This window comes from Mesoplodon bidens (assembly GCF_964165515.1).
Source record: "Mesoplodon bidens genome assembly, chromosome: 11".
In the NCBI taxonomy this organism is placed as follows: Eukaryota; Metazoa; Chordata; class Mammalia; order Artiodactyla; family Ziphiidae; genus Mesoplodon; species Mesoplodon bidens.
The window spans coordinates 62,491,821-62,633,710 of NC_138167.1; the positions used below are offsets into that span (position 1 = coordinate 62,491,821).

Consider the following 141,890-nt stretch of genomic DNA (forward strand, 5'->3'; position numbering starts at 1 on the left):
ATCAGAGCCCTGACTTCACTTCCCGCTGTCCTCCCAGGTGGGCTCTCTCATCTCTAAGCTCCCGGCACCGTAGTTCACATCTGTAAAATAGGAACAGGGGAGAGGAGAAACCACACTCACAGCGCAGAAGGCAGCTCTCTGAGCAGAACATGTGTTCAGCAAATGGGCGTTTCTTTCTCCTTCTCTGGCTCCTGTTTACAAGATGCCTTAAATCTGCCAGCAGAGAAAGATTCCACGTTGCTGGGATATTGTCTTCCAGTGGGGAAAACAAAATCCCAGGTGGCAGGCAAGGGGCGACTGTCCTAAATGGTGACATCTGCCCAGCTCCAGCGTCCCCATTTATCACTCTATTTTGGTGCTCAAAAGGACAGGCAGGTGGCCAGCCGCAGAGCTGAAACTGAATAAAAGAACTGGGAATCTACTGGATGGTCCAGGCTCTGCCCGGCTGGGTGTGGGTCTTCAGAGAGATTGCTTTGGCAGTTTGTTTCTTCCTCGACTGGAACAGCAGGGCAGGGAGTCCTGAAAGGTTTTAGATGTTTGTCCATAGTTTCTTTTCTTATCCTCAGGCATGCAGCTCTCAGAACTGGCCAAAATGTTGGCCACAAGCGTGCCCTGCTCAAGTGCCTCATGGGACATCTGGGTCCTTACCTTGGTTGGCTTTGAGGATGGGGCCTGGGTACTGGAGATACTTAGCAGGGTGACTACTCCAAGCTCTTCTGGGGGATAGGCCCTTGGTGGCCTGCGTTTTTCATGCAGGGAGGCAGAGGCCCAGAGAAGGTCAAGGACCAACCCAAGGTCACACTGTGCATTGGTGTGGGAGCTGGGAACCTGGATGCCCAGATTCCCTTCCTTTTATGCCGTTTTCAAAAGTCACCTACTCTGTGAAGACTTCCCTGCTTCCCTCCCCCGGATAGGTCGGATCTGGGCCCCCGCAACCCATCAGGGTCCTGTCATCAGAGCCCAGATCATGCTGCATTGCAATCACCATTGGTGCACCTCTCTCCTTGAGGGCAGATGCGTCCAGGCACAGAGGTGGCAACAATGACTGTGAATGAATGACAGTGCACACATCTGGCCCTCTCCTACAGGCCGTCTCCTCTCCTGCACACAGCGGTGAGCAGAGGCCCCACCTCGAGGCTTTCTGATCTCCACGACAGCCAGCTCAGACCTGGCAACTGACAGCTAATTACAATCATACTATTAATAACAACAATAATGAACATAACCGCGGCACTGCTGCCACGAATTACCAAACCTTACCACGAACCAGGTGCGTTGCCACTGTATTTTATTGAAGGCTCGTGATAGCCGTGGGAGGTGGGTATTATTATCCTAATTTTTCAAATGAGGAACCAGTGACTGGGGAGCTGCCTCTTTGTTTGATGAGCGAGGGTGTCCCTCTCAGACAGACAGTTCCAGACTCGGTGGGGCTGCAAGTGGAGCCGCCGGGTGAGGGCTGGGGGCCGGCCAGTTCGAGCTTGGCAACGGCATTAGTGTCCTGGGGCCGCTGTAACAAAGCATCACAGACTGGGGGGCTCAAAACAATAGACATGTATGCGCTCGCAATCTGGAGGCCAGGATCTGAGATCAAGGTGTCTGGCTCCTTCTGAGGCTCTGAGGGAGGATTTGTGCCAGGCCCCAACCCCATGTTCTGGGGGTTTCTGGCCATCTTTAGCGTTCACTGGCTTGTAGACCCATCACCCCCATCTCTGCCCCCATCTTTACATGGCCTTCTCCCTGTGTATGTGTCTGTGTCCAAATGTCCCCCCTTTTTTTTTTTTTTTCTTTTCGGTACGCGGGCCTCTCACTGCTGTGGCCTCTCCCGTTGCGGAGCACAGGCTCCGGACGCACAGGCTCAGCGGCCATGGCTCACGGGCCCAGCCGCTCCGCGATATGTGGGATCTTCCCAGACCGGGGCACGAACCCATGTCCCCTGCATCGGCAAGCGGACTCTCAAACACTGCGCCACCAGGGAAGCCCCAAATGTCCCCTTTTTATAAGGACACCAATCATGTTGGACCAGGGCTCACCCGACTCCACTATGACCTCATCTTAATTATATCTGCAACAATCCTATTTCCAAATAAAGGGCCACATCCTAAGGCGCTGGGGGTTAGGACTTTAACATGTAAATTTTGGGGGGGACACAGTTCAACCCATAGCAGCAATCCAAGGGCACCCAAAGGGTTGCTGCTGGTAATCCGGGCCAGCCACAGGCTCAGGGAGGCCAGGTTGCATGCCACGTGGGCCCTGGGGACAGGCCAGCCGGAGGAGGGGCCCTATGGGGGCTCTGCAGGCACCAGAGTGCATGGGGAACCAGCAGCTGGTCATGGAAGTGTGGGCTTGGTTCCCCATCCATCCCCTCCTACCCCGCTCCTCAAACCAGAAACCTGGGGTGGTCTCCGCCCCTCCCTCTCCCTCAGCCCCCAGATCTGACCCACCCACCCACCTAAAGAACTCTTGAGTCTATTAGCCCTTCACAAATAAGCAAGGGCATATATAATATAGCAGACAGCAATAAATGTCTCAGGGAAAAAAAGCTGAGAAGGCAGGTGGGAAGCTTCAGGAGATGAAGGGTGCTTTAGAGAAGGCTCTTCTTGAAAATGACATTTCAGCCAAGGCAGGCAGGAAGGAGAATGCCAGCTCCGGGTGTATCTGGGGACAGCAGAACTATCTGGGAAGCAGGACCAGCCAGTGCAAAGGCCCTGGGGCAGGAGTGGGCTTGCTGGAGTGGAGGAAGAGTTGGTGGGAAGGGTGGGGGGAAGGAGGCCTCGGGGGTGAGTTGGTTACCTCGTGTGCCCCTGGCCCAGGACTCAGCCTCTGACCCGAGCTTGTTCTCCCTGTGAGGTGGCAAGAAAAGCCTCAGCATTCGAATCCCAGGCCCCCAGGCCAGCCCTGTCTGCACAACACTCCTGGCTCCCAAAATGGCAAGAGCAAACAGTGCATGATTTTCATTATTGAAATCACTTTATATAACAGTGTCATGAAACCCTGGGGCAGAGCCGTGAAGAAAACCCCCAGAAATAATGAAATAAAGACGACGATGGCCTCACTATGAATAGAAACCCCATTTGCAAAAACCGCTCAAGGGATCACAATATTTCTAAACCTTCCGGTGGCTTCTAACTGCTACAAAGTGCCATCGTCTTCCTTATGGTTTAATCAACCAGTTTAGATGTATTACCGCGCTTGACTCCGCCTTGATTTCTGATAAATGAAACAAAAATATTTAAAAAAACACTTGCACCGTTGAGAGCAGTGGGCCCAGATCCCTGCCCACGTTCTGTCCGATGTTTCAGCAGAATCCTGGTTGGTTCGTTCATTTGGCAAATTTTTGCTGAGGGCTTACTGTGTGCCAGGCCCCAGGGGCACAGCAGATACAGAGCCCAGCCCTTGGGTGGTGGAACTTCCAGATCGAAGGGGCATTTGTAACAACAGAACAAAGGACCAAAGTGTCCAGATGATCAGGAGGCACTTCACCCATAGCGGGAGAAACAGAAACCGAACTGAGAAAAGGAATCTTAATGGGGGACGGGCAGTGAGACCCCCTGAGGCCTTATTGAAGAGCTGACATTTCAGAAAGGATTGGACAGAAGTGAGCCGAGTTTCTGTATGGGTCCCAGGACCAGTGCCCTGCGGGGAAGGGTGCTGGGAGGGGGCTTTGCTCTGGGTGCCGTGGGGCCCTGGAGGGTGTGAGTTTCGTGGCTATCACTGATTGGCTCTGGTGAGTTCTCAGAGGGACAGACGGACATCCACCCACAAAGCACCTGCCACACACCTGTTGGGAGGCAGAAGGAGTGGAGGTGGGGGACCACCTGGTCTCCACAAACAGGGATTGAGCTGCCAACAACGGGTCCTTCTTGAAGCTCAAATCTCCCCCTGCCCGCCCCCCGCCTCAATCCCCTGCCTTAGACACCTGGGGCCAGACTCTGGGCTGGAAAGGGACCCTGCCCCGGCCCTGCCCATGGTCTGGAAATCTCCATAGCCAGCTCATGAGTCTCCATGTCAACACAGGCATCTCCAGGTCCCTAAGACCCAGGCCCAGGCAGGAGAAGGCCCAGGGTCCCGCACATCCCACTCCGATGGGCAAGGCAGCGAGTGCCACCAGCCTGGCCACAAGGCTTCATGGTCTGGGCCAAGGACCAGGGCCGCTCAGCCTGTGGAGGGAGAGAGGGATTGCGAGCCCCGGACAGAGGCAGGGCCCTGCTGTGTTTCCCCTGGAGTGAGGAAGTAAGTCCGCAGCCCCCTGGGTTCTTAACGCAAACCCCAGCCCAGCTGCCATCTGTCTTACATCCTCCAGCCTCCGTCACCTCCATTCTGGTGGCTTCTCAAATGCGGATCCCCACCCCTGGTCCCTGATGCTCTGACATCCGCCCCTGGAAGACTCACTGTTGGGGTCCCTTGTTCTCCCAGGTGGGCTCTGGGCGCCATGCCTGGTCCACAGGACTCACATAGGCACCTTCGCGGGGACAACCGTGGGGGTGCCTCCGTGTCCATCCCTGCTCTCTCTCCTGGCCTCTCCTGGAGGGGACCCCGGAGCACCCCGGCTCCAGCAACACAGGACAGACTCTCCAACCGGCCCCCCGCCGGGCTGGAGGTGAAGGAGGTGGCAGCCCCCTCCCCTCGGGGACTCACAGTAGGACAGTAAGTCCCTCCAGTCTCTCTCTGCCCTGTTATGGCTGGGGAGCCTGAGGTTCGGGGAAGGGTCCCTGATCATTTTCTGCGTCCGGGGAAGCTGCAACGCTGATACCTCATTGACATGTTGGTTAGAAGTTCAGCTTTATTTGTCCACTGCAGGTGCTGGACAGACACTGCACTTGGTGGCGGGGGGAGAGGGGAGAGGATGACCCCAGGCAGCTGCTGCAACTGTCAGTTATCCAGGTGAGAGTGACGGTGCGGTGGTAGTGGAAGGAAATGGACAGACTCCAGCAATGGTTAGGAGGTGGTGCCCACAGAGCCTGGGAGGACCAGGGAGAGGCATCTGATTGGAGGGCAGCATGCAGCTGGGGTGCGGGAGGGGGCGGGCTCGGGGCAGGAGGACGCAGAATTCCACCACAGACTTCCCTGCAGACCCGGGGGCCTGAGGACCTGATGATGTGGTTTTGCACTCAGGAGAGATTTAGGCCCAGACATTTGGTACTTGGCGGTCCACAGATGGACAAGAGAGGGAGGAAGAAGAAGTGGCAAGGTTATAAATATAACCAAGAATCAATCCCTCGGGCTTCCCTGGTGGTGCAGTGGTTGAGAGTCCGCCTGCTGATGCAGGGGACGCGGGTTCGTGCCCCGGTCCGGGAAGATCCCACATACTGCGGAGCGGCTGGGCCCATGAGCCGTGGCCACTGAGCCTGCGCGTCCGGATCCTGTGCTCCACAACGGGAGAGGCCACAACAGTGAGAGGCCCGCATACCGCAAAAAAAAAAAAAGAATCAATCCCTCCCTGCCAACTTCTCTCCAGGTGGAGCAATTCCTGATCTGCAGTATTTACCGCTAAACACTGTTGAATGAATGAATTCTTATTCCAGGCCACAGTGGGAGGGTTTTAAGCTGAGACCTAAATGCAGAAACTGGCCTTCATTACATTGATTGTGTAAAATACCCCTGAGGGCGCTGGGTACGGAGATGGTCAGAAGGGTGAAGGAGCACACAGGTTGGCTGCCTTGGGAAAGCACAGTGACCTGCAGGGCAAGGACCCCGTGGGGGCGGGCAGACAGCTGTGCACTCTCCTGCAGCTGGTCCACAGGAGGAGGAAACCGTCTGTGCGTTTGCCAGCAGCTCAGGACTGTGCAGCCCCAGGGCCGGAAGGTGGATGGGCCAGAGAGCTACTGCCGGAAGCTGCAGGGCAGCCGCACCACCCCCTCCCGGAGCTACACAGTCTGTCTCTACTGGACCCAGATCCAGATAAACCCCAGTGTCATGAAACACCGGGGTAGATACCGATCCATGTATGTGTGAATCGCTGTTGCAATCTCCCCAGGAAGCAGGGGACCAGATTATTCTTGATTGTCCCTAGGAATGGGGAGCTCTCTATCTGAGGGGACAGTCCATTCTGTCTCTCTCATCTCTGATAGTTGGGGCTATTCCTCCATCCAAATCTGCTCAAACGGTCTCCCTGCCGGTCCCAGGCGTCTCCCTCAGAGTCACAAAGAGCACTTCCATTTCCTCTCCTTCCCAGATTGGCCTAAAAGGTCATTCCCTGTGCCAGTCACCACACCCAGCACTTCCCACCAGGAAGCATGACACCAACACCAAGCACCTACTATGTGCTTCAGAAGCACCTACTATGTGTCATTTTTGCGTGCATATCTCCCGCCACAGCACTATGCCCCTGAGATGGGCCATAACCCCCCTTTCATAATGGGGGAAATGGGCTGGGAGAGGTCAAGTGACTGGTCTGAGGTCACATAGTCTGTGTGTGGCTTGTCTGGGGTTTGCCCCAGGCTATCAGACTCCAGAGCAACGCTCTGACCTGCTGGACGCTCCTGCCTGTTCACATGGATGCAGGGGAGGCCACACGGGGCGTCCTCTCAGCAAAGCTAGACGGTGGTGGGCAGAGGCCTGGGGCAAGGGTCTCTGCCCTCCAAGTCCACTGGCGGGGGCCAGGATCGGGTGGGGGGGCCCCAAGCCAGCTCCACACCCTGAAGAAAGGCATGTGAGTTTCCTCACCTGGAAAACAGAGACCAGAGGACAGGCGGCTTGCTGAAGTTCTCCCACTAGTAAGTGGCCGATCCAGGACCTTCCCCTGCTCCAGGTGGGACCTCCAGGACAGCAGCCAAGGGCTGGCTCAGCACTTTGGCTGGTGGAAACCCTCCTTCCCTCTGGCTCCTCTCCTCCCAAACAGCTGGCAAGGCTCAGCCATGCCCCAAAGGTGCCAGCAGCAGCTGGCCACGCTGCGGTGGGGCAGGACATGTACCCCCCTCTGCCACCTCGCACACATGCAGGGGAGGGAGGGCGGCAGGACGCTCAGCTTCCCAGGCTATTCTTATCTCCTCGGGACCCACAAGCAAGGTCACCCTCTTGTCCCCGAGACAGAAGTGACTCAGATTCAGACACTCTGACAGAGGGCCTGCCCTGCTCTGGAAGGCGAGGGCTGCTCCTGGTTTCAAGAACCGACCAGGATGAGCAGCTGGTGTGAACCCGGCCGCGAGGCCCTTTCACTGGTCTTGTTCGCTGTTGTTTAGTGATTTGACCACGGATCACCATCCCCCTATAGGTGTTGCGGCCCTGATCCCCGGGACACCTGTAGTCACTGATGTATCCTAGCACCCAGGACAGTGCCTGGCACACAGGAAAGGCTCCATCAATACTTGATGAATGAACTGACTAGTCTGTGCACCAGGCCCAGTCTTATTTTTGAGAAATATACTGTCAGGTGGGGGGAGGCAGACGCTTTATTAATAATAATCATAGGGCTTCCCTGGTGGTGCAGTGGTTGGGAGTCTGCTTGCCGATGCAGGGGACATGGGTTCGTGCCCCGGTCCGGGAAGATCCCACATGCCGCGGAGCGTCTGGGCCCGTGAGCCATGGCCGCTGAGCCTGCGCGTTCGGAGCCTGTGCTCCACAACGGGAGAGGCCACAGCAATGAGAGGCCCGCAAACCGCAAAAAAAAAAAAAGAAAGAAAAATCATAGCAGCCATTCGTGAGCACTCCATGGTCAGGTGCCATAGTGAGAGTGGCCACACCTCATCAATCCTGGTGACAACCACACAGGCGAGAAGTCTTGCTGATCCTTGTTTTACACATGAGAAGGCCGGCCATGGTGAAGCCAGGGGTCGCTTCCTGCAGGGACCCCAGAGCCCAGCTGGAAACCTCTGTGGTGACTTGAAGATGGTGGGCAGTGATGGGAACCCTAGGGGAGAAGAGATTTCACTGGGCCCCCAGTGGACAGGGGGCACTGGCTTTCCAGAAGGGGCACTGCATAAACAATGACCCGGGAGCCTGAAGGCACCTGTCATGGGAGGAAACCAAGGCCCTTCAGTGTGTCCACAGGCACTGGCTATGGAAGGCTGGGCACACCAAGAAGGCTAGGGGCCCATGGGCGTTCGGGGTCAGAGGAGGATTTGGGGCTGTGTTTTAGCGAGATCCCCTTGGCTGCCATGTGGAGGGGACACAGGAGGGCCCAGGACGGCTAAGGGGGGCTGGGGGCCAAATCCAGCCACGGTTGTCGTCGGGGTAGACAGTTGGAGCTCCGAGGGTTGGTGAGATGGAAGGCGAGACAGTGGCCAAGGATGATGCCAGGTTCCTGAGGTGGGTGTCTAGGGAATGTCACGCCCTTCCCTGGGGTGGAAACAGAGAGAAAATATCCAGGTTCTTGCCCATTGCTTTGACCTCTCATCCACTGCTCCCTCAGCCTCACCTCCCAGCCCGCCCGGCATCCCATCTGCTTGACCGAGCTCCTGCCCGCCTCTCCATCACAAACACACATCAGCTGGGCACCTGCCTGACTGTCTATCCACCAAAACACCCATTCAAGCATCCCTCGTCCCCCAATCCAGCACACATTCCCCTCTAGTGATAGTTACAAGCATTAAATGAGCTAATGAATATACCTGGAACAAATACTTGGAACAGTTGCTGGAAGCTCAAAAAATATTAGCTCTGGGTAGAATATTATTATTGTTGTTATTGTCCATCCAAAGACTCACCCACCCTCATTCACCTGTTGACCCTTCTAGCCACACATCTGTCACCCATCCACCCATCATTCACTTATCCATCTATCCATCAAGCCCTCCCTTCATTCATCTCTCTGTGAAGCTCTCCATCTAGCCAACCATCTCCTTGCATATTCATCTTTCCATGAACCCGCTCACCCATCATCCACCCACCTACCCACTCATCCATCCATCCGTCCATCCATCCATCCATCTATCCACTCACCTACCCACTCATCCATCCATTGTCTATCCATCTACCCACCCACTTACCCATTATCTACCCATCTATTGATCTATCCATTCATCCATCCATCCATCCATCCATCCATCCATCTATCCACTCACCTACCCACTCATCCATCCACCCACCTACCCACCTACCCACTCATCCATCCATCCATCCACTCACCTACCCACTCATCCATCCACCCACCCACCCACCTACCCACTCATCCATCCATCCATCCACTCAACTACCCACTCATCCATCCATCCACCCACCCACCTACCCACTCATCCATCCATCCATCCATCCATCCATTATCTATCCATCCACCCACCCACCTACCCATTATCTACCCATCTATTGATCTATCCATTCATCCGTCTATCCACCCACCATCTTTTCACTCATTCCCACATTCCTCAATGCATCACAAGTACTGGTCACTGAATGCCCAGTCCTCTGCTCGTTTCCCAGGATGCAAAGACATGGAAACTTGAATCCTACACAAGGACTCTCAGTGTCATTGGGAGGGGCAAACCCACACAGAGCAATCACCTATCAGAACAAGGGTCTCTGCTCTAAAGGCCAGAGGGAAGCAGAAAAACCCAATGTGAGTGGACTAATCAGGGGAGTCTTCCTGGAGGAAGGGGAGTTGCCTAAAACTGAGATTTCCCAGGGCCCTCCCCAACACCAGTTCACCCAGCTAGCTTGCACAAACCAGGCTCCAGTGCTGCTCCACTCCACCCACTGCCCCTCCGGTTGCCTCTCGCCTCTTCAAAAATTATCTTGTTATTTTTTCTGATGACAAAACTAAGCTGTTAAGACAGCAAACTCATGCATGGCTTTATAACAACAATAATACATTAACACTCCATCCCAAAGGTTTTGAGACCACCTGCTGGCCCAGGGTAGGGAGGAGTAGAAGTGGGAAGGGCCCAGGAGATGCGGAAGAGAGGATTCTAATTACACTGTGCAATGAATCCCAGGCACCTTTAAGGAAAGGACTTCCCACATCATCATCTGCTGTGGGAAGAGCAGCTTACTTGGGGTGTGGGGAGAATTAATTAAAGGTGGGGAGGTGCTCAGAGAGCTGAGAAGGAAAGGTGCAAGGCAAGTGCCAAATGTGCTTATTAATAAAATATCGGTGCCAAGTTGCCGACGTGGCCAGACTGGGCACTGGGTGTCCTGGCAGGAGCGGGGAGAGACGTCAATCGCTCTTGGCCTCCTGGGCTGGGCCTGTTGGAACCACTTATGCAACTTCTCACACCGAGGCCCGCTCCGGGCTGGGCCCTGTGGTGGACAGTGTCGGCAACACGGAGCTGGGTCGGACCCAAGCCAGACCTAAGGGAGCTCCTGGTGGTGACAGAAGCACAGACAGTGTCACTCAGTGTGGCCAGGGCTGTGATGGGTGGAGAAGCCCAGAGGAAGCAGAGATCCAGTCTGGCTCAGAGAAGGCTTCCAAGAGGAGGAGACAAATGACCTGGGTCCTCAAAGATAAAAAGAAGTAAGACAGGCAGTCCAGGAAGAGAAAACAGAGAGAGCTGGGGTCTGCTGGCCTGAGAGCACGGTCTGATCAGGGAAGTAGGGAGGTAGAGCCAGCCCAGGGTAGCCTTGTGGCAGGAGATGGAGCTCAGTGGCAGGTGGAATGCAGACTTTATCTGGAGGGAAGTAGGGAGCCATAGAAGGGCTTTGCACAGGAGAGCAATGCCGTCAGATTTGGGTTCCACATGGATCCCTTTGGCTCCCATTGGAGGATGGCCCACTGGGTGGGAGAACAGAGTCAGGGAGACTGCTGGCTACTGCACGTGTCCAGGCAGGAGACAGTGAGGCTTGAACCGGCAGCTCCAGTAAATACTAGGAGGAGCGGCTCAGGGGCTGCTGGTGGAGGGTTCGGGGGGCTCTGCCCGACGAAGCCAAGACACCTGGTGACTGGTAAAGGTGTGAGCCTGCATGGTCAAGGGCAGAGTGCCCACACAGATTGGTCCCTGCGTCCACGGCACTGACCCCATCCTGCTCTGAAAGCCGCCAGGGCGGGGCCTTGGCCAAGGGCATTTGTGGACCATCAGCCCTGTGGACTCTCCCTCTGGGGAGGTGCCCAGCTGCCTGCAACCTGCAGCTGTTGCCCACCTACATCCAGCCCCACACACTCCCCACTGGGTTTGGTGATGACCCTGCTTCCTCCTTCCTCCCCAAGCCAGCTCGGGTGTCCCCTTTTGAGTGGAGGACGAGACCTCAGCTTTTCAGACAGAGGTTCTGGCCCAGGTTTGAGAGCTGGGCTCGGGGGTCAGGCAGACCTGGGTTTTAGGAGTCTCGGGTAAGTTACTTCCAACCTCAGTTTCTTTGTCTGTGAGATGGGCGTGGCTGCAGCCCACGTCACGTTAACCCATATGATGCTTGTCAGATGCATAGAACAGTGCCCAACACGAGGCTCAAAGACGTTGGTTGTGGTTATTTTCACGATGCTGAAGATGCAAAGTGCCCAGTGCAGTGAGTCACACACAGTAGGTGGTTAAGACCTAGTAACTGTTATTATGACCAGTAAATACCAGACTATAGGCACTAGCTACTAGTGGGGTAGTGGTGGGGATAGCCAAGTGGAGGCCCTACTGTGTGCCAGGCACTTACTAATATGGCCTCAACCGACCACGTATCACGGGGCCCCTGAAAGGTAGGAACTGTTGCCCCCATTTCAAAGATGAGGAAATCGAGGCTCAGAGAGGGAAAGTGACTTCTTCTGATGCGAGGCAGACCCAAGAGTCTGACCCTGAAGCTGGGGCTTATTTTGTAATTTTCACATTAAAATAGGACATTAAGGTGGCGAGAAGGCTTAATGTGCTAGGTGACTTTGGGCCAGTCACTGGACCTCTCTGAGCCTCAGTTTCCTCATCTGCAATTAGGGCTCATGCTACTCATCTTGGAAGGTTGCTCCAGCAGGCCATGATTCTGGGATTCTCTCTCTGGAGGTGGTATGCCAGGATATTCCCATGATGCCCTGGGGGCAGAAAGCAGCCCATCCTCTCTTCGGCTAGGCTCCAGTACCAGGCATGGTGCTCTGGGGAGGCCTTAGAGCAATATGTGAGGAAAACTGACTGCAGAGGGCCTGGCCCCTCACATGGTCTGGGTCTCAGATGGGGAGGGCTGAGACAAAGTCATCTCCTGGACACCAAAGTGGGGCCATATTTTCTCTGATCAAGAAAGTGATGTAGGGCTTCCCTGGTGGCGCAGTGGTTGAGAGTCCGCCTGCCGATGCAGGGGACATGGGCTCGTGCTCCAGTCCGGGAAGATCCCACATGCTGCGGAGCGGCTGGGCCCATGAGCCATGGCCGCTGAGCCTGCGCGTCCGGAGCCTGTGCTCCGCAACGGGAGAGGCCACAGCGGTGAGAGGCCCCGCATACCACAAAAAAAAAAAAAAAAAAAAGAAAGTGATGTAAATGGTATAAAGGGTTCTGAACTTGGAAATCTAACATAGGGCAGGCAGCAGCTTCCACTTACCCACTGTGTGACCCTGGGCAAGGTACTTAACCTCTCTGATCCTATCTTCAGCTGAAATGGGGCAAAAATAATAGCGCCTTGCTTTTGGGGGGTGCCAGTGGGGCTAAGGAGAAAATGTTTGCAAAGCCCCAGACCTGGCATGAGGTACCTGAATCCAGGCTCTGAAAGCTGGAATTTCCTTTCCCTTTCCCCTCTTCCAAAGGAACCAGGGCTTGGCTGGCCCTGGTCAGCCAGAGGAGACCTCAGACAGGGCTGAAGGTACCTCCCCCCCCTCATTCTTATTCCAGCCGCTTCCCGTCAGGCCCCTGAGTAGCCGTTTGGAGGTTCTGATTCATCACAGATGTTGACCGGTGAACAGGCTGTAGCTGGCAGGCAGCCAGACAGGCGGGGGCTACCTGGCCAAGGCCACGGGCTCCACCCTGCGGCCCAGGCCGGGCTGGCTTCCCCACAGCTGGGAACCTTACCAGAATAGAATTCAGACAGATGCCGGAACCCACCACCAAAGGCTCCTTTTTCCCTGGGTTCTGTGGAAACATGAGATTTTGCAATAACAAAGGTCGCTCTGTGAGACCAAGCCAAACCATTTATAGCATCGGGAGAGGCTGCTCAGCAAAATCAAAGAAGCTTGGAGTTTGGACCCTAGCCACGGGAGCCTGATCTGTCAAACCCCATACAACCTACCTCCCTACGGCTGGGCTAAACCTGCAAGAAGCCAGCGCTGGGCTGAGTCTGCCAGGGCCTCACACTCTCTGAGCCAGAGGGGCCTCACCGGCAGTGCGAACGGAGCAGGTGGGGAAACTGAGAAATGGGGAAGCAGAGCCAGGACGTGCTCCCATTCCAGGGCCCTCAACTCTGTTCCTCCTTGCATCAAGGTCAAGAGCACGGGCCTGGAGCAGGGGCAAGGGAGGGACAGACCCAGGTTCAAATTCTAGCTCTGCCACTTCCTGGCTGTGTGACCCTGGGCAAGTCACTTAACCTCTCTGGGCCTATTTGTCATCTGTCAACAGGAATAAATAGAAGCAACTCCTGGGATGGTGGTGAGGGTTCAAGGAGACCACCCAAGTGACACTGGGGGCCACAGAGCACCCAGTAAGTGGGAGAAAAGGTAGATCTTTTTCGAGAGAAAAGGTAGGTCCTCATCCCAGAGAGGTTAGGCAACTTGTCCAAGGCCTTATTGCTACAAAGCTGCGAATCCTACTGGGGTCTAAGTTGCCTTGCCCTGCCCTTGGGGATTTAAAATGACTGGTCTTTGGAGCAAAGCCCCCACTCCAGTCCCCTAGACAGAGGCTTCTGAGAAGGGGCTTCCAGGGCAGTAGAAAGAGCACTCGCATTGGAGTCCTCAGGTTCCTGCCTCAGGCCTGCCTCTCATGAGCTGTGTGACCTCAGGTCCATTACACAACCTCTCTGGGCCCCCACCCTACAGCTCTGAGATGAGGGTATATCCCTGCCCTTACTCCCCACATTTTTTTCAAGGTGTGAATGGGTGTGGAGGGCATGTGACTGAAAGGCTCTGCATATGCAATTATCCTGATTATCACTGCTGTTATTATTCCGCGGCTGCCCGTGGGGGGTGCTGGGCTGTGTGGAAATTAGGCCTCCATCTCGGGGTGCTTGGCTCAACCCACCAATTTGCACCATATTAATTCTCATCACCTGTGCACTGGGTTTGAGAGGCTGGTGAGACGCAGGGAGGCCATGAGAGCCGCCGCCAGCTGTGGCAGAATCCAAACCTGGGACAGACACAGGGGTTGGAGCTGTCACCGTTCGTATAAGCTGAGGCCTCGAAGGTTTGGAGCGGGGGTGAGTACCCCAGAAGTAAGGGTGGGGGTCTCTCACTCCACCCCAAAAGCACTCCTCTGCCTTCTGCCATCAGCCTCGTGCTGTGCCTCCCTAAGCCAGGAGGCTGAGGCCGGCGGCATCCCAATTCCGAGATAAGGAAATGGTCTTCGAGAGGTGAATGGATCTGCCCAAGGCCCCAGCTGGCACGCAGAGAGCCAGGATTCAAGCCCTGGGGGCTGTGAAGCCAGGGCTCTCTCAGTCACAAGCTCCCCCTGCAACCCGGGCGCTGGGGTCACAGCGCATCACCACCTGCGAAACTGTTACAGATAGGATACCGGCTCCTACTCCATAGGCTTGTTATGACTGAGACCAGAGCCTGGTGCCACCTGAGTGGAGGTTATTATCAGTGACAGTGTACAGATGAGGAAACTGAGGCTCCAGGAGGCCAAGGGCACACTGAGTCCGCTGGGGTCTCTTGTTTTCCAGCTTTGGGAAGGGTGATTGGGTGTCCATCCCCCTACCCCCTCCACACCAAGCCTTCCTAGTTCCTGCTGTCATTTTGCAACAGACATGCTCCCAGGAACCCTGGTCCACACAGCGGTTCCTGACTCCTGGGCACCAGCAGGCTCTGAGTCTTAGGGTCCAGAGGCAGTCAGGTCTGCAAAGGGGGTGGAGGGGTCTTCCGAGTTTTGCCGTTTCCCTGGGGTTGATTTCTGTTGCCTTAATCAGCTGCCCCAAGCAAGTGGCAGGGCCCTTGCTGCCAACTATTTCCAGACTGATGGGAACGGTGTCTTTTCTTCCCTGTTTTGAATTTTCTAAAACGTGGACTTTTTTTTTTTTTTTTGCGGTACGCGGGCCTCTCACTGTTGTGGCCTCTCCCATTGCGGAGCACAGGCGCCGGACGCGCAGGCTCAGCGGCCATGGCTCACGGGCCCAGCCGCTCCGTGGCATGCGGGATCTTCCCGGACCGGGGCACGAACCCGTGTCCCCTGCATCGGCAGGCGGACTCTCAACCACTGCGCCACCAGGGAAGCCCTAAAACGTGGAATTTGCAACTGTGCGTAAAACATTGGCTGACTTCTGCCCAATATCCACAGAAGCAGCTATCGGGGGTGTATTTAAAGAAATGGAAACACTTGGGAACATGTAGGTGCTGAACTTGAGTACAGGGAACCGTGATGATCCATTAACTTGTGGCTAATGAGAGACCCAGGCTGCTCTCTGAACAGCACATGTGGGGCAGGGCCACTCATGGGGACGTTGGGGAACAGGGTTCAGAACACAGGGGGCCTTGAATGCCAAACCAGGGGCTCAGACATCACCCTGAGAAGGTGCAGCCATGGAAGGTCTGCAGGCAGAGGGGTGGCTGAGTCAGGTTGTACAGTACAAAGGCCAGCCCAGGGGTCTGCAGGGGGAGGGATGGGCCGTAAAGACCTTCGCCCCCTAAAAATAAAGGAATTGGCACAAGCGGTTGCTGGGTATATTGGTTCCTCTGTGGCTTGTAACTAATTTAGCAGTTTAAAACCGCGCCCATGTATTATCTCACCGTTCTGTGGGGCAGAGTCAGGGCAGGCTCCGCGAGTTCTCTGCTTAGGGTCTCACGAGGTGGAAATCAAAGCATCAGCCAAGCGGGGCTCTTAGGGGAGGGTCTGGGGAGACGCCAGTCTCCTTCAGAGTGCTGGCAGAATATGCAATTCCTGTGGTTGCAGGACTGAGGCCCCTGGCTTCTTCCTGGGTGTTGGTTGGGGGCTGTTCTCACCTCCCTGCGCTGAGACCCCTCCATCTCAGCGCCAGCCTCCCTGATGTCAAATCCCTCTTTTGGCTGCCATCTCTTTGACTTCCTTTTCTGCTGACAGCGGAGAAAAGTCTCTGCTTTCAAAGGCCTCGCCGTGATTGGCTTAGGCACACCAGATAATCTCCTTATCTCTCGATCTTACTAATCAACAGATTAACAACCTTAATTACATCTGCAAAACCCCTTTTGCCACAGTGGAGTAACAGCAGGGGGAAGGTGATGGGGCCCTCTTGGAACTGGGTCTGCCACGTGCCTTTCTGATGTAGACGGAAGCCCCGTTTCCTCCCGGCTCGGAGGGCTGTAGGTAGTTCTGCCTGGTCTCCTCGCAGGGCCAGAGTAGAAACTGTGTCACACCCAGAGCCAGGAGGGAGGCGGGCAGGGGTCGGGGAGGAGGCCCCCCGGTGAGTTTACAGCCCCTGGCCCAGCACAAGTTGGAGTCAAGGGGGTGTGTCTGGTCAAGGAGGCTTCTGGACCAGATGACCTACTGGTCTCCCAAACCTCCAGGACAACAGTCAGCCACAGCAGTGGGTTCCACACATGAAGCACCTCCTGTGTGTCTGGACTGGAAGAGTCAAAAGTCACAGCATCTCACAGAAGAGCAAACTGAGGTGGAGAGCACGGCCCAGGCCACTGTGGGCTGCCAGCTCAGTGCCCGGCTCCAGAGCCAGCGTTCCTAACCACTGGGATGCCCTGCCACCCACGTGACCCAGCCCTGCAGCCACGGGGAGACTGCGGCTTTGCTGCCACACATAGCTCCCACGGCCAGTTGGGAGAGTGGGAGCAGCAAAGGCATAAGGATGGCTGTGATCTAAACCTCGAGCTTCAGAGGGGCAGGGCTGGGCAGCAGGGGTCCAGCTGGGGTCAGGCTCCTCCAGGGGCCTGTCTCCTCCCAGGTAAACGGGGTGTAGCTAATGCCTTCAAGCGGCAGGCAGGCCGCAGCCTGGGGACCTCAGCCTCTTTGGATTGAGAGGGAAACAGGCTCAAAGAGCCGGGCCTCCTGCCCACCACCTCCAGCCACTAGCTCGAGTGGCCGGCTGGCCTAGAACGCGAGCCCCCAGGCCAGGCCAGCACTTCAAACTCCAGCTTGGCCACATGCTCCATGGGTGACTTGGTGGTGGGGTAGCCCCAGCTCCTTATGTCTTGAATTGGGGAAATGGGGGCTTGGAACCCTGAGATCTTGGGTTGCAGAAGGAGGAGGAGGGACTTGGGGGGTTCCTGGGAGGGGGAGGGCTGCTCCCCAGAGCGAGGTGGGGGATGCTGATGCAGAGGCAGGGTGCCAGCTGGTCGCGGCCCCTCCCCCTGCCCACCCCAGGATCTCCCTCCCCCCTTCCCAAAGGGGCTCACGGGCGTGGACCTCGGCTGCCCCCAGCTTCTAATTAAATGGCAGCAACTTTGACGTGGCAGGTGATCTTCTCGGGAAGCCTGGCTTTAAATTTAGCTCCCTCCCCAGCCAGCCCTTTGAAAAGGCTGCTCTCAGGCGGTGAGGGAGAGAGCGTGAGTCATCCTCCAGGCCGCCAGCCCGCCCCAGGGGGTGGGGGGTGGGGGGGGGAAGCATTTGCGGGGGAGCTGGCCTCCCGAAGGCAGAGACATAGTAAATAGGGAAGGGATTAAAGGCGACGGAGAGCTTGGAGCACCCGGCCACCTCGACTCACAGTAGGTGCTCAGAAATGGGGGCAACGTTTCCCACGCGGTCTGGGTAATTACCTGCACAGCCCCGCCCCCCTTCACCTCTCCCCCAGCCCCGACCAGAGCGGAGACACAATGTTTGTTGAATGGGTCCATGTAGGCTGGTCTTCATGCTAGTCTCCGCTGATTCCCCCAGCGGCCCTACCAGCCCAAACTGCCCTGATCCCAGATGCACAGAGTGTGGGAGGCTGAAAATGCCCCCCACCCCCAAAGAGACCCCCGTCCTAATCCCCGGAACCTGGGGACCTTATCGTATATGGCAACAAGAAAGGAGCTTTGTAGATTTGATTAAAGTCAGGATCTTGAGATGAGAGATTATCCTGGATTATCTGTGTGCCTTAAATGCAATCACAAGTGTCCTGAGAGAGAGCAAGGGGCTCCGACACACACAGGGGAGCAGCCACGTGAAGACGGGGCAGAGAGAGGCGGGAAGATGCTGGCCTTGAAGGTTGGCGTGATGCAGCCACAAGCCAAGGATGCCGGCAGCCACCGGGAGCTGGAAGAATTCTCCCCTAGAACCTCCCAGGGAGGCAGCCCTGTCCACACCTTCAGCCCAGTGAAAATGATTTGGGGATTTCTGGCCTCCAGAACTGTAAGAGAATAAACATATGTTGTTTTAAGCCACAAGTTTGTGAATATTGGTTATGGCAGCCCCAGGAAACCAGTGCACAGGAGTTGGGAGAAGTGAACTTGCCCAAGGTTACACAGCTGGTGAATGGCCAGGCTGAGATTCAGCCCTAAGTCCGACCAGTTCCAAAGCCTGCACATTTTTCCGCCCACTCTACCACCTCCTGGAAGGACAGAAGGGACACTGATGCAGATCAAGGCCCTCATTTATTTGGGAAAATCAACAGGACTGTCTTCTGTTTGATACAGCCTCTCATTTAATCTTCATGCTGACTCTGGGGTGAGTGGAATCATTTCAATGTTGCAGATGAGGAAACTGAGGCACAGGGAGGCAAAGTGGCTTCGTCCGAGGTTGGGGAGCCTGACTGTAGGGAAGGGAAGGTACAGGGCCCTGGGAACACACTGAGGGCAGCCCAGCCTAGCACAGAGGATGGTCAGCTCTCAACCCAGTCCCACCCGCCTCCAGCACTGGGCCCTTCGGTCTGTTTCTTAACCTCCTTGGTCCTTGGTTTCTATCATCCCATGGGGTGATCATGCTCCCCACTCTTGGGAGGGTTTGCAGAAGCTGCGTGAAGTGCTTCAAATATCCTGCCTCATTTAATCTGCGAAACATCTTGTGAGGGAGACGCTGCTGAGACCTCTTTAGGGAAGAAAACTGTCACAGGTGGGGAGCCTGGGCTTGGAAGTCGGGGGCGTCTGGGCTGGAGCCCTGGTTCTGTCCCTTGGCAGCTGTGTGGCTCAGGGCAGGTGCCCTAACCTCTCTGAGCCTCAGTTGCCTCACCTGTAAAACAGGGAAGACACTACCCAGCACTGTGGTGAGATCTAAGTAAAATAAGGTGTATATGAAGGGCTCAGCCTAGTTTCCGGGGAGGTTCAATCAACATCTGTAAAAATGGAGCCGGATCCAATGACGAGGGAGACACAGAGTTTGCACGGGTGGAATCAACCTGCCTACCAGAGCACTCAAGACCATGCTCCCTAACCCTGAATCTGCATTGCCATCCCCTCTGTGGGGCCTTTGAAGAGGCTGCAAGGTCCCCCCACATGTCCTTCTTTACCACCAGAGGTCACTGGGCCAGGGACAGGTGGGGGTGAAGGTGGGGAAACTGAGGCTTAGTGAGGTTGGCTCACTGGCCCCAGGCCACACAGTGAGTCTAGCACGGGGTTGTCCTGCAGGTGAGGGGTGAAATGGGGGCGGGGGGACGGGGATGCTGGGGAGGAGAGGTGGAGAGAAGGGGGCCCCGGAGCAGGAGAGGGTTACCACCGCCTGGGGAAGTCGGGTTTTCTCATTGGAAACTGGACAGAAGACCTTGTCTGATGTGAAGGATTCTCCTGCCCAAGTCTGACCCTGCCATGGACCACCTCCGCCTGACCCTGACTTTGACCACCTCCCGCGGGGGTGGGGGGGTGGCTGGAAGGAATGTCTTGCTTAGCACCGCAGGGGGAGGGGCACTGCAGGTGGGGCCCTCCAGTGGCAGGCTGCGGGAGGGGCGGCAGGAGGGGCTGCCAGGACCGCGGCCACCTGGCTGGAGCGGGTCTGGTGTTCCCGCAGGGAGGGGCTGGGGGAGCCCGCCTCCCAGCAGCCGGGCCCGGCCGAAGGCTGGGGAGCAGCCAGGGAGGAGGCAGGTGAGCTCGTGCGGTGGGGCTGGGGAGACAGAGAATCAGAGATGGGGTGCCGGGAGGAGGAGAGAAAGAAGAAAGGGAAGGAACAGAAGGAAAAGAGGGAGGAGAGGGGAAAAGGAAAGGAAAATTAGAAAGGAAGAAAAGGAGTGGGGGGGGGAGGAAAGAAAAAAGTGAGAAGAGAGTGAAGCACAAAAGAAAGGAAGGAAGAGATTGCAAAAGGGAAAAAACGAAGACAACACACACGGGGAGAGAGCGCGCGAGAGGGGAAAAAGAGATTGCGAAAGAAAAAAAATGAGAAGAGGAGGGCGAGAGAGAGAGAGAGAGAGAAGAGAAAGAGAGAGGGAGGGAGGGAGAGAGGGAGGAGGGCGCCGCGGGCGCTGGGGAGGGAGCGCGGCGCGGCGGCGGCGAGGGCAGGACGGCCGGGCGCCGCGAGCGGGGAGAGGGGGCAGCAGAGGGCGAGCGGCGAGCGGCAAAGAGTGAAGTGGGCACCGCGGCTGCGGCGGCGAGCGCGGGGCCGGCGAGCATGAGCGCGGCGGCGGCGGCGGGCGCGGCGCGGGGCTCGGGGCCGGCGGGCTGGCGAGCGGCACGGGCCGCCCAGTAGCGGCGGGCGCGCGGCGGGGCGGCCGGCGGGGCATGAGGCCGGCGGCCGGTCCGCGAGCCGGAGCGCCAGCCCGAGCCCGCGCCCCGCGCGCCTAAGAGCGTGCGCTCTCCCGGCGCCGGCCCCGGAGCCCCGAGTCCCCGCGGCCCCGCAGCCCCCGGAGCTGGGACAACTGTTGCGGCGGCGGCTGGGGCACCACGGGGGCGTGAGCGGCCCCGCGGCCCGGTAGGCGGCTCAGCCCCGCGGGCGCCGGCTCCCGGCGGCGGAGCAAGGAGCGAGCAGGCGGCGGGCACAAGGTGAGCGGCTCCCCGGGCGGGCCGGGCTGGGGCCGCGCGGGGGAGGGGCGCGCCGGGCCAGGGTCCGGGCGCGGGGGTGGGGGAAAGGGGTCGGGGCGGAGCTCCTGGCGGAGGAGGGTCCCGGCCAGTGGGGGGCGGATCTTCGGCGCCCCGGCTTCCGAGAAGGTGTGCGGTCGCCCGGGGCGGGGAGGGGTGGGCCCCCTGGGAGAGGTGAGTTCGGTGCATCGGAGGTCCGGGGTGCTGTGGAAAGGGACGGGGTACGCCCGGGGAAGACTCTGGGGGCAGGAGCCGTGTCGGGCAGCCGGTGCCCTGGCATTACGGTCCATACCAGGGCTCGCCAAGGTCGGGGTCTCTGGACCTTGGAGAGGACCGGGCCCGGGTCCGAGGACCAGTCCAGGGCGCACCGTGCAGGGACGCGGCAGCTGGGACCGGCATCCGCGTCCGAGGTGGGGACCGGCGTCCGTGGACCAGTCCTGGAGCTGAGCGAACCGGGAGCCCCGCGCGCGCCGGGCAGGGTTCCGGAGCCACGCTGGGGACCCGACCGGTTCCGGGGGTCTCAGCTGGGGGGCGCGGGCTACCAGGAAGACCCCTCCAAGTGCGTGCCCCTCGCTCCCCACCCGCCGCGTGGCCCCAGTGGAGCCGCCGCCGCCTCCCGGGGCCGAATCAATATTGATCCCGCGCCTGGGGCCGGGTGGCCCGGCGGCGGCCTCCGAAGTGCCTTAGCTCCAGCGGTTGCCATGGCAACGAGACCCCAAGCGTCTTCAGGTTATATTTATTCTAATTATTATTATCATTGTTAGTATTAGTATTTGTTACTCAACCAGAGGAAACCAGAAAGGGGGAAGAAAAGCCAGCGCGTCCTGGCGCCTCCAACTGTCATCTCTTTAGAGAGAACTGATGCGGGCTGGTGGGTCAGGCCGGTCCGTCTGGGTCTGGTGCCCGGTGCAGTTGCCGGGGTGGCACTCCTGGGGCGGTGGGGCTGCGAAGGGGAGTTATATAATCTGCCGTGGGAGTGTGTCTGTGGGCCTCTTGTGTCTACCTGCCTCTCTCGGCCTCTCTGATCCCTTGGCTTAGTGACGGCTCCTCCCGCCCAAGGGAGCCCAGGGAGCCCAGGCCGGGATGGGAAGAGCAGAAAGTGCCTTGCACCAGGAATCACAGCCAGCGGCCTCCAGCCCTCTCTCCCCAAGCTGTGTGACCTTGAGCAAGGCGCTTGACCCCTCTGAGCCTCTGTTTCCCCATCTGTAAAGTAGCATGGGCGCCATTCCCACTTCTGAAGGTTGCTGCGAGGTCACACCGAGAAAGCTCTGTGAGTTCTGACGGTGTGACCCTAGGCAGGTGCCTGTCCTTCTCTGGGCCTGTTTCCAAGTCTGTGGAATGAGGGCCTGGACCCCAGGGTGTCTTTAAGTCACGGGCGTCCTGTGAATTTCACTCCGGGCTGCGATTGAAATACTGTTGAGCCAGCAAATTGCGTTCAGACCAGGCTTAGGGGAGCTCCTCCATCACCCCCTCTTCCCTCACCTGTCAGGTGGTCTGAAGGTGGCGGGGAAACAGGCAGCCCAGCCTTGGTCCTTGGTGTCAGCCAGGACAATACCCATGCTGGTCAGGGTCACCCGGGATTGGGGGTCAGTCCCCCACCATCCCCTAGACCTGTGACTGCTCAGGGTGGGACACCTCCCTGCACGAATCCATCTCCCCAGAGAGGCTGTTGGCTGTGCCTGTCCTGGCTGGGGGTTGAATGTGGAGCAGAAGCAAGAGGTGGCCAGAAAGTTCGCTGCAGCTAGGCAGCCCCAGCGCCTCATGGCTCCAGCTGAAAGCCTCAGGGAGGGTTTTCTGCCTGTTTCTTTACTGTCACCATCACTGAATTCTTGACTCTGTCTCAGGCATCTGGGAGGTATGATGGGGAAGCTGGGGGAGCAGATTGGCTTGGAGCCATGTGGGGTGTGTGTGTGTGTGTGTGTGTGTGTGTGTGTGCGCGTGTGCGCGCGCGCGCGCCCGCCCCACCCCCACTCTCCCAGGCCACCAGCCTGGAACTTATGGGGCAGCTGGATTGGACAGGATGGGTGGGGGCAGGGCGAGTGCTGCTTAGACCTTTGTGAGTGAAAGAGAAAGGGAGTGAGGCCTGTCCCGAGGGAGATCGGGAGATCAGGAGACCGGAAGAGAGCCACTCCCTCGGTCCCAGTCATCCATCCATCCCTGCATTTATTCATTCTTTCACTCACTCCCCTTCTTCAGCCAACTCAGCGAGCCCCCATGTCTGCTGCTGAAGGGCATCAGCTCTGCTCTTGGCAGCTTTTAAGGAAACAGCCCCTGACAAGCCAATGGGGATGGAGCCCTGCCTGGGGGAAGCTGAGTGGCAGGGGTGCAGGTGGGGAGCATCTTCCCAGAGAGCCTGAGGTGGGTTCGGGGCTGGGGGAGCCTGGTCCGGAAGGCAGGCCTGAAGCAGCCAGAAGAAGAGAGGAGCAGCAGTGTTCCGGGCAGAGACCCTCCACGGGCAAAGATGGGGGCACACAGGGGGCAGGGAGGGAGGCATCTTGCGGACCGATGGGCGGGGCTTGGAGGGGGCGTGGTGGGGCAGGGAGGGGTTGCAGCAGGAGTGAGCAGGGAAAGGTGGTGCAGCGGGAGCAGGGCTAGGGCAGGAAACCTGGGCACCACCACCACCCAGCCTGGGTGTGGGTTAGATAGTGGGGGTGGGGCAGGGAGGAGGGGCGGATGGTCAAGTTCAGCACTTGGACACGTCCATGGCCCGTGGGTGGAGCCTGTGATTGGGGTGGAAAGTGAGAGGTTTGCGAGAAGGAGAAGAAGAGTCTGGTTTCCAGCTCTCTGGGGCAATCGGCCCAGCCCTTGCCAGATGCTACCCCCTTCCGGCCACATGGTGGGAGAGGACTGCCTCCCCACCAGGCCCTTGGCTGCTAGGAGGGGAAAGTAGCGAGTGGACCCCAGATCGGGCTGCTTCAACTGTCCGAGTCTGTGATAAACGACTTCACTGCCATGAGCCTAAGGATGCACCTGCACAGCAATAGGATTGCACTCGGCCACAAAGGCCCAGAGGCCTACTATGTGCCAGGCACCGTGCAGGGCAGTCACTGAGCCCCATCATCCCATTTAGTCCTCACACCAACCCTGTGAGCTGGCCGTTATTGATTCTGTTGTACTGCTGAGAAAACAGTCTCAGAGAGGTTAAAAATAACCCAGCTACTCTCACGCACCTAACCACTACACTCCACCACCTGGAGCCCAGCCCGTGCCTGACGGCAACCGTGGTAGCTCTTCAGATACCGTGCAGTGAGCCGCTGCAGGTCAGGGTCTGCTGAATCCCACATCCTACTCATTGTTCTGTTTTTTCTCTTTTGGACTGATCCAGAGTGTGGCCCGTGTTCGGCTCAGATGAAAGGTATCACCTCCCTTCTTGGTGATGCTCTACCTCTATAAATTCAGCCTCTTGCTTGAGCTTTTACCCAGCTGAGTCACACAACAGACTCATTTTGATCTTAGAATGAACTCAGAGCCCATCTCCGGCTCTCCAAGAGTGGCTTTTCCCCAGCCCAGCCACTCTTTCTAGAAGTTACTGAAGCAGTAGTCAAGCCCTAAGAACTGTGGGGCCTTGTTTCCTAAACAGTCTTCTGTAAGGTGGGGTCCTGAACATCTGGAGCCAGTGAAAGTGAGAAGGGTGACCAGGGGCCCTGCCCACCCTGGGCCACGCTCTCCTGGGAATGCTGGGTGCCATCCACTCTGTTGGTGTCAGTCTCGCCCTGCACAGGGACTGGCAGGGAAGAGGTCCTGTCTCCTCCTCCCTCCTCCCCGCTCCTTTTTTTTCCTTCCCTGCCTTCCCTCCTCCAGCACACACATTCCTTGACACGCCCCCATGGTTGACCCCCTAGGAAGGTAAAGAAGAGCCCAAGATCCCTCAAACCTGCCCCTAGACGTGACCAAGGCTCAGTATCTGTTTGACAGCTGACTATGTGAATAAATAACTCTGAGCTGAGACCGTGGCTGTCCCAGCACCCCTGGCTCTGCTAGCGTACCCCCTCCCCCACGCCAGCTTGGCCCACTTGTGACAAGCTGCTCCTTCCTTTACCCCTTAGCTGCGAGCGGGTTGGGAATTTTCTGGAGGGCCTTCTCTGGGCATCCCGATGTTACCACTCACTGGCAAAGCCCTTGCCCTCTGAGCCTGGGTTTTCCCGTTCAGCGGTGCAGAGACTTGGTGCCTGTCTAGTGGGTTTCATGAAGGTTGTGGTGGGAAAGGGACTGGCAGAATCTTCCGTGTGAGGGCCTCCACCCTCCACATCCTGTAGCTGGGGGGAGGGGCAGATAGAGTCAAGGACCCCAGCATCTCCGAGGCCCCTGTGCTGTGCTGTGCCATGACGGTGGGAAGCCCGAAGAGCTGCTGCTTCGGGGCCTGATAGGGAGCTAGAAGCTTGTCCGCTGACCCATGTACGGACGGGGACACTGAGGCCCAGAGCGGGCTGGTGGCATGCTCAAGGTCACAGTGAACTGGGCGTCCTTGAAGGCCAAGGATGTTCGTGACATGATACAGACCCGGTGGGTGTCAGCCAGAGCCTCTGAAGCTGCTGCCCAAGGTGGGGGAGGGGTGTAAACAACTCCTTGACTGGTGAAATTTGCCCTGAAAACCCCAAGGCTCTCCCATCAGGAAGAGGCTTCAGAATCTCTCCCTCCCTGACCATCCAAGCGGAAAAGCAGAAGCCGAGAGATGAAATGCAAATGACTCCTGTCCCATATTTCCGGCCATCAGACATGAATGGAGCGTTCGTTCCCTTGGCATATTCTGGACAGGCTGCCCCCTTCCTCCCCTGTCTGGGGCACACACTCCCGTCACCGCCCATCTGTCTGCACGCACACCTACCCCAGCAGATGCGTGCAAACTCGCCTTCAAGAAATTAAGAAATAATGCATGAGTTTCCCGAATTACACCAATTTAACACTGCATTAAGTTCTGGAATCTCTTAACAGAACCCTGGGAGGGGAAAAATTTTTTTTTCGGTTTTTTTTTTTTTTTTTTGGTTCACAGTTCCCTGGAAAATGAGACAAACAGTGATCTTTTAAAACCCAGCTACATAATCTGATTATTCCTTCCTGGCAAGCATCTGAGAAATGCCCGGCGGAGGGCGGAGACGTCCGCTTCGCTGAGGCTGCGAGATTTGCATTGGGAAATGGGGCTGGGAAAGTTTGTCTCCTGTGCCAGATCCGAAGCTCCTCGGCACACGATGGGCTGAAAATAAAGTGCCGCTTTCTTAGATATTGGCACAAATTAAAAATAAAGGCCAATTCCTTCCATAATCCAGCGCCAGAATTTCCTCCACGGCTCCCTGAGCAGGTTACCGAAACGATGGTGATTTGCTTTCACTTTGGGCTCCTTGCCTTTGTCGGGAGAATCGTCCATGTGCAGCTGGATTTATAGACCAACACATTCCACATTTCCGGGACACCTACCCTGTGCCAGACATAGTGCCAGGCTCGGGGGACAAGAGACAATTAAAACAGGACCCTGCCCTGGTGGGTTTTGCGGTGTATTTGTTGGGGGCAGGAGAACAGAAGAAAAACAGTCATCTGCAAGGTCCCACCCTGCCTGAGGGGTCAGGGAGGGCCTCCTGGAGGAGGTAACTTTAGGTTTGAGTCTTGAAGGGTAGATAGGAGAGTGCCAGGCAGAAGGGGACAGAGGGCATTCAGGCAGAGGAGCAGCCTGAGGAAAGTTTTCAGTGGGTCTCAGACAGGCATGGCCTCCCAAGGGCATCTTCAGATTTTAATGTTTGCAGGTGCCTTTATTACAAAGCCCTTTCTTGTCCATTATCTTCCAGCACCCTCAGGCAACCCCAAGGCCAACCTCCAAGGCTCCCTTTCCCTAAGGAGAACACAGCCCAGGGAGGGGAAGCAGGTGGCCAGAGTCCAGCCAGAGCTCTGAAGCCCAAGGCCCTAGGTCAGATGGGCTCTATGGGGACAGCAGAGCAAGTATCAGTATCGTAAGCTGCTAAAGGGAAATTCTAAAAATTAAATCAAAGAATTACAGACACTAATACCAAAGTCTGGAAGATCCCCTTTCTCCCTCCACCTGAGCCCTGCTTCCCCTTCTCGGCTACAGCCCGGGCTGGGTTTCCGGACAGGGGTCCCAGAATATCCATGCCAGAGCTGCCGGCTCTGAGCCTCGGTCTCTGCATCCAGAAAATCGGGGGATGGGGCCTCTCTCTACCCATTTGCAGGAAGCCTGGCATCATCACCGAGCCCCGGAGGCCTGGCCAGTGGAGTTCAGTCTTCAGTTCAGTGGGAGTACAGCATGCCCTCCCATGGGCTTGCTTCTGAAGGGCTCTGTGGTTTAGAGTTTCCCGGGAGCAGATTGGGAATACGGCATCACCTGGGTGTCACTGCCCGGAATCTGATCCCTGGGACCATGAGGCCTTTGGGGAATGAGCAGAGCCTCTGAGCTGAAGCCCATTGTCAGGGCGAGAAGCAGAGCTGCAGTGAAGCTCCTGGCGCAGATCCCGGGGGAGCAGCCTCGGATCCACCCTGGACAAGTCTCCCCTCTGCTTGTTCTTAACTCTGTGACCCTGGTCAAGTTACATAACCTGTGAGCCTCAGTTTCCTCATCTGGGAAACGGCTTATTGTATGAACCAGGTAAGATAAATTTGCATTCTTTGTATTCTCACTTTATTAACTGTTACTCTGCCAGCATTGCTCCAGCCCTTCGGTGAAGCAGCCAGGCAGGAACCAAAGCCGATCATCTGGGAATCCCCAGAGTAGGGGATTCCAAGACTGGCTGTTGACTGAGTGAGGAAATGAATCAAGTGAGCCATTAGACCGCTCTGGTGCCTGCCCAGTGCCATGGCAACCACAGAGCAGGGCAGCAAGGGAGCCAGCTCTGGAGCTCACCTGCCTGTTTTCACACACCAGCTCCACCCCTTACCTGTGGCCAATGCTGGGCTGCTTATTTCACTCTCTCAGCCTCAGTATCCTAATTTTTTAAATCCGCTTGAGAAAGCTGATAATAATAATAATAACTTACAAGGGTGGTTTTGAGGATTAAAGGTAAGGACTATGACATTCCAGGCTCCTGGATCAATTACAGTGATAACCGTTATTTATTTTCTTATCCCTGAGTTCTGAAAGGGGCTGTCAGGATTTGAATCCCAGTTTCCACCCCTGATAGCTGTGTGACCTTAGGCAAGTTATGTGACCTCTCTGAGCCTCAGTTTCTTCCTCTAAAAATGGGGATAGCACTTACCTTGCAGGGTTCTTACAGGAATTAAAAGAGTTGATTCAAGGAACATGTTTGGTGTAGAGCCTGGCACATAGTAAGTGTTCAGTAAATAATACTGTTATCATTATCACCACATTTAATAACAGAAGCACCCAGTGGGCACAGAAGCAGTGGAGTTTCTCTCTGTCCTCAAAGGGTAGAGACCACCTTGATCCTGGTTTAGCTCTGTAGCCAGCTTCTAGCTCAGGCATGCTTCAGACAGGTCTGTGAATGAAGGGATGGACTGATGGATAGATGGGTGGATGAATGTATGGGTGGATGGATGGATGGATGATGGATGGATGGGTAAGTAAATGAATGAATGAGTGAGTGAGTGATGGCTGTCAGGAAACTTCAAAAGCCTAAGTTCAGGGAAGCTCTGGAAGGAGCCCAAGGACTGGGGCAGAGGCTTCTCTTTGAGGGCCATGAGCGATGAGATGGAATGAGTTTTATAGCCAGATATGATCTCTCTTCTCTGCATGAACTTCTCCCCTTCTTCCAGGGACCAGGGATGGTGACCCGAATCTGGGGACCCAGGTTGCTTGGTGTCCTTGACAGTGTGGTTTTGGTGCAGGACAGAGCTGCATTCAGACTGTGACCTCCTCCTTTTAGGGCAGGGAAGTTCCAGTGCTTCTCTGAACCTCTGTTTCTTCCTCCATAATACGGGAGAATGCTATTTTCCTTTGCGGGCACAGTGATGTGCAAAGATCACGCATTGAGCGTGGTTTGTGATTTGTAAAGGTGCACGGGAAGTCAGAGGAGGTGTTTGGGCTCCACACAGTAGACGGCAGGTTGCAGGGAGGTTCTGGAGCTGGGGACAGGCATGGTGCCGGCAGTGTGGACCACCAGCCTGTAGACTACCTGATTCCTTCCCAAGGGGGCTCCAGGCACAGAGTCAGGGAAGGGGTGAGGGCAGAGGGCACCTCCAAGCTGCTGAGGCCACAGAACGGCCCCAGGGATGGGGTGCTGGGCCCAAGGGCCCCCAGAGCCCTGAGCTGCTGAGAGTTCCTCCCCTCTACACCGAGCCCTGTCCTGGGTGCTTCACAAACACTGCCTGGTTTAATTCTCAGAACATACCTGAGCAAGGACGGATTGCTGTCCCAACCAAGGCTCAGAGAAGGGCTATGGCTTCCCCAGGGGCACACAGCTGCTAAGTAGCAAAGGCAGGACTTGGATCTTCTCACGTGGGGTGGGGGGAAGGCAGAGTGCCCTCAGTGGTCGGGGGGGCGCATGCTTGGGGGTATGGGTCACCACACTCCTGTGCCCACCCCTCACATCTGGGTGGCCTTGCCCAGCCACCTCCGTCCTCTCTGCCTCAGTTTCCTCCTCTGCAACGTGGGTCCACCGCAGGCCCTCCTGCAACTCATCCAGGCGAGGGTCACGGAGGCAAAGCACTCCAGCAGGGAGCCCTCCACGCGTCCCCACTCATTTGTCGCTGTTATTTGAATTCCTTCTCTTTGGCGGAGAGAGACATGGGGCAGCGAGCCCCTAAGGACGGGCGGGGCCTGGCAGGAGCCGGTGAGGGTCTGCACTGAGGCTGCCCCAGCGTCGTCTGGGCCTGGAGCTTGAGGGCAGTGGGGTCCTTAACATCTGGAGTCTGGTTTCTGTTGCCACCTGTGGCCTCCTCCAAAGGGGCTGGCTGTCAGACAGGAGTGGGCAAGCCATTAGCCTGGGTATGTGTCATGTGATTATTCCCTCCAAAGATTGAACCCAGGGCTTGCCCTGGTGGGGCTCCAAGTCCGCAGGAAGGCTCTTCTGCCCGGGTCCAAGTCCCACGTAAGGGATCGCACCAATGTGGGTGAGAACAGAGGACAGGGCAGGGACTCTGCCTGGGGGAAAGGGGCCAGACATCAAGGAGGACTTGTCAGAGGAGGTGGGCACCCAAGGAAATGGAGGATGAGTTGACCAGGCCAATAAGCAAGGAGTGGGGCGATCTTGAGGTAGAGGGAACAATGCATATGGAGCCCAGAGGAAGAAGTTTGAGAAACTTCTGGATAGGATGGCTGTCCCGTGGTACTTGTGGAAAGCTGTGGAGGCGAGGCTGTAGAAGTCAGCAGTGGCTTGATCTCCAAGGACTCTGGCTAGTTAAGGAGTTTGGACTTTACTCTGTAAATGCAGGATGGCAGATATGTGGCTTGTGTACCACCACCAGCCACTGCTGTGCCTAGGACAGACATTGCTAATCAATCCATCACAGCATGGAGTCAGGATGTGCCTCGGCCCAGCCCCCCAGGCAGTCCCAACCAGTCAATCCTGTAGGCACCCAAGATGACACCTGTTTGCCTTACTGCTGTAGTCAATAAGAATAATGACAGCACTTCACAGTTGCTTATATTGTGTGACTCATCCAGGCACCCAGAGTACTTTCCTGATAGGAGAGGAGGCAGGTGGCAGCCTCTCATTCCACCTGGGCCACCAGGCTCCTGTGTGGCTCCAATGCCTTACAGTGCTGGGCAAGTTTGGTCCTTCCTGGGAAAACAAAGCCTTTCTTTCCAGTGGGTCCGGGCATGAGCACCATCTGGGAATGTAGACCCACCTATCCCGGGTGAGCCCCTGTCCATCACCTACAAGTCCATAGGTCAGCGGGCAAGTCCAGGTCAGCCCCGGACATCCAGCTGGGGTCTGGCCGAGGAGTGGGGTCTCTGGGGGAGGGCTGGGGCCAGGCAGAATTTTGGGCAGGACTAGGGAAAGATTAGGAGACTTTTCTCCTGAAATTTAAACAATCGGACAATCTGTTCTGGATCAATTTAGAAGCAGTGAAGTGAAAAAAAAAATCAGAAAATATAGTGTGAAAGCTATTTTCTATCTCAGTTGGGAAGAGCGATGAGCTGGAGTTTATTCGTGGACTGTCCGAGGCCATGGCCGGGGCCTTTCACCCCCTCACCACCCGCTCTGCCACTGCCCTGGCCCCCTCCTACCCCCACTCCCCGCCACCTCCTCCTCCCTGCCCAGTGCTGGGCTGGGCAGCCAGGGGTCTCGTAGCGACGTCCTCCCCAGCTGCAGCCTCGGGGAGCCAGCAGTCTACGGGGGCCTCAGACATGGACGTACCAAATAGGCAGACCAAGGCGTCTCCATGCCAAGGACCAGGTGTGTCTGGTTCACTCCTGTATCCTCAGGGCCTAGAGCTGGGACTGGCATCTAGTAGGTTTCCTGCCTGAATGACGGATGGAAGAGCGGGAGGGAGGGAGGAACAGAGGCTTTGAATGAAGTGACCAGCTCACGGCCACCAGTTTGTTAGTGGTGGAGGTGGGATTGGAACCAGAGCTGCGACCCCAAGACCTGGATGTAGCCCCCCACCATCCCTGGAGCCAGGAACCAGGTCTGAGAACCAGGAAGCAGGGCCTCCCCTGCCAAGGATGCTTGCTTTTCCTGCCGACACAACTCCTGAATGGGGTCTTTCACCACTGGAGCCAGATGCTGATTGTTTTAAAGTAAGCTTGTTCAAAACAAATAAACAAATAAGCTTGTTCAGTGTGGGGCCTGAGCAAGGGGAACTGGGGAAGAGGGTAGGCAGGCAGCAGTGCAGATCCCCCCTCTCTGCTTTCCAGTCTGAATTGTCCCCCAGAAGGAACGGACTCCCCAGGGGCTGTGGTGCATTGAGTTCCAGAAGGAGTTCAACCAGGGGCTGGATCTTTGGGGAAGTCTTGAATGCGGGGGGGGGGGGGCTCCCGCACTGGTGGGAAATGAGACCATCAGATTCCCATCCCCAGAGAATGGTCTCTTGTTTCTCCCCCAGGCATTGGGAGAGGGAGAAATTCCCAGTGGTTTGGTTTGGGGTCGTGGCAGCTCCCTCCCCCAGATACTCCAGGCCAAGAGCCTAAGGCCCAGAAAGAACCTTGACTTAGAAACCAGACCAGCTCGGGCCCAAGTCCCAGTAGCTCAGCAGCTGTGTGACCTTGGGCAGGTGACACAACCTCCCTGAGTCTTAGTTTTCTCATCTGCAAACTGAGCGGTCGTCCCCCTTTTTTTGAAAATTAAAGGAGACCATATTTGTCAAATGCCTGTCATGGGGCTGGACAATGCCTGTCAAGAATGGTCTCCTTCTCCCGTTTCCACTGTGTGGAAGGCCAGTCATTAGACCCTGCTTAACTCTCGTTTGGGTTCTGTGTCTGCACCCTGGAGCCCAGTCCAGGGCAAGTCGCCCCCAGCTGAGAAGGGGGGGTGGTTATGCCACAGCACAGAGGGCCCTGCGAGCCCAAAATGTCTTGGCGCCCACCCTTAACCATGCTGGGGATGTGCAGATTGTGCTGGGAGAGGCCAGCTTGACATAGTGGAGGGAACCTGCGCTGAGATTCTGGGGCACCAGGTGCTAGTCCCAGGTCTACTCTGTATGAGCTGTGTGACCCTCAGAAATGACAGCCTCTCTGAGCCTCCGCGTCCTCATCTGAGGCTAATAACCTCCCCCGGCCACTGCTCAGGATCACGTGCAACTCACCGAAGAGAACAGGTGTGACAGCTCTAAGCAAACCCCCAGCCAGTCAGAGGGGGGAATGGAAGCCCTGTTCACTGACCGCCTACTGAGCTCCCAGCTCGGGCCAGGTTTCACTTCTACTGTCTCATTTAATCTCACACCACCCACGTGAGGCTGGGGTTAGCACCCCACTTTCTGGGGAGAGGCCCAGAGAGGCTAAGTGGCGTGCCCAGGGTCACAGGGCAACTGTGTCCCCTCCTGCAAGCCTGCCTGCCCTCTCTGTCCTCTCTCTGGCCGCCCTCTGCCAGGCACCGGCCTAGCACCCACCTCCCCTTGAAGTCCCGCCCTCTCACCCCAGTTCTGATCCAGTTTCCTGTCGGCAGGGCTCTCCCATAAATGCTTTTTGATGTTACCTCTCCATTCCCCAGAAATTTTGGAGCCAGCGTTCCCCACAGTGGCACACGAATTAGACCTCCGTAATACTGTTTACCTAGATGTCAACTTATACTATAAAATTTAGCAATTTTCTCTGCATGATAAGCAATGTTCAGTTTTGAAAAGGAGGAAGCCTGCTATGATGGGCCCGGGAGTTGCGTTTGGCCCCTGTAGGACCCATGTGATAAAGGCTCATCCTGGCACCAGCCTCTGCCCCAGTAGCAGGGACCTCCCCTGCTGGGAGGGGCCCTGTCAGCCTGAGGGTGGGGACTTCCGTCCATCAGGGGCCTGTGCTCAGCCCCTTGCTCCCTGCTCCTTAAGTGTCTTAGGTGTCAGAGCCCACCTGGGGGATGGTCAGAGGGCTCTGGCCTCTCTGAATGCCTGCAGGCACATTTCTTAGCAATTCTTTTGTTTCCAGAGTGCAAACTCAGAATTGGAATGGGTCACCAATTTAGGGGGGACCGAGCAAAGGCCGGTTTAAACAGAGGGAGTGCCAGCTGATACTGGCTCTGCTGGGGAGGTGCCCCCAGGCTGGGAAGAGGGGCGAGCAGACAGGAAAAGAAAAATGCCAGTGACATGGCTCAGAGCAGTTTGGTCTGATTCCAGAATACAGCCTCTAACCAGACACCTGACAGCCCCTGGACATCACGACCTTGGGCCTGAGAGCTGGGCTTCCCTCCTATCTCCTAGGACATATGACACTGCCATCCTCCGAGACCAGGATGAAGACTCAGGGAGTGCCCCTGAAAGGGCGTGCGTGAGAGGCGTCTTCCGTCTCTCTCTCCTGGCCCCTGCCCCTCACTCCACTCAGGTGGTGGACCACTCACGCTTCCTGGGACATCAGCCAAGGGAGGGGCCGGCAGAGGGAGGCAGCAAAGCCCAATGGGCTAGGATGGCTGAGGAGTTCAGTTTGGGGTGCAACAAATGTGGGGTGCCGGGGGTCCCAAGAGTGGAGATGGGCAGGAGGAGGCCACTGTTTGTCCAGGTCGGGGCCCGAGAGAGCTGGTGGCGGTGAGCAAGAGTTTGCAAGCGCTCGGGGAGGCTGGCTGAGAGCCGCCTCCTGCCACCTTTGGAAGTGTCCTGTTTTCCTCCATGTTCAGCCGTTGCCGCCAGGGAGCCCTCTTGGTGTGCAGCATCCCCTGCCTGGCTCACTGAGGGCCAGTGTGGCCGCCAGCCTGACCTGGCTAGCCGCTGCTTTCAAACGGGGGGCTGGGTGGATCCACTGTCTCTGGGTGGCTGCTGGTTCACCTCCCTCTCAGTTCAGCAGCTTTGGTGCCAGTTTACAGAGTGTGGGTGGGAGGCTTGTTAATCCCCAGAAGTGGAGCTGGTCCACGGGAACGTGGCCGTGGGCCCTCCAGGCCGGCCGTGGGGGTTAAGAGTGCCAGGCTGTGTCGGGCAGCCTGCTCGGCACCATCCCTGTGGTCTCTGCTGCGGCCCTATTTGCATAATTTTGAAGTTGATTGGCCTAAAGGCAACTTCGCTTAATCACAGCTAAGTCTCTGGTTGCAACAGCAGCTGCTTCCAATTAGCGACGTTGGTGCCATGGTTTGTTAGACTGGCTAGGCAGCCCCTCTCCCAGCTCCCCCGCCGCCTGGCCCCCCTTAGACCCACAAGGAACCCGTAGGGCCCGTAGCTGCCTGCAGAACTGAGTGTGGACAGGTTAGCACACAGCCTGGGATGTAGCAGGTGGAGGCCCTGCCAGCTCCCTGGAGATGCTGCCATGATGGGCTGCGGACTGTACTTTGGGTACCAAGGCACAGTGGTTAGAAAACGGGGCTGCCTGGCTTTGTTAGTAAAGTTTTATTAGCATGCAGCCGCTGCTGTGCAGCCTGTATTGTCTAGGGCTGCTTCCTTGATGTAACGGCACAGCTGAGTCACTGTGATGAGCCCTCCTGGCCCACGAAGCCCATGATGTCTAGTGTGTGGCCCTTCACAGAAAAACGTCCCCGCCTCTGACCTAGCCCAGTGGTTCTCATACTTGAGTGTGCGTCACAATCCCCTGGAAAGCTGGTAAAATTCAGATTCCTTGCCTCCACCCTTGTTCTAATCCGACGGGTCCCGGGGGGCCCCAGATCCCGCGCTGCTAACCAGCTCCCAAGCGGAGCGCAGGACCACACTCCAGGCGACCCCGGTCCAGCCGCCTCCAGGGCCCCTCACAACAGTTTCCATCCTCCTCCTCCTACTCTGAGCCCCATCCTCCTTAGAAAAAACCAAGGCTCTGAGAGGTCCCTTGCTTCTCTGAGGGCCTGAGCTGATACACTCTGGCTCTTCCCCAGCACATGCTACACCCTTGACCCAGGCACCTCACCCCAGGTGCACCACGTGCCAGGGCACACCAGGCCCAGCTCGGTTACCTGGCTTGGTCGGTTTCACGTCTGGGGTCCACACCAGGGTCCGCCATCGGTGACAGCGACGACTCCTCGGCAAGTCAGAATGTAATTGTGTTCCTTGGGTTGGGGGAGCATGATGGTGGGAAGGCAGGGTGTCAGGGGCACAGCTGAGAGCGCTTGGCCCCCACCAGGGGCTCTGCTGCCTCCCCCACCCCTGGCATCTGCAGTTTGCGGTGGATTCAGTTACCAACGTCTGTTTGGTTTCACCCCCTGGCTCAGGCAGAGACCCGGGCTGCCACGCCTGAATCATCTAATGTCACTTTGTGAACGATCGAGGGTACCTCCCACACAGCACCCACTTCATCTCTCATCTTCCCGTGACCTGGGGCGGGGGGAAGGGGCAGGACACCCACTTACAGAGGAGAAGCTGAGCCTCCCCGAGGCCAGGTGACCTGCCCGGGCAGCTGCGAGGGGGCGGTGGGATTCCATGCCTGGGTTACCTCACAGGGGCCCACCTGGTCGGGGCACACTGCGAGCATAGGAGGAGCTTTAATGACCAGCGTCCCCAATTTATAGGTGAGGAAACCGAGTCATCGAGAGCTTATGAGCAGGAAGTACTTGACGGGGCAGAGTGTCTGGGGCTCCCCGGGAGGAGGCGGGGAGTCCACATGGAGATGAATCCTTGCTGGAATTCCCCAGCACAGGGATAAACATCCTTGAACCTACCAGCCAGCGTAACAGCTGGAACACCCACCCCCGTCCTCTCGGGGCCACCACCGTTACCCAGTGTGGTGTGATCACAGGCTCTATTAAAGAGGAATAAAGGAATTCCTACTGCAGGCGTCATCACCAGGAGTAAAGGCAATGATACAGCTGCACTTTCGTATGACGTAGGTGCCCAGGATCTGGCTGAGGCAGCCCAGCTCAGAGAGGTGAAGGCACTTGCCCAGGGTCACACAGCTGAGAAGTGGCAGAGCCCAAGCGTGCGGACCCCAAGGTCAGAGCCCTTCCTTCTGCTTCTCTGCTGCTGTGCCGAACCTCAGGCAGGACGGGAAGCCCCGTTACCTGGGTGAGCACTGCCCCCAAACTGGTCCCATACTTATTGCACTGAATGAACCCTCACTTTGCCGCACGTGTCTTAGTCTCTCTGCCGGGAATGCCCTCCCTCACTTACCGGTCCATCAGGAGTTACTGCCAGACACTCTGGTGAGTTGAATCCCAGCTTTACCACAACTAGCTGGGTGACCCAGGGCAAGTTACTTAAACTCTCTGTGCCTCAGTTTCCTCATTTGTAAGTTGAGGATAATTACAACACCTCCTAATAGCGTGAGGATTAAATAAATCCCCATCCTCCCATCCCACCAGGCTGGGTCGGGCACTTCTCCTGGGCTCTCATGGCACCCTGGTTTCCCCATCACAGCACCAGTCACCCTGGGCTGCCACTGTCCACCTGGATGGTGACTAGATAAGGGCCACCCAGGCCTGTCTGGACCTGGCACTCTGTCTGCCGTAAGCAGAGCACCTGTGACTTCAGGGGACAAGAAGAGGTTTATGTCTGGCCCAGCTCAGGACAGGCAGGATCCAGTGATGGGAGGGAGGGAGAAAGAGCCAGCCTCCTTTGTGGCCTGGCTTTAAATGCCACCGTGGCACTGGCCACGACAAAATGCCAGCTATGGGGGCACAGAGGGCCCTGAGTGTGGAGATGGTGGTGGGTGGGGCAGTGCCTGGGGGCAGGGGAGACCTGGCTGTAGAGGCTTAGGGCCCTTTGACTGTATCCAGATGTGTTTCCAACAGCAGCTGGAGCGGACAGCCCTCCCTGGTGGACAGGTCTTCTGCTGCCGGCTGGAGATGGGCTGGGGGTGCGTGGGAGGGGGCAGCCAGGAAGGCAGCCCAGCTTTGGAGTCAGGTGGACAACACCCTCTCCGTGGGCTCTGTGGGCCTCGGTTTCCTTCCTCAGAGGGCAGGGGGCTGAACGCACTCACGAACGCACCTCACCTGGGCAGTGCCCAGGACGGCCTCCAGCAGTGGCATCACTGACCCGCATCTGACCAAGAACGGACATTGAGGGCCTCGGGGGGAATCCACATGCATGGTCTCTCATCCTGTGAAGTGTTAGCCCAGATGCGCCCCTGCAACCCCAGCTCAGCCACTTCCGAGCTGTGAGACCTCCCAGAGAACAGCCTCAGTTTGCTCACCTGTAAAATGGGACTCTTGGGGAGGTGCTGTGAAGACACCAAGGCAGGGGGACCTGAGCCTGGCCCTGGGGACAGTCCCCAGGTGGTGGCCCCAGGCCCTGGGCCTGAGCTGGGTCCCCATCGCTGGCGTAGGGCTGAGGTTCTCTCCAGCTGCTAGCCTCCTCGTGGCCCCAGAAGAACCAGCTGAGTTCCTGTCCACACAGGCCGGTAGCCATGCTCCTTTGCCTATACAAGGCCCGACTGAGTCACTCTCATTTCATTGGGGTGTAGGGTTGATCGTGGTGGGGAGTGGAAGGCCAGCGGCTGCGAGGGACAGGGTTTCTGGTCTCCACCGTCCAGAGCTGGGCAGATCAGGATGTTCCCAGATGCACGGTGTGCACAGGCACGATTTCCTTCAGGAGCAGGAAGGGTGAGGGGCTCACCCTCACTGAGCCCAGCCGCGAGCCCAGGTCCCTGCCCTGGACAAGCGCCCAGCCTAGGGAAGGAGCCAGGCAGGGCCAAAAAGTGACCCTCAGTCCTAGAAAGATGTGAGGGGCCCCAGGGGAGGCTGTGACGGGCAGGTGTGGGGAGAGCAGGCTCTGGGCACAGAGGCTGGGAGCCCTGTGTGAGGAGCTCAGGTGCTGGCCCCAGACCACCTGCTCAGGTTCTGGCTCCTCTGCCTGCAGGCTGTGTGATCTCGGGCAAGTTGCTGACCATCTCTGTGCCTTAGTGTCTTTGTATCAGGAGCTTAGCACACAGGGTGGGTAAATAGAGGGGCAACTGCTCCGACAAGCTCTGTGCTTTGTGGACCAGCGAGGAAGCTGGGATGGGAGGGAAAACAGGGAGTGCGGAGGAGGTGTGAGGGTCTGGCCTGGACCACCTCCAGCCTCCTCCCTCACCCCCACCCCATTCTCCCTTCAAGCTCTTTCCCAAAGTCAGCTGCCCTTGGGGCCCTGCCCTGGTGACCTGGTGCCCTCTCCCACCTCCCCTTTGCACCCAGCTGCCCCGAAGGTCTCTTCCTGTGCGCACATCCAGCCGGCTGGCCCGGCGTGGCCAGGCAGAGGACAGGGTGGGCAGAGCCCGGGGACGCCCTCAGGGTCATGGCTGGTCCCATGGTGTGAGCATGGGCCAGCGCCTCCCTCCCTCCCCTCACCCGGCAGGCTCGGGCGTGAGACTGCACAGCTGTCCTGGTGCACAGTAGGTGCTCAAGGGGCTCCCTCCTCCCCACTTGGCTTTACTTGTCCTCGGCTCTGATCCCGGCCCCTTCCTCACCTGAGAGGGCCAAGCCCCCAGTTTCTGGTGGTCCTCATGACCGGTGGGGGTGGGCCCCAAAGAGGCCCATCAGCACCCACTCCGTGCCAGGAGCGCCCACTGCCTGCCGGCCGCACCTCCTTCCCTTGCCCTCCCTGAGCTCGGCCCCATCCTTGGCCTTTTCACGTGCTGGCCTCACTGCTGGCACGCTCCTCCCCAGGCCCACCTCGCCTGGTCCAGCTGAGCCTGCCTGAGATCTGACCTGTCAGATCTCGTGTTCCCTGGGGACACCCCCGGCCCAGACCAGGTCAGGGCCCTCTTCTGTGCTCAGGTGCCCGGAGTCGCCGCGTGTGGTTGGCTCCACAGGGGCAGGAGGGGTCTGTTTAGCCCACCACCGTGTCTGCAGTCCTTAGCCCAGGGCTGCCCAGCATCACACTCAGCAGGGAATGAATGAATGAATGTCTCCATCACCTCCTTGGCCCCTCCCAACACCACTTCAAGGGGGGCGTGTTATACCCACTTACAGATGGGAAACTGAGGCTGGGCTTTGGTTTCTGTTCTCCCCAGTGAGGGAAGGTTCCTGGGGCCAGAGCCCCCTCCCACGGAGGGAGGCTGGAATAGAGGCCCCCAGAGTGGGGAGAGAAATCCAGGGCTGCCCTCTGACAGTCTGTGGGCCTGTCTTTCCTCTTCCTGCCCTGACACTTTAAGTGATCCATTCTTCATGTGATATTTTCATGTTTCTCCAGTGGGAAAAAAATGTTGCTGGGATTTCCAGGGGTTGTGTTATCTCCATGGTGTAGGCAAATAATTCGGGAGAACACATAGAGGCAGAGGGCCTCACGAGCTCTCAGCTAAGCCCTCCCCTTAACTGGGGGAGCCACGCGCCTGGTGATCCGGTGTGGCTCTGAGCAGGGAGCAGAGTGTTCGGGCCTTCAGCAGGACTGGAGTTTCCAGCCCAGCCTCTCTTAGCTGCGTGCCCTCGGGCAGATCTCTCCCCTCCCTGGGCCTCAGTTTCCTCACCTGTGAAACGGGAGAGCAGCAGTGCCCACCTCAAACATTCAGGAAAGGGACATGCATGGAGGACTCGGTGAGGTTTCCAAGAAGGGATGATGGAAACAAGCCAGGCTTGGAACTTGAACCCAGAGCCCAGTTGGCAGAGGTTGGGGTGGAGATGTCTCTGAGGAAGGAGAGCCCTTTTGGGAATCAACTAGCATGTCCTCTTGAAGGAGGGACTTGGGGGGCAGGAGTGGTTTCCAAGTTGGTGGTGACCTGCACGCCGTCCCGTGGTCACACCCACGCCTACACCCCACCCCGCACTTTGCAGAGCTCACCTCTCCCCTCCTGAGTTGACCATACAGTAGCCCCATGGAGTGGGGGACATTGGGTGGGGGTCAAGGGATGTAGATCCAGGACCCTGCGCTGTCCCACCTGGGCTCCCCTGGACTCCAGAGTTGGGGTTTCTTGGCTTAGAGGAGTGGCATCCACCACAAGGCTGATGCCCAAGGTCCCTCCTGGTGTTGGCAGTGAAAGTTGACACCCCGTCTCAGCGGGAGTTGCACTCAGGCCTCTGCCTGCATCTCTGCTGTTCCCATCAGAATGTTTGCTCTTTGCAATAAAGTGGACCCCGCTTCCAGGCCAATGAGTGTTGACAGAGTTCCCACTCTTTGAGCAGCAGCACCTACTGTGTGCAAAGCCTCCTCTGTGGGTGATAGAGAGGCACAGAAGCCCGCCATCCCCTTCAAGGAGCTTGTGCCCTGCAGGGAAGCAATTAGCAAGCAGGCGGGGCAGAAGGAAGTCAGTGCTAACTAAAAGCATAAGCCAGGCCTGAAAGGAAGAGTTCAAACACACTTTCCTTTGCACAGCAACTTCCCAGGGACCTAAACCACCGGCTTTGGAAACAACAGTGGGCAACACCAGAGAAGAGCCATTTATGGAGCATTTGCTCGATGTGCTGGGCGCCCTGCTAGCATTCCTTGTCCTTTCCATCTTTCTTCAGCACCCCAGCAAGGGGTGGGGGTCATGGTTCCCATTTTACAGATGAGGAAGCTGAGGCCAGTGAAATAACTTGCCTAGAATACTCAGCTACTTAGCAGCAGGGCTCAGATTCTAGGCCGGGGGAGACTGACTCCAAAACCTGTGCCATCACCCCAGCACCCACTTTGAGCCCCTGCTTGGAGTCAGACAGACCTGAGTTCAAGTCCCAGCCCTGCCAGCCTCCAGTTCTAAGCAAATCACTTAGGCTCTCTGAGCTGCCATTTTTTAATCTGAAAAATGGAGATGGTAAAGCCTGCACTCACTCAGCCAAGCTGACAAGTGTTTATAAAGTGCCTACTATGTGCCAGGGCCCATGCTGCATTGTGACAATCCAAAACCGAGTCAGCCAGGCGTGCCAGGTGTGTGAGCCACGCTCAGAAGGGCCCGTGTTTGGTTTAATGCTCCGCCGTCGCTGTCTAGAAATGCTTATTGATTTTTGAACAAAAATGGTTCTCTGCATTTTTCATTTTGCACTGGGCCCTGCAAATTATGCAGCAGGTCCTGAGTCACAGCCTTTGTCCAGCTTACAGTCTAGGGGAGCGGACAGACGCAGCTCAGAGAGAGCCACTGTGCAAGCCTTCAACTATAAACCACTATCTGTGTTTGAAGGAGAGGTGGACAGGCCATGAGCGCACACGGCAGAGTCCCCGACCCCGTACGCACTGGGGGGTTCATCTGAATCTATCAGGTGAAGGGAAGCCACAGGGTGGGGTGTGGGGCACGGTGAAGGGGCTGCGGGATGGCCAGTGTGGCTGGAGGGTGGGCCTCCCTGGCCGGGGAGGTGCCAGGACCCTGGCAGGAGTCTGGCCTTCCCCCTGCCCATCCCCCCACCCCGTGCTGTAGGAGGCCCTTGGAGGGTTTTAATCAAGGAGTGATGCAATGGGATTTGCATTTTGAAAGGCAGCTCTCTGGCTCTGAGGTGAGGGTAGGTTTTGGGGACAGAAGTATAGGGAGGCCCCATGTGCTTGATTGATTCATGGGGTGGGGTGCAGGCCACCGAGATGGGAGCAGCGTGGACCTCAGGGCCGGCGTGAGGTTGAGAAGATGTGGGAAGGGAAAGGGGCTGACCGACACAGGCTGGGCCCCAGCTCGGGTGCACTTAACGGTGGCCGTGACTGCTGGCCATGCAGCCCAGAGCCCGGCTGCAGGCAAACCTGTCGCAGTCTGGCCCGTGTCCATCTTGTTTCCTGCTTCCCACCCTCCCGCCACTCCCTCCGCAGGCCCCAGGGGTCAGGAGGACACAGTTTGATCTTGCTTCACACCGGCGTCTATTCCTGGACTTCACGTTTCACACTGAGATTTCATAACCTCCAAGTGTGTGTTGTCCTAAAAATAAAAGTTCACAAACTCAGGATTAGGTCTGCATCGCCAAAGAAAGGCCCTGGAAACTTGAGGACTTGCTGGAGGATAAGGTCGCCGCTGATACCGTGTGTGCCTGTCACGTGTATGTCTGGGCAGCAGGGGGTTGTGCATGCATGTGCACGTGCGTGTTGTTGCAGACGTGTGTGCAAGCGTGTGCTGCCTGATGAGTGAACACGCCCACCTGCCCATGGAGATGGCACAGGAGCAGAGTGCGGGCTTGGCATCCTGGCTCTGCCCCGCCCGTGCCTCCATCCACACCCCGGGGAGGGCAGTGGTACAGCCTAAGGGTGTTGAGAAGTAAGTGAGCTCATGGGAGTCAAGTGCTCCGCATGGCTCCCGGCCCAGGGTGGGCTCCCGGCCCAGGGTGGGCGCCCAGTGGCTGTCTCCAGGGTTATTTCCAATACCCGCCTATTGGGTACCTGCTCTGCCCACAGAACTGTTTGTGAGGCCCCAAAGGGCTCTATCCTTGTTAAATTACTAATTCATAAAGCTCATACTACTATTAATCATAAGAAGAATGCCCAAGCTCAATTACTAATTCATCATGGAATCAGTTGCTTCCTGACTGTCGCCCCCAGGCCGTCGTCCCATGGCAACCAGACCTGGTCCATCTTGTTTGTGGCTGAATCCGACCCCCACCCAGCACTGGGTTTGGCCCCCTGTAGAGGCCCGTTAGGTATTCACTAATGGGCATGCAGAAGAGGACCCACTCCTTGGACACTAGGGGTGGGGAGGACGAGTAGCCGAGGCAGCTTCACGGACCAGGTGGCATTTGAGCCGGACCTCGTGGTGGGTCTGATTTAGACATCTGAGTTGGAGGAGGAGATGCCCAGGGAAGGGCCAGCCCGAGCAAAGGGCCCGACTCCTGTGCTCTACCACCAGCACCCAATGCCCAGGAGGCTGGGTCGGGACCCATCCTCACCCCGCCCGCCACGGGGCTGACTGCAGAGCTGCACCCCCGCAGGGGTGGGGCAAGGTGGGGTGTGTCTGGGTGACAGGTGTGTAACTAGTCATGTGCCCTTCTTTGTTTTTGCTGCTGGGAAATGCGGGGCTCAGGTGGCCGGGTCTAAAGAGGTCAGGCTCCTACGGCAGGGGTCTGGGTTCTCAACGCCCCCGCCTGCCACCCATTTTCTCTAACCCATTTGCTCTCAAGCTGGGACACAAACTAATCACGCAGCATGCTCCCGCCCATGCCAGTCTCGGGAGCCCACCCAGGGGAGTGAGAGAATCAGAGGGAGAAAATCTTTGCTGAGAGATGGGCACCGCAGCTGAACCTCAAAAGCTGGGTCCAGGCTGCCCGCCTGCAGGAGAGGGGAAGGGTGTCCCCGGTGTGGGGACAGCATGTGCAAAGGCCCAGAGGAGAGACACATCCTGGAGGGCTGAACCTTGAGGAGCTGAGAGAGACAGAGGAGGCAGCAAGAGCCAGACCACCTGGGGCCTGGGACGTGAGCATGGACTTGAACCTGGAGCTGCCAAGACCCCTAAGGAGGTGGGTGGGTGGTCAGATGGGCATTTCAGGAAGTCAATAGGACCTGGATTGGTGGGCGAGGCTGGGGCAGAGGTATCTAGTGGCAAGGAGCACTCCCCATGGATACTTTTGAGCACCGGCCCCATTCCAAGCACTTTGATGCATCACTTCACTCAATCATCACAAGGACTCTGTGAATTCGATACTATTTTCATCTCCCTTTTAGGGCCAAGGAGACTGAGGACACTTGTCCCAGGTCACACAGGGTGTGGTTACAAAAGGTGGAGCCAGGCAGTGTGGCCCAAACCCAAGGCCCACCCTCCAGACCACCCTGCCCTTGACCTGGTCCGGGCAAGAGGGGATGCTCTTGGCCACGCCCAGGGAAGGTCATGGTGGGCTAAGCAGGGGTCTGGGGTAAGCCGAGAGAGGATGAGGAACCTCCAGGTATTGAGCCAGGGGCCGCCAGGCATGGGGGGTCCTGGAGGGTCGGTGGCAGTGCTCCCTGCCCCACACCAAGGGCCTGCCTCCCCTCCCTCCCTCCTGAGCCCTGCCTAGCCTGGCTGACCGAGAACAGATCTGTTGTTGTTGCCAGTGGGGTTTAATTCATCTTCGCCGGCTCTGTTTCTCTTCACATGCCCTCCATCCTCTCCACTCAGGCCTCGCCAAATTGGGTGTTTAAAAATAATCCTCAAATCTGGGAACAGCAGTCCCCGGCTGACCCAAGGGGTGGATGCAGAGATGCATGCTTGACTTGTGATTCTGGAGGCAGTCAGCTTGGGGGGTCCTGCTCATCCAGAATGTTCCCCCTGTTATTTGAGATTTATCATTGGCCACCAGCTACCATTGTGGGTAGTTTACCAGTTTTCAAAGAAATAGAACCCGGGTCGATAAATCGAATCTGTCTGTGGTAAATGTGCTTTCTGAGGAGTGAGGGTCAGGGGCTCGGGAGGCTCTGGAAACTCCTATAGTGCCAGGAGGGAGAGTGAGTTTCGAGGCTGGGCTTGCTTCCTGTCTGAGACACTGAGTGGCTGTGTGACCTTGGGCAAGTCACTTCACCTCTCTGAGCCTCAGTGTCCTACTTTACCAGATGGGAGTTTGATATCTGCCTCATCAGGCTGTCGGAGACTATCTGAGATAACATGGTGAAAAGCCAGCGTCCAGCACCTGTGAAGAGCCCAGCTGGTCTAAGCCAGTCCCAGGGCGCAGCCCCACGGCCGCAGACCCCAGAACCAAGGCTGGACCCAGGGGGCAGGATGAGGGATGCTCACTCAGCCCCAACTCTTACCTCTGCTGGAGAGGCTTCCCCCAAATGTCACCAGTGGGGGAGGGTCCCAGGTGGTGGCACCTGACAGTGTGACACACCCAGGTCCCCCTCTGCAGACCCCACAGGGGGGCTAAGGTGAATATGGAGGCTGTTGATGGTGTGCCCTCAGAAGCTGGCCCTCTCTTGGAAACCTCACAGGGATGGCAGCCACGGAGTTTCCAAAGCAGCTCTCCCACCGAGCCAGGAATAGAGATGCTGGCTTATAGCTTTGCTGTCTTCGGTCATTAGAAATGGAATTTTTATGTAACTTCCCAGTGACGCATGGTGGGGTTTTCTTTCCACCACAGGTTCAGCCTTCAGTGCCAGCACCTAAGCTTCCCCGGGGTCTGAGGAGGTGGGGCAGCCCCCACCTCCACCTTTGTCCCACCAACAGGGCTGTGGCTTCTGTCACCCATTGACTCATCCTGAGGCAGCCGTGGGTGGCCAGGTGGGGCGGAGGGTGCACGGCCAGGCAGAGGGGACTGAGCAGATCGCAGGGAGGACCCTGCTGGACAGGGGACAGACGAGTCACAGTGCATCACTGTGACGGGGTACACCTGTGCTGTGCGGGACCCACACATCCACAACAGGCCCTGTTGCTTCAGCGCCCCCAATGGGCCAAGGGCTCGAGGCCGGTGCCAGTCGTGCTGGGAGTCTCACCCAGTCTGCGTGACCCCCAGTTGGCCAGGCCCTGGCCCAAGACTCTCACAGTCGGATAGAGGAGGACATGAGGACCAGTTCCATAAGGTAGAGCTGCTGGGCGCCCTCACCCAGGACACCCTGAGTCCCTAGAACCTGGCCCAGGCCCTTTCCGGGCGTCAGCAAGCGGATAAGTGGGGGTCAGCAAGTGGCTGTTGAGAGAATACATGAATGAATAAATGAATTAACACATTAAGGAGCGAAGAGATAGAATATGATACGCCTCAATGGAGAGACAAACTTCTTCCAGCTGATGGAATCAAGGCAGGCTTCCTGGAGGAGGTAGCATTGTAACAGCTTCTAAGTTGGTGCAGGATTTGGACTCACATGAAAAAGAGGAAGGCACCCCAGGTGTGAGTAATAGCCCCCCTCAGTATACGCAGGACTTTGTAGGGAGCGGGAGCAGCTGGAAGGAGGGCTGGGCACCTGGCAGAGGTGGACCCCCACCCCCACCCAAGCATTTGTTCAATGAACCCACCAGCTCTCAGACTGGAGCCCTGGCTTAAAAAGTGAGCAACCCCACCTTTCGGGGGCTAGAAGGGCTTGGAATCTGGAGACCAGGCTTGGCCCTCAGGTTCCCCATCTGTGGAATGGGGCCACATGGCAGGGAGGACTCATCTCAGAGGACCTGTCACTCCCCACCCCCACAGTGCATTTTCCAGGATTGATCTTTAGGTTTCCCTAGTAGGAAACCCTTTCCTAAGCACTTTCAAATGCTTTAATCTCCTTCATCCTCCCAGGAGGGCCCTGAGGGAGGCAGGAAGGAGGCCCAGGCTCAGAGCAATTAAGAAGTTCACAGCCCTTGGGGGCAGGGCTGCTCCTGGGGCAGCAGAGAGGCCTTCATGGAGAGGTGGGCGGGGCCCTCCCCAGGGGCTGACACCAACATCACCCTGAGTAAGCATTGTATTAAGGTGTTCAGGCTTCATCCAACAGCCCTGCCACCCCCTTTTCTTATTCTGGCTCACCAGCCTTCTGAGCAGCACTGACACTCTGGGTGCCTCCCTGCCACCCATGCTGCAGGTGAGAAGCCCCAGGCCCCAGAGCAGGGGCAGGGCCTGGCTGGCTGTGAATCTGGCACCGTCTCCTCGGTCCGAAACTTCCGGCCTCTGGGTTGTCCCTTTGGCTTCCTGCCCTGCCTGCCCGCTAGTCAGCAGGATTCAGAGCTGTCTTGGACTCAAGCTGGGGTCCCGGAGCTCTCCCTGATCAGGGGTGCCGTGAGGGTAGAGGGTAGTGTGCAGGACCTTGTTTGGCCTGGAGCCTGGCACATAGTAGGCGCTCAGCAAATTATTCCCCAGCCACATGCAGCTACAACCCTGGTGGGGCTCTAGCAGGCCACACAGTACACAGAGGACACTTGGTCCTCCTCCCCAGCCTCCATTCCCAAAGCCCAGGGGTGGGGTGGGGCGGGGTGATGATAGTGAGGGAACCTGTCCCTCAGGTTTGTCCTGAGGTTTCAACAACCTGATGTAAAGTGGCCACTGAGGGCCAAGGCCCTGCCTTAGGTGGCCTGTTGCTACCCACCCCTCCCCCCATCCTCCACTGGCCTCCCTGCTGCTCCTACCTCAGGGCCTTTGCACCTGCTGCTCCTTCGGTATGCAACACTTCTTCCAATCACCACCGTCCATCTCCAGAACTCTGTCATCTTTCCACACTGAGACTCTGTCCCCATGAAACACTCACTCCCATTCCCCCTCCCCCAGCCCCCGGCACCCCCCATCCTACTTCCTGTCTCTATGGACTTGACTGCTTTAGGGACCTCGGATGAGTAGAATCACACAGTATTTGTCTTTTTGTGTCTGGCTTATTTCACTGAGCGTAATGTCCTCAAGGCTCATCTGTGTTGTCACCTGTGACAGAATTTCCTTTCTTTTTAAGGCGGAGTAATGTTCCACTGTAGTACGTGCCACGTAGTGTTTATCCATCATCCGTCGATGGACATTCTGGTCATCTCTTCCTTTTGTGATTGTGAATCGTGCTGCTGTGGACATGGGTGTACAAGTATCTGCTTGAGTCTCTGCTTTCAGTCTTCAGGGTGCAACCCCAGGGACCTCATAGCCTTTGAACTACTCATCTGTGAGCTGTCAGCCCTGCTCACTAGAATGCAAGCCAGGGAAGGGACAGCTTCTATTGAGTTCCATCTCGAGTCTGTTTAGTTCATTGCCACGTCCCTAATGCCTGGAGGGTGCCAGGTGGATGCATGCTGGTGGGGGTGGGGTGGGGTTAATGGAAGTCACCTTTAGCGACACAGCAGGGAGACCTGGGTCCCGCCAGCCCCCTGCAGGGTCATGAGCTCGCCTCTAATCCCCTCGCTCACCACCGTTCTCATTCCCGTGCCCACCGGCCTCAGCCCGCTGGTTATTTCCACCACCTGAGCCATCCGTCCTCCTTTGATTAAGTCTCATTTTGCCGTGAAAAGAAAGGGAGATGACAGCTGACTGGTGGGGGAAGGTCATTCATTCCGGAAAGGAAATTGGATGGCGGCGTTTCCATCATCCGCGGCCCAGCCCCTGCTCCCGGCAGACTTGCTTCCCAGCCTGGGCCCGTCCAGCCCTGCCATGGGCAGCAAAGCCAGTGTCTGCACCGCAGACAAAACAGCCCACACCCGGCCTCTCCCGGCTCTCGTTCGACAGGCAGCGCTCGACGAATCGATGCAAAAGCCGAACGATGACCAGTTGTGGCCAGCAGCCCTCGAACGTGCTCGCCGTCCTCTCTTTGCTGATTTCCGCAGGTAGAACCTCCGTGTTGCTCGGCAGGAGGCGGGAGGGGGAGGTGGTCCCTTCCTGGTGTCAGTGCTACAGCTCAGCCGGGCTTCTGGCTGCTGATGGGGCTGCCTGCCCTAGTGGCACCAGCCTCGTGAGGGGCTCATGTTTGGTGCTGTTTGGTGAGAACCTACTGTGTGCTGTGCCCCACGTGCCTGCCTCGGGGAGCTCAGCTGGAAGATTCTTGAGGACACCGTGGGGTTAACGGTGGCTGCCGGTAAGTCCTGGGAGAAGCCCTTACATGCAGTGAATTCTCTCCTGACCCCAGCAAGTCAAAGTCAGGCGGTGTCGTAGTCATCCCATTGTACAGAGGAGGAAACTGAGGCTTGGAGAGGGAACTGACAGCCAGAGACAACACAGCTAGTGTAGGGGCTGGATTCCAACCCAGACAGAGTGGTGTCGGGGCCCCATCTCCCAGCACCCGAACAGTCCCCTAGGCGGGCCCCCTGATCCCAGCAGTGGGGCTTTCAAGCTCCTGTTCACAAAGATGAACATGAACCAAGTCCTTTGGCTGCTCCAAAGTGAAGCTGGCCGACTGGAGAAGGCACCTTACCTCCCGCCAGCAGGGCTGGCCCAGCGCAAGCCCTGGTCTCAGCAAGGTGCCTTCTCTCTGTGTCTCTCCCTCTGTCTCCCTCTCTGTATCTCTGTGTCTCTGTCCCCCCGTCTCTGTCTCCTTCTGTCTCTGTCTCTGTCCTCCTCTGTCCTTGTCTCTGTCTCTCTTTCTCGTGCGTGTGTGCACGTATGCCCTCGTGCCCTCTTGCTCTGGCAGGGCTGTGGACACCAGCCTGCACCTTTGGGCCCCTTGCCCCTTTGCTGGGGGTCGTGGTTCAGAAGGATGCCATGAAGGGCCCTGGGATGGCAGAGAAGAAACCAGGCCAAGGTCATGGGTCTGGGGGCCACTGTGCACAGAACTCCTTCCCCACTGCTTTCTCATACAGTAGATCATCTTGTCCCCTGGGAGAGAGGAGCTCTTCACCCATTTACAAATGAGGAAACTGAGGCTCAGACCAGGAAAGAGACCTGCCTGAGGCCACAGGGTCAGTGGACACAGTCACCTGGCTGTTAAATGATGGCCACACAGACCCTGAGCCTCGCAGGTGTGTGTGTGTGTATGTGGAGGGGGTGGTCGGGGTCCTATCTTGGACTCCAAGACCCCGGGACCCAAGAGAGTGGCCCTCCCCTCGGTGTTCCCTCTCCGCGTGGGCCTGTTTTCCTGGTGACTCAGGACACGCTGGCCTCCTAACGACCATCCCTCTGCCCTCGGGCCCCAGGCACAGCCCCAGAGCCACGATGCACTCGTGCCTGGAGGCTGCCCTTTATCGTCCACTCTTTCGCTGACACCCTCCCTGCTCTAAGCGGGCCCTACGCTTTGCTGTTCACAAATGCTTCTCGGAGCCCCCAGCCCCCGGGAGACCACTGGTCTTCCATCCTTGAGGGCAAGGAGGCACAGAGAGGCTGTGATGACCCAGGTGACCCTGTGTGCTCCAGGATTCACACCAGCTGTCCTGGCTCCGGGCCAGGACTCCTTGGGCTCCGCCACATTCTTCCTCAAGAAGCAGCAGCGGCCTCCTTGTCTTCGCACATGGTCGAAGCAGGTGGTGCCGGCTGTCCAGGGGTGGCCAGGGTGAGCCACTGGGGACTTCTCCTTATCCCTTCCCTGGCTGGGCTCCCTCCCCACTTCCATCTCTGCACATCTGGCTCCTCCGAAGTCCAGCTCAAAGGCCCCCTCCACCACTCTGCTCCTTCCTCCCTGGGTCCTGTGGCCTCAGGGCCCCAACTTGTCTTCTTGACCAGCCACGGGGTGTTGCTGACAAACCGAGCCTCCTGCAAGCGAGTGTGAGCTGACACCCCCCCACCACCACCGCCACCAGCAGGGCTTTCTCATCAATCTGGACAGGGGCTGGACAGTGGCTGGCATTCACTTCCTGCCTCTGCCTCTCACCTTTAGCCTCTGGCACGTCGTTCCTCCAGGCCAGTGGGTCCCAAACCAAGTCTATCGGCATCCCCTGCAGGGCTTTCTAAGACTCAGACTGCGCCCCCCACCCCCAGAGTTTCTGATTCAGAACGTCTGCTGAGGGGCTTGAGAAACTGCATCCGTGACAAGTCCCCTGGGGATGCAGACACAGCAGGTCAGGGACCACACTTTGAGACTGGTGCTCTCAACCTTAGTTTTCTCCTCTGTACAATGGGAATACATGAGATCAAATGAGATGGTGCATCCACCTGGGGCTTCCTTAGTGACCACTGCATCCATAAAAGGGTCTTCTGTTTCCCAGGGTCGAGGCTGACTCTCCCCTGACTCCTGAAAGGCTGAGACCTTTTTCCCGCAGTGATCCTGCCTGTCCCCACGAAAGAGGGTGCTGTACTTTGGGGAAGGGGCCCAGGATTTCACAAAACCACCCAAGCCAGCCTCGGCACTCCAGCACATGAGGCCTACCCACCCACCGGCCAGCGCAGCCCAGCTGGGATCCCCTCGGCAGCCCCTGGCACTGGGAGCTGTGTAGGCTGGAGTCTAATAACCTCTCAGCAGAGACAGAGGTCTCAATTAACTGGGGCGCTTCTGCAGAACCAGAGCCTTGGTGGTTGGAGAAATGTATTCAGCCTAGGAAGCCCCTTTTGAGCGATACAAATTAGATACAGCAGTCCCTTTTATGAAGATACTAATTAAGCTGCAGACAGCGGGCTCCAAGTTTTTTTCCATTGTTATATTTGTTCAGGCTTTCACTCCTCTTTATCATCAGCAGCACAACTAGTAAATACTGTCCTGGGTTTTCAGCGTCATCGGTGGCTGAATAGGGGCCTCTGGCCTTGAGCCAGGAGAATGAGGGTCCAAGGCCAGGGCAGCTTTGTCGCCATGAGCTGGGGCCACCAAGGCAGGCCCTTGGGGACTTCCCGGTGTAGGGCATCAGTTTAGTAGAAACCAAGATATGAGGGGACACCGCTTTCTCTACAAGTGGGACCTGGTTCTTGCACCCATGCCACTCACCACCCAGGCCAGCCTGGACTTGTTGGTGAGTCCACCATCAGTCCGCACAGTGATGGAGGAGTGCAGAGGCTCCTGGACCTTGGATCCAGGCAGGCCTGGGTTGGATTCCTGCTCCACCACCTCTAACCGGCTCAGGTAGGTTACTGTATACCTCTGAGCCTCGGGTTCCTCCCTCTGTAAAGTGGGATCCCAGACCTGCCTGCTAGGATGGCCAAGTGGATTAAATCTGACAGAACCTGCGAAGTACATAGTAAGTGCTCAGTTAGTGTTGTTTCCTAATTGAGTGCCAGCTGTGTGCAGAGCCCTTGGAGGGGATCCACGTGAGGCTTAAGATCAGCCCTGCCTGCAAGAAGCTCCCAGTCTGGGCAGCACAGTATAAGCAGGATGGTAGCCGAGGGGGGCCTGGGAGGTGACAGGAGCCAGAGCAGTCTTCCTGGCAGAGGGGAGGCTCACACTGGACCACAAAGCCTTCCTGGCAAAGGAAGAGGTGGGCAAAACCCTAGAATAGGCCAACCAGGCTCTGCCCATGGTCCTCATGGACTGGTGGGGGTCTCGGGCCAGCCGGGCCTGAGGAGGGACACCAGCAAGCCTGGTGACTGTCTTTTCCAGTCTTGTCCGCGCATTACCGTGTCTGTGAGCCATACACGGACCACAAAGGCCACTATCACTTCGGCTTCCACTGCCCCCGGCTATCGGACAACAAAACCTTCATCCTCTGCTGTCACCATAACAACACGGTCTTCAAATACTGCTGCAATGAGACAGAGTTCCAGGCGGTGATGCAGGCAAACCTCACGACCGGCTCCGAGGGCTACATGCACAAGTAAGTACTGCACTGGGGCCACAGCCCCACTGCCTTGGGCCCCAGTCAAGTCCGGGTGCCGCCAAAACACCCCAGCCTCCAGGCCAGCTGTTGGGCAACCAGTGCAAGGATGGGTGGACCTGGAAGGAGTCTGGGAAAGTCTTCAGGTGACAGGTTTTCTGACCTGTTCTGCCCTCTGGACTTCAGCCTTCTTATCTGAGAAATGAGCAGGGCTGCCTCTCAGGGCTGCTGCGGTAGTTAAATGAGGTCAAGGATGTGGAAGACTTTCAGACATGAAAGGTGCTTTGGACCTGGAATCCACGGGGCCTGAGTTCCTTTTTCATTCATTATTTGTTCAACGCATATTGGTTGACACTCCTGACCCCGTGATTAATCCCATGCAGCCCCTTTCCCTAAGGTGATTAAAACACATGAGACCAGGGCCCTGATGGAGGGGATATGAGTGTAAAGAAAGAGGAGTTTGCTGGTAGAAAAGCAGTGAGAATATGCTAAGTAAAGGCACGTAGGATCGAAATAGCATCCACTGATTTCTCTTACTATGAGTGAAACTGAGGATATTTCACATGTTTGAGAGTCACTTGTATTTCTTTTACTGTGAGCTAACTGTTTATGTCCTCTGCCATTTCCTATTGAATTTTTGGCCCTTTTCTTATTTATTCACAGGAACTCTTTACATATGAAGGAAATAGGATGCATTGCAAATATTTCCTCAGTGTGTCTTTGAACTTGTGATGCTTTTTCCCTCATGCTTAATTTTTAATTGTTATGTAATCAAATTGTACCCATTTTTTTTCTTTTATGTCTGGTAGGGTTTGTATCATACAGAGAAAGTCTTTCACTACTCTGAGATTGTTAAAAATCCCCTCGTGTTGTCTTTTACGTCTTTTATGTTTTAATTTTTTGCCTTCAAATCTTTGATCTGTCAAGAATTTATTTGGATGTAAGATTTTTTAAAAATTTGGATGTAAGTAGTTTACTTGGATGTAAAGTAGGAATCCACATTTATTTTCTCCCAAATGGGTAGACAGTTATCCTAACAGCAATCATTGAATTGTCCATCTTTTCCTCACTGATGCAAAATGCAAACTTATTGTATACTATAGTATACTAAATTTGAGTATCTGGGTAGATTGTGATGGCTTTCATTGGTCTATTTATACATTTGCTAGTACCTCATTGTGTTAACTACTGTTGCTTTTGATGTGTTTTAATGTCTTCTTAGTCTATTCCCCCAGGTCTTTTGTCATACGAACTTTAGAATTGGCTTTTGTAGTCTCCCTGCCAAAAAAAAAATATATATATATATATCAGTTAGTATTTTTTACTGAGATTGTGTTAAATCCATGGATTAATTCAAGGAGAACGGACTTTTCATGACGTTGAATATTCCTATCCAAGAATACAATGTGTCTTTCCATTTGTTCACATTTTCTTTTATAATGTTTTGGAGTTTTCTTCATATAGATATTGCACGTATCTTTTGTGTTTATTCATATTTATTTCTTTTCAAGCTGCTATTTTATAATGAGGTTTTTCTTCTACTATATCTTCTAATCCAGGGGTCCCCAACCCCCAGGCCACAGATCAGTACCAGTCCACAGGCTGTTAGGAACGGGGCCACACAGCAGGAGGTGAGCAGCGGGTGAGCGAGCGGAGCTTCATCTGCTGCTCCCCATCGCTCACATTACCGCCTGAACTATCCCCCCACCCAGTCCATGGAAAAATTGTCTTCCACGAAACCGGTCCCTGGTGCCAAAAAGGTCGGGGACCACTGTTCTAACCAACTGTTGTTTAAATGATAAAACCTAATGATTTCTAAATACGTATTTTTTTACTCAGCCACCTTACTGAAATTTCTTATCTTTGTAATACTTTTTTCAGCTGATTCTCTTAGGTGTCCGATTATGCCATTTGCAAACAATGATCATCTCATCTCCTTCTTTCCAATTTTTGTGCCTCACTTCTTTTTCTTGTCCAATCGTGTTGGCTAGTACCTCTAAAACCATCTTTAAAATTGTCAGGCAATCTTGTCTTCTTCCTGACTTTAATGGGGATACTTCAGATATTTTCCCAGTAAGCCTGAAGCTGACTCTTGGAGTAGATGTATTTTTTTCATGGTAAGGAAAAATCTGCTTGGAAGCATTGTTTGCTGAGTGACTGTTGAAGAGATTAGTGACACCGCTGGGAGTGGTGGGGTAGGGGTCTGAGCCTCCATCTCTCTGTCTGATATTGGGACTTGGATGTTTTGCCAGCATGCCATGCTCACTTGGGGGAAGTTGCCTCTTCCCTTTGATCAGGCAGGAGATGCAAATCCCTTGACTATCGTCTGAATCTCTCCTCCTCCCACCAAGGCCAGCTCCCCAGCCTTCCTTCCTCAAATGCACGGGTACTTCCCCTGAATATCTTGCCATCTGCTCAGACCTCAGAATAATTCTGTGTGAAGTAGTTCAGCAAGCCTTTTCTGTCACGAGGACTGAAATCAAGCCTGGAACTTGACCCAAGCCTTTTATAAGACCAAAGACTAATTCCCTGAGGGAGGAGGGCGGTGCCAGGACTGGGGTTAGGACCCCGAAGTGCTGTCATTGCCAGCTGAAAGCCAGACAGAAGACAGAGGCTTGGCAAGACGGACAGACTTCTCCAAGGCTCTGGCGACTGGTGTCTGGGATCCTCGTTTTGAAGCCCACAGGTTTCTGTGATCTGCACATTTACACAGGATTCACACGGAATTCTCCATCATTTAGGCACAGTGGGTCCTGGCTGCAGATAATGAAGAGTTGGACCACAAAACAGAGCCCTTCCCTGGGGAGGCATGGACGCATTGAGGAAGTTTAGCTTGGCTTTTATTCTGGCACCTCAGCAAGCATTTCTGGAGCTAGCGGCATGGAGCCGGCTCTGTGCTCAACCCTCTGAAGCCACTTAGCAGCCCACTCTTGGCCCCCTTTACACACAGGAAGGTGAGGCGTGGAGAGATTGATAACTTGCCCGACTGAGGCAGCCAGTCGGGGTGGAGCTGAGAGCCAGCCTGGGTCCAGAGCTGCTTTAATAAATCTGGGACTTCCACCGATGGAGGGCCTAGAGCAGGGACCCCCACCACGGCCCGGTGGACACCTGGGGCCTCATCCTCCTTTCTGGGGGCTGCTCTGTGCATTGTGAGACCCTGGCCACCATCCACTAGATGCTGAGCGCACCCCCTCCCCACTGACTAGCTGTGACAACCAACCGTGTGTCCTGACGCTGCCAAGCGTGGGGTGCGGGACTTTCCCGGTTGAGGGCACTGCTCTGGAGGGGTCCCTCCTCATTATTCTCCACCGAGCTTCCCGCCATCTCCTTTCCCACAGATGTGGACAGAGGCCCAGGAGAGCTGGGCTGAGTTCCTCACCCGGGCTGTTCTGCTCTCCTGGGCTTCACGAGGGAGGCGTGGTGCTTGGTGTCCTGTATCCGAAAGTGTTGAAGAAGGTAGGAGCCACACAGTCCAGAGGAATGAGTGTTTCCAGACACAGTTCCCTGCATCCTGAGTGTGAAATGCCAGGGGGACCATGGAGCGAGGCAGCGGGGGCTGGCGGGATGGGGTGGGGCCTCGTGGACCAGGGGGCAGAGGGGGAGGGGCTTGGGCTTCCTCTTGAGGGTGGTGAGGGGCCCCGAGAGCTTTAAGCTGGGCCTGTGCTCACGGATGGTGCGTGGTACAAGGACCTAGGACACTGCAGAAGTCATGAGGATGACCTGGGCAAGACCAGAGCCCTGTGGAGAGGAGAGGCTGGGGTCACCCAGGAGACAGCCAATCCAGAGCTCAGATAAGAAGCCCTGGAGGCCCCTGCTTAGCTGCCTGGGCTGGGCATCTTGGGGGGAAGGCTTGAGCCCAGGGAGCTGGGCCAGGGCCTTGCGTCCAGCCAGAGCTTGTGGCAGAGAGGGGGCAACTGGAGGATGGGCCACTGGGTGTGGGAGGATAGGTTAGTGAATGGGTTGGGACAGGCCTGCCTGGCCAAGAGGTCCTGAGTGCTCCGGCTGTGTGAGGGGAGCCAGGTAAAGTCCACCTCTGGGACCGTCCTGCCCTTTGCAGCTCTGACCCTTCTGGGCAGGATGCCTTTGTTGTCTCATTAGTCCTCACAGCTACTCTGAGAGGAAGGAAGAAGGGGCTGGGCCCAGGCAGGTGAAGTCACCTGTTCCAGCCACAGTCAAGGCCAAGGGACACCAGGGCCCTTGTTCCGGCCAGCGGGCTCTGCCACCCCCAGGGGCATCTAGAAAGCCAGGACTTATCTGATGCTAGGGAATGTGCCAGACCTCAGCCAAGAGGCCAGGTGTTCCGATATCCCAGAAGGTTAGCTCCCACTGGCAGCCCATCTAGATGGACCAGCGCAGCTGTGACCCCCGCTGGGGCTTTATGAAGATGCATGGGGCCTGTCAACAGCAAGGGCTGCCTGACATTCGCCTGCCCTGCCAGTGAATCAGCTGGGAGGCGGGGCTGGTGGCAGGGAAATGGAGAGTGCTTCTGATGACTTATTTATTTGTGTTTCTCTGGAGGAACAGAATGGTCTGTTTTGGTTCTGGCTGCCTGGCAGAAAGGCGGACAGAGCTAGGGGAGCAACCTCGCCAAGCCTGCCGCCACAGTGAGATGCCACTTCTAGCCACTTGGGCAGAGTCCCTGGTGTTCAGGAGTGTACTGCACACCCTCCCATGCCAGGTTCCGGCTGGGACGCCAGCAGCAGTGACCACCCAGGGCCCTGAGCAAGCAGTGGCAGCATCTATCCAGGGCACAGGGTGGGACGGGGTATATGGGGTCAGCGGTCAGCTCTCTCTGGGGGCAGGGGACATCCCTCTGGCAGAGGTGGTATGGACTAGAGTCTTGTGCAGTGCGTGGGTGTTCCTTCACCAGGCAGATGGGCTGCCAGGGGTGGGAGCCTGGGACAGGAATTCTCAGAAGACAGAAGGGTCTTCAAGGCCTCAAAGTGGGAAGTGATGGGTTGTCGTTCTTCCCTCGGCCGCACTGAAACCTCTTTCCTCAAGTAGCTTTCCTTTCCCAGAACCCAGAGGTGCTCCAGCCACACCGAGAGATGATATGTGGCGGTTGGCCAGGCCTGAGGACCTGAGAATCCCAGTACCCTGGGTCTCCTCTACCTGGGCCCTGTCCTGCAGGTCTTACATCACCGTCAAACATGCTTCAAGCTCTGAATCCAGCTCCTGAGTTGGGTCGGAAGTTTCTGGATGTTCTTGTCAGTTGCTCAGCCCTATCAAGCCCTTTTAGGCGTAAAACATACCTACACACTGTCAGCCTTGTGATGCTGAAGAGGTTCTAGAATCCACGAGGTTTCCTAATCTGAATACACCCCTCCAAGCCAGGGGAAGGGACATATATGAACGTTTGCGAGCATTTAGTGGAAGGCAAGGGGACTTACTTGCCCTGACTCCTTTAATCCGAGTAGAGGTATTTATGAAGAAGGTCCCGCTGGCCTCACTACACCAGGGCTGAGGCTCAGAGAAGGTGAGAACTTTCCTGTAGTCATACAGCACACAAGTGGCACAGCAGGGTTTGGGACCGGTGTTTGGGTCATCTGGGCTCAGTTAGGCTGAGATAAGGAGGAGCCCCAGAGTCCCTGGGAGTCGAGACACAGAAGCTTTTTTTTTTTTTTTTTTTTGGGTACGCGGGCCTCTCACTGTTGTGGCCTCTCCCATTGCGGAGCACGGGCTCCGGACGTGCAGGCTCAGCGGCCATGGCTCACGGGCCCAGCTGCTCCGCGGCATGTGGGATCTTCCCGGACCGGGGCATGAACCCGTGTCCCCTGCATCAGCAGGTGGACTCTCAACCACTGCGCCACCAGGGAAGCCCCACAAAGGCTTATTTTTGACTCACACTCCATGCCTTTCTTGGGTCACCTGGGGCTCTGGGCAGGGAGCATCTGTGACCCGAGCTGATCAAGCAGTCCTCATCCAGAGCAGGATGTCCCCATAGCAGAGGGAAAAGAGCGATGGTGAAATTACAAGGTAACTCCTAAGTTTCCACTCAGAACCAGCCTGATACTTCTGCTGACGTTTTTTTGGCCAAAGCACATCACTTGGCCAAGGCTGTTACCAGCAGGGCGGGGCCCTATAAGCAGGCCTGCAGGGAGAACAGTGAATATTTTGGTATTAGTGGACGCTACTTCATTAGCCCCGAGCCCATGTGCCTCCACAGCACTGGACAACCTCAATCCTGCTGTGTGACCTTGGGCAAGTCACTTTGCCTCTCTGGGCCTAGATCTATTGAGCATTCCCTCTGTGCCTTAATCACAGGAGCCAGCACTCACTGGGTCCTTCCTCCTTCAGGCCCGTGTTATCTCATTAAGCCTCACAGTTGCACCACCAAGTAGGGCATATTGTTATCCCCATTTTACAGATGAGGAAAGTAAAGCTCGTTTTCCCCAGATCATGGAGAAAGAATTTTGCCGAGCTGGGATTTGAGTCCACACAGGCCTAATCTCTTAGGCCCAGAATTTAGTCACCAGGATTATCAACTTGTCACACTGACTGCCAGGCCCCCCTGTGAGCGGGTTCAGTTATTTTAGGTGAAGTCAGCTGAGGGGCCATGAACCATCTCCCAGCTGGCCTGGGCCCAGCTGTGAGCTCTGCAGCTGATGTTCCTTTTCTGACACGATGGCCTCAGGGACTCTGTCCTCCATCCTCAACTGGGACTGCCCATGGGTGGCGATGGGACCTCCATCTGGCCTCTGCCGGCTGACATACCTGCTCCTGTCCCCGGGAGGTATTCAGTGACATTCCTCCATCAGAGAAGGTTTTTTTTTTACTGCTTGGGAAGCAGCAAAAGAATCTGAATCATTAAATCTTCCAAAAGATACTGAAAAATTGCTATCTGTGGCTTTGGCTGGCTTCACATCTTGTCCCATAAAACAGCCTCTATTTTCTCTTCTGCCCTTTATAAAACACCCACACACACACTCAACAAAGACCCCTGCATCTGGATGAAATTAATTTCCAGATCACATTTTTAAATTAGATTTAAAAAAACCAGAATGCTTCCAACCAGGCAACCATGGAGAGGGCAGGCCCTGGAAGGCAGGGAACTGCCTGGGGATGGCATCCATGGCCCAGGCTTCCCAGCCGGCTGCCACCTCCAGGGTGGCCTCCCTTGCAGGGCAGAGGGAGTCCTGCAGGTGTGCCCCTCCCTTCTCTGAGCTGGGGGGGCAGGGTGTGGTGAGATCATGGCGGGTGCTACCACTCCGCAAACCCCATGCCAGTTAGAGCAAGCTGGCTGCAGAGGCCTGCAGGCTCAGCGGTGCCCATGCACACCATGATGATGACACACTGAGATGCAGGATGCTATTGCTGGGGAGGTTGGGACCTGTCCGCAATTTCTGGTAGAGGATGAGCCAGGACAAGTGGGCCAAGCAGATGTGGGGAATTCCTGCCTGGACATCTATCTTAGACTTGACCTTGGGATTCCCCAAAATTCAGCACACTCTGAGGTCAGATAGACCTGCGTGTAAACCCCAGTGCGGCCACTCCCCAGCTGTGTAGCCTCTGGCTGCTGACTTTGCCTCTCTGGGCCCCGTTTCCTCATCTGTAAATTAGGGATACTGGTTCCTAACTCACAGTATTGTTGCAAAGATTCGGAAACACAAGGCACGGGCACGCTGTGATTGCTAGAATCACCATTAACTACTAGAGAATATGCATAGAGAAGGTAAAGTCTAGTGAAGAAGTTATTCCGGTCAAGGCTGCCACTGACACCAGCTTGCTATAAGCACTCAATATATATTAGCTTAAGGAACATTGAAAGCAGCCCCAGGCCGAGCACTGAACTCTGACCCTGGCCCCAAGGAGCTCTGATCCCGAGGTGCAGACAGTCCTACAAGACAGCAAAGACAACACAATGTGTTCTGGGAAGCCCGGTGGCTTTGGGAGCCCAGGGGAGGGATTGGACTTAACACAGGACGTCAGGGAAGGCTTCCTGGAGGAGGTGATAGCTGTGCTCAGGCATGGGGGTGGGGCCAGCTGCCTGCATAGGAGGTAGGGTGCAAGTTCCAGGCAGGGGAGCAGCATAGGCAAAAGCCTGGAGGCGGCTTGTCTGCCCAGAAAACATGGGTGGCGCCTGCCTTAGGCGGTATTGTGCAACGGTTAGGAATGTGTGCTGTGGAGCTGGATCGCTGGGTTCAAATCCTGGCTCTGCCACTTAATGGCTGTGAGCTCTTAGACAGTCTCTGAATTCCTCTGAGCCTCCTCAGTTTCCATCTCTGGGATGGGGATGATAGCAGTAATGCTTCCTTGCTTGTGTGTTTTGAGTGTCGTCGGATGAGCTAAGATGTGTAAAGCATTTAGAACAATGCCCACTGGCTGCTGCTTTGGTTGCTGTTATTATTTCTTAGTCCTGATGGTTCAGGCCCAGCCGTGTCCAGCTCCCACCCCCAGCTGGCGTCGTGGACTCCCTCTCCCAGTGTGGCAGCATCTGCCAACAGGTGCCCCTGCCTCTCCCTCCCCACCGGCTCCCTCAGCGCCCGCGGCTGCCGCCATGGGAACCACCAAGGAAAAGCCTGATGCTTAGAGCAACTCTGTGGGGGCAACAGAGGAGGTTGGAGAGGGGGTGCTGGGGAAAGCAGGGGTGCCAGGGGCCGAAGCCAGGCCCTCCTCCCCTGTCCACGTGGACTCCTGCCTCGGCATGCCAGACAGGGCTGCTGGCCTCTGTTCCCTGGCAGGCATTCACACCTGGATATCTCCAAGTGAAGCTAGCTTCCCCTTGAAATGAGGCAGCTCAGGGGGCTGGGGGAGGGGGTGGGGGTGGGCCTGGCAGGCAGTCATTCACACCTTAGTATGAACAAGCCCCTGGGACGGCTGCGGGCCTCATGGAGGTGGTGGCTGGAGATGAAGCCGCAGAGGAATCCAAGGTGCTGTGATGGGGAATTGTTGGGTTACTCATTCCTCAAGCAGATACTACTAAGTCCTAAGCACCTGCCAGTGCGTGCCTGCTCGCGGGACACACAGAACCTCCCCTCGAAGAGCCCTCAGCCAGTGTGGGGAAGGAAGGCGTTCCGGGCAGAGGGCACGTGCGGGCAAAAGTCAGCCTCCCCACCCAGCCTGGGCCCAGCCCTGGTAGGGAGCTGGAGGACCCAGAGGGGAACGGCGCCCATCTCACTGCAGAGGCCAAGGCTGAGCAGAGGTGAACCCAGCTGGGAAGATCCAGAGTCTGGAAACCAAGACCAGGGGGGGCTTCACATCATCTCCTCCAGACCCAGAGACACACGGCATCCTCCCAGGCCACACAGCAAAGTGAGGCCAAGGAGAAACAGAGCCAGGGCCTCCTGGCTCCAGACCCGTGCTCCCCAGCTTCAGACAGCATCCAGAGGGACCTCTTGAGGGGACCCAGGACACCGAGGAGCCTGTCTGCTGAGAACCAGAGCGGGTCCCCCCCAGGGGACAGCGAGGCTGGACCCTGGCTTTGCCTCGTCTTTGCCACCCGCCAGCTCACACCCACCTGAACAGATGGCCGCAGCAGGGAGCCGGTGGAGGGGGCATTTGAGTGACTAATAAATCGGTCCCTTAAACAGCCACAGTCCCGGGCGAGCACCGCGTGGAGCTCCGCTGGCCTAGCTGCAGTGGTGAGGCCAGGAAATGGCCCTCCCCAGGCACCCGGGAGAGATGCAGACCCTGGCCTGGGTGGGAGGATATACCCGGCCCCTGCCAGCATGGCCCCGGGTGGTGGGGGGAGGGTTTGAGGGGCACTCAGGCCAGAGGAAGGGCCCAGCAGTTTCCAAGAGGCAGTGGGAGTCAGGCTGGGGAGGAAGGAAGGGGGTCGGGGGACAGAAAGCTGTGGCTGGGCAGAAGGCGCAGCCTGTGCAAAGGCCCAGTGTCCCAGTGAGCTCCTCAGGGGGCAGCCAGCTTCCCTTCACTAAGGGGCATTTGCAGCTCAAAACCAACCCCATCATCTCTGCTTCTGGAGGGCAGACTGGCCCTCAGCGTGGAAATGCTGGGTGAAGGAATAAAAGAACCTATGTCAGGGGGCCCTGAGACCCCCAGCCGTGCAGTCTGGGGGTGCCTGGTGGAGAACGCTGTTGGGGAGTGGCCTGAGGGTGGTTGTGAAAGGCATGTGGCTGGTGGAGCAGACACACCAGTGTCTGGCTCGTGGGGTGCGGGGAGGGCAGCTGAGCTGATGCTCTGATTCCTGGGCTTCCGAGGGAGGGAGCGCGATGGCGCAGGCTGGAAGGGAGCCGGCCCCAGGTGGGAGACGCCCTGGCTGAGACCCACGCAGAACTTGGGGGTGTGAGGTGGCCCAGTGTGTATGCCGAGGGGCAGGAACTTGGGTTGGTTTGTCCTCAGACGACAGACTTCCTGCATTTGCCCTGGGTCCAGAAAGATGGGGAGGGTAGGGGATGATGAGGGATGCAAGAGAGCCTCCTAGGTGGCCGGAGCAGCATAAGCCAATGCCAGGAGGGTGGGCAAGAGGGAGGTACCCGCGGGAGACAGCTGGCAGGTTCAGGTGTAGCGCCCATGTCGGGGGGGCAGGAAGGTGAAAGTAAGCGCCACCACAACACAAGAGCCCCAGATGCCCAGCGGGAAATTTCTTCCAGAGGGCCTAACAGGGTGAGGCCCCTGGGCTCCCGGCCCAAGGACTTGGGGCCTTAGAGGGGATGCTCGAGGGACAGGCGGAGGGCAGTGGATTGCAGGCATCTGGGAGGGGGCGAACAGGGCGGGGAGTGGGCATGAGAAGAAGGAGCTAAGATCCCCTGCCCCCCAGAGGGGTTCACCTTCCTCTCTGAGACCCCGACGTAGCCTCCGTGCCACGTTTTCTAATCAACCCCCCTGATTAACTCCAGCCCCGGTGGGGTTGCTATCCCGGCCTCTCTCAGCCTCTCTCTCTTTTCCCGCAGCAACTACACCGCCTTGTTGGGAGTGTGGATCTATGGCTTCTTCGTGTTGATGCTGCTGGTCCTGGATCTTTTGTATTACTCGGCAATGAACTACGACATTTGCAAGGTTTACCTGGCACGGTGGGGCATCCATGGACGGTGGATGAAACAGGACCCCAGGCGGTGGGGGAAACCTGCCCGGGCACCCCGGCCAGGGCAGCCGGCCCTGCAGTCCCAGCTTCCCCCGGGTCCCCTGCCGCAAACCCCCCAGGCCGTACACACGCTGCAGAGAGACAGCCACAGCCCACCGCTGATGAGCTTCCAGGGTTCGTCTGCCTGGTGAGTGGCTGCGATCTCTTGTCTCTGACGAGCTTGGAAAATACCAGATCATTATTGCTGCTGTGTTTGGCTTGTCAATTACCGGATAATTTGCTTATCTTATTTGCCAAGAAAGATGTGAAGTGGCTCATGGTAACAACTTGTGCCTGGACAGAAAAGTCGAAATGAAAGGTTGAAACAGAGCTTAGAAACAAAGCTTGCAAGTTTATTTTGCTTAGATTCTGGTGTGAGAGCTGTTGCCACTGAGCATGATGTGGAGTTGTGAGTTTCCTAGCTGCCAAGGCAAAAAGGGAAATTGGATGGCTTCCCAAGTTTTCACAGTCTGGTCAAAGGAAGCAAGTTGATCTGTCAGGGGCTGAGGGAGAAGCTTCTTTTGGCATGAAATTTGAAAATAAGCATATTTATTACTGGACTCCATCGTGCATATATGTTGAGTCACAGAAAGGCATCTGAGGGCGATGCAGGCAGGCTTCTCAGTGATGGCTCAGGGGAAGGGAAGGAAGCCGGCCAGGGAGGTGGGATCTCGGCTGGCCTTATAGGGTGGCTACCCCAGCAGAGCCTGGTTACCCTGCCCCAGGGGCGAGTTCATGATTTCCTGGAAATGGACAGACTGCCACTCTCATGTCTATCCATCTCCAGTCTGGTGGGAGGCAGAGAATAACCTAACCTGGGGGGTCCCTGGGCGGTGCAGAGCTGGAGGGAGAGAGGAGGGGTCTGTGCATTTTGGAGCAGGAACCCACTGTGTGGCTGGCCAGCACCAAGAACAGGCATCAGCCCCTGGCAGGAGCCAGGCTAAGTGCAGATGCTCAAGTCCAGGGCTCGGATGTAAGGTTCAGCTGCTCTGCAGGGGCTGAGCTGCAGCCATGGGCACACGGGGCACGGGGCACATCATCCCAGGACATCACAGTACTGAGCCCAGCCTGCAAGATCCAGGTACAAAAACCTTCAGCACAGTGGTCCCTGCCAAGCCATGAGTTTTGCAGGCAACCCAACCCAGGTTCAAGTCCCAGCTCTGCCAGTTACCAAATCTGTAACTTCAGGCAATCTCCTTCACCCTCTTAACCTTACAATCCTTGTGAAGCAGGGGAGAGTAAGAACGCACTCCCCCACTCCCGCCACCCTGGGATTGTCCTGAGGATCAAACAAAATGCCTGGCACATAGTAGGTGCTCAGTTAACCATTGCTCCTTCCTTGCTGGAGATGCAACCAAGCTAGTTCATGATCGTTTAAGTAGCTAACAGATAGCGACCTTTTCAATAATGAACGACTAAAATAATTAATAAGATACACTTAAATCAGCTTGTGCTTACTGATCTAATAATTGCCCCAACTATCATGCAGGAGGCAAAGACGCAGCCTTGCTCAGCTCAGCTGGACAGATGTGGACTGAGCGTCCTCTGGGCGGGGCCCCCGAGACAGGCTCCTGATCGTGTGGAGGTGATGGGTGGAGGAGAGGCTGCTCTTCACCTTGAGGTGGGGGGGGAGGGGACACACAAGCCCACCCAAAGCTACAGACCATGAAACAGCTGTTGGCTCTGCCCCAAAGGTGTGGTCTCCTGGAATGTGGGTCTCGCACAGCAGACACACCTGGGATGCTTGTCAAAATAAATTCCTGGGTCTCAGCCAGAGCCTCCTAACCAGGAATCTCTGGGGGTGATGCCTGTAGGCACTACAGTTTGAGAACCACTGGAAAACTACATTACCAGAAACCAAGTGTTTTGAGAGCCGAGACTCTACCATGTAAACAAAGGTGCCCCCCACCCCCTGCCACGTTCTTGACAAGACGTGATGTGAGCCGGCCCTTAGGGGCTGTTGCTGTCCTGCCTGCAGAACCCGGGGTGGTTTGCTTGCACGGAAAGTGACCATGCTGGTGCATTTCTGAGTCGCTGCGTCTGGTCTCTCCCTTTGCGGAGCACAGGCTCCGGATGTGCAGGCTCAGCGGCCATGGCTCACGGGCCCAGCCGCTCCGCGGCATGTGGGATCTTCCTGTACCGGGGCACGAACCTGTGTCCCCTGCATCAGCAGGTGAACTCTCAACCACTGCGCCACCAGGGAAGCCCTGGGCTTCCTTTTACCAGCCGAAGGGAGAGGGGATGGACTTTGAGACCAGAGCAGACCTTCATGTCGCTGGGCCTCCTGGTGGGCGCCCATGGTTCCAGCAACATCTGCTGAGCACTTGCTGTGTTCCGGGCCCTGTTGGCATGCTTTCATTCTCACTGTGACCTCGGGGGTTAAGTGCTGGAAGCACGGAGAAGCTTTCCCGAGGAGCCCAGCCAGTAGGGTCAGTACGTGATGGAGGTGGAGGTGGGTGAACAGCTGGCTCCAGCTCCTGCCCCACTGCCCCTTGCTTCCAGCTCCCCGCCCTCTGTGCCGGCAGGAATCTCTCCCCTTCCCGAGTGTGTACCTGTCTTCCCTTACATTGTTTGGTTTGGCTGAAGTTTCCCAAGCAGCCACTACCCAACCCTGGCTCTGTGCTGGGTGCTGGGGACACAGAAGCAAGTGGGGCAAGCGAAGACATAGGTAACCGTCATAGGATGATGGGGTACAGCCCGGGGGTGGGGGCGCAGGCGGGATGAGGGGCACTGCCAGGCCGTGGGCCCCAGCAATCTGAGGTTAAACAAGCCTTGCCCTGTGGACAGGAGGGGAGGTGGGGCTTCTCAGGCAGGTGGAGGTCTGAGACCAGGTGCGGTGGTGGGTGTGGTCATGCGTGATGTCAAACTGGGGGTGGGAGGAGGGGGGAGAGTCGGGGCAGGAGGGTTGTAATCAGTGTTTCTCCCAGAACAAGAGCTAGCATCTGTGCTGCTTTACTCCAAATTGTCACCTGGATCTTCCAAACACACACGTTCCAGCCCCGGGGCGTCACTGAGATGCGTATCTTTGAGCACGGATCCCATCAGCCGCTCCCCAAGGGCTCTCTCTCTCGCTGTTGCTCGCACTCTCTCTCTCTCTCTCTCTCTCTCTCTCTCTCTCTCTCTCTCTCTCTCTCTCTCTCTCTCGCTCGCTCGCTGTTGTTCAGCCTTGTGGCCTCTCTCTCTTTCTCCCCTCCCCCCATCCCAGCTCTGTATTAGGTGGATGATCCCGGCTTCTCCAGCTCCTGGAGGCTTCTCCATTCCTGGCTCAGGGCCCAGCTTCTTCCCTGGGGAGCAGGACCAGAGTTCTTCCTCTTGGAAGAGGGGCCGGGGAGGAAGAGGGCTGCAAATGCACACTTAGCACCTTGGTTCCCGGAGTCCCCATCACGAGGTGCATTCCTCTTCTGGGGTCTCCACATGCCTGTTTTGAGCCCTTATTTGGGTATGGGGAACTCTGGAGCCAAGATCCAGCCCTGAACGACTCCAGGGGAGACTGAAGCAGGAGGCTTATCATAGGCACCCCGGAGGGGAGACCCAAGGATGCTGCAGCTGCCCGGTCCAGCGGCTGGGAGCAGGTACTAGACCTGGATACCTGGCACTAGACTGGGCTGACCTCGGCGCCCCCAGCTGAGTCCTGTGAGGGGCCAGGCACCTAGCAAGGCTCAGCAAACACTCAGAAACCCATGAAGGAGGCTGTGGGCGCTGCTCCCTGCACCCTCCTCCAGGCAGCTGGCATTGATCTACTCAGTGTCAGGCGCTCAGGGCACAGAGACATAGAAAGAAACAAGATCGGAGGACAGGAAGCAGAAGGCAGTGGCCGTTGTTCAGTGGTGACTATGTGCCAGGCGCCCATCACTGGCTCCGTCAGCCAGGTTGGCACCAGTCAACCATAAAGCCATCAGCCTTCTTAAGTGGATATTTTTAGCGTTATCATCGCTGTCGGCATTATCAGAAGCAGCACGTGTGTTTGGGCCGGGAGTCAGATGGCTCAGGTTCAAGGCCCACCTGTGCCACTCGGAGGTTCTGCGACCTCGGGCAGGCCGTTCCACCGGCCCCTGCCTCAATTTCCCCATGTAAATACCAGGGGTCATAATCATCCTGAGAATTAAACGGGCTGATCCTTGTACAGGCCTGGTACCTGGTCCTCAAGTGCCGGCGATTCTTGAGATCATTTCACATTTGGGTAAATAAACGTGGTAGGGGTCCTGCCCTGCCAGGGTTGATGGCGGGGGGGGCGGGAACAGCATTCACCCCGTGCCCCACACAGGCCAGCCACATGCTGCTTGTTTTGTAGGGCTGTTGAGCCCCATTTTCAGATGTGGAAACTGGGGGGCTCGGAGGAGTTCATTGACTTGCCCAGGTCAGCCAGTGAAGGGGCGACTGATGCAGGGTCCCACCCCAGGGCCAATGGCCTCTCTGCTGAGGCTCACAGAGCCTCTGGAGAGGTGGCCTCATCCACAGGAGGCGGAAGGAACCTCTTCGTCAAAAGCTTCTCCGGTGACGCGTGGACTGAGGCAGCCCCCAAGCTGCCACTTAAAGAGCAGTATCGGAGGTCGTGCATCAGGGGCGCTGCATCTCAGAGCAGTGCCTGCCTCCGTGGTCCCCGCAGACCCACACTCCATCCATCCCCATCACCAGAAACGCCATTTCCTTGCTGCCTGGCAGGGCCAGGCCCAAACTGCATCACCACTCGGGATGGCATTGTGGTGCCATCGGAGCCCACAGTCACTGAGTTATGGACCCGGCCTGGATCCGGGGGTGGGGAGGTGCGGTCTGAGGGGATGAAGCACAGCCGCTTTCAGTTAATTTCACGGAGAAGCTGGCTTTCCCTTCGTTTAGAACATAATGACCTCAGACTGCAAAGTTTTCTGCTAAAATCCCACGGATGCAGTCTCCCCTGGTGCCCGCACCTCCGTGGCTCATTGCCTCCCGGAAAGTGGTGACAAGGTGCCCTGCTTTTTTGCTCATAATGTCTCCCTTGCTCACTTGACACGCTCTGGTTTTCTCCCGAGCTTACAGAACGTTTCACTTCGGCCCTCGTTGCACCCCTGCCGGCTCCCAGGCGGCAGGAGGGCAACTCCGGGCTGTGCTCCCCCTTCCTGCCGCCCTCCCCTGCCTCTCCCTCCACCTGACTTTCTTTTTGCCCCAGTTCCGGGTCTACCTCCTGGTGAATCACATCTCTATTATTGTGCTACAGTTCCCCCGGGCTGGAACCTATGCCCACCGCAGGCATCTTGTCTCTGGTGCTCAGGGAACATAGTAGGTGCTCAGCAAATGTCATCTGATTGATGCAGCAGCAACAGAGCTGGAGTCAGCCCTGCCACGTCACCCTAACCCTAACCCTAACCCTAAGGCTGTGTGCTTTATTGCTAGAGACCCCCTAGGGGTGCAGTGGAGCTAAAGGAGAAAAGGGAAGCGGCCTGGGGTGCGGTACCACCCAGGGTCCTCACTGCAGCTTCAGGGAGAGGGGTCCCCGAGGCACAGTGCCATCCCAGCTGCCTCGACGCTTGTGTGCGTCATTGTCACTGTTACGGGCCCAGGGGAGCAAGCAGGGGCTCCAGGTCAGACACATCTGGCTTTGAATCGCAGCTTGACTCCCCAAGACCTGTCTGAGCCTTGGTTTCCTCATCTGTAAAATGGGGACAATCACAGCCTCACCTCACAGGGAGGTCTCAGGACCAGATGAGGTTCTGGCTACCCTCTCAGGACCCCAGCCCCCTGTTGTCCTGCCTCACTCCCTCTGGTTTGTCCCACCTCCCCATCCCCCGAGAGGGCCTCAGCTCCTAACCTGGCCCCCAAGGCCCTCCCCAGCCCATCTCATTCTCTCTGAAGCCTCAGGCTGCTGCTCACCTCCCTCTAAGACACACGGGAGCAAGTCGAGCACTGGGAACCATGGTTACACTTACAGTTTAGACTCCCTCTCCCCCACCAATCATTATTTCCCTTGGTCCTTGTAATTCCCACCCTGGGAACTGAGCTGCACAGCTTTACCATCCCCTTTTACAGATGAGCAAACACAGGCCCAGAGAGGCTAAGTGACTTGCCCACGGCCACACAGTAAGTCCATGGACTTAAGCCAGGGTCTCCCTAGTCCAAAGTCTCTCGGAACTAAGTACGTCCCTGAGCCAACTGCCACAGCCCCTGCCAACCTCAGAGCCTCACACCCCACAGCAAGTTAGGACTACAGGGGCTTCTATCTTCCCCACCAAGGAAAGCTGTGCAGTCTTCCCCTCCCACCTCATCCCTCATCCCTGTCTCACACCTTGCATTCGGGGCCTGGTTCCCTTCCACCTCTTGCTGATTCACACCTCCCTGCTTTTGCACACAGTTCTCTTCGCAGAATGCTCTTCTTCCACATCTCCCTGAGGAACTCCTATTCATCCTTCAAAACCTTCCCTGAGGTCAGGGTCCCTGGTCAGGCCTAGAGGGTTGGGTGGGGAGCGAGAGATGGGGTGGTGACTGGAGGAGAGACAGGAGGCTGCCCAGCCCCCAAGCCTTCCCAAGGGAAAATCCTGACTGGGCCTGGGAAGGGGGTTGTTTGTGTATCTCAAACTTTAATGGGTACTCAATCCCCCAGGGTCCTGTTAAACTTGCAAATTCTGATGTGCATGGTCTGGGGTGGGCCTGGGATTCTGCATTTGTAGACAAGCTCCTGGGAGATGCTGATGCTGCCAGTCTGGGGACCAGCCCTTGACTAGAGGACAGAGCCATGGCCGTTAGAGCTGGGAGCTTCTCTGTAGGGCAAGCTGCCTGACTTCAGGACCCAGATTGGCAGAAGGAGCCCTGGAGGCCTGGGGGGCTGGCTCTGGAGTCCAGGGGGGATGCTGAATTTCCTGGCCCCCTAGTCAGGAGAGGAGCAGCTCCCCCTGGTCCACGTGGCCAGCCAAGAAAGCCTCCAGCTAGGGAGGGGCTTGTTTGCAAGGCAGTGTCCCATCGCTTGAGAGAACAGCCACAGTAACATGAAGTGCCCAGAGGACCCAGAAGAGCCCACGATGAACTTCAGGGGAGGGAGGAGTCAGGGCATGCTTCCTGGAAGAGGAGGCGATGTTGCACCAGACCTGAGGAGGTAAGGGGAGGTCACCTGGTTGGCACACAATGGGAAAGTCACCTCGGACAGAAGGAGCACCTTGAAAAAAGGCCCCGGTGACACTTGAGATCACGTGACTTTTGCAGATTTCGTGTGGGAGAACCAGACATTCTTTCCTGATGTTCGTTCGGGGGCTCCCCTCTCAGCCCATCACCCTCCCACCTCCTCCCTCCCCCACCTAGAACCCTCCCAGCTCATTGTAGAACTCATCCGTGCCTCCCCGTGGGGTCCCTGGAGTTCACCCAACCCCAGAGCCTCCCCCCTGGCAGAGCCCAGGCGTCACTTTTTTGCTGGCTCTGCGGCCAGAGTTTCTGGTGTGTGGTTTCTGCAGGGACACCAGCCAACAGCGAGAAATTCCAGAAAATTAGGAGACAAAGGGAGAGGACCAGGTATCTTCTTTCCTTGGCATCACATCAAATACCAAGGAGGCCTCCGTGATCGGAATTCAGAAAACAGTGAATGTCCCAAGTGGGGCTGGAGTTTCAAATGCTTAGGGCTTCCAGCTGATTCAGGACACTCTGGCCCTGTCCCCTCCGACCCCTGTCCTTCCCGGCTGGGCCCTGGCTTCCTCCCACCCGGCCTAGTTGATAGAGGAAGGCACCCTATGCCAGCTCTCCCTATTTTCATCTTGTTCACATGGCTTTGGTGAAAACCCAGGAGATTGTTTGTTCATTAGTGCTGCTCCATGACCAGGGGGCACCATGAGGGATGAGGGGTGACAGAAAGTCCAGACCAGAGGCCTCATGTGCTGTGTGTCCTCAGATGAGCCGCTGGCCCTCTCTGAGTCTCAGTATCTACTCTGGACAGTGGTGATGAGAGGTGAAGGAGGGCACACGGAAAGACCCAGCCCAGGGCTGAGCACACAGTAGGGCTGCAGGGAGCATTGATGCTATTCCTGGGGAATGTCCCCTCGCCCCTCACCAGCTGGCCTGTCCCTCCTTACCCCGGAGAGGGCAGAAAGCCAGACTTCTCAGTGGAGAAGAGCCCGCAGGGGGATGGGGGATACGGGGGCGGGGCCGTTAGCCCAAGAGGGAACGCTTGGGTTTGGTGCTGGGAAGTGAATTTAAAATAACAGCAACCCTTGAGCACGGGTGCAGCCGGGTGTCGTTCCAGCACTCAGATCGGGTGCCCTATGTTCCTGCTCCAGCCCCACTAGAACATAAGAATGAGTTTTGTTTGCTTGATTCAATGCATCCCTCCCAGCTCCCAAACACTTATCTGACAAATCCTCATTTTACAGACAAGACAACGAAGGCACAGAGAGGTTAGGTAACTGGTCCAAGGTCACCCAGCTGGTCACCTGCAGACTCAGCACTTGAACCCAGGCAGTGTGCTCCACCCCAGGCTGTCAGGGCCGGGTCTTCAGCCTGGTCCCCTTGGCCAGGGAGCCGGATGAGAGAAGAAGGCAGGAGTCAGGAGACAGAGCTTGAGGGCCTCTGCATGCCCCTGAAGCCTTGGGCAGGGAGCAGCTCCCTGCTGCAGGCTCCAGCCAGGGCAGAGCCAAGGGCAGGGGGAGGGGCCAGGAGGAAGATAGGGTGTAGGGTCCAATTCTGGTCCAGAGAGCGGCAGGGATGGGAGCCAATCTCCCCCACTCCTATCCTGCACCAGTCTCTGAGTTGGGCACCTGGACACACAGTCAGACTGATTCAGGTGCAGACAGTGGAAATGAGTGATCACATCTGATCAAAGGGAAACCAGAGGAGACACCTGCCCATCCTGGCATCAGGGAGAGCTTCCTGGAGGAGGTGGTGGCTGGAATGATCTTTAAGGATGAGTAAGAGTTAGGCAAAAAAAAAAAAAAAGCTGGCAGGGTGTTGCTGGTAGGAAAAACAGCACGTGCAAAGGCCCAGGTGAGGGGTCAGGCCCACGAGGTCTCCGAAGGGAGCAGCTGTCCAGGAACAGAGTGCGACTCAGGGTTCTTTTCTCTGATAGAATTATCAGATAGGTTCTTTTTCTAGTGAAACCCCCTTTGCTAATAATATTCCACAAGAGGCCAGAAACGCCCCCCAGAAAGTCTTCCGGTGCTCAAGGCCTTCTCTTTTTCTGCTCTTTCCCTTCCTTGAGGGTGATAAACCCCAACAGAGACCCCAACCCAGCCCTTGAAGGCACCAGTCTCCAGGGTCCAGAAAAAAGAACCAACCAGCCCACGTCCAAAGGGACCATGCTGGTGGATTTTCCCACTCATACCAAGGAGTAAATTGTGATATTGGAGCAGAAGGGAAGGGGGTGGATGAAGCAGTTTGGAGGGAAAGCCACGGGCAGTCCAGAGTTCAAATCCCACAGCTGCCCTCCTGAGTCATGTGACCTGGGCAATTCCTGCAACATCTCGCCCCCTCCCTGCCCCCTCCCTGCCCCCTCCCTGTCTCTCAAGGCTTAGGGTCTTCTCTGGGAGGGGATGATGAGATGCATGGAGAGGCAGGGCCGCCTGGAGCCAGAGCACGGGGGGCCCTTATCTCTGGTCTTGATTATAATTTTCTCCACCTCAGCCCTCCACCAAGTAGCCGTGACAGTTTCCTTTCTTTTCATGCCAAATTTTCCATCATAAAATTGCCCATGCTCGGTGGAGAGCACGCGACGAATGGACCAAATGGCCTCACCACCAAACGCAGCCCCTTCTCCCCTCCAGCCCTCTCTTGTCATCAGAGCATCATTTCGCTTTATAGCTGTTGCCTTCGCCCAGAAAATTGTGTGTCTTGGGTTTTTAATTCAACATTATGTCATGGCGAGCTGCCCGCGTTATTGAGAAGTTTTCATGAGCAGTGCTTTAATGGCTGCATTCATTGTGCCTTGAGAGACGCTCTGTCACTCCATGACCCACTTCTGTGTCTCTGGCTACCTGGGGGCTTCTGACCTCCCACCTCTCAGAGCAACGCTCTTCTCGTGCCCCGGTCCCTTGGCCTCCAGGATGAGAGGGTTTCCGGTGTTGGCATTGAAACCCCCTGCCCATCCCTGCCCAGGTGTGTGCTACCCAGGGATGGAGGGCTCACTCCTCCAAAGCCAGCTGCCAGCGTCTGAACAACTCCACCTGCTACGAAACTCTATTTCTTTACAGGTAGGAAGCAGAGTGGTGAGGGGCAGAGGCTCTTGGAGGCTGGCAGACCTCGGTTCAAATCTTGCTCTCCTGTTTCTTGGTGGCCAGAGGACCTCCAGCACCTGATTTAGCCAAACTGCCCTCACCTGGAAAGCAGGGTGATTAAAATCGCCTCACAAGGTGCTGTCTGGCTAAATGAGATGTGGGAAGAGCCTGACATAGAAACTGCTGTACAAATGTTTTTCATCTCTCCCCGGAATCACATCGAGGTGTGGCAGGCTTTCTGCAGTGTTGAAGATGGCAGTCAGCTGTCCCCAGGGTCCACAGCCCTCTTGGCTGAGTACCGGACAGCAATCAACACAAGGAAGGGTTTCATTGGATGAGTAGGAGTTTTCTGGAAGTGGAGAAAGGGCAGAGAGAGCAGCTTGGCAATGTCCCAGAGGAGGGAAAAGGCTGAGGAAAAGTGGGGAGCCCCGGGTCCTGGGCACTACCCCCTCATAGCTCCCGGCCTCTCACTGGCCTCACCTCAGTTCACTTCACTGCTCCCTCCTTGTCTCTGCAGCCTTAGACACTGGAGGGCCCTTCCTTGAGCCTCTTCTTCCAATCTCCACCCCCCCTCCCCGGGAACCCCACCCGGCCCACATTTACAGTCTTGTCCCCCTGCACCTGACCCCTGGTCTGTCTCCACCCGCGTCTCCCCCGACTCCAGACTCACCCGGATATTCAGTAGACACGGTCGACAGATGAGCACATCCAGGAACCCCCGCCCCCTCCCGCCGTCTCCTCGGGACAGAATCTTGGAGCCAAGCTGACCCCACCCTCTCTTTCCCGCTTCACATGTCCTGTCAGCCCTCCCTCCGCACCCCTCTCCCAAGACCAACCATTCCAGTCCATCTTCCCACCAGGGTCGAGACAATGCCTCCTAATTCTCTCCCTGCTTCTATCCTTTGCCTCTCAACCACCCACCCCCCGGCCCCCAACCACACGGAGCAGCAGAACGATCCCTTTCAAACGTGAATCAGAACCCACCGATGCCTTTCTCACTGGGGGATAAAATTCTTTCACTGGCTCACAGCTTGACCTGACACCCCTCCGCAGCCCCTCTGCCCTCCTCTCCCCCACTTGATGCAGCCACACTGGCCTCCCTGCGGCTCCCGGAGCTTGCCAAGCTCACCCTTACCTCAGGGCCTTTGCACCTGCCACTCCCTCTGCCTGAAAAGCTCTCCTCCCAGATATTTGCATGGCTTGCTCTCTCTCTCTTCCACCAGGTTCCTGCCCAGATGTCCCCTCCTCCAAGAGGCCCTCCCTGGCCAAGGTTTATAAGATAGCAACAGCCTTCCCACCCCACCGTCCCCCTCTACTCCCCCTTTTCTCTTTCGGTTTCTACATGGAGCTCACCACCCCTGTTGTGTTTGCTTTCTTGTCTGCTGTCTCCTCTGCTGTAAGGAATCCCGGGAGAGCTGGGATTGGTCTGTCTCGCGCCCAGTCGTGCTCCCAGCACCTAGAAGTAGGCGCTCAATAAATAAGTGTTGAGTCAATGCATCTTCTTCTTCCCGGAGCCTGGCACATATTAGGCACCTAGTAAATGTCAGACCGATGAGTGAATTGCATCATTATTGTTAATAAAAGGAGCTCCCATTTCCTGAGGAACTGGTAAGCTAAGCAGCTGCAGCAGACGGTGCCAGTTCACGTCCCCAGCTTGGCCACCCTGACTCCGTGCATGGAGGAGGAAACTGAGCCTCAGCGAGAGTTAGCAATTTCCCAGAGCTGCACAGCCGCTGAGCCAGAATTCACACCCAGGTCTAGTTGACTCCAAAGCCCGCATTCTTGGAATGGGAAGCAGGGTCTCCCCCGGTACTTCTCCCGCTGTGAGAGCTACACCCTGAGATGGCGCTCACAAAGCACCCAGCCCCATGCTGGACCTGATGACAGGCTCCCTGTGCAAGTCAGGCCTCACCCATCCCTGGGGCAGGACCCTGAGGGTCCTCCAAAAGAGCATGAGGTCTGGGGCTCCAGGCACTGGCAGACCAAGCCCTCTCTGGTCTGGACGCAGTATCGACCTGGGGTTCAGATGGTGCCTCCGCTTGCTAGTGGGGAACTTCGGGCAAATTATTTCACTTCTCTGAGCCTCAGTTCTCCCATCCGTAAAATGGACTCAGTAGACCGACCCTGCGGGGCGACTGAGAGGATTGGAACAGGGCCCGGCATGTGATAGGGGCCTCCGTAAATGGTCATCGTAATTATTGGTATGTTATTAGTGCAAAGAGTAAAGGTAGACAAGAGAAGCCACAGAACCCCCCAACACGCACAGGTGTTTCGCATTTTCTGATTTCTTATGCATGTGCTTTTACGCTCTTCCAATAATGATGTACAGTGTTTCTCCCTTATCCAAAGTTTCCCTTTACCCGGTTGCCTGCGGTCAACCTCGGTTTGAAAATATTAAATGGAAGATTCCAGAAATAAACAATTCATAAGTTTTAAATTGCACACCATTCTGAGTAGTGTGATAAAATCTCATGCCATCTTGCCCCGGATGTGAAACATCCCGTTGCCCAGGCTGTCCTGTCCATCAGTCGCTTAGTAACCCTCTCGGTTATCAGATGGGCAGTTGTGGTGTCACAGGGTTTGTGTTCAAGTGACCCTTATCTACCTAATCACGGCCTCTCGGAGCAAGTGCAGCGATGCTGACACGTCAATTGTGCCAAAGGGAAGCCACGAAGTGGATCCTTTAAGTGAAAGGATGAAAGTTCTCAGAGTGGAAAGAAAAATAGCTAAGATCTTGCTAAGATCTACGGCAAGAACGAATCTTCTACCCGTGACGCTGTGAAGAAGGAAAAGGAAATTTGTGCTAGTTTTGTTGTCACACCTCAAACTGCAAAAGTAATGGCCACAGTGCCTCGTAAGTGCTTCATCAAGATGTAAAAGACATTAAATTGGTACAGTAAGGTATTTTGAGAGAGAGAGAGAGAGACCACTCTCACATAACTTTTATTACAGTGTATTGTTATAATTGTTCCATTTTATTATTAGTCATTGTTGTTAAATGTGCCTTATTATATTTATTGTGCCTAATTTCTAAATTAAACTTTATCACACGTATGTACGTATAGAAGAAAACATAATATAAGTAGGGTTTGGTTCTCTCTGAAGTTTCAAGTACCCACTGGGGGTCTTGGGACGTTATGGCCGGGGAACGACTGTGCACATCATTTTGCATTCTAATTTTATTCACTTAACATTAAATTAGCCATTGTCCTGTGGGTTTTTTTTTTTTTTTTTTTTTTTTTTTTTTGCGGTATGCGGGCCTCTCACTGTTGTGGCCTCTCCCGTTGGGGAGCGCAGGCTCCGGACGTGCAGGCTCAGCGGCCACGGCTCACGGGCCCAGCTGCTCCGCGGCATGTGGGATCTTCCCGGACTGGGGCACGAACCCACGTCCCCTGCATCGGCAGGCGGACTCTCAACCACTGCGCCACCAGGGAAGCCCTGTCCTGTGGTTTTGACTTAATTTTTCTAAATATCGTTTTAGCAGCTCCCAAGCAGTCTAGATTCCATATGCTGGCATTAATTTAGCCATTCCCCTACAACAAGGCATTTATACAGCTTACAGTTTTTTTTACTGTGACAAAAAAACATTGCAGGGGAGGCACATAACTCTAGAAAATCAGGGGCGGCGACAAACACCTTTAAGTGTTTATGGTTTTCCCTTTTCTGAATTATTTCCTCTGGATAGATTCCAGGCCAGCAAATTATTGAGTCTAAGGGTGTGACAGTGTTATGGTTCTTTATATAGGTGCCAGCCTCATTCCCAAAGGGACTGTCACCCACCAGCATCTTCTGAGGATGCTCATTTCACAGCCCCCTCTCCAGCACGGGGCTTTGCATTTTTTTGATTATTAGTGAGGTTGAACACCTTTCCTTTCATCTGTTAATTAATAATTGTATTTCCTCTCCTGCGGGTTGCCCACTTATTTTACTGTGCCCCCAAGACAGGTGATAATTGAAGCCATTTCCATCAACAACATTTCTTTCCCAAATTTCAGCTGCTAGGTGTTCCTCTTGACTGTGTATCTCTCTCCCTGTACTATTTACTTACCACATTTTTTTTTTTTTTTTTTTTTTTTTTTTTTGCGGTAGGCGGGCCTCTCACTGTTGTGGCCTCTCCCCCTGCGGAGCACAGGCTCCGGACACGCAGGCTCAGCAGCCACGGCTCACAGGCCCAGCCGCTCCGCGGCATGTGGGATCTTCCCAGACCGGGGCACGAACCCGTGTCCCCTGCATCGGCAGGCGGACTCTCAACCACTGCGCCACCAGGGAAGCCCACCACATTTTTAATTGATCTTAAATCAAGCCATTTTTTTGGTTAGAAAACTCAAACTTGCTCTAAGCAATCATATCTTTACATATTTCCAGGGAAACATCCTACACTGTTGGTGGGAATGTAAATTGGTGCAGCCACTATGGAGAACAGTATAGAGCTTCCTTAAAAAACTAAAAATAGACCTACCATATGATCCAGAAATCCCACTCTTGGGCGTATACCCAGAAAAGACTAAAACTCTAATTCAAAAAATACATGCACCCCAATGTTCATAGCAGCACTAATTACAACAGCCAAGACACAGAAGCCACCTAAGTGTCCATAGTCAGATGAATGGATAAAGAAGATGTGATATATGTATGTAATGGAATACTACTCAGCCATAAAAAAGAACAAAATAATGCCATTTGCAGCAACATGGATGGACCTAGAGATTATCATACTAAGTGAAGTAAGTCAGAAAGAGAAAGACAAATACCATATGATATCACTTACATGTGGAATCTAAAACACAACACAAATGAACTTATTTATGGAACAGAAACAGACTCACAGACATAGAAAACAAACTTCTGGTTACCAAAAGGGAAAGGGGTGGGGAGGGGTAAGTTAGGAGTTTGGGATTAGCAGATACACACTACTATATATAAAATAAACAGTAAGGTCCTACTGTAGAGCACAGGGAACTATATCCAATATCCTATGATAAACCATAATGGAAAAGAATATGAAAAAGAATATATATGTATAACTGAATCACTTTGCTGTACACCAGAAATTAACACAACATTGTAAATCAACTATACTTCAATTTTTAAAAAAGTTACATTTTTCCTAATACACATAAAACAAATCCATAAACATATCCAAGGGTTGCTGGGGCCACCTCAGCAGCACTGGTAGTTAAATTCTGACAAATTTTCAGAGCCTGTAGTTAAACCACTATAAAAATTCAATGTTATAAACTTCCAATTAAATAAATTTTATTAAACACAAAGGTAATAGATACTTGAAACTCTTCACTTCCTAATTGCAATGCTACATTGGCTACTTTCTATGCTCTTGAGGTTTTAGGTCTGTTGTATCTGTGTGATGCAAATGTGCATGATGGTGGCTACCACCCATCTCTCCCCAACTCTGCCATCAGCTACATCATATTGGCAGTATTTACACCATGGGAATGGGCAGCAAATGCTACAAATCAGGGCTCCCCGCCCCCCCACCGCCAGAGAACAGGTCATTAAGTGTTTACCAGCTCATCGCTATGCATGGCTCAGATGGCACCTCCAATGATCTGCCTGCCCCAGTGGTCTGTGCCCCTTACTGTGGAGAAGCAAACATGTTCTTAGGTGCTTGTGAAAGCAGGGTCCCGGCGTTCCCTGGGACACCCATAGGCAGGCATCCCGGGCAGCAGTAGCTGGGACAAGAAGCAAGGTGATTCTGGAGGGAGATTCATCCACCCTTTCCAGATCCTGGTTCTTCTGGGCACGGAGAAATCAGTGGGAGTGGGAAGGCAGAGAGCCTGGTCAGCCCTCCCTGTCACACATCTGGGTCTCAGACCCCGAGGAAACATCTCGGACATCCCTTTGCAAACTCTCCAGCTCCATCCTGCTCTCTTCCTTTCCTGAAACAGTCTGCATTGCTGTGCAGCTGCAGCTTGGGCACACTTAACTCCCTCATTTATTCAACCAGTACTTTATCTAAGGTTGGCACTAGGTCACGGCTGTGCTAAGTGCTGGGGTAGAAAGATGAGACAGGATCAGCCCTGCCCGCAAGGAACGCTGGCCGGTGATGGGCAGGAAATTGATCCTGGCCCTCCACTTGCTTTGCCTGGAAAATCAAGGTATTCAGCCATAGGGAGAATATACCTCAGGGAAGGTTTTGGGAAAATCACTGAAAATGCACTTCCAGAATGAACTAGACCCACTGTCTCTGGGCCCAGGATGCAGCTCAGCCAGGGCAGGGGTGGGGAGGTGGGGAGTGAGGGCCTTGGGTCCAGCCAACCAAATCCACAGGCCCTGTGACCTTGGGCCAGTCACTCGCTCCTGCCAAGCCTGTTTGCTTGTCTGTGAAAACAGGGGCATCAGGGCAACAGAGCAGGAGATCAGCCCCGTGGCGCCCCTATTCCCAGGGGCACACTGCCAGGCGGCCGCTCAAACCCTGGGAGGGGCTCCTGCAATCCTGCCCTCGCACCTGGCCACCCGGCCTGGAGGAGACCCACACGGCCCACCCAGCTCCCAAGTTTGAAATCAATTAAAATTTCCTAACCCAGTAACTGCGGTAGCTACTGTGTAAACAAAGATGCCAGCTCGCCTGAGCAATTAACAAAGAGATGTTTCCATGCAGGCCTGGGCGAATCTCGGGGATCATTACCCCCAAGAAAGGAAGACGCTCCTTTATGTCAATTTGACAGGAATCCCATAGAATCGCCCTCTGGGCTGCAGCAGGTGTAACCAGACAAAGCGGGGTCACCAGGGAGGGAAATCGTGGTTGGGCTGATGACTGTTATGTTCCCCCAGACCCTTTATTTCAAGGGCTCTTCCCAGGCCCAGCTCCCAGATCAGGAGCCAGGGGGCATGGGAAGAAGGAATTTATCTCCATCGGTGTGGGTCAGGGGGGACCACGGAAGCTTTCCTTCTTTATCCTGCTCCCCCATCCCCACCATTAACACTCTGGCTTTAGCTGCTAAAATATTTGCTTCCAAGAATAGATGCTCATTGGGGCAGCAAATGTCTCCCAATGTGAGCATTCCAGCCCCGTCGGAACGACGGAAACCTGCACTTGCCTGTGGGCCAAGAGGGCACCCCCTCCCCCGCTCCTCACCAGAGCCTTCCAGGATGGTCTTCCGGTTGTTTCTAAGGCACCCACAGGGTGCTGGGGAGAGCCCATTGCCAGGTCACTTTGGCCGCGAGATCTGGGAGTGGTTCCATCCTGCCCTGAGGTCTGGGAACATGGCTTTGGGAATCTCTGGGTGCTGCATCCCGGGAGTCCCCTGGGCTGGGCTGGCACCAGGTTCTGGGCTGCCCAGCTGTGCATCCTTGGGCAAGCTGCTTTACCTCTCTGAGCTGCAGCGTAGACATTGGTGGGGGAGCAAATAATCCCCACCTGGCATAGGGGTGGATAGTGAAGACGGAATCTGAGAGGGTGTGCAGAGGACCTAATCCAGTACCCCACTCATAGGAAAGACCCCCAAAGGACCCCCTTTCCTTGTCTCTGCTCACTTTGTGGGTGGGAAAAGAGCTCCCTGCCAAATGCCCCCTGCTCAGCTGGAGTTTGCCGAGGGTTTATGTCACAACTCATCCAAAGAGACGAGACAGGGGGATAGGGTGCTGGCTTGTCCTGTTGTGGCCTGGTCACCCTGGGGTCTTCACATCCCAGAGCCCACTCCCTGGTGAGGCCGGCTAGAGTTGTCTGAAATTTGGGAGGCTGGAGACAGCCATCCTCGGCCCTGGTGGTCTCAGAGCCAGGGAGACACGGCTGCAGAGGCACCCTGGGGCCCCCATCTGTCTTCAGGTTTGCCATCTGTGTCCAGCCCTCCTTCCTGACCACTGTCCCCAGGCCAGCAGACCCCGCAGACATGTCCTGGGGAGCTGGTAGAATGCCAGAGCCTTCTATGAATCCAGGCCCCTCGGCTGTCACTTGGCTCCCAGCCCCCCTGCAAATGGGCCCCCTTCTCCCATCCAGCACCTCTGAGTGACCCTCCTCCGAACTTTGATGCCTCTTTCTGGACCTTCCCTGCCTCCAAGTGTGGACACACCAGTCGCTACAATAGCACCCCAGTGGCTGTGTCCTTGTGACCCTGACCGGCACCATCACTTACACGACTCCAGGGGTCACGTCTCTCACCTCCAGATGTGCCCCCATGGCTGTGTGCATTTGATGGAACCTTGCCCGCTCCTTCATGAAAAGCCACTGTTCCGGCTGATGGTGCAACTCACGGCCTCGTGATGGGAGGGAGCGTGTCTGTGAGTTTAAGGAAAACGTGGGGTGGGTGGAGGGCTTTCAGCATCAGGCGACTTGGTCTGATGGGAGTTTGGTGGGAGCTCCCCCATCCGTGGCCCGGGCAGGGCTTACAGTGGGAGGCGGGAGTGGAGGCAGGGAGGCCGAGCGTAGGCCACCGCTGTGCCCCGGGGAAGAGACCAGGATGGTAGAGGCTGGGGGGTGGTGATGGGGAGCAATGGACCGATTCGGAAGTATCTTGGAGGTGGACTAGGCGGGACCTACAGAGGGAGTGGATGTGGGGAGACGGGAGAGGGGGAGTGCCAAGGACCACTGTGGGGTCTGACGTGGGAGACACGCGTGTGGCCACAGCCCAGAAGGACACGCGAGAGAAGAGGCGGGGCGGGGGCTGCGGGGCGGAGGGGCGTGTAAAGGGGAACATGCATCGTGAGAGCTGCAGAGATGCAGGCGCCAGGAGGGCCAGGTGTGAGCCAGGTGGGCAGAGGGAGGTCCCAGGAGGGCAGGCGGACTCACGTCATGTTGCCCTTGAGAGGTGGCCTCCTCCCTGGCTGTGAAGCCTGCCTGGAAAGGCCAAGACTAGGGGTGTGTGTGTGTACAACGTGGGTAGGAGGGTGCAGTCTGTGTGTGTGGCTTGTGTACATAGTGTGGCTGTAGTGTACCTGTGTAGCATATAGTGCGTGTGAAGTGCAGGTGTGTAGTTTGGGCATAGTGTGTGCGCATGTGTGTATCGTGTGTGTATTGTGTGTGTGTGGATGTGTGTGTTGTGTGCATGTTCATATGCTTGGGTGTGTCCCTGGCCCAAGCCTCAGCCCCCTCCTGCCACCTCTGTCCTGACCCTAGGGCAGTGGGAAGGGCGGCGGGGAGAGGCCAGGGCACCTGAGGCAGCCAGGGGTGCAGTAAAATAGGAACAGGGCCAGGTCAGCGCCCAGACTGAGGGAGCATAGAGGCATGGATGCTGCCAGGGCCAGGGGACCAGGAGCCATGGATGGCCAAGGGCAAGGTGCAAGTGCCCTGGAGCAAGGAGGCACATTAATTTCCCAGAGATTTTGGACCAAAGCCTGGGCCCCGGGCCAGGGCTGAGGACACAGAATGGATCCGACTCCGTCTGTGCCTGTGAGACGCTCACCCAAGCCTGGCCTCACTGGGCTCCCTACCCCAGCTCCCCACAAGCTCCTACTCACCCCTCAAAGCCCTGCTCAGGTCACTCGCCTCCCTCCATCCTCTGGAGGATTTCTCCCCCTGCTCCACGCTCCCGTCACGGCCAGGACCACATGGTCTGTTGTCACACCTGTGCCCACTGCACTGAGAAAACAAGGACAGTCTGAGTCCTATTGGGGACCCCAGGGCCCAGAGCAGAGCCTGGGCTGGGCGTCACGGCTGCTCGTTCAACCCCCTCTGCCACTGGCTTGCTGTTTAACCTTGGGCAGCCTTGTGCCTCCCCAAGCTTTACTGTCCCCTCGTGTAAGTCGAGGGAAGGGAGAGAATGCTTCTACGGTGCCTTTCAACTTAGAACCTCTCTGACCTTCTACCTGGCTAATGGAGACGCCGATAGGGGACAAGAACGGATGTGGAAAGCGCTTGGAAAAGATCGTAGCAGGAAACAAAGAGAGAGAGTCTTTCTGTAGAGCAGGAGGAGGGGGGAGTTAAGGACAGAAGCTGCAAATGAAAAGGACAAAGTCTGGAGCACCTTATGGCATTTAATGTAGAATGCAGAGCGCCTGTGGAAGCAGCAGCATCAAATATTTACCAAAGCGACATTAAAAATTAACCTTTAAGATGTAGAGGTTTAAAGACCCAAAGCTCTGTGAGAAATGCCACCAGGCAGAAGAGTAAAGGGTACGGGCAGGAAGGGTACATGCTGGGCTTCAACAATGATGCCCCCAGAGCCAGGCACAGCTCCCCATGGACCCCTCCTCTATTTCCCGCTACCCGCCAGAGCAGCCTTCAGCCCTGCATCTGCAGAGGCACCTGGGCAGCCCTCCTCAGCCATAAGCCTTTCTGAGGCTCCTGTGGCCTGCAGGATAAGGACGGGCCCTCGGCTCAGCATTCATGGCCCTCTGTATTTTGCTCCTACCTCTCTGGGCAGCTGAGACCTTTAGGATGGAAAAGAGTGAGCTGCCAAGGTTGGAGGAGATTGAGGTGGGATCGGGGAACATTCCAGGCCCCGGAGTGGCATGTGCAAAGGCACTGAGGCAGAGAGAGCCAGTGCATTCATGCACCAGAAGGAAATCAAGGTGCAGGAGTGTGGGGAGAAAGGGGGAGCACAGGAGGGGAGGGATGGGAGATGCAGGGAGTGTCTGATGTGCAGGGCCATGGTGAGGGGTGGGCTTCCTGATCCCGGGACCGGGGAAACCCTCCAGGAAAGGGACAGGTGCCTTTTTAAAAGCTCCCCCTGGCAGTGAGTGGGGAAGGGAGCTGGTTGTCCAGCAGAGGCTGGCACTGTCTTGCAGGCTGGGTTGTGGCAGGAGCAGAGAAGGAAGCAGACAGCCCACGGGACCAGCTGGTGGATTGGGTGGGGGTGAGGCGCTCCAAAGACCGTGTCCCGGACTCAGGCCTGAGCCGCTGGGGAGATGCTGGTGGGATTTTTCCAAGGTGGGGACCCAGGGGCAGGCATGGCTTTGGGGATCAGCCTTGTGGAGTGTCTGCAGTCTGAGGTGCCTGTGAGCATGGATGGGGTGATGTCAGTGCCACTCACAAGTCGGGGAGGAACTTGGAGGAAAACCTGGGTTGAATCCCAGCTTGGATTTGGCCAAGGGGGCTTGTCACGGAATCATGTCGTGAAGGGGCCAGGAAGTCACCTGGGGAGAGGATGAAGTGTGGGGGAAGGGACCAGGGGACACCGGCAAAGGAGTCTGGGGAGGAGCAGCCCCGGAGGCAGACGGAGCCCAGAAGGCCTGAAGACAGGGGATCCTGGAGCGGCGGGGTCGGCCTCAGATGCCAGGACCGAATGCCCGGCCCTCTGCCCGCTGCTCCCATGATGCCCCGTGTCCGTCCCGCGACACAGTCAGCGGTTCCTGCAAACACACAGAGGCGACGGCTTGTCTGACACCCAAAGGCATCATCTCTCCTTCCCATCCGCCTGGCCTTTTACGCAGCGGCTTCTCTCTTCAGGAAGAAAGTGAGGTTTCATGTTAGATTCTTTAAAATGAAGCGGTGCCTTATGACCCCAAATCATTCTAATTTGTCCACAAACAAGACCTCTCATTTTTCCTGGAGACCCAGTGACCCACAGCTGGGGTGCGAGGGGCACTTGGGAGAGCGCTGCCCATCTCACCTGTACCACGGCCTCTCAGGACAGGTGTTTTCTGCCCATTTTATGGATGTGGAAACTAAGGTTCTGAGAGGTCTCTGGCACATTCGAAGTCAAACAGCCAGTGAGAAGCAACCTGATTCCACGGTCGGGTTCTTTACCCTCTGCTGGGAGCACCTCCACGGTGCCAGGTCTCAAGGGGGACCCAGTTAGCCCAAAGCCTCCCCAGCACACACACATACACATGCACCACACACAGAGACACTGTTCACATCACACACCCAGACATTCCACACTGACACACACACACACATACACACACATACATACACACACATACACACACACACACGCACCTTCCCTTGCTCAGCCGCTCCGTCTGCACCTGGATCACTGCCCCTCTTCATCCGTCTAGAGGCCCAACAAGCTGTCTTGCTAAAGGCAAAATAAAAATTTCCTAGAGGGTCTCTAACGACCCCGTTGTGAAACGCTTTCCCCGCCCACTTCACAGGACATCCGTGCCCTGAGTGCTTTCTGCGAGTGAGGCGTTCTCACACGCTCTGCTTCCTGGGAGCCTCACAAAGTCCCCACTTAGCAGGTGACTGACAGCAGGTGACAGCAGTCTGATGGGACCCCAGGGGCCTAGGCCAAGGCAGCTCTCGCCTGAAGCAGGGGAGGACGGAAGGAATCCCTGATCCAGAGAAGCCTGATCGCTCTGAGGCTCGTGGAGCCTGACCGTGTCTGCAGGACTAGAGTGAAGGACCCCGAGGCCGAGCTGGCAGCAGGGGGAGGAGGAGGCCAGAAGCAGGTTACGGGCTCAGGAGAGGAAGAGCCTCCTGCCAGGAAGCCTCCCTCCACAGCCCAGCTGCTGTCCTCACTAAGTAGTGAGCTCCCCGTCACTGGGGCATGCAAGGTGAGGCCAGAGGTTCATTTCCTGAGGTTGGTCACTGTTTCCCAGTTGAAGTATATAAAGTGCCCATCTTGATGCTACAGCTTGGTGAATTTCAATCTGAAATTGAAACATTCCAACACCCAGAAGGCTTCCTCGCGTCCCCTCAACACCACTCCTCTGACGTCCAGCCCCTGAGTGATTTTGCCCAACCGTGGGCTGTTCCTAGGCTGGAATTGGCTGGTGTGGGGCCTGGGGTCAGTGTCTCTCACGCAATATTTTATCTATGAGGTGAATTCCCCCATGTTGTTGGGCATGTCAAGAGCCTATTCTTTTCACTGCTGTGTAGTACTCCATCATGTGGATGTAGCACACTCTGCTTATCCCTTTACCTGCTGAGGACATTTGGGTTGTTTCTATTATCCATAAAGCTGCTCTGAACATTCACAGCCAAGTACTCTGGTGAATGGGTGAACACATTTCTCTTGGGTGTCGTACAAGTGTCCTGTGGCTGCTGCAACCAGTGACCACAATCTCAGTGGCTTAGAACAGCACAAATTATCCTCTTATAGTTCTGATGGGCAGAAGTTCAAAATGAGCCTTATGAACCCCTAATATTCAGGTGCTGGCAGAGCTGGTTCCTTGGAGGTTCCGAATCTGTTCCCTGGGCTTTGCCAGTTTGTGGAGGTGACCTGTGTTCCATGGCGTGTGGGCCCTTCCTTTGATGGCATCCCTTTGACCTCTGCTTCCATCCTCACATCTCTTTCTCTGACTCTGACCGTCCTTCCCCCCTCTTTTAAGGACCCTTGTGATGACCCCAGGCCCACATGGAAGATCCTTCCTAATCCCAAGAAAGGCCAGAGTTAGGGCTGCTGTGATGGGGTATTCCTTCTGGGCTGGGCACTGTCCAAGCACTTTCTATGCCTAGTCTCACTTCACTCTCCCAACAGCCCTACAAAGGGGGACTCCTATTTCTCCTATTTACAAGTGAGGAAACCGAGGCTCAGGAAGGTAGTGTGACTTGCGCAGAGTCACATATCTGGCTAGTGGTGGAGCTAGGAGTCCAGCCTGTGCTGCCAGGTAACCAGTCTCCCCATCACAAGGCCCTCGACTCATTCGCACCAGCAGAATCCCTTTCACCACGTGAGGCCACATTCACAACCTCTGGGGATTAGGATGGGGACCTCTTTGGGGGCCTGAGTTCTACTCACACAGGTTTATATGTAGCATCATGGGACAGGCATATATTCAACTTCAACATGTACAGCTCCCCCAGTTTCCCAAAGCAGATGAACCATTTTGCACTCCCCAGGTTGTGGGTGAGAGTTCCTCCTCCCCCACCTCCTCACCAGTCTTTCTCATCTTAGCCCCTTGTTTCAGGGGGCTTGTAGGGCAGCTCCCTGCAGTAGTTTTACGTTGCATTTTCTCCATGCTTGCGTTTCACGTTCTATCCTCATTACACGAGCACACCTCCTCCATGCCGCCCCCCATGACCACACCTTCTGCCACTAAGAGGTCACCTTCTGTGCTGGGGGACTCTGCTCTCCCCTCCGTGGGAGTGCCCTCTTACCACCCTGGTGGTCCCGCATTGTTCACCCCTTTGTGAGAAGTTGCTGTGAGGACGCAATAGAAATTGAGCTGAAAGCTCCTGTCCCCACTCCCGGCTTATTGTCCCCACTAGATCCAGGCTGAGCTCTTATCAGTGCCGTGGGCACAGTTTCTGCAGCTCACCTTGCAGTTTAGTCATGTTGTGCCTCCTGAGGCCTCTGCTTTTATCCTGAGCAGTTATTGTGACAGATTCTCAGCCTTCTGGAAGCGTTCATTGTTATTCAAATTGCCAGGTGCTCTGTCTTATCTCCCCGGTTAGGTTGCAGAAGCCAGCTGGAGACCCTCCTTATCCTGGTGGGCCCCATCTGGGTCCCAGCCCTGCATCCTCTCTCCAGGGCAGCAGTGCCTGCTGCTCAACTGGCCTCCCCACAGCCAGCCTATCCAGGCCGCCACCCTGCACCTGAGGGGTGGCAGTGCAGCCCAGTGGCTGGCAGCACAGCCTGGACTCCTGGCTCTGCCACTAGCCAGATATGTGACTCTGCGCAAGTCACACTACCTTCCTGAGCCTCGGTTTCCTCACTTGTAAATAGGAGAAATAGGAGTCCCCCTTTGTAGGGCTGTTGGGAGAGTGAAGTGAGACTAGGCATCGAAAGTGCTTGGACAGTGCCCAGCCCAGAAGAGACACCCCATCACAGCAGCCCTAACTCTGGCCTTTCTTGGGATTAGGAAGGATCTTCCATGTCTACGTCCCGGAGCCCTGGGATCTCATGTAGTGCCTTCACCTGGCAGTTGAAGGGCTCGGTGGATGCCTGTCTAGCCTCAGCCCAGCAGGAAGATCCTGCGTCACCTGCTGTGACCCTCTGATTGGCCTTGGCTCAGGCTGCGCCCTCCTCCTGGTGTGCCTTCCCCCACTTCCTGACATGAGTTTTCCCTGGGTCCCCGCCCCCATCCAAGCCACGCCCCCAGCCACTCAGCACTGACATAGTGCGGATCTTTCGCTCTTGTTTTAGGGTCCCAGTGTGGCTCCCCCCTATCTCAGAGCACTCGAGGGCTGGGCCCACTCCTTCCAGGTCTGTGTCTCAGCACCCAGCCCAGGCCTGGCAGAAGATGCCACCAGCAGGGGCTTCCAGAAGGCATCATTCTGCTTTGGTCTCCACTGCATGGGGAGCCATTGTTTTTGAACCAGCTCCCCAATGATGGACATTTCTTTGATCCTAATCCTCCACTTTTACCCACATTACTGCAATAAATGAGCTTGTAAGAATTTTGCCCTTGTGAGAGTATTTGTAGGATAATGGTTAAGTGGAATTACTGGGTCAGAGGGCATGCGCATCTATAACTTGGGTGCGCGCCAAGCTGCCTTCCAGGAGTGACCTGATGTCCCTCCCACCAGCACAAAGCAGAGGTTTCCCCCCCAGAAACCAGCAAATACATGGTGCACTCAACCTTTTTGATCTCTGCAGACGTGATGAGTGGAGGAATGTAGAAGCTTCCTTTGGTCTGTGCTCTGGAATGCTTTCTCATGGCTTTCATTTGCATTTCTCTTATTTTAGACTTTGGATTTGCCATTGGACAGTTTCTCTCTTTCTTTTTGGCAATTGCTTTGTTTAGATTCTCTTTTCCTGGATTCTCTGGGCAGTTTCTATTGTCTTGGAAATTCACCCATCCCATCACAAAGTTTCTGATTTTGTTGCACAGGCGTTGAGTGGGTAGGCTCCCTCGTTCTTCTCTTGTTATTTGTCTGTTCCCCCCATCTTTCCTGAGTGCCTGCTCTGTGCCAGGTGTCGTTATTGGTCCTGGGGGTAGAGTAGTGGGCCAGCTCCCATTTATATGGAGGCTACAGACAATTTAAAATACGTGTGGAATTCCCTGGTGGTCCAGCGGTTAAGACTCTGCGCTTCCACTGCAGGGGACGCGGATTCCATCCCTGGTCAGGGAACTAAGATCCCACATGCAGGGCGGCACCGCCAAATAAAAAATAAAATAAAATACATACGTACATAAAATATGTGGACTGTTAGATGGTGATAAGTGCTAGCGAGAAAAACACTATGAGAGCAGGGAGGGAGTTGATGATGGAGTCCAACTTTCAATAAGGTGGTCAGAGAAGGTCTCAGTAATAGGTGACTTGAAGGACATAAGGGAATAGCCACGTGTTTATCTGGGAGAAGAGAGGGAAGCATGCTGGTGCAGGTGCTGTCTTGGTCTAAGTTCTTGGAGAAACACAACCAATAGGATAGATTTCGATACAGATATAGATATAGTATAGACATAGATGTAGATATCTATATATAAATCTAGATTATAGATAGATATCTCTATATAAATATATGTCTATATATAATACAGATAAAATATGTAAAATCTACATAGAGATAGCTATATATATAAAGAGACTTACTCCAAGGAATTGGCTCATGCAGATTTGGAGGCTGAGAAGTCCCAAGACCTGTAGTTGGCAAGCTGGAGATCTAGCAGGGCTGATGGCCCAGTACCACTCCAAGTCTGAAGGCCTGAGAACCAAGAGAGCCAATGGTGTAAATTCCAGTCCAAATCCAAGTCTGAAGGCAGGAAAAGACTGATGACCCAGCTCAAAGACAGGAAGGCAGAGAGGGAATTCTCCCTTCCTCTGCCTGTTTCTTCTATCCAGGCCCTCAGTGGATTGGAGGAGGTTTGCCTGCATTGGGTAAGTGATCCACTTGACTCAGTCTACAGTTTCAGAGATGAATCTCATCCAGAAACACCCTCACAGACACACCCAGGACCACGTGTGATCAAATATCCGGGCACCACCCCTGTGGCCCAGTCAAGTTGACACGTAAAATGAGCCATCGCGGCTGGAGTGGAGTGAGCAAAAAAGAGAAGATAAGGGATGTGACCAGAGCGGATGGAGAGGGAGGTCTTTGGCTTCTACTCTGAGTGAAATGGGAGCCAATGAGCACAGGAGGGACATGATATGTGACACGGATTTTCACAGGATCCCTCTGGCTGCTGTATGGAGAATAGACAGAAGAGCTTGATAAGCGAGGAGGCCATGGTAGAAGCAATGGAGGTGGCAGAAAGGCAAGGTTGATGTATACATCTGAAGGATTTACTAGTGGACTGGATTTGGGGGTGAGAGAAAGAGAGGGGCCAAAGATGCTCTGGGACTCTGTTGGAGTTGTATTTACTGAAGTCAGGAAAATTGTGGGAAAAGCTGATTTGGGGCAGAGGATCGGGATTTTAGTTTTGAGCATATTAAGTTTGAGATGCCTATTAAATATACAGTTGGTGATGTCAAGTAGACAGCTTGAAGCTATGGTGTGAGCTTGAGGCTGAAAGAGACATTAATGTATGTAGAGTAGTTAATTCCTTGGGAGGACATGATTTCCTCAGGAGTGAGTAGATATGGAAAGAAGAGGAGACCGAGAAGATGGGGAGGGACCCACGGAGGAGCTTGAGAAGAAGCAGCAAGAAAATTAGGAGAACCAAGAGAGGGGCCTGGAGTGTCCTGGAAGCAAGAGAAGTGATCACCTGTGTCAGTGCTGCCAAGAGGACAAGTAAAAGGAAGGCTGAGAATTGACCACTGGATTTAGCAACATGGAGGTCTTTGGTGACCTTAACAAGGGTAAACTCTGCAGAAGAGTTGGGTCAAAAGCCTATTTAGAGGGGTTAAGAGATAGTGGAGAAGCAGAATTGGAAAGGAAAAGTACACATAACTTTTAAGTGGTCACTTTCTCCTTCTGCTTTATTAGAGTCACCAACAGTTAATGTGTCCTGTTTTTCAAAAAGAATAAGAAATTGGATTTATTTATTCATTTCTTCCTTTTATGTTTTTAACTTCATTTCAGTTTTAATTTATCAAGTGCTTTCCAATGCCTTCCTTCAGTATTTTTCCTTTTTTTCCCTAATTTTTGAGCTGGATAGCTAATTCATGTTCTCTTATTTATTAATATAAATATTTAAAGCTATAAATTTTCCTCTGAGCATTGCCTTGGCTGCATCTCACAAGTTCTGAAATGTAATCTTTTTATTTTCATTATTGTCTAGATATTCTGCAACTTTGATTTTTTGCTCTATCTTTGACACAAGAGTTATTTTAAAGCATTTTTAAACTTCTTGGGTTTTGTTTTCTGGTTTTGCTATTAACATTTTCAAATTCTAGTGTATTGTGATCAGAGAATGTTGTCTTACATCTACTTTTTGGAATTTAATTTCTTTGTGGCCCGATAATTGCTTTTTGTGTGTGCATTTTCAAGAGCATTTGAACAGAAGGAAGATTCTGTTTAATACACACACATAGGGCTTCCCTAAGGCTTCCCTGGTGGTGCAGTGGTTAAGAATCTGCCTGCCAATGCAGGGGACACAGGTTCAAGCCCTGGTCCGGGAAGATCCCACATGCCGCAGAGTAACTAAGCCCATGCACCACAACTACTGGACCTGCACTCTAGAGCCCACAAGCCACAACTACTGAGCCCGCGTGCCACAACTACTGAAGCCCATGTGCCTAGAGCCCATGCTCCGCAACAAAGAGAAGCCACCACAATGAGAAGCCCATGCACTGCAATGAAGAGTAGCCTCTGCTCGCCACAACTAGAGAAAGCCCATGTGCAGCAATGAAGACCCAATGCAGCCAAAAACACACAAATAAATAAATAAATAAATTAAAAAAAATACACACACATACTATGTTATTAATTAGGTTATTTGGCTCTCTATACCTTATTTATGTTTTTGTCAACTTAATCTGTGAGGGACTGAGAGAGGTGAATTAAAATGCACCAATATTACCATACTCTGTCTTTTTCTTCCTACATTTTCAGATTTCTTGCTCTATGAATGTTGAGACTGTTATTTGGTGCAAAGACACTCATTACTTTAAGTCCTCATGGTGACTCTCATCCTTGATCCCCACACAATGCCTTCTTTTTCTCATTCTCTATTTCTTGCCCTGACTTCAGCTTTGTCTAACATTCAGATCAAGACCCCTGGTATCTCTTGGTTTGCACTTGTTTTGTTTCTGCCCATTCTTTCTTGTGTAATTGTGGCAAAACACATAACAAAATTTACCATTTTAACCACTGTACCATTCAGTGGCATTAAGTACATTCACACTGTTGTACAACCATCACTACTGTCCATCTCCAAAACTTTTTCATCATCTACGCATCCTATTATATGAAACCTTTCTGAGTTATTCTACCTTCAGTGGATTTTGCTTGTAATCCAGTCTGAGTCTTTTTTTTTTTTTCAGCAAGTGTGTATGGCTCATTAACATTTACTAATATGGGAGCTACATTTAGTCTTAGTTCTGTCATCATAGTTTATGACACGCTTTCTGCTTTTATAGCTTTTGTGGGGGTTGTCAATTTTCACCATATGGCCTCTGTTTTCTTTGTTTTATTTTTTGTGTATATATCTTCTGACAATTTGGAAAGCTGTGTTTTTCATCCCATAGTTATCTTCATAATTATACTGTCATATGATACCCTTAATCCTCTATTTCTTTAGACAGTGTTTATTTTCTCCCTACTATGAATGATGCCCAAATTAGAACATATCTACTCTCCCTCCCCTTCTCTCACTTCCATCAAATGATTTTAGTTGATTATATTATATTAGTTTTTCCATTTACCTTTGTACCTCTAATGTTATTTCCATCTCTAACTGATATTTTTGGACTCCCAACTATAAGCAAATAAGACATAGTTTACATGTATTACCTCCTTCTTTCTGACCTCCACCTTCCCTACTATAGTTTATATTGGTTCTCTGTTTTCTTTTTTGTTCTTTTCTATAACAGTCACAATACACTAGTTTCAGACATAGTCCTACAGTTAAATAGATTCTCATTGCTAGTACTCTTGCCAGAGTTGCTCTATTTACCCTTCGTTATCCTAAGGTATAGGATATTATCCTTTATTATCCTCTATGTATCCTCTGTTAATTTATGCAAGAAGGGCTCATGGGAGCTATAAATCAAAAATGTGTTTTTAAAAGTTTTTCTGTTGACTTTATACTTAAAATCGGGTTCATCTGGGCTTTAAATTCTTGCTTCATTCATTCATTCAACAAAGACTTATTATGTGTACCAGTTACTGCTCCAGATCCTGGCAATACCAAAATGAACACAACACACAAATACCTTCACCCTCATGTAGCTTATTTTCTAGTTGGGAGAGACAAACAATAAGCTAGACCAGTAAGTAAAATATTTGGTGTACTGGATGTAAGATGATAAAGCAGGTGATGCGGGACCACGGAATCTGTCACCCAGAGCCCAGTGATGCAGAATGGGGTGTTGACTCTGCCATTTGGAGTATCAAGCCCTCTGGAAAGATGGACTTTGTTGGCTTAACCCCTCCATTAACTTCCCCCCTTGCCCCTGGAACACACTGGAGTTTGGTGGAAGATGGTTTATCTGTTAGTAGCTGTAATCAGATACAAGTTGCAGAAACCCAGCTACAGTGGTGTGGAGGTGCACAATCTGGGGCTGCCACCAGAACCAGGTTTCTCCCTGCTTCCCACTCCAGCCACATTAGTGAAGGTCCTTTGTTCTCACGCTCTTCCTCTGGATCCATGTCCCCTTCCCAGTAGACTTCCACTTGCATAGCATTGGCCAGAGTGGGTATGTGACCACTCCGGTCTGCAAGGGAGTATGGGAAGGTGAATATTTGTGACTGGGTAATAGCCCCTATAAATGGCTATAGGACACGGGATTCACTGTGTCTGCCAGAGATGGAGTTTGTATTTCTGTTCCTCATTATCCTTGTTTAGAGGTGATCTCAAGAGGAGAAAGAACAAAGGCAACTCAACTCTGCCAATCAAAGCTGTAAGTGCCCCGTGGGCTGGTGTTTACACTCTTGACCTTATCCCAGTGATCTCGTGACCTGTCAATGTGCCAGGAGTGTCCTGGTTTCCTCTCCATGACTTTGTATGATATGGTCCTATCCAGTGGTGTGACACCAAGATTCACAATGGTTCTTTTTATTATTATGAGTGTTATCTGTATCTGTTCTTAATATTTTCTAGTTTGTTATAACAAGGGTGACCATCTGGTTTATCATCCAAAGTAGAATACTTTTGAGGCTGAAAAGGGAACAATATTAAAAATTATGTCAGAACAATAAGTATTAACCGGGACTATCCTAAGCCAAGACATATAATCACCCTGGTAACAACTGAGGTAAAAAAACACTGTTGGTTTTATAAGTTGATCTGGTTTTGTCTTACAGATTGAAAATTGTATCTTTGTATCTGCACTCTCTGTTCTAATAATTAGCCTGTTGATTCTCTTGGGTTTTCTATGTACATGATCTGCCAATAATGGTAATTAGGGTTCTTCTAGTCCACTCCTGACACTCTATGCTCTTTTCTTGTCTTGTTGCTTGGGCCAGGGGCACTAGTGCTGTATGAAACCATAGTGACAGCAGACCTGCTTGTCTTGCTTCCAGCCTTCAAGTCAAACAGGTCTCAATATCTAGAAGACAAAAAAATGTCATGTGCTCAGAGAAAAACCTGGGTTCTCCTGGAGCTGAGGCCAGAGAGAAATGTCCCCAGTGCATCCCCATGGAGGAGACACTATGTGATACTTTGTTCCCTTCTACTTCCCTAGAAAACCCTTTTGCCGTGCCTCAGGATGGGGGAGGTGAGACCCAAAGCACCTGGCTCAGACTCCAAGAAGTACCACTTCAAGACGCCAGGGAGAGCCAAGACGGCCGCGGTGGTGGCAGAGGAGAAAACACTGCTTGTGCCGAACCCTTCCTCGGACTTCTAACACTACAAGCAAACCCAGGGGTGGGGGCCGGGTGCAGGGAGGGGCTTCTGAGCCACCCGTCTGCAAGCAATAGTCCCATTTTGGGCTGGTGGCTTCTGAGAGGTGGTGCCATGGTGGACTCAGGATGACCGACACAGCTGCCCCGGCCAAGTGAAGCCGGGAGGATTCAGGCCATGTGTCGTACCTGTGCGTGGTTCCCTTGCCTCTGCTTCCTCCTGTAGTGGCCTGTGGGCCTCTCTGTGTCAGAATATTGAATGTGAGTGTGTGTGCGTGTGTGTGTGATCAGGGGTATCCTTTTTGCTTGTTTGATTGGTTTTATTGGGGTCCCCCCAAGTTCTCTGATGGGCCTGAGTCACCTTGTGCTGGGGGTCTGGCCCAGTGTCCGGGCTCCAGGTTCTTGCAGCAGCTGTGAGCCAGACGGAGTGGGCAAGCACAGGTCACAGCCCCACTGTGTCTCAGGGGGTGCTGGGGATGCGAAATGCAGGTGGGGTTTTGTTCTTATGGAATTTGTTCCCATAATGACAGTGATAATGAGAGACACGTCTCAGGCCATCCTCGGGGCAGGCACTAGGTTATCTTCACGTACGCCCTCTCTCATCACCTGGGAGGTGGGTGGGATGAACTCCCTGCAGAAATGGCCCACGTCTCACAGCCAGGAGGAGACCAGCCCTCGGTTTGACCTCAGAGGTATAAGAACCCAAAGTCCAAGCTCCCCAGCCCAGGGTACCCCCAACATAGTCCCTGGAGAATCTCCCCAGTGGCTTCTCAGTGGATGGGCCATCACCCAAGCTCTCCACCGTCGCTGCTGCAGGACCCGCCTACACAGGGCACATTCTGGTTAAGCACCTACTGTCTGCCAGTCCTCTGCTGGGCAGCAATCGGGAAGGGAGATGAGTCAGGCTGGCCTCGTCCCTGCCCTGGGGGAGCTGCATCTGGTGGGAGAGACAGACACACAGATCTTTGCTGGATAGAGTGATGAGCACTGTGGAAATGCAGAGGGGAAGGTTCTAGAAGCTCTTCCCATCTAAGGTGGGACTTCCACAAAAACTTGGATGCCCGTAACATCTGTCCACAGAGCTCACCACCGCCACCACCCACCCCGCCAGCCCGGGGGCACACACATGGAAGGGCATGACCTAGGAAATGATCACATAAATCCCCGAGGGCCAAGGTGGCAGTGTAGACACCCTCATTCCCTTGGTGTTAGTGAAGCCAAAAATCTCCCCCAGCGCCCAGCTGGGTGGGCCCGGCTCCTCTGTTCACATACCCTCACTCAGCAGGACTCAGTGTCTTCCACAGACCCTCTGCCCATCAGACGTGGCAGTGAGCAGGCAGGCCCCTGCTCGTGGTGCTGGTGTCCTAGCTGGGGGAGAAGACAGGGAAGAAATAAGCAGTGAATAAGGAAGTTAGCAATAACAGTGAGCCCTAAGCCGAGAATTTGGTCAAAACAATGTTCGTGGGGGTCCTGTTGAGCTTGGGTGGTCTGGGAAGGGCTTTCTGAGCAGGCTAAGCCCAGCTCTGAAGGATAAGCAAGAGCCAGCCATGGACATTAAAGATACTCCAGGCAGAAGGAACAGCTAGTGCAAAGGCCCTGAGGCAGCAACTAGCTTGATGCTTTCAAGGAACCAAAAGAAATCCAGGTTGGCTGGGACACAGAGGAAGGGCGGAAAGAGAGGTGGGTGAGAGCCCAGATGCCGTGGTCCCCTGTGAGTCACCTTAGCCTGGAAAAACATAACACCTGTCCTTTGATAAAGCAGAAAGAAGTTTCCAGGGTGTCAAGCATTTTCCATCCAGCCTGGCTTTTCATCCTCTCAATGCCCATAAAGAAGGGACTCTCTGCATTTCGTGGACTAGGATGCTGAGCCTCAGATGGGTCAAGTGGCTTGCCCAAGGTCACACAGGCAAGCTAAGGAAGACCCAGACCTGTGGCTTGAGTCCCGTCTTCTCCAGACAGTGCTACCAGGGCCCAGGTGTACAGGTTTGGCAGAGGCAATGTCAGATAACCTTTGCTTGGGGTCTTGATTAGGGATAGACGTGGCTTGCTTTACCCTGGACACTGAGACGTGCCAGGACCTGCCCCTGGGCCTTGTCCATGCAGAGCAACAGTTGCCATGGAGGGGTGCTCAGCAGCCATTCAGCCCAGCTGGATCAGCAAACACCTGCATCCCATATGCATAGCCTCGGGAATCAGAGAAACCTGAGCCTTGGGGAGAGGGGTGTGGGCACAGAGCCAGATTCTGACGTCAGCTCTGCACTGAGACCAGTGTGACCTCAGGCAAGTTCTGTGCCTTCTCTGCCTTCACTAAAAGGAAGGGCTCAGACCAGGTATTTTTAGGGGGCTTGCATCTCTGGCTTCCTGCGGTTCCGGGTGCTGCTCATGCAGCTGTTCACACGGAGACGCTTCCTCTGCCAAGAAGGAGCTGGTGGCCTTGCCTCTCTGCCCCGAACACTAGAGCCAGAGGTCACTGTCACAGAGACCAGCAGGGGCTAGGGTTCCCCTGATCTGCATCCTGGGCTTGAGAACTTGCAAGGCACTGCTCCTGACTCCACCAGAGGTCTTTCCAGGAATGACTGATGACCCCGTGGTGGAGGTTTACTGGTGCAGCCGGGCTGGGGATCAGAACGTCTGTTGTATGCAGGCGGCCCCTCATCGTGAAGCTCAGCAGACATCACAGACTTAGCAAACTGACACAGGGCAGCCTGGGATGCAGGGGACGGAGTGCAGGGACCCACAGCACTCGCTGCCCCTTCCCTGCTGGGTGGTATTGGGCAAATCGCTTCACCTCTCTGAGCCTCACCTGTCAAGTGTGTGGGCTGTTGGCGTGGGACGGAGTGGCTGAGGGGAGAGGTCAGTGTGCGTGGGTGTGAATGCCCATCTGAAAGGCACACGTGTGTGGTTCATTCCCTCTCAATGTCAAGGGCTCCTCAAAGCCCCTGGGACATGAGCCATCCCGATAAAAACCTGCCCCATCCTACCATGGCAGGCAGACGTGCCAATGAGTAGAGTGTCCCTGAGAATATGATGCAGGGTAGTGACAGGTTCAAGTAGAGATTTACAGAGTTAGTGTTTTTTAGTGACTCCCTAACCTGATTTTTCGAGCTGCCTAGTTTTACTTTTTACTGTGAGCTTCTGGCTATAACCACATAATTTGTAAAAATAACAATAATAATACTACAAAAAGAAAAACAAAAAGAAGAGAAAGAAGATGGCAATATATCCGCTGAGGAACTTGTCTTTGACTCCCTGTATTTGTAAGAACTTTTTCCCACTGGGAACTGTGTGTTATAACGAGCAGTTTTATGCTTTCCTTCTCATTTGTGTATAGTGTAATTGTGCGTTTTGGAATCTCTACGCAGAACCAATACCTGGTAGCACCCATGGGCCTCTCTGCCCCCACCTGAACCTCTGAGATCCCCCTGCACCTCAAGGAGCTGCCCGCCAGCACAGAAGGGCCTGGGGCCGCCAGCTACCAGCCTGACATCTGACGCCGACCGGGACCTATAGGAAACAGGCCTTAACTGAAAGCACATGCACACGCACACACACACATGCACACATGCACACATGTGATTCTGCAGGTAGATCCCATCTCTCTGATGAACCCATCTCTGATGCTTTAGAGAAATAACAGGTAGGCAGCTAGCATTCCTGGAGTGGTGGCGTATCCCCTCTTCATCCAAAAAACCCTTCAGGCAAATTCAGCCCCATGGCTAGAAAGGAAGGCTTGGGGGCATCAGGGAAAACACAGCCAGGAATGGGGGTTAACAGGCTTCTTCTACCAAGAGACGCTTCTCAGCTCACCATCAAATCAAAAGCTCCCTTTAGGCCATTCCCGTCATATCGAGCCTGGCACTGTCTCCCATGTACCCAGCAGGCCCCCAGACCCCTGTCCACACCAGGCCAGTGTCCCGGCCCTCTGCTGTCCCTCCAGACCACGGTCCCTGCCCAGACCCCATCTCCTGGCTCCTCTGACACCCCATTTACTGTGTCTCCTAGAGGTCGTGCCGTAAAAGAAGATTAGTTTCCCAGAGTCACAGACTTTTTAAAAATTGTTGATTGATTTATTTTCATTTTTTCAGCTTGGCTGATTGATCCCCAGCAATGGCAGAAGCCATGCCTTAGGTGGCCCTCAGAGGTGAATTTGCAGATTCTGCAGTGATCCAAGTTGACATGATAGCCCCGAGAGGAGTTGCTGGGGGCATTTCTTGTCCATGTGGAGGGGCAGCCACGTCACTGCAGACACGTCTGGGTGGGCTCCCCTCTCTGCAGCAACCTTGGGGGATTCTTATCTTACTGCTCACCTGGCGAGCATAGACAGTGTCTACCTGTACCCACTGGCCATCTGAAAGGTCAGCAGGGCAGCCACCCACCCAGTGAGTGGGTGACACTCTGGTCACTGCCACCTGCAGCCCCAGAACTCACCACCAGCCTGGAATGATGTCCTGTCCCCTCCAGAAAACAAACACGGCACACCCTCCGTCCGACCAATGCCACGCCAGGCTCCCCAGCCCCTCCTTACAGCACAAATGCAGCCCCAGATGGTGATTAAGTGAATGTATGCAGCTTTGGAGCCCGTGGCCTGAAAACTTGAATGTTGAGTTTAGCAGTCAGGTGAGGTAGAAGATTCTAGAAATTCCATTTGTTCATGCATGCATTCATTCATCTATTCAACAAATATTTACCCAGTGCCCCTCCGGGAGCTGTTCCTGCTGTAGACGGAGATGTCAGGGAACATGCAGTGTCTGAGGGAGAGGCTGGGATCACCTGTGAAATGACTTGTTGTGCCTAACGGTTAGGAATGCTCAAATTCATAAGGAGAATAAGTGACCTTGGAGGTGGCATTGTCTTCCCCCCCGCCCCGCCCCCAAGTTTTCAGTCCAAGATGCTGCCAGACAGTTGGTGCTAGATAGATGCTTGATGAGTGAGCAGCTTTGACTATTAGTTACACTCTACCTAAAACTCCTATCTTCACGTCAAAGCCCTGACCTGTTTGCCCTTGCTGGACTGAAATTCAGGGCTGCTGCAGTGCCCACCTCCAGGGGGCACCATTTCTATAGACTGTGCTGTGAACAGTGACCCCAGGGATGGTGCAGTGAGGTGCCCTGTGAATTGCCCTAAACTGCTCTCCGAAATGTGCAGGATCCCATCAAAGTCAGCGAACCCCAGAAAGGGTCACCGTGCACATGATCAAAACTTACAGATTACACGGCCTCTGTGGGCATCCAGTGTGGCCACAACTGGAACCAAACTGGTGTCCCCAAGGGAATCTCTTCTTGGAAACTCACCTCAAGTTCTCACCTCGGTTCCTTCCTGTCTCTTCCCCATCTTCTAGGTTAAAGCTAGTGGGATACGTCACTGTCAAATAACCAAACAGTCAGGGTCTGGGTGATGGGCAATAACTAAGTGGGGACTGCGAGAGTGGGGGGCTTTGTCACCCTGACAAGGTAGGAACCCCACCCCAGGGTCGGTGTGTCCTCCCCAGGATCAGCCGGACAAGGGCGCAGACACCATGGGACAGCCTTGTCTCTCTCCTGTAAACCCCTACTTCACGTGAGCAGGCTGATAACTGGGAAAACCAAAAACCAATAATATTCCTAATAATAATAATATAATGTAATAATAATAATAATGTGTTTTACACGGACCGCTGTTGCACTGCTTTTGTCTTTATATACAGTAGTTTTTATAAAGACGTCCTTAGGTTTTAATAAAGGAGTGTCACGTCAACTCTTCCCTGTATTAAAATTTGCTTTAATGTTTCAAAAATGTGCTCGGGGGAAGCTGCGCTCACATTTGTTGGCACTCTGTCGGGAGGGTGGACGGCCAGGGCCTGGGGTCTCAGCTAAGAAGCTGCTGGGGTGCTGTTAGGGGCAGCTGATCACATGGGTCCCTCCGGGAAGCCTCAGAGGGTCCAGCCCAAGGGCAGATGGAGAGGCCTGATGGACACCACCTCCCAGAGGGCAAGAGCCGGGTTGGAAAGGAGACAGAGCCTCCAAAGGGGCACTGGCGGGCGGCAGGAGGGGCTGCAAGCCGCGGGCCGTCAGCGACGATTGCTGGGGATGCAGCGCCGCCCCCTCGCACACACCCCCTCCAGCATCACCCCCTTCCCCTGCGCCTGAGGCTGGGGCAGCGTGAGAGCAGCTCTGCGGGTCAGTGTGTTTCCAGGCCTGGCTCAGAAGACGGCCCCCAGTGGCTGAGTCCACCTCCAGCCGATGGGTCCACGGAGGAGGACCAGACCCCCTGCTCCAGCAGGGACAGACACACTTATTGGGCAAATAGGGGTTTTGCACCTCCAACAACTGTTGCCCAAGGGGGCCACGTTGGAGCCTCTCCACCCCATCCTCAACCCCATTCCTAATTTGGCCAAAGCAGTGTCCCTCTGGGCCCAGCTCAGCTCAGAATTTCCGTCTTAAGTGCTAGTCAAGCTCTTCCCGCCACCCCAATGGACTTGAGTCCCATGGGATGGCGCAAACTCTCAGCTCACACCCTCCTCCCCGCCAGCACCACCAGCCTCATGGCGGGGGCAGAGAAAAGGACCAGGAAAAGGCCAGGGGTGGGGCAGGATTGACATCACTGCTTTGCTGCGGGCACGTTCTTGGGGCACTTTGAGGCTTCTTTGGAGAGCCCCGTGGAGGTCTTCCATGCCCTTGTTTCCAGGCAAGGAGGACCGGGCCAGGACACAGCCACGTGCACACACACACACACACACAGAGACGCACTCACACACCTCCCTGCCTTGGCACTGGGGAGCGGACAGAATAACCTTCTGAGTGAAGATTGTGCTAGAAAGCTGCCTTCTCCCTCCCAGTTGTCCCTTACCCTAGAGCAGGGTCATTTCTGGCCCCAGCTGGCAGGGGTGACATGAGAAGGACTCCAGATGCTTCAGGGTATTGGGCACCCAGCCGAATGTCTCAGACTTGATTGTATGGGCAGTGGGGAGCCATGGGCAGGCTGGGGGCAAAGGAGAGACACCCCCGGATCTATCCTGTGGAACAGCATGGAAAGGATGCACTTCTGGGCAGGACTTCATAAGCTGGTGGCCGTCAGCGGCGGCGGATGAGCTGAGCATTGCTGGCTCCCACCCTGCTTGTTCAAGGGCCTCCACAGCTTCACTTTACCTCCTTCCTCCCCTCCTCAGCTCCTGAGCCATGGGATACAGCCAACTGGAACTTTCACAGGAAGAAAGCACAGCCCATGGCTCTTACTGGACTAGTACTAGTTCCCCCCAGAGAGAAAGGTCTGCAGAAAGCAGGGGCCACCTACCTCCACACTGTGACCCGGCCAAGGGGTCCTGCCGGGATTACCGTCTTCACTCCACACAGGCAAGGAAGCGACCACAAAACGAAGCATCCAGGCTCCCATCTTCACTGGGTCATATCTCAGGATAGCGTATATTAACGCATATATGTGGAATCATGTAGAAAAATGGTATACATGAACTTATTTGCAAAGCAGAAATAGAGACACAGACATAGAGAACAAACGTATGGAGACCAAGGGGGAAAGGGGGGCGTGGGATGAATTGGGAGATTGGGATTGACATATTTACACTACTATATATAAAATAGATAACTAATGAGAACATACTGTATAGCACAAGGAACTCTACTCAATGCTCTGTGGTGACCTAAATGGGAAAGAAATCCAAAAAGGGGGATATATGTATACGTATAGCTGATTTACTTTGCTGTACAGCAGAAACTAACACAACATTGTAAAGCAACTATACTTGTTTTAAAAAAAAAAAAAAAGATTCCATCCCCCGTTGCCTATGACAACATCCCGCTCAGTCTTGCATCCCGGATTTCCCCCTCTGGTGGGTCATTACCACCAGCGTTCGAATATGTCTTCGTTTCACCCGTCTGAAAGGCACGCTCCAACATGCGCCCCCAGTGATGGCGGATCAGGTCTTCAGACTACGCCGCCCGCCCCAGCTAGAAACCCTGGGCCACATGTATTTTTTAAAACTACCGGAGGGCATTAGAGAGCTGACAAGGTAGCGAAGAATTTTGAGTTCAAGGTCTGGGAGAAGACAGAAAGCTGAGGTTTGCACTTGGGGCTGCTTTTTTCCTGGGGACTTGCTGATTCTGAAAGAGAGGGATGAGAGGATGAGCCGTGCTTTTCCAGCTTAGCAGGCTAGGGGGAGGGGGTTGGAGTCCTGGACTACTTGAGGGAGGGATGCGTCAGCCCCACTTTGGATGGGGACCTCAAAGGCTGCACTCAGGAGTAAGGGTGGACCCCCCTTACACTCAGTTCCTCTTCATCTGGGGGCCCAGAGACACCCAAATCCTGAAATTGTGTTAAGGGGATCCCAGATTGCTAGCACTCCCATGTAACTGATAGCACCATACGCTGATCTTCCTCCAGAGAGGTTTCATCATCCTAGACTTCAAAATATTTCTACAAACAATTTATCAGATCTATCCTGTCTGTCACACCCTCAGAGGTAACCAGGCATACAGTGCAGCAATGTGCATAAGAAACAGCAGTAATGGATCACAGGAGAGACTCACAGAAGTTCCAAAACACCTGCACTTAATATACTCAAAATGTATAAAATTATTTCTAAAAACTGAAAACCGTAAAAATATAATACAGGAAAATTTTAAAGAACCACTTAGAAATTGTAAAAAATAAAAAGTATGATAACCAGACATAAGAGCTCAATGAATGGGTTTAAAGGCAGATTAGATCGGAAGCAAAGCAAGGATGTCTGCTCTCACCACTCTTATTCAGGATGGTACTGGAAGTTCTAACTAGGGCAACGAAGGCAAGAAATGGAAATAAAAGGCATGAAGATGAAAAAGGAAGAATTAAAACTGTCCCTATTTGCAGATGATGTGATTGTCTACAAAAAGATAAAAATAAAAAAAGGCAAGAAAGCTACAAAAAAGACTTCTAGAACCAATAAGTGAGTTCAAAAGATCATGGGTGAGCACACAAAAATCAATTGTATTTCTAGGTACTAGCGATGACCATATGAATGCTAAAATTATTACAATATCATTTACAATTTCTTTAAAAAATTAAAGTGTAAGTCTAAAAAAACACATGTACGAGTTTTATGCTAAAACTATAAAAAGCTGCTGAAATCAAAGAAGATCCAAATAAATAAGGAGGGGCTTCCCTGGTGGCACAGTGGTTAAGAATCTGCCTGCCAATGCAAGGGACACGGGTTCGAGCCCTGGTCCAGGAAGATCCCACATGTCACGGAGCAACTAAGCCTGTGCGCCACAACTACTGAGCCCACGTGCCACAACTACTGAAGCCTGTGCGCCTAGAGCCCATGCTCTGCAACAAGAGAAGCCACGAAAATGAGAAGTCCATGCACCACAACGAAGAGTAGCCCCTGCTCACCACAACTAGAGAAAGCACGCACACATCAACGAAGACCCAACACAGCCAAAAATAAGATGTACCTTGTTCATGGATTGGAAGACTCAACATAGTAGAGATGTCAGTTCTTCCCAAATTGATATATAAGGTTAACATAGTTTCTATCAAAACCCCAGGAAGATTTTCTGAAGACATATACAAGATTATTTTAAAATTTATATGAAAAGACAAAGGACTAGAAAAGCTAAAACAGTTTTGAAAAAGAAGAATAAAGTGGGAGGAGTCATTCTACCCAATTTCAAGACTTATTATAGAGCTAAAATAAACAACACTATATGGTGTTGGTGGAGGGACAGACACACAGATCTATGGAGCAAAATAGAGAACCCAGAAATGGACCCACACCAAGATGCCCAACTGGTTTTTTTTTTTTTTTTTTTGCTGTACACGGGCCTCTCACCGCTGAGACCTCTCCCACTGAGGAGCACAGGCTCCGGACGCGCAGGCCCAGCAGCCACGGCCCACGGGCCCAGCCGCTCCCCAGCACGTGGGATCCTCCCGGACCGGGGCACGAACCCGCGCTCCCCGCATCGGCAGGCGGACTCCCAACCACTGCGCCACCAGGGAAGCCCCCAACTGGTTTTTGAAGAAGGAGCAAAAGCAATTTGATGAGGGAAAGACAGCATTTTCAACAAATCGTGCTGGAGCAAGTGGACATTCATAGGGGAAAAAAAAAATTGGAATCTTGACCTAAGTACCTAAGTCTCATACCTTAAGGGAAAATTATTTCTCAGTGGATCATGGGTTTACATGTTTACTGCAAAACGATAAAACTGTAGAAAATTTTGAAAGAGAAAATCTTCAGGATCTAGGGCTAGGCAAAGAAGCATGATTCTTTTTTTTTTTTTTTTTTTTTTTTTTTTTGCGGTACATGGGCCTCTCACTGTTGTGGTCTCTCCCGTTGCGGAGCACAGGCTGCAGATGCGCAGGCTCAGCGGCCATGGCTCACGGACCCAGCCACTCCGCGGCATGTGGGATCTTCCCGGACTGGGGCATGAACCCGTGTCCCCTGCATCGGCAGGCGGACTCTCAACCACTGCGCCACAAGGGAAGCCCAGAAGCATGATTCTTAAAAGGCGAAAATTGATCAACTGGACTTCATCACGATTAAAAACTTTGCTCTGTGAAAAACCCTGTTAACTAGATGAAAAGACAAGCTATAGACTGGCAGAAAATCTTTGCAAACCACATAACCAACAAAGAACTAGTAGTTGGACTATATGAAGAATCCTCAAAAGTAGAAAGAAAAATACGGAATCATAATGTCATGCACCTGAAACTAATATAATGTTGTTCATCAATTATACCTTAATTTTAAAAATTTTTAAGAAAGAGTAACTTAAAAAAAATTTTAAACAGTAAAAAAAAAAAAAAATCCAAGCAATCCTATTAGATATGAAGAAACATTTTACGAAAGAGCATCTCCAGAAGACAAATAATTTTGATGAAGTCCAATTTATCTATTTTGTATTCTGTTGCTTGTGCTTTTAGTTTCATATCTAAGAAACCATTGCCTAATCTGAGCTCAGGACGATTTATCCCTATGTTTTCTTCTAAGAGCTTTACAGTTTTAACTCTTACATTTAGGTCTTTGAACCGTTTTGAATTAATTTTATGTATGGTGAGGTAGGGGTCCAACTCATTCTTTTGCTTGTGGACATCCAGTTGTCCCAGCACCATTTGTAATTGTCTTGGCACCCTTGTCAAAAACCAACTGATCTCAAATATGAGGGTTTATTTCTGGACTCTCACTTCTAGTCTATTGATTGATAAGTCCATCCTTATGCCAGGACCACAGTTTTGATTAGTAGCTTTGGAGTGAGTTTTGTAATTGGGAAGTGTGGGTCTTATGATTTTGTTCTTCTTTTCCAAGATTGTTTTGGCTATTACAAGTCCCTTGCATTTCCATATGAAATTTAAGTTCAGCTTGTCAACTTCTGCAGAGGTGCAAGCTGGAATTTTGATAGGGATTTTGTTGAATCTATAGATCCGTTTGGAGTATTGTCATCTTAAAAATATTGTCTTCCATTAAGACTTCCAATATTAAGTATTTTAAAACGTGGGATATCTTTCATTTATTTAGGTCTTTTAAAATTTCTTTCAATAATGCTTTGCAGTTTTCAGAGTGTAAGTTTTGCACTTCTTTTGTTAAATACAGACAACAACAAATAAGCACATGAAAAGATATTTAAAATCACTAGCCACCGGGCTTCCCTGGTGGTGCAGTGGTTGAGAGTTTGCCCGCCAATGCAGGGGACACGGGTTCGAGCCCTGGTCTGGGAGGATCCTATATGCCGCGGAGCAACTAGGCCTGTGAGCCACAACTACTGAGCCTGTGCATCTGGAGCCTGTGCTCCTCAACAAGAGAGGCCGCAGCGGTGAGAGGCCTGCGCACTGCGATGAAGAGTGGCCCCCGCTTGCCGCAACTAGAGAAAGCCCTAGCACAGAAATGAAGACCCAACGCAGCAAAAGTAAATAAATAAATAATTAATTAATTAAAAAAAAAAAAAAAAAGAACTGGGGTTTCAGGGGAAGTGGCAACATAGGGGTACAGGACAAGAAGTACAAATTATTAGGTATAAAACATGCTACAAGGATATATTGGACAACACGGAGAATATAGCCAAAATTGTATAGTAACTATAAATGGAGTATAACCTTTAAAAATTGTGAATCACTGTATTGTACACCTGTAACATATAATATAAAAAAAAATCACTAGCCATTAGGGAAATGCAAATCAAAACCACCATGTGATACCATTACACACCTATTAGAATAGCAAAAATTTAAAATAGTGACAAATGCTGGTAAGGATGTGGAAAAATTGGAACCATCATACATTGCTGGTAGGAATATAAAATGGTATCGTTTCTTTAAAAACTCAACGTACAACTACCACACAACCCAGCAGTTGTGCTCCTGGACATTTATTCCAGGTAAATTAAAACTGATGTTCTCACAAAAACCTGTATGTGAATGTTGATAACAGCTTTATTCATAATAACCCCAAACTTGGAAAGTATCCAAATGCTCCTCAACTGGTGGCTGGTTAGACAAACTATACATCCACACTGTGCAATACTACTCAGCAATGAAAAGGAAGGAATTGCTGATGTGTGCAGTGAGCTGGTTGAAGCTCCAGAGAATTATGCTGAGTGAAAAAAAAAAAGCCAGTCTCACAAGGCTACATGCCGTATGATTCCATTTATTTAACATTCTTGAAATGACACAATTATAGAAGTAGAGAACAGATTAATGGTTTTCAGGGATTAAGGAAGAGGTGAAGGCAGGAGGGATGTGGATGTAGCTATAAAAGGGAAACAGGAGGAATCCTTGAGGTGATGGAAATGTTATGTATTTTGACTGTATCAAGTTCAGTATCCTCTTTGTGATACTGTAATATAGCTTTTGCAAGAAGTTACCGCTGGGGAAAACTTGGTAAAGGGATCTCTCTGCATTACTTCTTACAATTGCTTGTGATATACAAGTATCTCAAAAGGAAAAAGTTTAATTTAAAAAAGCAGATTAGATGCAGCAGAAGAGAGAATTAATGAACCTTAAGATGTATTAGCAAAAAGTACCCAGAATAAAAACCATGGAGACAAAAGGATGGAAAACAGAAAAGCATTTAGCAGTCATAGGAAACATGTAACTGACATGTACTGTAGTTCCAGAAGGAGAAGTGAAAGAGAATGGAGAAGAAATAATATTTGAAGAGATAAACAGATGAGAAATTTCCACAATTGATTAAAGAAACCAAGCCACAGATTCAAGAAGCCCTATTAAACTAAATCAGAAGACAGAAAATCTTAAGTATGGTCAGAAAAAAAGAGCAGGAACGAGGGGAGGCAAAGGGGAGAGGGAGAAAGATTACCTTCAAAGGAGCACAATTAGATGGACTGCAAACTTTACAACAGAAGTAATGAAAATCAGAAGACAAGAGATTCATATTTTTGATGTACTAGAAGAAAGTAACTGCCAACTCAGAATTCTAAGCCCAGTAAAATTCTCTCTCAAGAATGAAGGAAAAATATGATATTTTTAGAAAAATTAAAATTGAAAGAATTCATTACTAGTAAATCAGATGAAAAATCAGTAATATAGATGACTTGAACATGATTAAGAAATCTGCCAAATGGACATATACCAAACAATGCATCCAACAAATACAAAATACACATTTTTTCCCAAGCAGACACAGAATCCTTGTGAAAAGTTACCATATACCAGATAATTAAGCAACTTTCTACCAACCTCAAAGGACATTATTTGATCACAATGCCATTGAGATAAAAATCTATGAAGAAAAAAATAACTACAAAATTCCCACTTGTTTGGAAAATAAATAGCCTAAGGTCAAAGAAGAAATCATAATTGAAATTAGAAAATATTTGAGCATAAAAGAAATGATACTATTATAACATATGTGGTGCCGTTAAATTGGTGCTTAAAGGGAAATTTAAGCTTAAGAGCATACATTGGTAAAGAGATCAAAGAAGATCTAAATAAATGAGGAGACATACTGTTTTCATGGATTGGACAACAACAAGGTAAAGATATCAATTCTCCCCAAATTGATATACAAATTTAACTGACTGAAAACTAATGATTTATCTGTACTTTCCACAAATTAAAAATAGGATAGTCAAATAAGCACAAAGGAAAAGGAAAAGAACAATGAAGATAAATATAAAATGAATGAAAAAGAAAATAAACATAACAGAGAATCAGCAAAGCCAAGTGCCAGTACCCTGGGGGAAAAAAGTTAATAAAATTGATAACTTCTTGGCAAACATCATCAAGAAAGAAAAAAAGAAGACACAAACTCCCAATATCAGGAATTAAAAAGAAGATACCACAGCACATCCAGAAAACATTAAAAAAATGAGACAGTTATGAAAAATTGTATCCAAAACATTTGAAGTTTGAAAACAAATGGATAATATTCTTTTAAAAATTATAAATTCCCAAAACTGATACTGGAAAAATAGAAATTGAAGAACCCTATATTTATTAAATAAATTGAATCTTTCCCAATAAGAAAACTCCAGGCCTTGCAAATTCAACCAAACATTTACAGAAGAAATAATACCAATCTTACACGAGGTCTCCTAGAGAATAGGAAAAAATGTATAAAATGAATATAAAAGAGTATAAAATGGCCTCAACTCATTTTATGAGGCAGGTTTACCCTGATACCAAAACCTGACAAAGTGAGTCTCCGTCATTGACATAGATGCAAAAATTTCAATCAAAAGATAGCAAAGGAAATGAAGCACAACCTAACCAGAGGTATCCCAGAAGTGTCATGTTGGCTTAACATCCAAAAACAATAAATATAATCCACAGCATTAGCATTTCAAAGAGAAAAATATATGATCACTTCAATAGACACATAAAAAAATATAATATTCAACACCCATTTGAGCTTGAAAATGCTATACAAGCTGGGAGTACGAGGGAACTTTCTTAAAACTGATGACAGACACCCATGAAAAACTTACAGAAAACATCTTACAGGTCTTAATGCTTGAAATATTGAAAGTTTTCCTTTCAGAACAGGAACAAGACCACAATACCTGCTATCACCACCTCAATCCAACATTGAACATAAAACCCTGGCAGCACCGTAAGGCAAAGACAAGGAATAAAAGGTGGAAGGATGGGAATGGAAGAAACTAAAATGTTACCTTTCAAGATGATATAATTATACAGGTAGAAAATCCAAAATAACCTAATTTAAATCAAACCCAGTGGCTAAGCATAAAAAAAAAACATATCTCATTCAAGCAAAATCTAATATGGGTTGGTGAGACCCCCCTTCCATATACCACTCTGGGACCTAGGCACCCTCCTGTCCACCAGCATCTCATCTTGTGGTCTCCAGGGTCTCCATGGTAAGAAAAGACAGAGTGTAAGGGTAGCTCTTCAGTTCTTCAACAGTTTGGCTTGGAAGTAATAGGTGCCACTTCCACTCACATTTCATTGGTTTGAACTAGCCACATAGCCCCACCTAACTACCTGGGAACTGGGAAGTGCTGTCTTCCCTGGTTCCCAAATATTCAAGTCACACACCTTCCCCAACTGCCATGGGTCTCCGAATCCAGCTTGAAATCTCAGATCTTCGAGTGAGTGGCTGCGTGGTGCTTTCCAGGGGTTCTGTACCTGCCTCCTCTTGGTCTGGAGTTCTTGTGAACTAAAATGTTGCCTGCCATATCAGTAAACCAAGGATGTTGCAGCCATCAAGCCATTACATTACAGCCACCCCGACGGTGAGCCCTGAAGGAACTCAGGATAGAAACAAGGTGCTCACCATCTAGCAGTCAACTGCCTCAGCCAACCCCGATGGTGCACCCTGAGGAGACTCAGGATGAGAAAGCACAGGATGCTGGCCCCAGGGAGCTGAGGTGCAGATCAAAGGAATGATTTCAAAGAAGATGTGGCACATACATACAATGGAATATTACCCAGCCATAAAAAAGCATGAAATAACGGCATTTGTAGCAACATGGATGAGCCTAGAGATTATCATACTAAGTGAAGTAAGTCAGACAAAGACAAATATCATATGATATCACTCATAGGTGGAATCTAAAAAAAATTATACAAATGAACTTATTCACAAAACAGAAACAGACTCACAGACTTTGAAAACAAACTTATGTTTACCAAAGGGGAAACATTGAGGGGGAGGGATAAATTAGGAGTTTGGGATTAACATATACACACTACTATACATGAAATAGATAACCAACAAGGACCTACTGTATAGCACAGGGAACTCTACTCAATATTCTGTAATAACCTATATGGGAAAAGACTGGATATATGTATATGTATAACTGAAGCACTTTGCTGTATTCCTGAAACTAACACAACACTGTAAATCAACTGTGCTCCAATATAAAATAAAAATTTAAAAAAATTTTAAAAAGAAATGATTTCAGTGAGCCCAGGCTCTTGCAACTTCCCATACATAGAAAGGCGCTAAATTCCTTAACTTGATATCTGGTGTTCTTTTACAGTAATCCTTTGATGTTCGGACTACCTGGTCTTTTGTTGCAAAAACTCCTGTATATCCTGGCTCCCCGCTTGCCTCTTCGGAAGAGTTTCTCAGCTTTATCTGCGAGGCTGTGTTCCAGGCTTGAAGTCCTCAGGATGTTCACTGAATAAAACATAATTCTCAACTATTATGTTGTGCATTTTTTTTCAGTCAGCAATCTACAAACTGAGACATTATTGGCCTCCTGTACAGACCCAATGTTCACTGATGGGGCGGGTCAGAATAACTGAGGTCAACACTTCCACATGGAAATGGGAAGAATGGAGGTAGGGCCATTGCTCTGTAGTAATTCTGAAACCTTGCTGGGTGGACATTGCCAAGGCCCCCACCATGCTGCCCCATCATCCTCCTTGGCCACGTCTGAAGTGGACATAGGAGACCGTGCCATCCCTGGGGGCCGTGAAACTCTCAGCTGCCATCTGCCCAGGGACGACTGGGGATGCAAGGCTTATTTTAAGTCAAGAACAGTCAAAGCCTTAATTTAGTCCAAGCTTTGGGTTTCTTTCACAACACGATTTCCTTAAAAACATAGTAAGCTTCCAATTTATTTGTTTCCAATAAGCTCCATGTTCCATACCTCCACCCAAAAGTTCTTTTTGAGATATGGTCTCAATTTTGCTTATCTGCCTTTTTGCCCCTAAGTCTCACTCACTCACAATATAATGGCAGCTACCTTGAGTCTGTTGGGACCTTTTTTAATCTGCTTTTTGCCCTGAGGTAGTTTGAGCCTTTGATGTTCAATGGCTTTCTGGATGTTGTATCAAGTTATTTCTGGCTTTCCAATTTTGCTAAACCCTTAATTTCTGGAATTTCCCTGGTCTCTTTATTCCTGGTTACAAATTAACCACTTCCTTCCTGAATTCATGCAAAATCTTTTTGAGGGTAGTCAACAGCCAAGACACACTTATAATACCCCTCTTTCTTACCTCTTGTTTTAGTGTTCAAGTTCATTTGGCTATAAAGACTGATAGAAGTAATGTGTCAGCATTTATTACCTGGATTGCCAACACCCACCCTCCAGTATCAGTTTCCTTGGTGCCAACCACCAGCAACTAAGCTAATGCCATGTATCTTAGCTTTTAAATGCAGCAACATCAATTATTAGTCAGGACAGGATAAACTATGCTGAGTTCAAAACAAAAGGTTATTTATCCTTCATGCAAAGATGATGCAATCAGGCAATGCTCCAGGGAAACCCTCCTCCATAAAGTGACTCAGGGATCCAACTGCTTTCATTTGGTGTCTCCACAGTTTCAACACAGAGCCTCCCTGTGGTAATGCACTGAAAGGGACATAGCAAGATAAAGGAAGCTCTCTTAATGACCTCATGCCAGAAACAGCGTTATATATTGTATTCCTAAAACCCCCCAAATGAAAACCTACTATAAAGACACTAGGATCAAATCAACATGCTACTGGCTTGAGAACAGACAGATTAGAATACAGAAATATATGTGAGTATATTTGATAACAAAAATAATATTTCAGGGCTTCCCTGGTGGCGTAGTGGTTGAGAGTCCACCTGCCGATGCAGGGGACGCAGGTTCATGCCCTGGTCCAGGAAGATCCCACATGCCACGGAGCGGCTGGGCCCGTGAGCCATGGCCGCTGAGCCTGCGCGTCCGGAGCCTGTGCTCCACAACGGGAGAGGCCACAGCAGTGAGAGGCCCGCGTACCGCAAAAATAAATAAATAAATAAATAAAATTTCAATACAATGGGGAATTATTAATACATAACTATGATTATTGTTTTACTAAACCACAAATATTTCCAAATTATACTAACATGACTAGCTACCCATCAGAAAAAAATAAAACTGGATCTTATTTTAGCTATATGTAAAAATAAACTTCATATTAAAGACTTAATAAAAATGCAGCAAGAAATTCTAAAGGGTTGTATGAACACTCTCAGTGGAGAGAAATGTACCTAACCAAGACCAGATGCCTGGTAGCTATAGAAGGAATGATACACAGTTAGTAATACAAAAATTAATTTTTCTATGACAAAAGATAACACCAAGTCAATAGATGAACAAGAGATTTAAACACAGAGAACACATATAAGGCTTACATCTAATTTACAGAGAGCATGCAGAAATTGGCAAAAAGAGAATAAACAACACAACAGGGAAGAAATGGGACACCAAGAGGCAATTCACAGAATGAATCCAAATGGTAACATACAAAAAGACCTCCACTCACACTGGTATGGGGGAGGGGAGCAAAGTGAAATAATGATACCTCTTTACATCAGACTGACAAAAAATAAATCTATAAATCTATGGTTAGCAGCTGTATGGGAAAAGGGTACTCACGCACTGATGCAAGAAAGTAGAGTTGTTATAATGGTTGTTGAAAGCAACCTGAAAATATCTATTAACATTACATACACTCATGGATGGGATGGAATTCCTTGTTGGAATGGAAACAAAATGATGCCTATTGACAGAGGACAGAATCGGTGGTATGTGGCCAAGTGAGAAACAACCTACCCTCCAGGAAAAATGCATGTGTCTGTGTATATACCTATATTTATCATAAAACGTATTAAGAAAAAGGTTGTGTGACATAACATTTACAAATAATAATAAAATATACAATACCCTTTTTTATAAATTTGATGTAGTCAACTGATCCTCACAGAATGTTTTTGCAGATTTTTGCCAAACTGTACGTGTAGCCAACCTATAGCTGGGACCCATGAACAAGTGTTGGTCCAACATGAATGTACATTTTTGTTAAAAAGTAAGGAGAAAGGGAACAAAGAAGATGTTTGTTGAAACTTCACTCATTCATCAGTGGCCCGAGTGCCCTCTTTGTTGAATTGAATAAGGTTTTTTTTAAAGTTTATTTATTTATTTATTTTTGGCTGCCTTGGGTCTTCATTGCTGCATGCAGGCTTTCTCTAGCTGCGTTGAGCGGGGGCTCCTCTTTGTTGTGGAGCATGGGCTCTAAGCCTGTGGGCTCAGTAGTTGTGACTCGTGGGCTCTAGAGCACAGGCTCAGCAGTTGTGGCGCATGGGCTTAGCTGCTTGCAATATGGGAGCTCTTCCCAGACCAGGGATTGAACCCGTGTCCCCTGTATTGGCAGGCAGATTCTTAACCACTGTGCCCAGGGAAGTCCCAAATAACAGTTTTCAAATCCTGGGAAAATAGTTTCTCACTTTTTTTCTGCTAGTCACAGTGCAATAGCTGCAGATGTGACTCGATTTTAATTGAATTTGCATTATTAATGTTAATATTTCTCAAGTCTAGACAACCAACAAAACAATCAACCAAGCCGAGGTCTGTAATGTGTGTCACTTTCTGTGGTGTGTGTGCTTTTGCCATGGCCAGCTTTAAACCACGTACAGGACACATCTGATCACAGACTTATGAATATGTGCCCAGAAGCACGCCATCGTGTTGTATTTTTTAATAGATGTAAATAACCTGGAGCATCGAGAATAGTAAAATAATTAGGAAGTGATACGTTTGGAGTATTTTTTACCTTCGTTTTGAGTATAATGTATGTATTTAATTATATGTTTACAGAATTTAATATTTTTACTGATTGCATTTAGTAACTGGCTCATGATATTCCCGAAATGCTAACAATAGGCTTTCACGAAGCCAGTATGAGCTGGCTCCAGCACACCCCTGGGAATGGCTGACCGGTATGCAATGGCCACACGGTAGAATTTTACATAACTATTTGAAAGAATGAATTGGAGTTCTACAGGGGATTTCGAGGGATTTTCACAAAGAATTGTCCAATAAGAAAAGCAAAATATAAGCAAGAGAATATAATATTCATCACATTTTGGTAACAGAAAGCCGTCTGCCTCCCAGCAAAACCTCTCTATACGTGTCTGTATATGCTAATAAATGATTGATGTGTATTCAGGAGAATAAGGCAACACGAAATGGGGACATAGGGTGGGAAGTGTGGGAAGGAGGAAAGGGAGCCAAGTGAAACAGGAAAACAGAACACAAAGACTGCCAAGAAAACAAACAGCACACATGTTAACACATTCCAGCGTTTGTGTATAATATATGCATGTATGTGTTCACGTCATTAAAATATATTTTAAAACCTAGTCCTCAGTTGGACAGTTATTTAGGTTATTTATTGTTATCTAACAAACCACCCCAAAGTTAGTAGCTTAAAACACCAACAACCGTTTACTATGGCAATTCTGTGGGTTGAGCGTGTGGGTCTCCTGCTTCGAATGGTGTTGGCTTGGGGCACTGGGGTGGCCAGAGGTTCAACAGGGCCTCCCTGGCATGGCTGGCGGGTGATGCTGGCTCCAGGCTGGGAGCTCAGCTGGGGCTACCAGACGGGGACTTCATTCCTCCTCCACGTGAGCCTCTCCACACGGCTGCTTGGGCTTCCTCACAGCATGGTGATGGGGTGCTAAGAAGGAGTGAGTGCTGGGGTGAGGGATGGCTGTGGTGTCAGAGAAGGTACAGGAGGTCAAATTATAAGGGGTCTTGCAATCCCTGTGAGGACTTTGGCTTGTATTTCAGGTGAAAAGTGGGAGCTTTTGCAAAGTTTTTGAGTGTTGCTCTGGCTTAATGTTTTTAGACAGTTATTCTGAGTGCCGTGCTAAGAACAGACTGTAGGGGGCCAGGATGAAGGTGGCTTGTACCAGGATGGAAGCAGTGGGAGTGGTGAGAAGTGGTCAGATTCTGGAGGCATTTTGGAGGTACAGCCAATATAAGTTCCTGACAGATTGGATGTGGGGTGTGAGAGAAAGGTGGGCACCACGGATGAATGCAAGGCTCTTGGCCTGAGCAACTGAAGGACGGGGCAGCTGCCAACTGAGGAGGAAGCTGGGAAGAGATCGGGCGCTCCGTGGCAAATGTGTCGAGCTTGAGAAGAGGTGGCTCTGACATCCAAGTGGAACCATCACGGAGGCAGTTGGAAACCTGTTAGCTATCAAAGAGAGGGGCCTGGAGGCATTGTCATCTCAGTGGTTTTAAAGCCACCAAACAGAGAAGAAAAAGAAATAAAAGGAATACAGATTGGAAAAGAAGAAGTAAAACTGTCACTGTTTGCAGATAACATGATACTATACATAGGGAATCCTAAAGATGTCACCAGAAAACTACTAGAGCTAATCAATGAATTTGATAAAGTTGCAGGATACTAAATTAATGCACAGAAATCCCTTGCATTCCTGTACACTAACAACAGAAGATCAGAAAGAGAAATTAAGGAAACAATCCCATTCGCCATTGCAACAAAAAGAATTAAATACCTAGGAATAAACCTACCTAAGGAGGTAAAAGACATGTACTTAGAAAACTATCTCTCTGATGAAAGAAATCAAAAATGATACAAACAGATGGAGAGATATACCATGCTCTTGGATTGAAAGAATCAATATTGTGAAAATGACCATACTACCCAAAGCAATCCACAGATTCAATGAAATCCCTATCAAATTACCAGTGGTATTTTTTTACAGAACTGGAACAAAAAATCTTAAAATTTGTATGGAGTCACAAAAGTCTCCAAATAGACAAAGCAGTCTTGAGGGGAAAAAACGGAGCTGGAGGAATCAGACTCCCTGACTTCAGACTATACTACAAAGCTACAGTAATCAAGATAATATGGTACTGGCACAAAAACAGAAAGATAGATCAATGGAACAGGATAGAAAGCCCAGAGATAAACCCATGCACCTATGGTCAACTAATCTATGACAAAGGAGGCAAGAACATACAATGGAGAAAAGACAGTCTCTTCAATAAGTGGTGCTGGGAAAAATGGACAGCTACATGTAAAAGAATGAAATTAGAACACTCCCTAACACCTTCCACAAAAATAAACTCAAAACGGATTAGAGACCTAATATGTAAGACTGGACACTATAAAACTCTTAGAGGAAAACATAGGAAGAACACTCTTTGACATAAATCACAGCAAGATCTTTTTTGATCCACCACCTAGAGTAATGGAAATAAAAACAAAAATAAACAAGTGGGACCTAATGAAACTTAAAAGCTTTTGCAAAGCAAAGGAAACTACAAACAAGATGAAAAGACAAACCTCAGAATGGGAGAAAATATTTGCAAACGAATCAACCGACAAAGGATTAATCTCCAAAATATATAAGCAGCTCATGCAGCTCAATATTAAAAAAACAAACAACCCAATCCAAAAATGGGCAGAAGACCTAAATAGACATTTCTCCAAAGAAGATATACAGATGGCCAAGAAGCACATGAAAAGCTGCTCAACATCACTAATTATTAGAGAAATGCAAGTCAAAACTACAACGATATATCACTTCACACCAGTTAGAATGGGCATCATCAGAAAATCTACAAACAACAAATGCTGGAGAGGGTGTGGAGAAAAGGGAACCAACCCTCTTGCACTGTTGGTGGGAATGTAAATTGATAGAGCCACTATGAAGAACAGTATGGAGGTTTCTTAAAAAACTAAAACTCAAATTACCATATGACCCAGCAATCCCACTGCTGGGCATATACCCAGAGAAAACCATAATTCAAAAAGACACATGAACCCCAGTGTTCATTGCAGCACTGTTTACAATAGCCAGGTCATGGAAGCAACCTAAATGCCCATCGACAGACGAATGGATAAAGATGTGGTACATATATGCAATGGAATATTACTCAGCCATAAAAAGGAACGAAATTGGGTCATTTGTAGAGACATGGATAGACCTAGAGACTGTCATACAGAGTGAAGTAAGTCAGAAAGAGGAAAACAAATATCGTATATTAACGCTTGTATGTGGAACCTAGGAAAATGGCACAGATGAACCGGTTTGCAGGGCAGAAGTATAGACATAGATGTAGAGAACAGACGTATGGACACCAAGGGGGGAAAGCGGCAGGGGGTGGGGGTGGTCGTGTGATGAACTGGGCAATTGGGATTGACATGTATACACTGATGTGTATAAAATTGATGACTAATAAGAACCTGCTGTGTAAAAATAAATAAATTAAATTAAATTTAAATTTTTTTAATAAAATAAAATAAAGCCACCAAACAGGATCACTGGGGCAGCAAGAGGTTAATAAAAGGAGATACAGTCCAAGGACTGAACAATGAATGTGATCAAGGTCAAGGAGACAGGAAGAAGCAGCCAGGGAGTGAGGAGACACTAGCAGAGGGCACGCGGGGTCCTGGGAGCCAGGCGAGGAGGGGCAGCCAGGAGGAGAGAGGGACCCACCAGCAGAGTCGGAGGCAGCTGATGGGTCAGGAAGCTGAGGTCTGATGGCCAACATTGGATTTTGGCTTTCAGGGTCTGGACGGGGCGGGGTCACTGCTGACTTCATTTAGAGCAGTTTCAGGGAATCTCTGGTATGAAAAGCCTGCTTGGAGCGGGCTGGGGGCAGACTGAAGAAAGATGGGGAGGAGTTTTGCTCTTTCAAGAAGATTTGCTATCAAGAGCGGGAAGGAGACAGCAGTGGAGGCCAGAAGAAGTGGGAAAGGAAGGCTTCTCTGAAGATGGGAGAAATAGTTGGGTACGTGATGCTGACGCTAAGAGCTGATGGGGAAGCACAGATGGAGCACGGCTCCTGAGCCCGGCAGTGATGGGCCGGGGCCAAGTGCACGACGGGACTGAAACAGACCTGGCCTGTCCCGTGCAGCCTCTCGTCTTTGATGGGTCTTTCCAGCCGGGTGGCACCTCACCCTCACTCCGCTTGCCCTGGCTCTTCCCACCCTGCCCACCCACTCCAAGAGCTTCTGAACCACGCTCACATGGGTCCTTGTCGGGAACAGCACATGTCCTTTTAAAAGACCATCCTGCTTGCTGTCGGATGCCCCACCTTCCTATTAATCGCCTCAGAAAATAACCAAGCGGCTGGCAAATATTCCAGCCAAACCCCTGTGCGGGTGGCAAGACGTGACATGAAAAGGAATCTGTAGCAGGAGCCTGAGAGGCAGGGCCAGACGGGCACTGGTTAGGAATGTCTATTTGTGGCTCCCAGGCTAATTTCTGGATACGATAATGAATAAATATTGGTCTTTGCTTCTGCAGCCTTTTCCATCTGGGTGGTTCAACCAAATAGATGCTGCCACCTCTTGTTTTCTAGAACTGTGGAGAGACTGGGGCCAGAGTGGAGTAGGGTGTCACCCAGCTTCTCACAGCCAGAGGGTAGCAAGACAGGGAGGGGAGCACTGGAAGTTCAGAGACCCTTGGATGGGAGCTGTGATTACCCTAAGCACAAGCTCTACCTCCTGCTTTTGTCTCTGTAACACACCCTGACGAGTGCTCATCCAACTATCGCTTGAATACCACCAGTGATGGGGAGCTCATTACCGAAAAGCAGTTTGTTCCACTGTTAGATGGTACAGAATGTTAGAAAGAGTTTTTCCTTTGTAAGACTTCTTTTCTGAATTCCTATAACGTCCTGAGCACTGTTCTAGACACAGGATGCAGTGAATAAGACCTAACAGGGTGCCTGTCTTCAGTGGACTGATAAACAGGAACCCACACAGACAGCAAAAGGAAGGGAGGGAGGAGGTAACAGCTAGTGCTGAGCAATGCAGAGGATATAGGATGGTGTGAGCATCCTATATCCTAGTGACAAATGCAGAGGCTCTGGGGTGGTGAGAGAGAGCGGCGGGGCCGCTCCACCTTGGTGACCAGGAGCCGTGACCACTAAGCTAAGAACTGGGTCAAGGAGCTGGGCGTGCAGATGCCAGCAAGGACAGCATTCTGGACAGAGGGAGGTAACGTGGGGATCCGCTGGCCTCTGAGGATGGGAGGGACCACCCCGAGGCGGCAGCCATCCTCGATGTCCTCACTGGGAGAGGGTCCGTCCCAGGACCGAGACGATTGGGCATTTGGCAGCAGGGTGCTACTCCTCCTGCCCGAGCCTGGAGGGGGCTGTCTGGGTGTGTGCTACCTGAGGGCAGTGCCCTCCCCATCAGGTCACCTCCCAGCCGTCCCCGCCACCACCCACTCTAGGTCTCTGCAGCCCCCACCCCTGCTCTGAGCAGTACTGGGAGGGGGCTGGAGGTGGGCTCAGAGCAGAGGGTCTGGCTGAACCCCACCCCTGGAGATGCTCCTTCCTGCCAGCCATGGAGGCCCCGGGCTGGACTGCAGCTCCTCTTGGCACCAAGCCCAAGTCTAGCTCCCCCCCCACCTCACCCCCTTCCCCAGCCTGCCCTCAGGGGCCACGTGCCTAATTCTCTTGCCCAGGGCCAGCCCTGCAGACACTTGAAGAAGAACGTGGCCAGACATGTGAGTGAGACACCTCTGGGGGATTCCAGCCACCCAAGCCCCCAAAGCTGAGGCCTCAGATGCTGGGAGCAGAGCTGAGCTGAACTCGCCACCCACGGAGGCCAGGAACATAAGAAATGGGGAGGTTACCAGGCAGCCACAGAAACTGGGAGGGAGGAAGGTGTTATTAATAATATCTCCTATTACCAGAGGAAACATGGACTTAGGAAGCTAAGTCCCTCCCCCAAGGTCATGGGCAAATAAAGGGCAGAGGCAGGATTTGAATGTCCAGTCCCTACTGTGCTAGAGGGCAGTTTCCTATGGGATCGCCCAGGCTGTGGGAAGGCAGGAAAGGGGTCTGAGCAGAAGAGGGAGTCACTGGGCTCCAGTGGAAGGAAGTTGCCAGTGTTCTAACACAGGGAGGGGGCACCTGGGCAGGCTCTAGACCTCCCAGTGTCTACACTGCCCCTGGCCCAGGGCCTGAGAATGTCTACAGGGGGACCCGGAACCAGGAAAGTCCAACGGGATCGCCCAGAACTTGTCAGCAATGCACACAGTCTGCTTTGACACCCAAGTGAGTTATGCCCACGTAAGGTTGAACCAGCGAGAACAATGTGCCTGGTGTATAATATGCAACCTAGGGGCTCTGGGTCGTCCCCGTGGTAACTCACACATGATGCACTGCTTATCCCCCTGGACCCTGAGTGCTGGATGGACATCGGCTTGTGGGCCCTGCCTGACCACCACTGCCCAGATTTTGATCACCAGGACAGACGAGACAGGGCACTGGGCTCTGGGTCTGAGCAAGGCACCTGGCCCAGGGTGCTGCACCCAGCCCATCAGGTGTATCCCATTCCCATCCTGCCCCCGGGGTGCCGGAACCCTGTGCAGACCCCCCAAATGGTGGCTGTCCTTCTGCTCACGCATCTCTTAGGCAGCCCTGGCACGGCCTTGCCTTTAGAAAGCTCTGCTGATTGGGATGCCTCCTGCACCCTGGCCAGTGACACCTGGGGGCCTCTGCCTTCTACAGGTGAGCGCGTGGGGCCTTGTCTCCACCTGAGGCCACTGGCTCCTCTGCACCTGTTTCTTGCCTTATTCAGTCTGGGACCTCAGGCCTCTTCCTTGCCTCCAGAACTGCCACGTTGGCCCACTCTGGCCCCCAGACAGGTCCTGTCCCCCAGAACAGCCAGGGCTGGCCATTCAAGAAGATTCCACCTTCCCTGTACACCCCACACTACTTTTGTCCTTGAGAAGCCTTTTGTTGGCGGCACAGGCTGCTGTGATGCGGAAGAGTATCTACGGGTAAACGCTGGGCGCACCCCACTGTCTGGCTGGATCGGGGTCTGGGTTGGGAGACAGGACCGGGCTGGGGAAGGAGGTCTTGGAAAGGAGGAGAGAGTGGAGGTGAATGGATGGGGAGCCGATGCCTGCCTCCGTATGTAGACTAGGGGAGGGCGGAGATGGAGAGAAAATTTTAAAGATACTTTGATGCTTATTCAAAATCTACAATGGGAATTCCCTGGAGGTCCAGTGGCCAGGACACTGCGCTCTCACTGCCGAGGGCCCGGGTCAATCCCTCGTCAGGGAACTAAGATCTCACAAGCCATGGGGTGTGGCCAAAAAAAAAAAAAACACCCCACAAACTCTACAATGTGCAACCAGAAAATGACCTCCATTTTCCACCATGTGGAAGACTAATCACTGAGCAATAGTCCCACGGCAAAGCAGTGAAAAAACAATATACGTATCTATATATATGAACATGTTTTTATATGCACGCACATATACATATATCTTATATGTATTAAAACGCATCACACTGAACAAGCAAGAACAAGAAAAATCCTCACAGGCCAGAGAACTAGGAGGGAAATTCAAGTCCCCAGAGGTGAGCAGTTGCCGAAGCTAGCTCTGCCCCAGGGACATTCACCAAGGCCAGTCACCTGATAGTCCTTTGCCATGACCACACTTGGCTGTGGGGCGGGAGGAAAGCCTGGGCCGCCCAGCACGAGTCAGTAGGGAGCCCCACCTACAGCTGGACTCTCCCAAGGGCTATGCTTTCACTGCTGGAATAAGTTAGTAGGAAAAAGTCTGAAGACGAAAAAAAAACCTAAAGACGGAAAAAGCAAGGACACTAGCCTACATCAAGCTTGGCACCGGGGGAAAAGGAGAAAAAGAATCTCCCTGAAGTCATAAACACCAGCCTGCCCTAATGTAGGTTTTATACCAGCCCTGTGGACCACAAATCCCAGACTAAGACTTTAATTTAAAGGGAGACAGGGACTTCCCTGGTGGTTCAATGGGTAAGACTTCGCCTTCCAATGCAGGGGGCACATGTTCGATCCCTGGTCGGGGAGCTAAGATCCCACATGCCTCGTGGCCAAAAAACAAAAACATAAAACAGAAGCAATACTGTAACAAGCAATAAAGACTTTTAAAATGGTCCATATCAAAAAAAAAATCTTTATAAAAAAAAAAGAGGGAGGCAACTCAGAGAGACCTTCGGTGTCCCGCTGAAGCAGACATGAATTATCTCTGGAGGTTCCCATTTTCAGCATAAGCCTCGAAGAATTACCAACGATTAAGTAGAAAGGACACAGGCAGAGCTCACAGAAGACACAGAGGAAAAAGCACCGTGAGTGAGAGTCAGCGCAAACAGGGTCCGACTGTAGAGACAGGCCCGGGGCATTAGATCCTCAGACAAGAACATAAAATAAAGATACCTGTGTGTAGAAAGAATTAAAAGAAGGAATCAAAAATATGAATAAGGGGCTTCCCTGTGGCGCAGTGGTTGAGAGTCCGCCTGCCAATGCAGGGGACGCGGGTTCGTGCCCCAGTACGGGAGGATCCCACATGCTGCGGATCGGCTGGGCCCGTGAGCCATGGCCGCTGGGCCTGCGAGTCCGGAGCCTGTGCTCCGCAACGAGAGAGGCCACAGCAGTGAGAGGCCCGCGTACCGCAGGAAAAAAAAAAAAAAAAAAAAAATATATATATATATATATATATATATATATGAATAAGGAACAAAAGACTATAAAATGGCCAAGAAATTTTGGAAAGGAAGCAAAGAAAACTTCTAGAAACCACAAAAAACTCTATAATTGACATAAAATAAATGAATTAAACAGCAGAGTCGACACAACTATTTTAGTCAAGGTTCCACCAGCTGCTGTAACCAACACCAAAGAGATGAGAGTTCAAACATTTCTTGATCATCTACTGTTCAAAGCAGGTGTTCCTGACTGGCAGGCAACTCTCCTCCCGGGGCGATTCTACCTGTGGCTCCAGCACATGGCTCCCAAGATGACCACGCTTGTCTGCATCAGCTGGCATCACCTGGGCATCAAGGAGCACTGAAGGGGATGCAGGGGACCAACAATGTTGCATCTTACTTTATTCACATTTCATTGACTGGGACTTGGTTACACAAATTGCAAGGGAGGCTGGGAAATGCAGTCTGTCTGCGTGCCCATCAGGAAGAGGAAGTGGGTTTGATGAGTGGCCAGGCTGTCTGGACCATGACAACTAAAGAAAGATGAGGATCCAGGAAATGTTAGCCATGGCTATTGCTTAGCTGATGGCACTCTTCAAAACCCTGCCCATCATTATTTCAGTTAATCTTTATGACTCCTACCTGGAGATTAAGCTAAGCTGGGAGGATTGTTCCCATTTTACAGAAAAGGAAACTCAGAGACAGGCAGTGACTTGCCCAAGACCACACAGCCCCTAAGTGGCCCGGCTGGGGTTGGAGCCCAGGACTTCCCACGACATCACAGTGCTGTCTCTCGTTCCAAACGACAAGAGGAAGGGGAGAGGTTCTGGAGCCAGTGGTCCTCCATTTTCAGCTGAGGTGGTGAACCCGCTGGCCTAGCCCAGGGGCTGAGGGAACCAGCCCAAGTTCAGAGCAGTGAACTGAGTTGAGCTCAGCTTTAACACTGGTGTCCTGGGGTATCAGGGAGGCCAGCTGGGTGGGCTCAAGTAAAGACAGCAGGTCTGGATGTACCTGACCCCAGGGGAGGTAAGAGGTCACAGTCAGTGGGTCAGCCAGCAAATATTTACCCAGTGCCTCTGATGTGCAGAGTGTCGTGGGTTCCAACAAGCAGAGCCTGGGTGCAGGGAACATACAAAACACAGGTGGGGTTCACCTGGTGAGCTAGCCCTTTAGTGCCTGGCCCTGAGCTCCCAGTGTGCCAGGGCCCTGACCCCTTGTCATGGCATCCTCACCAGGACCCATGGGGGGAGGGGCTTTCAGTTCCATTTTTACAGGTGTAGGAATGATGGTGATGGTGGTGGTGGTGATGGTGGTGATGATGATGGTGACAGTGATGATGATGGTGACGTCATCTGACATTACTGAATGCTCTGTGCCCAGCAATGTTAAAGCTCTTTAGATGGATTCTCTTCTTTAACTTTCATAATAACCCTACAAAGAGTAGATTCCTTATTCCTTTGATTGGATAGAGAAGTAAACTGAGGCTCAGGGAGGTAAGTGATTCACTCAGCATCACAGAGCAAGTAGCGGACAGACCCAAGATTCACGCCTCAGAGTCTGACGCAAGCATTGCGCTCTAACCATGGCACCGCGCTGCCTCGTCCGCCGTGGGCCATGAGCAAGGACAGAGCCTCCCTCTGATCTCTCTCTGTATCCCCAGCTCTGAGCCCGGGGGCTGCACGCAGCAGGTGCTCAGGAAGGCCTCTTAGGAATGATTTGTGCAGATGCAAAAATCCTACCTGTGCATTGATGCGTTCCCTTTACAGGCAATAAGCATATAATTTATGGGACATCCCTATTGTCTGCTTTCCAACCAGCCAGGCCTCCCAGAATCTGCTGTCCCATAAAGAGAGGGGCCCTGGCTGCTCCCTGAGTCAAACCCACCAGTGGGCAAGGACCCCATGAGCTCTGAGGTGAGAATACCTGTGATGTCCCTCTAGCTCGGCTGCCCGGGTCTTACAAGGAAGAAGGCCTGAGGCGGGCAGGGATTAGGGGAGGGGAGGTGGCAGCTTCGATCTGTTGCCAAAGGTGGGGGGGTGGAGGGACGCTTTTCTCCAGACAAGCTGTTCGCTTACCAGCTGACTTTGGTGAAAGAAAAAAATATTCCCAGTGCCATCTGTTCCCAGAGTGAGGCTGGTGTGGGCCTGGGGCTTCCTGCAGCTCGGGCAGCCAGACCCAGTTTCAGAATCCGAGACAGCTGCCCCTTGGATTATTTTGGGAAGCGGCTCAGCTCCGAGGCACCCCGGCCTTCGAGGCATTTCCCGTCACTCCGAAGCTGTTTGCGCACCAGCCCAAGATTGCCAGCTCCTTCTTGGGCCCTGGACGGTTTCCAGTTCAGCCCACGGTAATTATCCTGCTTCCAGCTCCTGCTGCGACTCCAGCTGGGGTCAGATTTCGTGGAATGGAGGAGAGAGGGAGGTGAGGGCGGTGGGCTCCCCAGCCACTCCCTTCTCAGGCTTCTTTGGGGGAGCCACTCCGCCCACCTAGCCCAAGCCCTGGGACCACCCCCCAGGCATCCACCCTGTCCCGGAGCTCATCCCTCCTCCGGACTCTCCCCAGCGGTGCCCCACCCCTTTGTGAGGGATAAGCTCCGGGGGTAGGTGGGAGGAGGGCATCTCAGGCAGGGATAACAGCATCAGGAGGGCCTGGAAAGACCTTGGGGCTTTCAGGGAATGAACTAAAAGCATTTTGGAAAGGATGCGGTGTAGTAGGAGATAGAACAGGGTCAACAAGAAGACACTCAAAGCCAGCCGCGCCAGGAGGACCCAGAGCATCAGGGAGCAGGCGAGGTTTAGAGCAGCATGGTAATGGGATCAGGTTCCCAGGACAGAAAAACTCCAACTGCTGCTGTGGAATCGGGGTCAGAGGGGAGAGCGGCAGACAGCCCACCTGGGGAATTACTGTACCCGCCCCGGTGGATGGCCGGGTGAGGGCCTGGACGTCCAGGGGCAGAGGGGAGGAGTTTGAAAGGCGAACAAAGGGCAGAAAGGACTTGGTGCCCAGGTGGGGGAAAGGGGAGGGTCCAGAGCGAGTCACAGGTCTCAGGCTTGGGGATCAGGAGGTTGGAGGGGCCGGCAAAAGGGCTGGGGAGTCAGGAGGCAGGACAGGAGAAGGGGCGAGTTCTGACTTCAATCAGGTGAGTTTGGGGTGGGAACCCCAAGGGGCCCTGTGTCCAGGGCAGTTCAAAATGTGGGTCTGGTCAAGCAGGAGCATGGTGGTTGCCAGGGGCCGGAGGGAGGGGTATGGAGAGTTACTGTCTAACGGGTACAGAGTTTTGGTTTTGCAAGATGAAAAGGGTTCTGGAGATGGTGGTGACGTCGGCACACAGGGCGAAGTTAACTTAATGCTACTGAACTGCAAGTGTTAGGATGGCTAAAATGGAAAATTTCATTATGTGTATTTTACCACAACAAAAAAAATTTTAATGAATTCAACCCTCCATTAAAATGCAGAGGTATTCAGATCAGATAAAAAGACACAACTATTTGTATCTATAAGAAACCCTCTTTATATATAAAGACACGGACCCTTTAAAAGGAAAAGAATAGAAAAGATCTCCCGCTAACACTAAAAGAAAGCTTGAGTGGCTATTTTAAAATCTGATTCAAAGTAAAAAAATAAATTTAAAATCTAAAATCAAAGTAGATTTCAGAACAAGAGATGTTACAAAAAGATAAAGAGGACATCAAAAGGCCCTGACAATCCCCGATGGGCATGCAGTTGGGCACTAGGTGGTCTCTCTCTCTCTCTCTCTGTTCCCATATCCCCCCCTCTACCACCGGTCCCCCCATCCCAGGTACCCCTCCCTGTACCTGGAGCCCAGCTCCTGTCACCTGCCCAGGTACCTCCCTCCAGTAAGATTCTCCCTCTCACGTTTCATCTTTTCTCTTCTGGACCCTCCCTGTGGGCATTTCAACAGGCTAAATCCTCCGCACTCATAAGCGGTCGCATCCCCCGAGGCCCCGCTTTCTGTCTTCATACCAGGCTCCCTGAAAGCATGAAATCGAGGCCCCCCCCCATCCCAGGGGTCTTGGCTCCCTCTCTTCCACAGCCCTCCCCCTGAAGGTTGGCCATTCTCACGCTTGTTCAGTTTGACAGCAACAGAAAAAAATTTTTAATTAATTTTTGTAGCTCTGTTGAGGAATAATTTACAAAAGGTAAATTTTCCCAATAAGTGTAGGATTTGATGAGTTTTGACACATGTGGACAGTCACGTAACCACAGCGATCATACATAGAACATTCCCGTCACCCCAAAGTTCCCTCCTGCCCCTACCAGGGTTTTGCCTTTTCTAGAATTTCTTATAAATGTGTAGCCTTTTGTGTCTCATGTCCTTCACTTAGCCTAATGTTGTTGAGAGCATCCAGGCTGTTTTGTATCAACACCCTTTCCTCTTTGTCGCTGAGCAGAAGCCCATTATATGGACACATTCTAATTTGTTTATGCCTTTGCTGGCGATGGACATTTGGGTTCTTCCCAGTCTTTGGTTTTTATGAATAGTACTGCTAATCATGTCTAAGCCTTTGTGTAGACATATGTTCTCATTTTTCTTGGACAAATACCTAGCAGTGAAATGGCTGGGTCATATGGTGAGTATTTGTATCACTTTATAAGAAATTGCCAAACTGTTTTCCAAAGTAAATGTACTATTTTGCATTCCCACCAGAAATGTATGAGAATTCTAATTGCTCCACATCCTTGTCAACACTTGCTATTGTCAGTTTTTCAATGTAGCCATTCTAGGCGGTGTATAGTGAGATCTCATTGTGGTTTTAACTTTATTTCCCTAATGACAAATGGTATTGAAAATCCGTGTTAGTCAGCTCTGGCTACTATAATAAAATACCATAGACTGGGTGTCTTTAAAAACAGACATTTATTGCTCACAGTTCTGGTATCTGGGAAGTCCAAGATCAAGGTGCCAGATGATTTGGTGCCTGGTGGGGGCCCTCTTCCTGGTTTGCAGATGGCCACCTTCTTGCTGTGTCCTCACATGGCAGAGAGAGAGCTCTGATCTCTCTTTTCTTATAATGACTCTAATCCCATCACAGGGGCCCCACCCTCATGGCCTCATCTACACCTAATTATCTGCGAATCAGGAGGTAAGGGGAGCATGTGGACGTGGATGGGTTGGAGGGAAGACCACTCTGAGACTGTCTCACACTCAGACACCAGCTCCATGGGTTCCTTATGTCCCTCCCCGTAGGCAGGACATTCTCCACGCTCCAGCAGCTGGTCTGGCAAAGATGGCCTGGCCCATGCCGGCCCCCTGCCCCAAAGCCCCTCTCCCAATCCAAGGCTGTCAAACTGTGACAACCCCAGACCTAGTGGGCTCTGTCCTCCACAGGGGCTTGGAGCTGGGAGAGCAGGAAGGAGCCCAGCACCAGCCACGGTCCACCGCCCTGCCCTCCCCTGTGGGCCCTCCCTACCCCCAGCCCCGCCCGCCCTGCTTCCTCCAGGCTGGTGCCCATCTGATGTCATCTTTGGGAATCCCTGTTCAATCCTCCCACAGGGACTTTTGCTTTGAGAAATGTATGCAGCAAGTGCTGAGTCTCACTGGAGAGAGAGAGAGAGAGAGAGAGACACACACACATACGCACGCGCGCGCGCCGGGTAGCTCCCTAGGGACCGACTAGGAGACGATCTGACCCACTAATCAGCCACAAAGACGTCTTCTCTGTGACTTTTGGGCAAAGCTCACCATTGCGGCCATAGGGCTGGGCCTGGGCCACGGCTCCTCTGAAAAGTAACTGAACTGACTTTCCCGAGGGGCACAGCGGCCTGGTTTTGGAGCCACTTAGGGCTCCTGCCTCTGGAGGGTGATGCTGGAGCCATCACCCCACTCGAGAGGCAGGCGGGCTGCAGTAGCTGAGTGTGGGCAGGCGGGTCTCTGCCGTCAGGTCAACCCTGACACCTGAGGGGCGGTCCTGCTCCAGGGCGGGACCCTCGGCCCCAATGAAGGTCAGCACCGCTGGGCTCTCGGCTACCCCAGGGGTGGCCTCAGAGACAAGAACCCCTCCCACGCCCACCCTGTGGGGAGAGAGGCTGCGTGGGGACGGGGGGTCATTTCATATTCATGCACATTTAGCGGGGCCCTTCTCGGGACAACGGCAGGCTCCCCACATCCCTCCCGGAAATACATTTGTTAAAAGAAACTGAGCAAGGCCAGAGGTTGGCTCAGAACGAATCCACACTTAGTGAGTTCAAAGATATTCAGACAGATGGAAACAGCAGAGAGGGAAGTGGGGGCTGGGGCATGCCCCAGACACAGGCTAAGAGTGGGAGGCCCAGGGGCTGGCTGGACAGCGAGGAGATCCCTCTGAGGCCCTCAGGACCTCCAGCCGGGCCTGGCAGGCAGGCTCTGAGAAGCAGATTTTGGGGGCTGTGACGGTTAATTTTGGGATTCCAGGGGCACCCCGTCCGTGCTTTCTTTCAGCTTGTGCTTGCGAAACAGGCCATAGAGGACCCGCAGCGTGCTCTTGGTGTCCTTGTTCACGATGTCTGCGGGCCAGGGGAGAGGAGGGCAGGGTTCAGGCTTGGGCAGGGGGTGGCCAATCGTCCACCTTTGCCCAGGACCAAGGGGTTCCCTGGGACACAGGCCTTCAGTGCTAAACCCGGGAGAGACCCCAGCAAACCAGGACAGTCAGTCAAGCTAGGCCTGAGTCCGAGGACCCATCACAGGGCGTGCTACCTCCTTCTCCTCCCCGGCACCCTCTTGTGGGGCCCCCAACACTGCAACTCCTCGAGGCCTCAGCCCTCCGGACAGCCCATCCCCGGGGACCTCAGTCCCCCATCTCCTCTCCCCAGGACCATCCTCCACTGGCGTGGGTAGGGGCTGTGGACACAGTGCCCCTCCTAGGAAAACTCAGCAAGCGCCAGGCAAGAGACTGCAGCAACACACGGCTGTCCCCATGCCCCGTGCCCCGCTCTGTGGCGCTCGCCCGAGGCTGGCTGCCCACGAGTGCCCTGCACTCACCTTCTGGTCTGACGGGGTGATTGAGAAGGCCTTCATCCTTCAGCAGCTCCAGGGCCAGGCTGACGTTGTGTAGCTACAATGACAAGACCCCATCAGATGTCAGCACGATGACCCATCGTGCAGCAAGGAGGCCACCTCTAGTGGGAAAGGCAGTCCCTGAGGAAGGCACCCAGCCCAGGGATCAGTGAGGGCTTCCTGGTGGAGGTGACACCTGGGGGTGAGTCTTGACAGGTGAGGGGACTAACCAGGGGAGGGAGCATGGGTTCATCCTGATCTTTTCCGAAGCAGCCCCGAAACCCGTGAGCAACAGACTCCCTCAGGAACAGACAGCTGAGTTCCATGGGTAAAGCATAGATGAGGAGACCGACGTTCAGAGAGGCCACAGGGCTCATCTGAACTCACAAGATGGAAAGTGTCGGAACCAGGTGCCTGCAAAGCAGACTGGGGGCTGGAGGAGCCACGTCTACCCAGGTGCCTGCCCTTTGTGCCACCCCTCTGCCTGGGCTGGCGCCTGAGACACCACTCCCAGCACTGAGGAGAATACCTGGGCCAGAGTCAGGCCCACCCAGGTTCGGATCCCCGCTCGGTCCTGGGGAGCCTTGAGCAAGTCCCTTGGTGCCTCGGGGCCTCCACTTGCTCCCTGCAAAGTGGGGTCTCCACCATCTCCGCTGATACAGGACCCTGGGTGGTGGACCCTGGGGAGCCCCATCAGCCCTCGGCTCAGAGCAGCCCCTCTGTTAGTGGAGTCTTCTCTTTTCACAGTTAGTTTCTCCCTGGGGCCTCAGATCCCACTGAAAAGACCCCTGCCCTTCTCCTTGGGGCAGCAGGCTGGTGTGGTAAAGAAGAGGGCATGGGGCATGGCAGGATGAGCCAGGGATAAAGCTGGCTGAGTCCCCGACTCACTGGCACCTCAGGCAGGTCCTTCCTTCAACGGTCTCAGGCCCACTGTGCTGACTGGATGTCCCAGACTGGTGGCCGGCTGTGCTGGTCACTTCCCTCCCCATCTGCCGACCATACCAGCCCCAAAGCCTGCTTCAAACAGGCCAGGCAATTCCCATGGCAACCTAGCCAGGGGCCCAGAGACCTGGCTGGCAGAGCAGCAGATGAGCAAGGCCCATCCGAGGAGGCCGCCCTGCCTAGGCCGCCTGCGGTCACCTCCTGGTGAGTCTGGGCAGATCTGGGTTAGATGTCTGTGCACCCGCCCCACTAGGTCACAAGTCACAGGTCAGACAAGGCACGTGTCCTGCCTGGGCCTTTGTCCCCTCATCTGTACAAGGGGAATAGTGCATCTTCCAGAGGTCTTTCCAAGCTGCCGTGTAGATCCAAGTGTGATGGTGGACACAGGATGAGAACCACAAGGCAAGACTTGAAGATGGAATAATAAAGGCAGAGCCAGGGCTTCCCTGCAAATTCCAGCTGTCCGGGCTCCTACAAGGGCTGGGAAGTGAGGCATGTAGGAGGGCCTGAAGCCCCTGAGAAAGAACTCTGTCTGAGAGGGAAAGGGGCAGGTCACAGTCCTGGTCCAAGGGCACAGGGCAGCGTCCGGGGGAGCATCTTCCGCCCACTCCAAGGACTCCTGCCACATCCCGGGCAAGGGGCCAGAGTCCTCTATGGCAGCTGGTGGCCGTGCAGGGACCACAGGGATCTGGAAGGCAGTGAGCAGAGCCCTTCTCCACGGGGGAGAGTTGATGGAGCATCAGATGGACAGAGGCACTGAGGTGGGTCCAAGATGCAAGAGAGAGAGTGGCAGAGCCTGGGTCACCGGCCCAGCAGGGCTGTCCCCTCTAGAGCCCGTCAAGAAGAAGAAACCAAGGTTGTCACAGGTGCCAATGCTCCCAAGCAGGTGAGACACACCTCTGGGGACGTCCAGACCAGGTGCAAGCAAACCTCAGAGTGAGGGGCTAAGACCTCCACTGCTCATCCCGTGCCTTTGTCCCCAAGCCTTCCCCCGACTGGAAAATTCTGGAAAGTGAGGGTTACAACTGTTGCTATTATTCTCATTTTCATCATGAACACTATTTACAGGGCGCACAGAAAGTAAATGTCAGAGTGAGAACGAAGACAGCCGGGCTGGGTTCCCCCGCCTTGCAGCCCTGCCTTTGATGCGCTCACCCTCTAAGCCCACATCCCCACAGCGTGGTCCAGGGTGCAGAAAGCCAAACGGCTTTGGGAAATGTTGGCTTCGACAAAGTTACATGGAAATCCTCCACTGCAGGACTTCTCAGAGCCTTGAATATGTTTTGGTGTGTCATGAGCCTTCAAGACTGTGCATGTTTTCCCAGGTGACTTGACCATAGGATCCATTTGTCACAGAGCAGCTCATGGGACCAGTGTCTTGGAAAGACTTCCTTCACTTATTTAAAAAATATTTATTGAGCATCTACTATGCGCTGGCCACGCAACAGGGGCAAACCCAGACCCACTGCCTGCTGTCGTGGAATTTGAGAATTGCTGCCATCAACTAGAGCAGTGATCGCACTTGTTTCTATGGGTCACACTCCTCAGCAGTGCTCGGTCTGACTAGAAGCAGCTGCCCCAGGCTCCAGCCTGATGCCACCACGCTCTACCCAAAGCATCATTTTTCTTCCGCGCACAGTTTGAGATGATGAAAGTATGGAGCTGAGAGAAGGTTACGACCCAGAAGGATGCATTCAAATCGTCCCTGGGAGAAGTAATTGCATGTAGGAGGAAGCCAGAGATTCTTGGCCCCCATGCTTTCATTTCTGCAGAGAAAATGATCGCCTCTCTCCTCCACCCCTACTCCTCTTCCCTCAGGGAATGGCAACCTCACGTAGACGCCATTGGCAAAGGTCTGATAACGAGAAATTCAATTGCCAGGGGCCACGCTGCAGAGATAACAATTCCTCGGAAAGGGCCGCTGTTCCTGCCCTCTTCAGCTAATGACTTCCTCAGCATTTTTATTACACATTCCTGTGGCTGAGAATTCCTACAATAGTCCATAAAAATGCATTCTTGGGGCCTGAGCTGAGAGGCTGCTTCTTTTCCCCCACATAGATTGTGGCTCATCTTTGGAAGCCGGTCCTGAAGCCGTTCCTAAAGCCGGTAGAGTTGGCAGGCTGCCTGCACACAGGGGCCTTAGAAGTTGGGACGTTTGTCCCTGGCTTGTAACTAACTAGGGGTTGGAGGTGAGCAAATAGTGATCACACCTTGACATCCCATTACTCAGGTGTGACATCCCCAACACCTGAGTAACAGAGAGGGGACCCCTGTGCTGTTCCGAGCCCCTCGTCCCCAGGGGGCCCGCCTGTGACCTGCCCGTCTCCATCCTTCCACCTTCATCACTGATCACACATAGGCCTCCTGCCTTCTGGATGAAGGTCAGTGCCATGGTCTCAGCCTCACTCTGACCCACCTAAGCCCCCCTTGTCCCCACAGCTCCGGGCGAGCCTCCTTCTGGGCCCACCACCCCGTCCCCGTCTCCCATGGGGCTCATCCTGGCTCCCTCGGAAGGACACAAGGAGGCGGCTCTGGCTTTGGAGACGGGCGAGGCTGGATGCCCGTCTGACCTCGACCCTAACCAGTGATGTGCTCCTGACCAGCTTACTAGCTCTCTCTGAACTCAGTTTCCCCAGAGCACAATGGGGATGGGGAATAGTTCCTACTCAGGGGCCCGATGTGGGGAGGAATTAGCAAGTTCATCCAGGGAAGCAAGCGCCTCCCTGGGCCCAGTCCTGCATCGTCTCTGCACCACACACCACAGGGCTCTCCCGCCTCCGCACCAAGGCCGCAGGGCCTCCTCTGGCCAAGAGGAGGAAGAGGAACTAACAGCACCCCAGGTCTGAGCCTGCGCCTTGTGTGCTCTGCTTTGTCTCTGTGTCCCTGCCTTTGCCGTGAGGAAACCATGCCAGGCTCACTGCCAGTCCCAGGAGGAGGACGAGAAGCACGTGGCACAGAGCTGGACCGCCCCAGTGACCCCAGCCTAGATGGCCTGACGCCCAGCCCATCCCGCGTGAGTAATGGAGCCCAGCCAAGTCTAGAGCAGCCAAACCCGGCCGACCTGCAGATCCATGAGAATGAAGGATTGCAGTTTTAAGCCACTGGTTGTTTGGGTGGTTTGTTACACAGCATTTTCGTGGCAATAGCTGATTAATACAGTGCCTGGTGAAGGACAAGAACTTAGTAAGTGTTGACCACTGTTTCTACCACCAGTAGAGCTACAAACACTGCACTGCTCTAGCCTGTTTGCTTCTCAGCTCTTGGGAATCTGAGCCCCAAATCAATCTTCAAGTCAAGAGCACCCCTGCCTCCTGGGAAGGTGGAGATGATGCCCACAGAGATGGCATCTTCCTGCTGCAAAGGGGAAAATGTGGGCTGAGGGTTGGGTGGCCAGTCCTGGTGTCAGACCTGCCATTGAGTAGCTGGATGGCCCTGGGCATGTCCCAAAGCCTCAGTTTTCCCCTCTGTAAAATGGAGATACAACCCTGCCCTGCCTCCCTCACAGGGATATGGAGTGAGGGAGAAATGGGGTCAAGGGCCAGGTGAGGCCGGAGGCAGGTAGGAACTCCAAGAGAACGTGAGAGTAGCCATGGTTCGGGGCCCTATAGGATGCCCAAGAGCTCAGAGGGGATAAGGTGGCCAGAGCCGACCACCCGGCTAAGGGGGTTGAAGCAAAGCAGGAGGCAGGATGGGCCCAGAGAACAGCCTGGGAAAGGTCTGGAGATGCCAGAGGCCCAGACCAAGTAAGGACCACAGGCGGGCAGTGAGGCTGCGGCTGGGAGTCAGGCAGTCTGGGAAGGCGGGCCTGGAACATTCGGCAGGGGACCGGGTAGGTCAGGCTTGCAGCCAGAAGCAGGGACAGACAGGGCTGTGGATATGTGGGGGCCAGGCAGAGATCGAAACTGGAACTGGGCCAGGGTCAAGGGTGTACAGGCTCACCCAACCCCAGGCAGGCCTTGAGGTCTGAACCAGCCCCAGGGCCATGGGCACATCAAAGGGGACCAAAATCTTTCCTTTTCCCAGAAACTTCCCAAGGCTGGCACTGGGAACCGGCACCCAGCCCTGCCTGGTGTCCCCTCTCTGTGGAGGGATGAAAGGGTGCCCTCCTACCCTGGGTTGCCGCTGAGCCGTCCCTGGGACCCTGGTGCAGACAGACAGAAGCTGGCCACCTGGGGTCCTGGGCGGGTCTGGGGGACCAGGGACCACATGCCCCTGGATGCTTCCACTTCTGTGATGCTCCAAACTCTTTCCTATTATTTGTGTGGTCTGAGGGGTGGCAGGGCAGGGACTGTGAGCACATTTTAGGGGCCAAAAGCCTGAGGTGCAGGCAGAGACCAGAGTCCTCCGCCTGGACTAACGCAGCCATCTCCCAACCAGCCCCCCAGACGCCAGGGTCCACGTGGGAACTCCTGACCCCCACACGGCCAGAACCCCTGCCACATCCGAGCCTCGGCTGACCCTGTTCCCTTCCCCTGGGGGTGACCCCCCTAGTTAACGCTGCGAACCCAGCCCCCGTCAATTTTATGGCCACCTCTCACGCAAGGCCTCTCCTGACTGCTGCAGGTCCTACTAACCACGCCTCCTTTCAGGTCCCCAACCGGCCCACCCACCACGAGCCAAGGCACTTCATCACAGCCCTTGAATACCACACATCATTGGGAGTACAGCGGGTGGAGAGTGAGCAGTCCTCAAAAGCAGGAGCTGTGCTGGATTGTCTTTATGGCCCACGGGGCCTGATGCCAAGAGGACCTCAGAAAATGATGGATCCGGTGCATGGGTGAATGGGTGGGGGACAGATAGATGGATGGATGGGCAGGTGGATGGATGGATGGATGGATGGATGGATGGATGGATGGATGGATGGAAGGATAGATGGTCAGGTAGATGGATGGATGGATGCGCAGGTGGATGCATGGATGGATAGATGGATGGATGGATGGGCAGGTGGATGGATGAGTGGATAGATGGATGGATGGATGGGTAGGTGGATGGGTGGATGGATGGGCAGGTGGATGGGTGGGTGGATGGATGGATGGATGGATGGGCAGGTGGATGGGTGGGTGGATGGATGGATGGATAGATGGATGGATGGATGGATGGGCAGGTGGATGGATGGGTGGATAGATGGATGGATGGATGATGGATGGGCAGGTGGATGGCTGGATGGATGGGCAGGTGGATGGGTGGATGGATGGGCAGGTGGATGGGTGGGTGGATGGATGGATGGATGGATGATGGATGGGCAGGTGGATGGATGGGCAAGTGGATGGATGGATGTGCAGGCAGGTGAATGGGTGGATGAATTGGGTGGATGAGTGAATGAATAAGTCAGTGGATAAGTGTGAGGGTCTATGGGTGAGGCTGGTGGATGGATGGGCAGACATATGGACAAAGAAAGTTTCCTTTCACCCTTACTTCACCTGGAAGTGAATAAATAAAGACTGATCATGCCAATTTCCTAGATCTGTCTACCTAGAGGTAGACCCCTAAGGAAAATCTTTGGAAAACTTACCATTTCCGCAGGAGATTTGGGAGTGAGATAGAATTCCTTCAAGTGCAGGAAGAAGCCTTCCAGTTGTCCAATCAGCAAGAGTAAGATGACTCCATCTGCAAACTACAAAGGAGGGAAGGGGAGGCAGATAGCCTGGAGGGTCCCCTCTGCCTTTTACAGGCTGTGTGACCCTACAGAAGTCACACAAGCTCTCTGAGCCTCAGGTTCCTTTTTGAGAAATGGGGACGATACCCTGACCTCACAGAGTTGTAAACAGCAGCAGGTATAAAGCAGTTATTGGTTGCTTAGCACAGAGCATGCGCTCAATAAAATGAGCTATTTTGACATTTTCTGTAAAATAGCTTCAAATCATTTTTTAAACCACATATTGTTCCACGAGCTACAGAAGCCCAGGAGAAAACAGAGTTAAGTGTAAAATAATTCCATCAGGAAAAGGCAGAGAACAGCACACCGGGCTCATTTTGCTGGCTGCCACATTTGTATTTGTCTGTTTTGTCTGTATGTTCGGAGATAAAGCTGTCACCCTAGCACCAGCACATCATATGCTAATATAATCGTATTCAGTCTCTTCAAAGACACAAAACACAAGATTGAATGTTGGAGGAAAAGCCACCACGCAAAGTCCTTAATGGAATTTCCTCATATTAGGTCTGTTCTGATGCTATTAGTTTGGCATAGTCCCTGGTAATACCACCAAAATACCAGGGACTTTAATATCATCCCCTTTTATCCAGCAGTTGAAATACCATCCTCACATGTGCCATTATTCTCCAAATGTCATTATTTTACCAAGGGAGAGAGAAAGATGAAACAGGTAGAATGTAAACCTAAGAAATCATCTTGTTTATTCCCACATAAAATGTAATAAAACCACAAATGTATTGTTTATTATGTGTAGACAGTGTGTCAGGTAATACACAGAACACCTGGATGCTCATCATCTCATTCATTACTCACAGTTCTATGAGGTTGGTATCCCTGTACCCATTTTAAAAGAAGAGGAGCCTGAGGTTCAGAGAAGTCCAGGTCCAAAGCCACACAGCTAAGGTGGAGGAGGTGTCCTCAGAGCCCAGGAGCAACACGTGCCCATCTGGCTTCAGAGTCTGCTATCTCCACCCTGCAGTGTCACCACACCACGTCACACACAGACTTCTCACGTGGCCGCCGTGCGAGGTGGTGATGGAGCACAAACTCTGGCCTCCGCAACCTGGGTTCAAATCCCAGGCCCACCAGTTAATCACTGTGTGACCTTGGACAAGTTAATTAACCTTCCTGCGTTTACTGTCCTCATCTGTAAAATGGGATAGTATCAGCTCCCACCTAAAGAGTTTGTTGGGAGGAGTCAGTGAGTTAATGTATGCAAAGCACTTTGCTCAGGGCCGGGCACATGGTGAGGGCTCTATCGGCTTTAGCTACCAGGCACAGGGGTATATCAACCCCGTTCCCTGCTGGCTAATGTCAGGCTGTGCCTGAGACATCAGCAGCTCCAGTGACCAGGCCTGACCTCACCACCTGCCCCCAGTCATGCTGTGTGAGCAAAACCCATGTGGCCCGACCCCTGCACCACCACGCCCAGTTAATGAGCCCAGGGTCCAGCAGGCTCCATTGCTGCCCTGAAGGCCCTGGGCTGGCAATTAGCTTCATAGCTTCTCTGCGCCCCATTGTGTTGAGGGAAACCACAGGGCACAGCATCCTCGTGGGAGGCCACGACCCACTGGGGAAGGCTGACCTCCTAAGACTCTGTTTCTGCCCCAGAACAGTGGGCTGGGCGCCTCAGGGAGTCCACAGACATGGGGCTGTGTCGGCACCTACAACCCCTCCTGGCACACGGCACAACCTAATAGACGCTGCGAGAGAATGCAGTTAGGGAAACCTCATGTGCTTTGAGTCTTGGGGTTGGATAGACCAAGATTAATTTTGAAAAAAGCTGAAAAGTGGTTCTTTTACAATGAAAAGTAATAACAGCGTAGACAAACCCCGAGATCCCCACTTCACAGCATCCCCGTCGTGCCCCTGGTTGGCAGTACCACCTACCAGCCACATCCCCACTGGAGAGGAGGGCCCCAAGGTTCCAAGAGGTGACACACGCCAGGCCACATAGGATGGGCCCAGGCTCCCAGGGCCCTGTGGAACCGCCTCCCCAGGCCCCTTCCCTACCCCAGACCCTGCAGCTGAGTCCCTACCTGGGTGTCCAGATTCTGCACGGACAGGCCCAGGCGGTCCAGCTTCTGGTTGACGAAGTTCACTACGGCCTACGCGGGGAAGAACAAGGGCCCCAGGTCCCCAGCTCGGGTTTGCGACCTTCCCACTTGGGGGTCACAAAAAGGCCCCCGCACAGCACCCGGCGCACAGCAGTTGCAGAGTGAGGACCCGATTCCTTTCCCTTTGCCCCACTCCCACCCCCAGACTCAAGGCAGGCGGGTGGTGGGTGGGCGGGTGGCAGGAGGTACTCTTGGAACTTCGACCTCTCTTACCTCTTTCACAGCGTTCACTTTCTCCGGAGCCAGCTTATATAATTCATCAAAGACGTCCTCTGCAGACAGATCCATTAAACACCTCATTACGATGCTATTATCTTTGGGCCAAACAGGGACTTTTTTCCACCAAAGTTTCTCAGAATAACCAGTCTCGAGGGAGATGTAGTTTTATCTCAAGGTTCTTGAATTAAAGAACAGGTCTGGGGCTTCCCTGGTGGCGCAGTGGTTGAGAATCTGCCTGCTAATGCAGGGGACACGGGTTCGAGCCCTGGTCTGGGAAGATCCCACGTGCCGCGGAGCAGCTGGGCCCGTGAGCCACAACTACTGAGCCTGCGCGTCCGGAGCCTGTGCTCCGCAACAAGAGAGGTCGCGATAGTGAGAGGCCCGCGCACCGCGGTGAAGAGTGGCCCCTGCTTGTCACAACTAGAGAAAGCCCTTGCACAGAAACGAAGACCCAACACAGCCAAAAATAAAAATAAATAAATTAAAAGAAGGCTCAACATTTAAAAAAAAAAAAAGAACAGGTCTGGATCAGAGTCACTGCTCCCCTGGCTGTGTGGCCTGGAGAGAATCGCCTCCCCTCTCTGTGCCTTGTTTTCCTCATCTGTAAAGTATGGCTGATAATAACTACTAGCCGGGATCATTGTAAATATCCAGTCTGGGAGCATATAACACACTTGTGATGGTGGCTGGGCACACAGTAGGACTTAAATAAACGGTCATCTTTCCTGCCGCGGACGCCATCCCTTCCTCTGGGAACTTGCCCCACCTCCTGCTGGTTCCCTGCTCCACCCACAAGCCCACGGGAACTGCCACGGGTGGCTGAGCAGGGACCAGCCCCGCACTGACTCTTGGCCCAGCGGTCTCCTCCGCAGCATTTGTGGATTGGCAGAATAAGGGCACCCAGCCCCCCCCAAGAGTCTGAACTTTGCTACAGCGCACAAAAGACCAGCGCCCTCCGTAGCTGAGTCATGCCCATGGAGCTGCATCTTAGCAGCTCAGGCCACTGGTCCAGCCTCAGAGGTGCCGAGTCCTCAGACTGATGCCCTTTTCCCACAAGCTGCATTCCTACTATTCGCAGCTATGCAGCTTTTTCACCTTCCCCTGGGGAGAGTGCTCCGCAGGCACTGAATACCCAACCGAGTAGAAGAATTTCCCTCTTGATTCTGCCAGTCAGCTGCTGTGTGACTCTGAACGAGTCACTTCACCACTCTGTGCCTGAGTTCCCTCATTAGTGAAGGGGGAAAAGTAGCACCAGATAGCATCATGCACGTTAAAATGCCCCATAAACCAATAAACATGGTGGAAACACCCGTGGTCCCTCCCAGACCTCTTGGCCTGTGGTCAGTGAAATTGTGTCCCTGAAGGAGCCAGGAATTCAGAGGCCAATGTGCACTCGGATGGCACAGGCCAGAACAGGATGGACATGCTAGAAATGGTTTTAAGGGAGCCCTTTTCCATGTCCCTGCCCCTCATTGTGTGACCCAGCCTCATGCAGCCCCCTAACAAACACTGCTCCCTAGGCAACCCCTGTGTCCTCCGGCTGCCCCTCCACACATGCACACACAGCCATCCAACCAGCCTCCCTCGTGCCTCCCCTCTCCTCCCTTTCCCCAGTCAACCTTTCTCAGCCCCTGTTCTCAGAAGCCCCTCACAGGTCACTATTTCCTCCTCTGCAGGTGAGAATCCCTTGCCCATACAGCTCTTTGTCCCAAGCGGGTAGGGTTCAAGGAGGAAAAACAATGTTAAGATGGATGGATGGAAGGATGGATGGATGGGTGGATGGTTGGATGGGTGGATGGATGGATAGAAGGAGGGATGGATGGGTGGATGGATGGATGAATAGATGAATGGATTGGTATATGGATGGATATAGATGGATTGGTATAAGGATGGATGGATGACCAACTGGCCAGACAGACTGACTAAGGAATGAATGAATAAGGAAAGGTTGGGTTAATCAGTTGATTGGTGAAGATCTCTGTCACAAAAGTAGCAGCCAAATTAGTGAACAATCACTATTAAGCACTTACTCTGTGCTAAGCACATTCACAAGGTACCTTTTCACCCTCACCACCATTCTAAGAGGTGGGTGCCATTATTAATCCCATTTTACAGATGAGGAAACTGAGGCACAGACCGGTTCAGACACTTGCCCAAGTTCATGTGGCTAATAAATGGGGGAATTAGTGTTTGAACCCAGGTTGCCTGGCTCCAGAGCCCACACACTGAACACTCCATAGTTGCTGCCGATGGGAATTATAAATCTCTCTACCCATATGAGCGGTATCATAAGAAGGAACAGCCAGATCCATGGACAGACAGACAGAAGGAGGGACAAATGGACAAAAGGGCTCGAGATACATGTAGCAGACCACAGAGGAACTGTGAGCACACTCAATA

The 141,890-nt window shown here is 53.2% G+C and overlaps 2 protein-coding genes across 6 annotated transcripts in view; one reads left to right on the forward strand and one right to left on the reverse strand.

The window, feature by feature from the left end:
• The first annotated feature begins 19,835 nt into the window (after positions 1 to 19,835).
• SHISAL1 (shisa like 1) lies at positions 19,836 to 100,607 on the forward strand. Of its 5 annotated transcripts, XR_014017094.1 has the most exons (6): positions 20,457 to 20,776; positions 48,121 to 48,218; positions 51,845 to 52,058; positions 62,909 to 63,226; positions 89,582 to 89,844; positions 94,753 to 100,607. XR_014017094.1 is itself a non-coding variant. In XM_081249609.1 (5 exons), coding segments are annotated over exons 2-5 (597 nt in total). In that variant the 5' UTR covers positions 20,457 to 20,776; positions 48,121 to 48,154; the 3' UTR covers positions 94,754 to 100,607. The 5 variants fall into 5 exon arrangements, 4 of the variants coding, with proteins under 4 accessions (XP_081105734.1, XP_081105735.1, XP_081105736.1 ...); XM_081249609.1 differs by lacking the exon at positions 89,582 to 89,844; XM_081249610.1 differs by lacking the exon at positions 89,582 to 89,844 and having other exon boundaries at positions 98,272 to 100,607.
• Positions 100,608 to 129,763: 29,156 nt separating this feature from the next.
• PARVG (parvin gamma) overlaps positions 129,764 to 141,890 on the reverse strand; it is a 23,014-nt gene continuing 10,887 nt past the window's right edge. The window contains exons 9-13 of the mRNA XM_081248754.1: positions 139,485 to 139,543; positions 139,194 to 139,262; positions 137,011 to 137,112; positions 130,542 to 130,614; positions 129,764 to 130,066 (exon numbers count right to left, since the gene is read on the reverse strand). Of these exons, the coding sequence (XP_081104880.1) occupies positions 129,957 to 130,066; positions 130,542 to 130,614; positions 137,011 to 137,112; positions 139,194 to 139,262; positions 139,485 to 139,543 (413 nt within the window). The 3' untranslated portion in view covers positions 129,764 to 129,956. The remainder of the gene's footprint in view (positions 130,067 to 130,541; positions 130,615 to 137,010; positions 137,113 to 139,193; positions 139,263 to 139,484; positions 139,544 to 141,890) is intronic.

Bases quoted from the DNA above. Each gene is read 5' to 3' on its own strand.
- SHISAL1 (XM_081249608.1), top strand. From the start codon at position 48,155: ATGACCAGTTGTGGCCAGCAGCCCTCGAACGTGCTCGCCGTCCTCTCT. The intron at 48,219-51,844 runs GTAGAACCTCCG...TGTCTTTTCCAG, and splicing joins CTCTTTGCTGATTTCCGCAG to TCTTGTCCGCGCATTACCGT. The intron at 52,059-62,908 runs GTAAGTACTGCA...CTTTTCCCGCAG, and splicing joins TCCGAGGGCTACATGCACAA to CAACTACACCGCCTTGTTGG.